This window comes from Homalodisca vitripennis, chromosome 5 (assembly GCF_021130785.1).
Source record: "Homalodisca vitripennis isolate AUS2020 chromosome 5, UT_GWSS_2.1, whole genome shotgun sequence".
Classification (NCBI taxonomy): domain Eukaryota; kingdom Metazoa; phylum Arthropoda; class Insecta; order Hemiptera; family Cicadellidae; genus Homalodisca; species Homalodisca vitripennis.
Window position 1 is genome coordinate 24,206,004 of NC_060211.1, and position 144,179 is coordinate 24,350,182.

General features: G+C 35.1%; 2 protein-coding genes across 3 annotated transcripts in view; one reads left to right on the top strand and one right to left on the bottom strand.

Annotated features, from left to right (window-relative positions):
* The first annotated feature begins 6,678 nt into the window (after nucleotides 1-6,678).
* On the top strand, nucleotides 6,679-73,243 carry LOC124361863 (laccase-2-like). 2 transcript variants are annotated; one of them, XM_046815905.1, is made up of 6 exons: nucleotides 6,679-6,804; nucleotides 67,025-67,088; nucleotides 68,130-68,524; nucleotides 70,544-70,754; nucleotides 72,280-72,554; nucleotides 73,035-73,243. In XM_046815905.1, exons 2-6 carry the CDS (start codon nucleotides 67,031-67,033, stop codon nucleotides 73,212-73,214), a joined length of 1,119 nt encoding a protein of 372 aa, XP_046671861.1. In that variant the 5' UTR covers nucleotides 6,679-6,804; nucleotides 67,025-67,030; the 3' UTR covers nucleotides 73,215-73,243. The 2 variants fall into 2 exon arrangements, with proteins under 2 accessions (XP_046671861.1, XP_046671860.1); XM_046815904.1 differs by lacking the exon at nucleotides 6,679-6,804 and adding an exon at nucleotides 65,201-65,288 and having other exon boundaries at nucleotides 73,035-73,242.
* Nucleotides 73,244-143,773: 70,530 nt separating this feature from the next.
* Nucleotides 143,774-144,179, bottom strand: part of LOC124363799 (E3 SUMO-protein ligase NSE2-like) — an 825-nt gene continuing 419 nt past the window's right edge. Inside the window, exon 2 of the mRNA XM_046819061.1 lies at nucleotides 143,774-144,095. Within this exon, the coding sequence (XP_046675017.1) occupies nucleotides 143,993-144,095 (103 nt within the window). The 3' untranslated portion in view covers nucleotides 143,774-143,992. The remainder of the gene's footprint in view (nucleotides 144,096-144,179) is intronic.

The window sequence follows — 144,179 nt, forward strand, 5'->3', positions numbered from 1 at the left end:
CGTATATTACTCTGGATTGTTTTTTAACAGTGAACAAGGTAGAGAACCGTTTCCGGTATACTAATTGCTTTATATACTATGGAGCATAACTACTGAAGACTACACTCAGGTATTTATGGCATTAGACTTGTAAAATATGCAATTGTATTTGTAAAAACTGGCTTGTGAATTGTAAAAACTAAAGAATTGTGCGACTTGTACGAATTATAATTTTCTCCAAACAATCTGATTCCTAAGTTCCGTCAAAATTCACTTTGGAAGTAAGACGTAATTTTATCTAAATATTTAATACGGTTACGATTTATTAGAGACTTGATAGTATTTTAGCTGTTCATTAAATAAAATAAATCCGAAAAGAGATATCTCTGAGTCATAATGTTTGATTTGTTTAGGTATATGTAGTTTACAGTATTTTAATTGAAACGTGCTGAGTTCGACAATTTATATGCGGTTGTATATCTTGTCAAGTTATTATGATACTATATCATATAGGTCAGCATAGTCAAATGTTTCAGATACATCTAAGAACAATACTACACGTTTTGTTATTTCTGTCAAAGCTAAAGCTGGATTTTTTGCCTGTTACTATAGTGTAAATAACAATGTTATGTTGTTATTTGCATTCTCTGAAGCCACATTGTGAGTTAATAGTTTAAAAATGGTAAAAATAGCCTTCCATGAAAGATTTTAAAGAATTTTACTCACAGTAGAAAAAGTGATATTGGTCTGTAATTTATGATTGACACACTTGGTAGTCATGTTTTGTGATGACATAGGGATGTAAACTGTGTGATGTTGAGGACTGGAATCTGGTCTTGCTGGGCATACCAGACACTCGTATAATCTTCAGTAAAATGTCAAGGCCTGCGTATGTCATACTCGGATTCTATCAATCTCTACGTGAAGCTACGTGACGTTAGTTGTACAATACAAACTCATCACTGGCAAATTGTGAAGGTAGATTTATATCAAGTTTTCCTCGGTAGCTGAGGAGGGACGTGTCCCAGTTAGCACGCCAGTGGTTAGGCAGGCCAAGGGAACTGCTCTTCGTCTTCTTCACGGAGCTCGTCTGTAGCGATATAAAAGTACTGCTATCTCGTGGTCAACTTACTATATAACACTAAAGAATTACTATCAAGTGTTTATTTATTAAAAAATATAATTCGCATTAAAGTCAACGTATACCTCGAGAATGTATACAAAGACGTTATACATTTATATGATTTAGTAGTGACTTTTTTATTCTAACAGATCTGAGCAGTTACAAGTTTACAAATGAATATCCTAATAGATATGAAAACATTCTCATCATTTGTTTATTTAGTGTGGCACTATTGCAATATGGTTCATTTCATGAAGTTAAAAAAAAACTTTTCTATGACTTAAAATAGAAAATCCAAGGTTAACGCAGGCTACAGTGGGAAGGGTTGAATTAATATGAATCTTGATTTTTAATTCCAGTTCACCTTCTTCCCATTGTAGCGCCTGAAATCTGGCACTGTCACAGAGTTTACTCTTGGAATTCACGTCATTTGTAGAAAACTCGGTTGTTCCGTGCTTAGAGACCGTGTCTAAAACATCATAAGCACTCAGTTGTGCCCCTGATGAGACAATGAGAATACCTCTTCACCTAGATTACATTATATTTTGTAGTCTAGGTATCTCTGATGTTGAAACGATGATAGAGTTTGTTTTGAGCTTCTTCGTCACCGAATCTGTTTGGCTCTTTTCAGACGAACACGACTCCAGATTCCAGGAGTGAGATCTGTGACAGAGTCAGATTTCAGGCGCTGCAATAGGAAGAAGGTGAACTGGATCTGACTCAAAATTCACAGAAAATAGGTTTTTGTAATAATATTTAAAACCTTAAAGGTTTGATGATTGATATCAATGTAATTTAGATTAAATTAAAAAAAAACTGATTTAATCAATTCATTAAATACGACCCACAAAATACTACATCACCCCGGTATTTCCTTCCTTACGCATGCAGAAATAATGTATAGATCGAATCACACAAACGACAAACAGGAACATTAAAGGACTTTTGAACATTATTCTGTCAAGGAATTTACAAAATAATCTTAAAATGACAACTGTGCGGGTTTTCTAGGTAGAGCCAATATTTAGAACAAATAATAAATAAATATTATTATTTATAGGACCCCACCCAAGATTTTTTTAATAGCATCCATATTCTCTGTCTGTCTGTCTATCTGTCTCCCACCCTCCCGTGAATTTAAACGACTGGAAAAGACTCATATTATTGACCGCAGTAACATTTTAGTTATACGATTACTTTCGTCATTCTGACACAAAGGCAAATATTAACTATACAACTTGAAATGTCTTAGACCGGATGTAGATTGCAAGTGCTGATGTAAACGGTTTTACCCAATGATGTCTTGAAAACCAACATATGTATCTATATATTATTTTATAGAATAATTTAGACCGGAAGTGAATATAATCAGCCGGACTCTTTTTGATAGCAGTAACTTTTAAGCTGTATGCAAATTATATATTTTCTTCATCGGAAAAAAGAGGCAAACTATAACATGTTAGATGTTACAAAGGGTATAACACCTGTGTTACAGATATTGTAAGATATAACGATGGAAAATGTCTGAAATAATGTTATTCTGTCAAACCTTCCATCGTCAATAACAAACTTTAAACAAAGAATATAATTATGTCACTTGAAAAATCTTAGATCGAAAGTAAATTAAAAGAGCCGAAAGAAGGCGCTTTGCAATCGAATTTAGTTTTCGTTTTTGTAAATATTTTTGATTGGGGCACAAAGCAAACTCTACAATGGTAATGGAACTATTTTAGACAAAAAGTAAATTTAAACAGACGGAGTTTGATTCTTTACAACCAAATTAGTTTCTCGAGACTTATCTATATAGAGGAAGTGTCCTGAATTACTTAACAATGCCTAGCAAAAACCATGAAAGATAGAGGCAGGAAATTTGGCATATATCTTTGTATTGCGGCCTATAGGCTCACGGAGGATTGACTTTTTCAACGGCATCAGTGCTGGTGAACATTTCCGTAAGAACTACATTGCAGCAAAGACAATTTATTTATTAAAAGAACCTGTCAAAAAGTAATCAACTGTTCTATGTGAAAATTATAATATTAAAACACAATCACATGTTTAATCAATTTAAGTACTATTTTAAATGTATTGATATTTTACTATCTTAAAAGCATACAGTAAACATAAAGTAACATTACTTATTTCGATATTTTCTGTAATAACTCTTGGAGCACAGAGATTATTCAGGTAATAAAATTGAAAGTTTGAGTACAATATACTTTTAATTGAAATTCGTAGTAAATATTAAGTATGCAACGCTTGATCGTTAGTGCAATGCATGAATTAAAAATGTTACTATCTAGCTGTTACTACAGATTTAGACTGTTATAAAACCCAACTTAGATATTTTTCGTAAGAAGAAGGCTTCTCAGACCTTTATAGGCTATGTGTGTATATTTTATTGCCAACAAAACAAACTAAACTGTGGCACCAGAAATGTCTTAGGCCGGATTTATATTACAATGACCGAAAGTATTTATTACCAAAGTAGACTTCTCAGACTTGTTGTGTATGTATACACGAGGTATACGTGAGTGTGTTTTTTTTGATTGGGGAAACAAACTCAACTATGGCAACTAGAAGAACCTTAAAACGGATTTTCTTAATCGTGGCAGCGATAAACTCGACCATGTCGTAGAAAATATAATTATTTATAATCAGAAATATCTACCTTCACGCAGAGCCTAAAATAAGATCCATTAGCAATTTTGCTTATCGTTTTAAGCTGTTAACAATGGATACAAGCACACTATACGAGTATGTACAAGATAAGCTTATTTCCATTCTTAAACTACATAGAACCCCACCATGCATTATGTCATTAATTTCTATTGTCTTCGGCTTAAGGATTCCTCCATACTGGCCTAAAATAGTTCAATTGTTACTGAAATCATCGGAGAAATTCAACAAATTATCATGGCATGTTGGAGGGAAATTCGAACCTTATAAAACTGTTTCACTCTACGACTTCAGGGTCCCAAATCACTGTTGTTCTTTAAATTTAAATCTACAATGGACCAAAGATTGCATGCAATGGCTTTGAGTGACTATCAATCATCTCAGGAGTGTTTAGAATATTATAGAAAAAGAATACGTTAGTATAGTGTCCTGTTTTGCAACTGGAAATTGCGTGCGAAGCTGCAGGTTACTGGTAGTACAAAATATAAATAGAGAGGACTTTTGTACTACAGAAAATTATCTAAATAAAAAGTTTCTGTGACATGCATTGTAGATGAACTTTATTCATACCACATTTATTGAAAATGATACTAATCGTTTGATAATGTGTCATCAGGCTCCTTGAAATAAAGACTCCACTAAAGAATCTTCGGATCTGTTCTTGATAACCCTTGTTCCTATTTCTAGTGACTAGAAAACAAGTAAGTGATCTAGGCGCAAAAAGAATATAGGAAGATGTCGAGTAATTTAGAGAATTACGTACTATCAGTACTAAGCAGAAAACACAAAAAATAGACCAATACAACGAAATATCGAAGAACCCGAGAGAATGCAACAAAGAAAGACGGACGGACAGACAGACGGACGGACTGTCCTTTGACATTTGACCTTCAAATCATTACACCTTTGACCAATAGGAGCCTATTTATTATATTAAGATTTTTCATTCAGGCGGGCAGACATATCGACCGACATACGGACGGACTGTCCTTTGACCTTTGACCTTCAAATCATTAATCCTTTGACCAATAGGAGCCTATTTATTATATTAAGATTTATCATTCAGGAGGATAGACAAAACGACAGAATATGGACGGACTGTCCTTTGACCTAAAAATCATTAATCCTTTGACCAATAGGAGCCTATTTATTATATTAAGATTTATCATTCAGGAGGATAGACAAAGTGACAGAATATGGACGGACTGTCCTTTGACCTAAAAATCATTAATCCTTTGACCAATAGGAGCCTATTTATTATATTAAGATTTATCATTCAGGAGGATAGACAAAGCGACAGAATATGGACGGACTGTCCTTTGACCTAAAAATCATTAATCCTTTGACCAATAAGGAGCCTATTTATTATATTAAGATTTATCATTCAGGAGGCGGGCTGAAAGACCGACAGAATATGGACGGACTGTTCTTTGACCTTTGATCCTTAAAATCATTAATCCTTTGACCAATAAGAATAAAAAAGTAAAAGTAAAGAATGTCTTATTTTACCAGGCAAAGTTAGGGCTAAGAAGCCCTCTCTAACACTTAACCTGGGCTGTCCTTTGACCTTAAAATCATGAATCCTTTGACCAATAGGAGCCTATTTATTATATTAAGATTTATCATTCAGGAGGATAGACAAAGTGACAGAATATGGACGGACTGTCCTTTGACCTAAAAATCATTAATCCTTTGACCAATAGGAGCCTATTTATTATATTAAGATTTATCATTCAGGAGGATAGACAAAGTGACAGAATATGGACGGACTGTCCTTTGACCTAAAAATCATTAATCCTTTGACCAATAGGAGCCTATTTATTATATTAAGATTTATCATTCAGGAGGATAGACAAAGCGACAGAATATGGACGGACTGTCCTTTGACCTAAAAAATCATTAATCCTTTGACCAATAGGAGCCTATTTATTATATTAAGATTTATCATTCAGGAGGATAGACAAAGCGACAGAATATGGACGGACTGACCTTTGACCTAAAAATCATTAATCCTTTGACCAATAGGAGCCTATTTATTTATTATATTAAGATTTATCATTCAGGAGGATAGACAAAGCGACAGAATATGGGACGGACTGTCCTTTGACCTAAATATTGACCAATAGGAGCCTATTTATTATATTAAGATTTATCATTCAGGAGGATAGACAAAGCGACAGAATATGGACGGACTGTCCTTTGATGACTGACCAATAGAATTAATTTAAGATTTATCATTCAGTAGAAAGACTGATATACGAACGGACTGTCCTTTGACCTTAAAATCATGAATCCTTTGACCAATAAGAATCTATTTATTATGTTAAGATTTATCATTCAGGCGGGCTGACAGATCGACTGAAATATGGACGGACTGTCCTTTGACCTTAAAATCATGAATCATTTGACCAATAGGAATCTATTTATTATATTATGATGCACCAAGCTTCAAGTCTCTAAGACCTTTTTATAAAGAGTCGTCGCACAGTCACACGGAATGATAACTTACGATTTCAATACAGCTATGTCAGGTCCATAAAAAAATAGAAAAATAAACAACAAAACTGGATAATTGCAGTACCTTGCATACATTAGGTAAAGGCGGTTTTAATGACTCTGAAAGCTTTATTAACTAACTTTATCAAATCAATTACCTGGACAGATATTTTCGTTAAAAGTATATATTATTTTATCGACTTTTTATATAACGGGTTGCCCCTAATCTAGGTTGCCCAATGCTGTTTTGTTTGATAATAATAATAATTTAGCACGATAACACTCATTGTAAATTCGGGTTTTAGCAGGTAAGAAATCGCCCTTATCGCGACTTCTAATGATATGAGAATGCAAAGTTAAGGCACACTTTAATGAGCATACCTTTGTCCGAGTGCGCCCGTGCGTGTGGTCCGTTGATACAGGACAGTTTCCTAACGGCCGTACGAAGGTTGTGGATGAAGGACGGAGGTCCATGCTGCAGATCCTCAGTCGCCCAGGTGCCGCGCTTCTACTACTACCAGAAATAGGTGAGTCTGTTATACTGTTGTGTGTAAACAACATGTAATGGGCTGATCTTCCTTGACGATCCTCTCCATTCAGGGTCCAAATGTCTTACTTGAAGTTATCATTTCCTGGAAAAGTGGAAAGATTTCATAAAAAATGTTTAGCGTGTAAGTTAGGCGTGGTATGTTATAAAATAAGGTGATGTAAATTGGGCATTAAAGAAATGTTGAACTAATAAAATCAAATTTTAATTAGTTTTTTAACTCTTCAACAAAATTTAATTTTTTAACTCTCCCTGACGCAATACATTATAAGATAATCGTCCTTTAACAAAATTCACTCTTTATATATTTTATAGTTCATGCTTTATTCGAACCTAAAATATTTTGATAGTAATTTATAAATTTAGTAGAAGAACCTTGTAAAAAATCATATATGGCTTTGACAGGTTAACAATTGTAATTGACTGTTTTAAGTTAGTGCGTACGAAATAACGATAAGTGCGTAGCACTGCGATAGTATTCTCGTTGGCCAACAAGCATATATTATTCATATCAATATACTTATAATTTAATAATAGCGCAAAGAAACATAATTTGCTATAATTTTACTATTGCATTTTTATGCTTGAGGCATATGTATAGACAGTGTATTTACCATGTAAGGACGCAAAGGTGTCTTATGTGCATATATATGAGTTGCTCCCCTCACTCTTCACGTTGTAGTGAAGGAAACAAAATTGTCACTCACACAAGACTCTTTTGCTTCCTTACATGGTAAATACGATGGCTATACATATTTCTCAAGCACAAAAAGCAATATTAAAGTCATAGAAAAATATTTTTATTTGAGCTATTATTAAATTATATATATATATATATATATATATATATATATATATATATATATATATATTCGGAAATCTGTTAGACTTCTAAGACATACCGTGTTGTAACGTTGTAAGAAACTTTGCCGTCTCTTAGTAATAATGTTGAATAAAAAGAAAAACAGCATTAGCATTTTATTTAATTAATAAAAATATGTTAATATTAATATTTCCCCATGTAATAACTAATATACAAATAGTTAATTACGGTCTGTTTAACATAACTTTCCTCTTGACTCTTCGCTTTGATTAGTACTATTTACACAGCCATCTGGAAGTAAGGTGTCGCATCTTGGTGTAAATAACGTTCAAGGAGTACCAGCCCTTGGGGAAATTTAGTTAATTAACCAGAAGGACGACTGTTCTGTTAGTAAATAACTTCCTGGTGTGAATGGAAAATAATGTGGTGGAAGAGGAAGATTAAGACGAATTTGGTAATTGCGGTAAAATGACAATCTGGTGGTCACTCAGAAAGTGTAATTAAATATGTGCAATTTGATCTTCTTTATAGACCGAAGGGCAGACAGTAAACGACACGATTTTAGGAAGGATTTGTTGGGTCCTTAATAACGCTTATTTTAAGTTCAAAAATAAATTCTTACAAATAAAAATTCTAGTGTTAGCCAATTTTAATTTTTGGAAGACAAATTCCTGAATGGAGAGGGGAAGCCCACTTCATGTTACAATCAAAAGAGAACACCTTCACTATTATAAAGGGTGTCCCGTAACTCTCTCGACAAAGGTATACCACTGTATTGCTCAGGTCAAGACAAACATATTTCACCGTATCAACATGGGTGTCCGATGCTTAGTTTCCCATCTGCTGTCTGTATGTGTTTTTATTAAAAAATTAATATCTCAAAAAAAGTTAAATTATATCAAATCTGACTCTAACCTTTATGATAACAAGGCCAGTTACTGAAAACATATCATGAAATTATCTTTAGTATTTTCAAAATGGCGACCATAAGACATTTTAAGTTTCAATATCTTAAAAACTAGCAGTTTTTCTCTAAAACTACCAAATAACAGTTTTAGAGGATATTATCATAAATCTAATAACACCAAAATTATTTAAATAGAATGGTAAATAATTGATTTAGAGCAGTTTTATTGTGACAAGACATAGCCTACATTGAGAGCTGCTGTTTATTCAGTTTTTTTATTGTTGGCTGGCTGAGATCTCAATGTGGCCCATGTTTTGTCACAGTAAATTTGCTCTTATTTATTATTCGATTTAAATAATTTTTGTGTCATTATATTTGTGATAAAATCCTCTAATAATTCATTATTATTGTAATTCTTGATTAAAATTGCAGGTTTTTACGATCTTAAAAGTTTTATTGACCGCTATTTTGAAAATACTAAAGATAATTTCATGATCATTTTCCCAATGATTTGCCTTATCATCCTAAACATTTGAACCAAATTTGGAATAATTAAACTTATTAGTTTTTAAGATATTATTTTTTTTTCTAAAAAAAAAAACACATACAGACAGACAGATGGGAAACTAAGCATCGGAGACCTATGTTTATATGGTGAAATATGTATGTCTTGACCTGAGCAATTACGTTGTATACCTTTGTCCAGAGAGTTACGGGACACCCTGTATAGTCAGTGCTGCACGCGTCAACTGCTCACTTATAGCTTAGGTATGTACGTGTAGTAAGGAAGCAAAACAATTCTCATATAACTATTCAGTTGTGAACAAACAGTTAGACTGTACCTGTCGCAACGCTATTCATAAGAGAATCATTATTGTACATCCGCTTGTTAGTAAAACTACTCTATCATCATACGAGCGGGGAAATTGCTACTGTCATACTGTAATTTATCACAAGTAGCTTACATTGTTTCAGCTATAAATCAAGTATATAATGCTGTTTGTGGTATGTTTATAGTAAGCCTTGATTATGCTTTGTGTTTGCTACATTGCTGTAACGGCATTTTCAAATAATTGTGTATAAAAACTAATTGGATGCCAATTAAAAGAGGAATCTTTGTACGAGTTAGCATTGTGGTATATGTGAGAAGAAATAGAAGTTTTTTGGTGGTCAGTATTGTAGTACAATAAAACAAATGTTTCAAAACCTTTTAATTGTATCTAAAATATATTATTTGACCCAATATAATAAATAGTTTATCTTTTTTCCCTAGCACTGTCAACTATAATGCAAAATGGAAAATTTGTATACAATTTGTTTATTACAATTTAAAGAAAGCAATTTGTATTCAGCGCTCTGGAGCTTAGAGCCCAAAATGAACCAGTGATGATAAAAATTAAAATGGTAACAAATTTAAAACAAGCGTAGTTTATAGCTCTCATTTCGGTGTTAAAAATATACTAGATATTAAAAGAAATGCAATCCTTAGTTTAGTTACAACTACTTTATCTGTAATGGTTTCCTGATTTAAATTTAAATAGTTTACATGACATTTTAATTTATTATAAAAGTGTTTCGTTTTATGTAGTAACAGTGATAAATTTGAATTTTTTTAAGCCGTCTTGAGTGAGACTAGGCCCAAGCCAATGAAAGGTTTACGCTTTTTTTAGGTTTATACTCGCATTTTTTACTATTTATTTATATAAAAACTTCTCAAATATCACTCGTATTTACAGAACAATAAATTATTTTGTGCAGATCACAAAAGCAGTGGTGGAGTAACAGCAAAGTATTTTATGTTATGTCTCAAGAGTCATAGTCTTTGTTACAACTACGTAAATGCTTGTTATGTTTCATGTTATATTAATTCAGTGGTATAACATTATAACATATTTTCTGTTGTATCATTTGTCTGTGTTTTCATGTTACACTGATTACGTTTTCACGATATACTTTCAAGCGGTTCTTAATAGTTGTAGATCAACGATTACTGGCTTATGATCTCAGTGGCGTTACTGAGGGGGACGAGGGGGATAAATCACCCCCCCCTCAAAAAACCGAAATTAATTTAAATGCTTTCTTTGAATTTAAATTTAGATTTTTTCCATACCCCCCCCCACCCCCAAGTGTGATGTGATCTTCAATCAGACTCATCCTTGCCCCCAAAGCAAAGTCCTGGTTACGCCACTGTACGATCTAACTATTTGAATACAGTATTTATCCGTGTATTGCCACCCTAAACTCTATGAATTCAGAAAAGTCCGTGTAGAGTTTTAAAGACGGGTATTGTTTGACAGTCATTCTATGTCGGTGTAGACATTGTAGCGCCGCTGGATACTCACCTTAGTGGAAGACAGTCAACTATTGTCTGGATTTGGCAATGTGCGCATCATTGCGCATTGTGTGAGGTTAGTCAAAGCGATAGTGCGCAATTTACAGGCAATGGTTGAACGATGTCCTCAAACAAACAGCCAGTTCTGTTGTGACAGAGGACAGGTCTGATGGCCGGAAGCCGAAAAGGACGCTCAAAAGTTGGCAACCACTTACGTTTGTTATAAATTTAGATTCGAATAGTTGGTTTTATTCAAAACTTAATAAACATAACCTCAAAATGAAATGAAACCAGGTGCGCATTATATTACGAAAAGCGAATCTTGAAAATCTGTAATTCCAGGCAAGTCCTTTGTTTCTGTCCAGGCAAGTGTCTTATATATTCGTGGAGGAGAACCTCTTAACTCTCTCGAACTGGAAATCTGGTTTATTTTCCCTATTTGAGGTAAATTATTACGATAAAATTCACCATTACAAGTAGGTTTATATTCAAACTAAACGATAATGAACCAGTTGCTAAAATAATAAATAGTATTTCTTTGACGTTTTGTATTGAAATAATCTAGCTATATGATTTTTACGTCATTCTTGGCAGTTCGGCATTTGAATTTAAATAAGATTGAAATGATATGAAACATTGACATGATAGAAAACGAACTGTATTTTAGCCTGCTTCTTAGCCTAATTAAGGGCACAAAGATAGGCTTACCCCTCTAACATCAAAGGGGCACACAATAAGCTCAGGTTGACGTGTGAGGATCTATGAATCCACCCCAATATCCCAAAGCAAAAAAAAAAAAAAAAAAAAAAAAAAAAAAAAAAAAAAAAAAAAAAATAATGTATTTTACAACTGGACAATAATTAATTATGAATCGCGATTTCATAATGCTGCTTTGTATTCAGTGTTCAGCGAGGCAATGGAAATTCAAGGGTAAATAGGACTAGACTAAGATTGGGTTCTAAGAGGATAGATCGATTTAATTTTAACTTCTAATGGGAGGAAGATTTGACTTATCGATTATCCTTTGATACCTGAAACAATAACTTCCTCTGTAGATATTGTATTTTAGACGTTCTCTCGAGCAAAAGCAAAGAACAATGTGGTTTGGTATAACGGCATCCAGATTTAAATACGTAATTTTGGCCTCTAACTTTTTAGTCATAGTCTGTGATTTCATATACAAAAAAGATTGAATTACTAAATACTATTTGTTATCTTCCTTTTCGTTACCTTTCATCTTTGAACCTCCAAATCTTCTTGGATCTTACATCATCTTTGATCTCGACCCTCTTGACTTTAAACCTCTCCTTCTTCGGCCTAACGAAAAACTAATAATTATAATAATATTAATAATTATACTAAAGTAATAATTATTCAATTGCGGAGCCTGCCAATACTTCCTTATATTGTTGTTTGCGTAATATCCAATTTACGTTCTCAACACTTTTGAATTTAGCGAACGTTCTATTACCATTGTATCCTTAGGAGGATTTAGAAGTCACGCAGTCTCATGTACGAAAGCTCCTGTTCTTAGGGGCTGTCCATCATCCAATTTCTTAGAAACCAATTAGTGCGACATAGTTCTCCAGAAACGATTATGGGCTGCCGTGCGTGGAGCTTCATTCGCTGGAATTCCGAAAAATTCAGTCTCGTAAATACACTAATTAATTTTAAAGGATATATTTTGTATAGACCTTTGTAAAGGAACCACTTCGCAAATTTAATATCTCTCCATTGATGGACTAACATATGTATGGGCTAGGTTTCTAATATATTTCGTACCCATAGAGTGGCGTATTCTTCGTATTTATTATGAAACCTGTATAAAGACTTAAGGGCAAATAGGAGATTAAGTAAACAAAATGGTTTATATTCAATATACCTTGTTATGCCTCCATTAAAAAATAACTTATGTTCGTGAATCTAAATTTTGACCTTAGGGCTAAACTCTTAATATTAATAATGATTTATATATAACTCTATATATTTAATAGATTACGTCACAGGTTTTAATTAATTTTTTAAATTAATGTCACTTTAGACTATTACGATAACACTACAAATGTTTAGAACAGATAAACAATGAGTAGTCTAGACACTGTCATTGAAAATAAAATAATCATTTATCAAATTTAGTAACTGTATCACAAACTTAATTGAGTTATTTCACAAAACTATATTCAAATTTTTATAGAAAGTACGAATTTTGGTTACAGTTACACCATTTAAAATCATTCAGAATGAAATTTGAGGTTTTGCCATTTCACGATTTCATGTAACGTAGTTGACTTCATTTTGGTACAATCAAATTGTAACGTGTGTTATCTGCCAATAACTACAAACAAAACAAATTCAATTTTATTAATGAACTGATATAATTTATAACTTGATAAATGTTCAATTAATTCTTGTAAGACACAGTTTAAATGTAACAAAATGACCTTGTATCTTTCTGTCAACTGTCGAACAACATGCCTACGTAATATCACGTCTTTGTACACATAATGTTTAGTATACACAATTCAATTAAAAATCGGTATCAGTGAACGTGTTGAATAAGAAATGTACCGTACGTGGTACTTAGTACTTGGTCTATGAACTAAGAGAAAACTTGTACTGTAAAAGCACACCACGTTGTTTTCCCGAAATCAGTATTTTTTCGCAAGAAATAAATCGAACGTCAACCACGCTAGTTATGGTAAAGGTTAGGAGAGGGTATCAAAAATTCGTATCGGGTACCGTGAGACACATAAATTATCGTCATATCGCCGTCATAAAACTAAAGAAAGTGACTCAAAGGCGCTACTTTTAGGTTCTGTATAAGGTTACCTAACGCTCATCCAACATTTATTTTCGTGTCTGATATTAAGTGTGTCACGCTATGAAATGTGTTCTTATAACAAATTTATTTATCTAGGTATTTATTTATTTAATTATTTATTTATTATTTTTATTGTTTATTTATTTAATTATTTATCGTATTTAACCTAGTAAAGCACGACGTTCGGGTTCTTTCATAGAAATGAATTCTTTTATCGAATTTAATAATAACAGATATGCAATTCAAATGGGCTCTTGTTCATAGACTATTAGCTGATTCTGCAGGACCTTGTGGAATGTTTTGGTGGCGCTCTAGAAAGATCTAGAGCACCTGATGGACAAGGTGAGATAAAGCAATCGGGAGAAAGTAACCTTAACCTTGACTGATCCTGCAGTGTTGTTACATAAGCGGCCTCTCTAGCGTGTTGTAACATTTCATGTAATAAAGTTTTGTCAATAGAGAAGGCTCATTCAACTCATAGATTACGGTATTTTCTAGAAGTTGGCCTAAACCTCCTGAAAATATTGTCACGCACATTAAAACTTATTTGTTAAAAATTCCAAGTAATTGATCATTTCATTAAGTGGATTATATTGCATTTCAATCCATAAAACAGAATAGACTTAGACATTTTGACCACCAAAATAAATAGAAAAATAAAATTGTTATCGTTACCCAACGACACTAGTTTTCAAATATATATTCTATAATCCACGAGTTTTGTGTAAGGCCATGATGACAATGTTTTTCTGTTATATACTTCAGGGTCGATCAACGGTCCACTGTAAAACCGAGGTGAAATCATTTCGTTTTGATGTAAACAACTGGGACAGAGAGGCCTGAATACACAAATCGAGTTTGGCTGTAAACAGCTGTGACAGAGAGGCCTGAATACACAAATCGAGTTTGGCTGTAAACAGCTGTGACAGAGAGGCCTGAATACACAAATCGAGTTTGGCTGTAAACAGCTGTACAGAGAGGCCTGAATACACAAATCGAGTTTGGCTGTAAACAGCTGTGACAGAGAGGCCTGAACACACAAATCGAGTTTGGCTGTAAAGAACTGTGACAGAGAGGCCTGAACACACAAATCGAGTTTGGCTGTAAAGAACTGTGACAGAGAGGCCTGAATACACAAATCGAGTTTGGCTGTAAACAGCTGTGACAGAGAGGCCTGAATACACAAATCGAGTTTGGCTGTAAAGAACTGTGACAGAGAGGCCTGAATACACAAATCGAGTTTGGCTGTAAACAACTGTGACAAAGAGGCCTGAATACATAAATCGAGTTTGGCTGTAAACAACTGTGACAGAGAGGCCTGAATACACAGCTCGTTTTTGAATGTAAACAGCTGCTGCTGTGACAGAGAGATTTGAATAGACAGATCGTGTTTGGCATGGAAACATTTTACGCCAAAATTATTAAAGGTACAGAATTCCTGACGTTGTAACCTTGAGTATGTACGTTGTTAGAATGAAATGCTAGAATTATTACTAGAGCGTAAGTGAGGAAACACCTATCATAAAATGATCAGAATGAATTAAAAGAATGTTGATCGATTTAACAAATATTCTTTGGGCAGTTCGAGCTGTTTTAATTGCCCTACCTGGTAAACAATGTTTCAGGAATTAATTTTAGATGTATTTAGTTCAATTCCTAAATAATTGGATGCCAATCAACAATGTAATTTTGAAAAATGTTAAGAAAGTATAACAGTTCTTGATTGTTTTTAAATCCATTTTACATTTGTTTAAAAGAGACATAGATTAATGTACATTAGATAGATTTCATAGAAATCTACCTATTGCAATCGTAATGAAATTTCCGGGAGGTTTTTTTATTTTTTCAATCATGACCCCCCAGAATCCATAACTACATATCATAACTGTACTAACGGTGCTGTAAATATATCAACAAGCTATTTAGCTAATCAATTAAAAAATATCAGTGACAGTCATTTTTATCAGTGACCTTCTCTGATAATTTCTGTTTTACTAAACAGCTGATTTCAACACTACTACGTGCAGTGAAATATCAGTGAGGTCTACCAACTAAACGAATAGTAGAATAAAATTTCCCTTTACACAACCATACATACAGAAACGGTCATTGCTTTTTTTTAAATTTACTCGAACCCCACCAGTTTGTTAGTTGTGGTACCAACCTGTTTGTTGGTCTTAAATATAATATTTAAAAACTAGAAACAATTTAATGGATATTTATGCATAAACACGTTTCAATATAGATACTAATAAGAGAACTGTGGCAGTTAGAATGTATTTCCATAATACGTTTTTTGAGCGCGACGAGTGAACGACGTAACCAATAAATCAATTTGACCACATTAAAGTGTTGGTATTTTTACTAAGCACAACTATATCAATTTAATCTTTGCTGTATCTTCTATAGTTCCCACGATCCCTTCAGTGTGCATATTTTGAACATAATGCCTAAGGCAATTATAAAAAATGTTTTCACTTTTTTAGGTATCTCATAAATTTTCAAGGTGGCCATGCAAAGTTAGGCCAAGAATGGTTATGTCTGAATTATTATTAGACACTGTATGACAAAACAAAAGTGTTTTAGAATCATCAGGCCATTTACAACAAACTCTGTTCCAATGTGGGTTTTGATATCTCGTGATATTTCCAGATAGGATACTTACAAAGTTTTAAGAAGTATAAAAAATTGTGGCAATTATTGTGAACACGATTACTAATGTAGTCCCACTAATATTATAAATGAGAAAGTTTGAATGTTTGGATATTTGGATGTTTGGAGGTTTGTCCTCGAATCACGCTGAAACTGCTATACGGATTGTGCTGAAATTTGGAACAGGTATAGCTTTTGGTTTGAATTAACAGTTAGAGTGCTTTTTACCATCCATAACATATTCATTTCACCAAATAAAATCGAATTCAAATTGAGAAATTAGTTTGTTTACATTCGAATGTTATGATAAGAACGAAACGTGATAACGTTTCATAATTCAAATTAAACTGGCACTAAACATCTATTGACAGCTATAATTCGACAAACTTTCTGAAACATCTGTTTACATTGCTAATATAAATAAAAAGATAATGGCGGGCGACTTATTATGCCAAAACACCGGGGGTGAATTTAAACAACCAGAACAGACCCATATTGACCGCAGCAACTTTTTAGTTGTACGATACACTTTCATCATTGGGATAAAAAGGCTAACTCTTATTGTTACTGAAGCCATTAAAGTACTTCAATAAATTATCATGGAATGTAGGAGGGAAATAATAATCTTACAAAAACTGTTTCACTTTACGACTTCAGGATCCCAAACCTCTGTTCTTTAAAGTTAAATCTAAATTGGATCAGGGGATTGGAATAGCTTTGAGTGACTGTCGATTATCTCTAGACTGTTTATTATGTCATAGAAAAAGAATACATAGATATATTGTCCAGTTTTTCAACAGAAAATTTCGTGCGAAGCCGCGGGTAACTGCTAGTTCTTAATAAATTTAAACTAAACTTGGTACGGAGGCAGTACTTGCATATAGCTTGGATAAGTTCGTTAGACAGTTTTAACCATTAGAATGTTTCAAAACTGCGGTCATTCGCATTAGAGAAAAATGTATATCTCGGGTATTTTATAGCGTGGATCAAAATTGGCATCCTAATATTTCAAGATACAATTACTCTGACCTACTTATCAATAACTCTTAGATCGCGTAATAAACACGCTATTATATACCATTAGGTCATCGTTGTAATCTATGTAGTTTACGGACATTATATGCAGTTGCAAATAGTGGTTCTATATTCTCACCGCATGAGAAATATTTATATTCCAACCCGAATAGCTAAAAACAGTATGTTTTTATCAGCAATTTTTAATAATTTCTCCATACATACAAATAATTCGGCGGACGTCAGTTAGCGTTTAACCTTCCTGGTGGATAACAGGTGTGCAGAGGAAAGTTGAGGCAGAGGCGTGCTACAACACGTGACCAGCGGGTGCACGTGGCGAGGGGGTGACGGAGACGGAGAGCTCACGTGCAGGCCGCATGCGCCGCAGGAGATTCCCATCAGGAACGAGGACTCCTCATTACTGACACGGCCGTTACACTGAGGAAACCAGCACAATTGCGAGAGTCAAGGAATGCTACAGTAATTGTCATTGTTTATTGAGGTTTGTTGGCACAGGAGGAAGCGCTGCGAGTTTAGATGGGGAACTACTGGCCGGGAAACTACCTTAAACATCCTGCTTCATCGATCCTCTTAGACATGATAGGTAAGCTATAATAGACTTTTTCTGAGGAATAGCAATTTGGTATTCACGTTCCTTTGGGAGGCGTTTTCAATTAATCAACTATGTTTTAACTGTATTCGAACTAAACCATTTTATTACTGTTAGAATCGATAGTGATTTTCTAAGCCAAATCTGTCAAGAAATTGGAATGGTTTTTGAAATTGGTTTATTCCTTCACTACTCTCATACACGAAGGAGTTAGAAATTACTGGGTAACAATTTAGCAAAGTCGAGGTCTCAAACTATCAACCTTGTAAAATTGACTCTGAAACAAATTATATACACGCACTCAAATAAATAACCGAGGAAACGATTTCTATATAGATAATAACACTTCAGAAACCTTCAAACTGTTATATTAGCTGCATTGTCTTTGTTCAAAACGTTTCAGCAGACGCAGTTAAGCATGTAGGAATTTAAATATAATCCAATATGCACAAAATGTTGTCTCACTAGTCAAGAACTTTGCCAGGAAAAGCCTTTGGGGGGGGGGTTCAGACGTAATATTTTCCCGTAAGTGAACTAAGAGTAAGGCCCCATTTTGTTCCTTAAAAAGTTCTTGACCCGTTTCTTTGTTGAGAACGGTTTTTTCAGCAGTACATTTCAGTAATATACTGAATTATTTTAATAATAATAATCGTGTACTAAACAAGTAATTGAACAAATTTTGAGAGGACCAGACTCCTTGGATCCCCTTGCTGGCTACGTCCTTGTCATTGGTTTGAATATTAGTGGAGAGTTATAACATAATTGGTTAGTATATCATACGGGTTTTTCTTGTAAATTATGACTTGAGCGAGCATACGTAAAGTATACATGTATTAGCAAACGAAACACTTATACGGTTTTATACATTTTCATATTCTTTTCACGTAGTCCTTTAAAGTGCAGATCCTTTTTTCAGCAGCCAATGGTCACTAGTCACAATCAATTTGGTGGCTAAACTAAATTGAATTTGTCTTCATAACGTCCCAGTCGTCATAACGTTGTCGCGAAGAGCATTGGTCGAAAAGAGCATTGCTTGAACCTAGAAAGCTCTTACTTTGTGACGTGGAGAACAGTTATTTACAAAGTGCATGGAGACATGGTTGTTTCTGGTCTATGCCCTAAGGCATCAGTCTTTGGATCTGAGTTAGAGATATCAACGTTCTAAATCCTGTCTAGAACCGGTGCACTTTTTTATCACTACTGTCAACCTTCCCCTGTACCGACTATTCTCCTTACCCTGTTTGATAACATCTCTGCATAGGCTAATGGCCTATTGCAACGGGCAAATAAGGCTACAAGGCCTTCAACTCCAGATGCTGCAACTGCAGATCTCGCACGATGAAGAAAAATTATCCCCTTGGAAACTTAGGCAGGAAGAACGATAGTAGGAAGGACATTTGGATGTTCAGTATCATTAAGAAGAGCTGCTACGTGTCTTTCACGTTCAGGTGATTTCATTCACTTGATACAGTGATTATACCGAAAGACATGAAAATGCTGGAGGGGATCTTCTGACTCATAATAACAATACTCATTTGATTTTAAAATTCTTCAAGATGATCGATTAAAACAAAAGTCACCATTCTGAGCAATAATTTCTTTTGCCCTAGAAAGTTCTCTTTTCTTGGAGGCATTGTGATCTACTGTAAGCGAGTCACAAGAAGACCCTTGGCCCAGTGCAAGGTGCAGCTGTGTATCGTGGTGGTATCACCTTATTTTGTAAGCACTTAAGTCAGTAATTACGTCTGCAACATTAGTGCATACGATTATAGTTAGAGTATCAAGATAGGTGATTAGCGCCTTGAAATTGCCTGTATGTATTCACATACAGGCAATTTCAAGGCGCTAATCACCTCATTGGAACTTCCAGACTTCGGACTCTCCTACACTCATTTTGAACGGTCATCCTATTTCACACAGTGACAAGGTCAAAAATCTTGGACTGACTATTACAAAAAACCTTAGTTGGCCTATAATGTTACTGAGACTTGTGGCAGGGTATTTGCTGGTATTCATAGTCTTAAGCAATTTGCTATCTGTTTACCCTTGAATTTGAAAGTAATGCTAGTGAAGACCCTTATTTTCTGCTATTTCAATTACTGTAGCGTGGTTTTTAAATGGCTACGGTTGAGCTTTCGGAAGGATTACAACGTGCTCAAAATTATTGTGTTCGCTTTACCTTCGACCTGAGACTTATATGACCATATAACACCCTTCATCAATCAGTCATTGAATCTACTATATCAGTTCCACATTCTTAGCATGTTACATTCTATTTTGTATAACGATTATTCCCCTTCTTATTTGTCTGAACACTTTTCTTTTATTGCTGAAACAAGCAATTGGAATATTCGACGTGGAGCCTTTTGGTTGCCTATTCCTGTTCATAGATCTTCTATTTACAGTAAATCATTCACAGTCTCTGCTTGTCGACTCGATCTTGAAATCTTAAAACGTCCATCTTTTACCGTACTGTCCATTATATTCTATATGTCGTTCTGTCTACCTGGGGACTGAAAAAATAGCAACCATACCAGCTAGTAAATAAATTTGGCTACGATTATAATGGTCCATGTATTATTGTTGTCTATCTGTACAGCGCTTATTTAATTATGAGTTGCTTAAAAAAGTGAAGTGTCCAATTTTCACAATTAAACTGTTCAACACTGCACTTAAATCTGAATTATGACTTTTCTTCTCCAATCGTTTATTACATAAGTTTCCTATCTTTGTGTAATGCAATGTATACTTTGTTATTAACATATAACAACACATCGAAAATTAAATTTTATACAACACTGAATTGTTTAATTGGGTAAGTGCCAAATATTACATAATGTGATTGATGTTTCCTTATATTTTATAGTAAGGAATACGAGTAAAGTGTTCAAAACGATGGATACCTACAATACGTTTTTGCTTTGTGTGTGTAAGAGTTCCCGCAAGTTCGCACCTACTCTGTCAGCAGTGTTCGCCAATGCACCCATGCTCTATGTTCTGTGCCCAAAATAAAATCTCCACATAGGCGTACAGTGTTAGTTTCTCCTTCAGAAAAGAACCTTAGACACAAGGCCTGATATAAAGAAGGGCAGACATCACATAGATTGAATACAAATTGAAGTGATCTGTTATATAACGCATCCATTGTGACTTAACACAAGCGAAAAACTAACACCGTGTTGTTCATGAAACACTCCGATGATAGAAGCAAGAAAATATTGCACTTCCAAATAAGGTTTTAAGAGACTCTAAAGTTTATACCGAGTTTAATTAAAACGGTGGTCTAGTAGTGTTAAGCGCAAGCAGGTTATTACGTTACCCAACGTTTAATGATGAACAATAAAGCGTTTAGCGGGCGAGCGGCCTTGCACGTAGCTGTTTCACTTTCTCAAATTCATGGCTCGCGGGATGGCGGGAAATGACACTTTCCCTTGACCGACTGACAACACGTGACGTGGACACGACCTTGACCCTAGCTGTGGTCTTGGTCACCTGGTCACCGGTTGTTTGTGTTTACGAATCTACGCCGTTATTGCATCACCAATAACGCTCATTCACTCGCGGTGGAATGTGCTGGAGTTTTAATAGGAATAACTCCACCAGTTTTTTGTTCCCTTTGGACAATAAGCTTGAAATTGCATCTAGCTCTATAAGGACGGTCCTTTGCGCTGCTTCCGGAATGACAACTCATTCAGGATGAGTAAGGTTGGGAGTAGGTGCCGTCTCCTATCGAGATCCACGAGGAAGAAATAAGAGGCTCTAATCTCAAGTCATGTCCCCTCAAAATAATTAGCTCAGCTCTGAACCAGCCTCTCCAGTCAGAGCAGGCAGGGGCTGGAACACACCCTTATGTCTAGGCTAGCAAGAACCTTTGACACTTAGCGAACGAACCCCAACAGTCATTTTCCTCAGTAGACTAGACCTATCGAATTAATCTTGCACCCCAGATTGTCGGAATTTGCGGATGTGTTTCCTAGACATCCATAAGGTTTCCCAGTTTTGAGTGATACGTCGGTTTTTGCTGTGCCCAGTGTGGGTTCAACTGGAAGGTATAAATCTGCCAGAAGTAATCCCTGCTGGGTAAACTCTACCAGTTATTTGAAGTGCTGATTCTTTGATATCGCAATATCTTGAGTATTGTGTCACTATGAACAGAGCATGATAATTTCAGTATTAGTAAATTTTATTGGCCTTTGGAATATTTTCCTCAGCTAGAACTGGTTATTGTTGATCATGCGATTGATGCTGATTCATACCTGCCGGATTGTTTTGAAGAGCTAGTCATGCTGTGAAACTACAGAATTAATAATTAATCGCCAGCACCATCCATTATAAGATAGCTATGGTAGGAAGAGTTGATTCAATATGGTTTTTGAGTTTAGCTCTAGTTCGCCTTCCTATTAATTGACTCCTGGAATTTGGAGTCATGTTCGTCTGGAGAGATCCAATGAACTTTGGCGATGAAGAAGCTCAGAATGACCTCTTGAGTACACCTACCTGATGGGATAATTGCTATTTTCCTTGTCAATGTTATTATTTCCAGAGCTTCACTCATAAGCAGGAACGATGAAACAATATTCAAATTTGCAATGTGAAGTAAGAACGGCTGTTTCATAGTAATTGTAACCAAGTACGAGTACATTGACGTCACAAAGGCGCGAGCCTTGGGATGGCGTGCTGGATAACGTGGATCTCCGCGTGATGGGCGTGAGATTGTCGGAGCCGCCCGTCCTTCCTTCCGTTTAAGCAAATATAATTGAAGGATAACGTACGAAACATACCCATGGGTAATTGAGGAAAGTCTTAATCAAACCTTGGCACATACCTTGGGGGTTCGCAATTCAGGTCTCCTCCAAGAACAGCAATTTCTCCGAACACGCGTCGCCGACAAGTGGTGGTGTTTTCTGACACAGTCACGAAATATTACACGTGCCACATGTGAAAAAGCTAACTATAAAGATCAATATTTGGTGTAGAATCAGAGCAAAAATTATGTCATGAAAAGTCTGAGGGTTAAGATCTGGTATCCAGCATATGACCGTAGTTGCTACGATTCCGTAACTAAGTATCTAGATTTTGTGCCCACTAGGCTCTAATTACTTCTTTTATCTTTCTAAGAATGTTAGTATCATGTGAATCGTTATCTTTAATACTTATGTGTCTCGGAATATAGCTTCGAGTTTTACACATTCTATACAGTACTCATATCATAGCATATTTTCTACTCTCTACAAACTCCACATTCAGGGGATATACATAAAATAAATACAACGTGTTACAATGAGCTGAAAACATTCTACACCGGTTTATTCTTAACCTCTGAATTAAAACGCGACATTCTTCCTGCAAAGCCTAGATCCAGACAGAGGAAAAGATCATTTTAAATTAAAACTATCTGTATTATAACAGTAATTGTATTATTTTTTTCCTCAATGTGTATTAAAGATGTAACAATCTCATTTTCATAACTCATTTTGTTTAAGACTTTAGTGTTTAGCTTTTAGTGTGGGTTTACTTTAAAACAACTACCAACAAACCAACAAGAGCCATTTTTCTAGAGTTTTATTTTACTTCTCTTTTTTGAAAATTATGAACTGCTTGAACTCTGGAAGGTCTAAGAAGTCTTCTAGTACAGTTCTTGTATCACCCTGAATACATTCATCCATTCTTACCCTCACGATATTCATTCAGCCTCATCAATTCGATATATTTTCTTTCAACATTCAATTATCAAAACTAAAACTCCTATTTGTCTGACCGATCACTTCAATTTTATCTATAATATTAGTGAACGACCTACTGAAGGAGAGCCACTTTACTATCAATTCCAGCCTTTATAACGCTCTCCCTGATGATATTAGAAGTACTGAGGGTCGTGCGTGCTTTGGGGAGGGGAAGGGGGTCAGGAAAGTTCATGAGTTATTTCATGTGAATTTAAGTAATTTTGTTTACAATCTATTATAATGTATAAGTATGTTAAAAGTTTTCACGTGTCTGTATTCAGTTATTGCTAATTTACTGTATACGATATGAGGTTGAATGGTAGAGAGGGCTTGTCAGCCCTAACTCCTCCCATCTTTATTAATAAAGGAATTTTTAACTTCATTTCATTTCACTTTCAGGGGTTACAGCTTCCTCTAGTTCTTCCTTTAGAATTTAGACATCAGTCCAACATCACAGTCGTGTTCCGCGACAGCTCCATTTTAGTACATCATTAAACATTTATAACAATATACATGATAGAACATACCTTGTCGTACAGTACAATCTGAAGTTGCATAAGCGTTCTATAAACCAAAAATTCATCATCATAGGGTAATGTGCGAACCGGGTAGACCCACTGGTTTTTGTTTATTTGTTTCGTATTCCTGCCATATTTGTTATGTGTTGTTCCCACTTAATAACAATTTTGACAAAGCTAACGCCCATGTATGTAAAGTTACTATTTTTTTATGGTTGTACATTTATATTTATATATATATATATATATATATATATATCGAAATACGAAAGCAACCTTAAGACTGTCAAGTAAAACAAGGTATTGTATTGGAACTGAGTTTTAATAAAATCTGTAACAGGCAAAGGGACCAATATTACTATAACCTATACCTATACTATATGACCTACATTGTTCACTCAGGCTTGTATAAAACACGAACAATCCCACTTTACTAAGACACTTTAATAAAACTCTGTAGGGTGTGTATTTGTGTTTATCCGTTGAGTGGTTGTCTATTAATTGTGTATTAGATTTATCTATCGATTTTGTAATAATAATAAATATTTATTCTGCCAGAAATACAAATACATAGTATAATAAAATATATAAGTCTAAAATTAATAACAGAAGAATATAATGTGTACCCATTTACATTCATAAACAATTATACAACTTTTCATTTAAAAATGCAAATATTACATTAACAGAGAAATTAGTATATACATACACATTATCGCAAAATAAATAGGGGTCTTCTAGGTGAAACCTGAATTGGGATCGCCATCACTTGAATGAATAAAATTCTAAAGCAAAGCTAGCAGCGACTCGCAACACAAGAAAATGAATACATAAAAACTTACTTTAAACAGTGAAAAAATACAATCCAATATTTCTGTACTTGAAAAACTTAGGAATAATGATGGTTGATAAAGAAGAAAATGCTAAGTAAAACCGCCACACAAATAAACTGGCACGACCATCATATGTAGCAGCTTTCTCTCTTAATTAAATCTCAACAACCATTTTAACCCAACCTCCTACCTTACTATTATCAATACATTCTTGTCCAAAAAGCCATATTCTTAAATTCTTAAAAAATTGTTTAAATGAGACAAAGTCAAGAATTTTAGCATTCATAATTGAACAATCGTGGTGTAACACTACTGTAAAATATTTTTTGAGCATTGAAATCGGATTTGGGCACCCAAACTATCTGATATCTTCTTAGGTTGTAGATTATACTTCCTTTAAACTTTGCATATATAGATATATCGTAATGGAAGAATCTTTAAATCAGCAAAAATTGGTCATGTATATTCAAAACCCCCCTCTCCAGAAATCAATCTTACGAATCTTTTTTGAACAAAAAAAATGTAATGGGATACAGTGTAGAGCTATAGGCGATTCCATTCCACCTCAGCCCCTGATTCCATAACTGAAATCACATCCTACAAGTTCATGGTATACATTAACTAATAACTTACTAGTCCAACACTTTCTACTAGAAAATACAACTTTATCAAACTAATACAAATATCTCTTTTTAATTTTGCTACACGTTCCTTCCGTGACAGACTACTATCAATGACAACTCCTAAGTACTTAATACTACTAACTTGCTCTAGCTCTAAACAATTACGAATAATATTGTTGACTCAAATTAACACACGCAAAGCTATGAAATTTTAAAGGTTTGTCTAAGTTAACTTACACTTCTGAGGCTAAATATCAATTTTTTTTACTTAATATTATGTTGTTCTTGAGCCTGAGAAAGAATAGGTCTCTCGTCATGTTGCTATACAAGGTGTTAATATCTTGGGTTTCGAAGGAAAATGCAATATCATTGGGTAAAGCGACCATTAAAGCGTCCATTACACGGATCGTTGATGCAGTTTAAAAACAGGATGGGACCAATACCGAACCTTGAGGAACTCCATGTTCTATTATACCAGGGTTACCAAAACAGTTGTCTATCCTAACAATTTGTACCCTGCCCGATAGAGAACACTCCAAGAGGCAAGCCTCTTATACCTGCCACCCGCAATTTGTCAAGTAAAATTTTGTGATCTATTGTGCCAAAAGCTTATGTTAAATCGACAAATTGAGCAGAAGTTATTTTACTGGTATTGAATGGTTCATATACAGCCTCCATTAATGTGATCAGGATCTCTTCCGTAGACAAGCCCTCTCGAAAACCAAACCGATTATCGCTAAAAAAATTTGTTTTTATTTAAAAACTACATCAATTGATTTTTGATTATTTTTTTCAAACACCTTTGCAAACACTGATAACAGAGAAATCAGGCGATAGTATTCGGGGTGCTCACAAGCAGGTGCGTGGAAAAACAGCTTGTTGAAATTATCTTAGCCTATCCATAGAGGAAGACAGCAACACTCTTGTAATGACTCGTGTTTTGAAGCCAAACGTACGATCAGACTTCATTCTGACTCTGACGTCTATTAACGTTCGTTCCATTCACACGAACGTTCAGCGCGGGAAACAACTTGTTGAAATATTATTAGCCTATCCCTAGAGGTAGACAACAACACTCTTGCAATAACTCATGTCTTGACGTCAAACGTACGATCAGACTTCATTCTGACGCTGACGTCTACTAACGTTCCTTCCACTCAATCGGCGCGGGAAACAACTTGTTGAAATAATCTTAGCCTATCCATAGAGGAAGACAACAACATTCTTGTAGTAACTCGTGTCTTGACGTCAAAAGTACGATAAGACTTCATTCTGAAGCTGACGTCTATTAATGTTCCTTCCACTCATTCGGCGCGGGAAACAGCTTGTTGGTAATCTTAGCGACACTCTATTGTAATGACTGACTCGTGCCTTGGCGTCAAACGTACGATCAGATCATTCTGACGCTAACGGGTTCATTCCATTCAATAGGCACGGATAACAGCTTGCTGAAATAATCTTAGCCCATCCATAAAGGTTGACAGCAGTAACATCCTTGCAATGACTTAGGTATTGACGTCAAATGGGTGTTTTGACAGAGTGGAATATTTTTGTCATCTTGTTTTGTGGATTTCGTGGGGTGTACTAACATCACAAACATCCTATTGTTCTCTATTAATACAAGCATGACATGGAATTCTGGGCCACCTATTTGATTAAAGCCATATTTTAAACTTTTCAGCGTTGAATTTTCTGTTCTCATTTGTTTACTATTATGTAAAATAAACTATTTGTATTGAACAAAATCTTAATGAAAATTAGACTGGAAGAAATAATAGTTATTAACAATAGTTCTTAGCTATTCTGATTTCCAACGTGAAATTAGTAATTTCTTACAATTACGCGTACCTTTTTTGTTTGCGTTTTATCTTTACTTTCCATCTTATAGGACATTTTACTGTTTTTACCAACCAAAGGTAATTTTTTTTTATTACATCGAATTTTTAAATACTTAAATTATTTTATAAGAATTTTACTTTTTAATAGCAGTAAGAACTCTCCGATGTGTATAATGAATAGAACTTGCAGGTGTACGGCGATAACCGTTATATTATGAAACATACAGATCGTCTCTAGAACATACTTCATGTCATCCTGTGGTCAGTACTAGTACTACCATTGAGGGGATTCAGCGAATTATCTTCACTATGGCCTTAGTTGCTGATGTCCATGAGAACTTACGGCCGACTTGGAATGCGTTTGTTTTACACATCAACTCACATCGACCTGTAGAATCTTCGGACTCAAATAAGGCAAAGACATTTAAGTAGTCCTATATATGACATGCCCAGTAGGATAATGTGAAATAGGTTACGTTTATTTTGTTGAAACAAATATTTTATTAAACGTTGCTTCAACAGAGCACCAGTACAAGTTGGTTTCAGCTCGCTAAATCAACAACATTCCCTGAAAGAATTTGCTTCTTAACAAATTTTAGTGACTTTTAATATAAATTAGCCACTTTTTGCTTGTCTTTAATATTCATGACAGACTGGGTTTTTTGTGACTTGATGGAATTTTGGCTGACCAATTTAATTATTTTGGCCTGATCGAATTTTATCACATTTTCTGATCAACCCTGCATGTGGTCTGCTCAAGACTTAATGAAGAGTTCCACAGAACGTCCTAGCTTCCCAATCCTTTTTCCCAAGCATTAGATTTTAGCTACTTAAAAAACCTAAACCGAATATTATACCTTTTTCTCAAACTCTTTCATCACGACCACCCTCAGAATGACTTGAACTTATATTGTGGTCTCATGTAAAGTGGTCAAAGAAATGTACATACTGAAAAATATTACTCCTGTGTATTTCAAACTGTGATCTAATTTAGGACTACAAGTAGTGTTTAAATTGATGCAGTTATAGATGTGAGCCTCTCTTTGCAGCATTAACAAAATCTTTCACTTTGGTTCTACAGTAACTGTTATACCTTGGAGCAGCTGAAATAATAGATAAGTTGCCACATCTGTTGAGTTGATCTTTGGTGGTCAGGTACATCTAGTCCGTTATAACACCGTTGATTCTGATATTTCTGCAAAGAGCAAACTCTGGCATTAAACTAAAAACCACTCCATCCTTAAGAACCAGGTGACGAAACTCAGCCATGCCGTGGCTGTAACGTGTTATCTATAGTGTTCCCTACTGACGACGGGCTAATGCAAGAGTTGATTGGCTAAAAACAGGGATCTCCTTGGACCGTAGTTGCGTAAGCGAGGCACGTCCAGCTCCGAGCCTTGCGTAGGTACTGACATTAATCTCATCTCTACAGCAGAGATTGATGTCTTTACTATCGGACAGTTTCTCCACAGTTTCAAACACCAGAGGATGTGTTGGAAGATATTTTATCACGTATAGTATGTTATAGAAACAGTAATCACAAATTCAAATTTGTCGCCAAACATCAAAATGAGCTGAATTTTCAAGTACCTCCTTGCTGAATGGTTTGGCAAAACCTCACGATGAACTAATACAATTTCTTTTTGGACTTTGTGGAATTGTGAGTTACGTCAATGAGGGAGAATAAAACATTTTACTTTGACTATTTAACTTAACGCATAATTTATTTTGTTGTACCATAGGCAAACCTTTTGGGTTAATGTCTAAAAGAAATACATTTAAATTTAAAAAAAATATATTGTTGATAATGCTTTTTGATTTTCTTTAGTCGTTTTTCACTATATAAAATGTATATGCTTTAGTGTCTAACAGGAGAATGTTATCTTATATATTTTCATTCAGGAATATATGTTATATTTAGAACTTTTTCTCCATACACAGTCTTCATGGGGAAATATTCTTCTTTTTTACTCTGTGTAATATACACGTCTATGTTTTTGAGAATAAATCAGTTTTGATTTGATATTGGCATAATCAGTCTTGTGTTTATGATCGTATACTTTTCTCGGTGTACAGATATAAGAAATGAAAGAAACAATCCGTAATTAGCCACACAAGATTATGAACACATGTTTCTTTCAAGCACTTATACTGCTTCTTATTCAACATTCATTTCGTTACTCGCAACATCCTAAAGGGCATTTCCTCACAGTAAGTTACTCGCATATAATAAGACATCTCCTTTTCAAATGACATACTGAGTGGTGCCTAAGATACTGATTTACGATATTTAAATTTAAAAAGATTTCCATGATCCGAATCCGTTTTTGAATAATTAGTATTTAAGTTCGAAGGTCAAAGTTCTGTAGTCATGATATCAGAGAGCAAACATAATCAACTAGTACAAATTTGTAAAATTCTTTGGTATATAACAGCTGTTCCGCTCATGTATTTCAGTAGCTGCTATTGAATTATTTCTTGCATGGGTTCCCAGAATTGTTTAAGCCCTGATGTAGGACTATATGTGACTACTAGATAAGTTCGTAGGATGGAGTTCTGTACATGAATACAAAAGTTTCAAAGCTGGAAAATGCATATTGTAAATAATGATTATTTCAATGTTAAAACTGAATCCGTATAATAGTTCAAATACTACTACTGTTCAGTACAAACTAGTTTACCGTTTTAGAAACTCAAACATTCAAACTTTTAGTATTTACTGGTTGAGCGTTAGCGAAGCCTATCGAGGGGTTGGAAAAATTATATTTCTGTCAGTATGTCTACCCACACGATATCTGAAGAACGAACTAAGATATATATATATATATATATATATATATATATATATATATATATATATATATATACGAGAACATTTTGCAAGAAGCTTAATTTCTACAAAAGGTAACATCGAGATCAATGATGATGCATGACGCACTTCATGGAAATTTTTTTACATTATATTGAGGACTAGAATTAATTCCTAAATCTAAGTTCTGCTTCTCAGGGCCATCTCATCAGGCCACAGTGTTAGTTCGTACCTTCGTCTTTCGTTCTTGGAAAATACACATAACATCTCTGTAAATCTGATGAAATAAACTGTTTCTCTCTTTCTTTACGAATCCCGTTTCTCCGTAATGTTTCCCGCTTCTTGGAAAAATATGACTGAGTATGGTGAAAAATAATCGGTAGGGAAAATAATGTTGGTATAAATATTTAACACTCTGTCCAGTGGCGCGGGATGGGCTCGCTGAGCTAGTTTCTTTCTTGACGTCTCGGAAAGAATGACTCTTTTTGCATAGTACACTTTTTGCAATGCCCGTTAGAGCCATTTGCATAATAGTCCCGTCCCGGTCCTCTGGTTTAACTTCAGTCCCTGCAAGGATGCCGTACCACAATTTCATAGAAACCAATTTCGAGTGCCGAACTTATGACGTAAGACAATAAAAATCACTGTGACGAAACTATCTGATAATAAAGCGTAGGGAAGATGGAACTGTATAAAAGTTGCAAAAATTGTTAATTAAGTTGAGTATTATAGTAACCCTTTAAATAATATTCTCAATGTATTAAATAAATTGAATTCGTCTCTAGTGCCATCCGTATGTCACGTTAAACTCTCATATGATTCTCTACTCAGTTTGTTTACACATTTATTTACTCTACTATGGTTACCCATTAGACCAATGTAAAAATATTCGGCTATTTCCGCTATATCCAATAGAATTACATGCGCAATCAAGTGTTTTCTATATAGGAAGAAAGCTTCTTGTTTAATTTAAAGTCTAGTTCGTCTAGTAGATCAGTTCGTTTTCAAGATACTCGTATCTTGCGAGTAGACTGACAGTTAGAGAAGCAGAGAAACATAAAATAATTTTTTCCTGCTCCTCGAATAGGCTTCGCTAACGCTCAGCCAATTATTAATTCAACTACCTTTCCTATTGAAGAAATTACGCAGTTATGTTGCATCATGACATACCGTGGATTCATACACAAGAAGAATAATTTTCGAAGTATATTTTCTTGTATTTAAATTTTTTACGTAAAAGTATTTCTGGAAGAATTCTTATCCGCAATCACTTTTTGAAACAGATCTCTCTTCTTCGTTGTAATGGAAGAAGTAAAAGTTCAATGTGATTCGTTATTAAATTACAAGTTCATCAATCCCGCAGATTTGTATTTATACTAGCAACAAACAATTTATTAAGGTACATGTTGGAATCTTACTATATCATTTTACCATAATAATGAGTTTCAAGGAAGTATTTCAAGTAAAACAGCAGTTATATTCCAAATCTTGTCAATGTACAACAACTATCTACACATTGTCTCTTGGTCATCTCACGCCTGCTTTTTCTGTCTTACTAAAACGACGTATGTTCGTATAACCATTCATTACTTAAGTCTATTAAGAAGCAGTTATCTATACATAATAAGTACCCCAAAAAGCGGAACTCTTTCGGCGATCCTACTTGGTACAACTCTAGCCAATCAGCTAAGCTTTTCTTTCCGTAACAGAATTTCTGACTTTTTTTACAACTATATGCAACTTAATACCTGTTGGCTCACAGTATCTCTATGAATCAGTCAGATTAAATAACTTCCTGGAGTTTATGGTTCATCAAATGCAAAATAATAGATCTATAATTCTTGTGAGTAAATTGATAGGCTCCCATAAACCGAAGTAACTAATGCCATTCCAAGAGCAAAAGACAGAGTTTTGCGTAACAGCTGACAGTGGCCTTGCCGCGCTCTAACGCTCCCAGATTGCGAGCATTGGACATGGACACAACAGCAGTCAGCTTACTCATCCATCCTCTGTCGCTGATCACGATCCGACCTAGATGTTGCACCACTCGGCCTGCAGCGGTGGGAGCCAACGAAAATAACAACAGTGGCGATGGTCGAGATGGATGAACAATGCCATCCTGGCTGTCTTGATCTTATCACTGTTGAGTCGTTTGGCTTACACTTCAGACACTCTAAAGGGGGGTAATGTTCTCCATGTGGTCTTTAGTTATGTTGATGTTGCAACTGGTGTTGTGTCACTTTGGTTAACCTCGTAAAATCTGCATGGTAATTAAATCTTGAAACTTTTCTCTAAACGCGGTTTTAGAGGGGAAATTATTCGTTTCTCGATCACAGTTAGATACAAAAATTTAATTTCTTTTTGAAATTTCTTAGTCATATTTTAATTACTTTAAAACATTTAATCGATGAAAACTTAAACATACATGTCCTTTCCTTCGGTGTAGACTGTCTAACAATTTTATTATCTCCCGACTAACGACTATAACGACTAATAATTATCTCCCGAGATGGATAACGACTGGCTAACGATTGTCTCCTGAGATGGATAACGACTATATAGCAATTATCTCCCGAGATGGATAACTACTATTTAACAATTATCTCCCGAGATGGATAACGACTGGCTAACGATTGTCTCCCGATATGGAAAACGACTATCCAACAATTATCTCCTGAGATGGATAACGACTATCCAACAATGGTCTCCCGAGATGGATAACGACTGACACCCGAGATGAAAAATGTCTGTAACACTTGTCTCCCAAAATGCATAACGACTATCTAACAATTATCTCCAAAGGTGGTTAACGATTATTTAACAATTTTGTCTCCCGAGGTGGACAACGACTGTCTAAGAGTTGCCTTCCAAAATGGACAACGAGTTTTAAGGTTATAATAACACCACCTGATTGAGCTGCAATATTGGGATCGAATATTTCCCTTTGGATAATAAGTAATAAATGCTGTACGTTAATAATGTATTAAAATTTATAAATACATAACGTAAATTCATTACTCATAAAATAACCAAACTGATACCGTGAATCACAGAAATAATACACGCGTATTAAGGACTTGTAGCTCGATTCGTGTTGATACTTCAGATGATACTGCAGTTGTAGTATTGCAACATCTCATTGCGAACTATCGCGTCATAGTCGTGCCGGCTTGAATGTCAATTCACATCTCATTTTCATACATTAAATAATTAATTCTACATAAAACTATATTAGTACGGTAATTTACTCGCAAGCATGTAACTGGCAGAACTGCCATCATGAATGTTCCATTCATTAAATATCGTGAGAAATAACACTCATGACTCTTTGAGTTATGCTAATTATTCTTTATAAACATTTAACTGCACATTACAATAAATTTACAACCATTATACGCCCTTGTTCAAAGACGCTGCAAACGTGACAATGAGATCTTGGGTTTATGACAATGACATCAGCAGTGAGTGAGTTGACAGTAAAGTAGGGAAGATCCAGTCCCTCGGATTGTCCCAGGAGCGTAGTCCATGTAAGTCTTTCTCGTCTTCATCATTATAATGACTTCAATATATCTCTTATATCATTGTAACTTCACGAACACGTATCAAGTAGTTAGTTTTTAAATATATCTCTTAAATCATTGTAACTCCACGAGCGCATATCAAGTAATTAGATTTTAAATATATCCCCTACATCATTTTAACTCCACGAAAACTTATCGTCATTAGTTTTTAAATATATCTCCTACATCATTTTAACTCCACGAACACTTATCGTCATTAGTTTTTAAATATATCTCCTACATCATTGTAACTCAATGAACACATATCAAGTAATTAATTTTTAAATATATCTCCTATATCACTGTAACTCCACGAACGCGTATCAAGTAATTAGTTTTTTAAATATATCTCCTACATCATTGTAACTCAATGAACACATATCAAGTAATTAATTTTTAAATATATCTCCTACATCACTGTAACTCCACGAACGCGTATCAAGTAATTAGTTTTTTAAATATATCTCCTACATCATTGTAACTCCACGAGCGCATATGAAGTAATTCGATTTTAAATATATCCCCTACATCATTTTAACTCCACGAAAACTTATCGTCATTAGTTTTTAAATATATCTCCTACATCATTGTAACTCCATGAACACATATCAAGTAATTAGTTTTAAATATATCTCTTAAACCATTGTAACTCCACGAGCGCATATCAAGTAATTAGTTTTGAAATATATCCCCTACATCATTTTAACTCCACGAAAACTTATCGTCATTAGTTTTTAAATATATCTCCTACATCATTGTAACTCAATGAACACATATCAAGTAATTACTTTTTAAATATATCTCCTACATCACTGTAACTCCACGAACGCGTATCAAGTAATTAGTTTTTAAATATATCTCCTACATCATTGTAACTCCACGAGCGCATATCAAGTAATTCGATTTTAAATATATCCCCTACATCATTTTAACTCCACGAAAACTTATCGTCATTAGTTTTTAAATATATCTCCTACATCATTGTAACTCCATGAACACATATCAAGTAATTAGTTTTAAATATATCTCTTAAACCATTGTAACTCCACGAGCGCATATCAAGTAATTAGTTTTGAAATATATCCCCTACATCATTTTAACTCCACGAAAACTTATCGTCATTAGTTTTTAAATATATCTCCTACATCATTGTAACTCAATGAACACATATCAAGTAATTAATTTTTAAATATATCTCTACATCACTACTCCACTGTAACTCCACGAACGCGTATCAAGTAATTAGTTTTTAAATATATCTCCTACATCATTGTAACTCCACGAACGCGTATCAAGTAATTAGTTTTTAAATATATCTCCTACATCATTGTAACTCCACGAGCGCATATCAAGTAATTCGATTTTAAATATATCTCTTACATCATTGTAACTCCAAGAACGTATATGAAGTAATTAATTTTTAAATATATCTTCTACATAATTGTAACTCCACAACAACAAGTACACATTGATACTTTCATTGTACTTTCTACTTTATTTGAAAGTGCTTGCAACGTCTAGACTGAAACGTCAATCCGGTTCCCTAATTTATACAAACAAACATCACTTATGACTATGATAAGGACAATTTAATGAAGTGTACCACTGTATATTGAAAAATCATCAGCGAAGCTTATGGGACCTTTAAATATAGAAGACATGTAATCAGACAACTGCTTTACCTTAAGGACGATATCGTTTTAGCAAAAAACATTCTTTATCGTTACTTTAAACGAACCTCATCATTTGCTTTAACATCTTGCAGAATAGCCCAATGTAACCTTTGGCATATGGCTATAGTACTTTGCATACATACAGGCTGAAGGAAGAAGGGTGTTTGTCATATACTTAACTAGCGCAGAGTTTCCAGCAACAAGATTATAGCCATCAGGAAGCATAGGATTTGAATCAAAATATTGTTCATCTTCAGATGTACAATACATGACAAACATTACTCGTCAAAATCTTGCAAGGAGTAGAGTTAGTCTTCTGATGTTGAAACAGCTCATTTGCCTTTCTTTTGCCTTTTTCCATGTACTTAATTTTACAGTACCCTTGCTCGTAGTGAAGTGTCTTGTCCGATTCCAAAATCTAATACAGCAACACTTTTGCCGTATTTTGTGGCTTGATCCATCAAATAGACGTTTCATCTGAGGTGGAAATCGGTCGTTAGGAACTAAAGATTTGCTAATACCTGCTCCTTTTTCCAATCATCCATTATAGCTCGCCAACCGACCTTCATTGGGCGGAAGAAAGCAACATCGACGAACTGAGTCAAGTGGGTCGAGTGCTAGGCAAGGAAGACAAGATGTATATTTTATTCGTCGGAAATCCTAATTACTTCCAGTGACAAATCAGAAGAAAGGTTGTCGCCAAAGGATCTTTCCCCCCTCATTTTCTTTGAAATAAGAAATTCAACAGTGTCTACCCAATCAGAAAAGCAGAATGCATCAAATCATCCTGTTTTGGTTCGATTATATCTAGAGCTTCATTCGTGTTTTGGGCTCTATAAAAGACATAAGGTGGTAGTATTTCACCAGAACCACTGGCTGCAAACGTGACAGAGGATTTGCCACAGTTAAGTATTCGCTCAAAGTATTTGCTTCCTCTTCGCGTGATTACCTTGCGTTTCTCAGGATCATCACAAAAGTTAGTTTCATCATAGTAAATGAGGTTTTGAAGAGGCACATCTTTAAGTTCAACTTCCAAATGGTCAAAGTAATAATAATAGTTTCTCGTGTCATGGCTGCCCAAGAACGTTAGATATCTGGTACATTCTAGAGGAGAGTTCTTTGGAATGGCGCTTTAGTAAATTAAATTTAAAGTCCGGACCTGGAAGGTTGTTCTTGAATTTTGGGACCGCTTTGTCTTGCTTGACGATCTAGGAATTCCTTTACTAGCATTCTCAACGTAAAGCGATCTACTGGGTACCCCAGGCACCACAGAATTGTAGCCGGGAGACAAATAACTGTTCGTCGTCCTGGTTGAGAACGGTATGTCTTCCCTGCATATTCATTTTACTGCCTTTTTTCTGCCGTCTATAAAGCACGCTATGATTTACATTAAATTTTGCAGCTGCTGTAAGTGATGCTCCGTCCTTGATAAACTTTAAAGCGTCATTCATAATTTTCTTTGGGCGGTTTTTATATTTCTTGCTCGTTACGTAAGTCCGTGGAATCTTCCTTGACTTGTGCTTTTTCTGCAACAGAAACAATTCTATAGTTCTTTATCCAATACAGATTATATCATGTTCTTGTCAAATGTATGTGAATATCTACTCTTCTTGTCCCAAACATTAATTTATGGGATAGATAGAAACAGATTGCATCACTGTTGCGATTCTCAAATATAAGTTAGGTTAAAATAAAATTGTAATCGAACTATTGCACATATTGTAGTTTTGAAGCTGTAAACATTTATACGGTGACTTGCGTCGTAACTGATAAGCTGGATAGTGACAGATGGGTACTTTAACGTACAGGTAAAGTTTGTGGGGTGTAAAATTCCAGCTAATTTGTGAGCAACAATTACTTTTCACAATATCCATGGAACAAGTACTGCCAATCTAAACATAAAAATTTGTTGTTGCCTGAATTGTAAACAATCTAAAAATATTGGACCTATACCATTATAAAGTTTAAAATGGGTATTAAGGTACACTGCAAGAATAATTGAAGTTTTGTTGCTATTCAACCAGCTGTTGCTATTCCCGCCAATTTACGGTATTTCGAAAACTTCAATCTTCTTTGAGTGTCACAAACGTGCACAAATCAACAAAAGGTGATGAACTGCCCATAGAAAAGGGAAACAAATTAAATATCTAAACCAAACTTTACTAGTTCTGACTGTTATGGGTTTTTAGGTATATGTGTCTATGTGTTTAACATCAACACACAACAACAACAACAAACTCGTCTACAGTTTAAGCAAGGACGTAGACGCTTGGACCACATGGATGTCCAAGGGGTCCGGACCTCCCCCCCTAAATTTTAATTACTTTTTTAGTAAACGATTATTATTATTTAAACAATTCAGTATTACTGACATGTGCTGCTGAAAGATCGTTCTCAACAAAGAAACGATGAATAGCTTTTTAAGGAAAAAAAGGGCCTTACTCTCTGTCCTCTACGGGAAAATATCAGTTGTCTAGACCCCTCAAGATTTTTTTTTGGCTACGTTCTTTAGTTTAAGAGTTAATTGGTTGAATTATGTGTAGAATATTACGTGAATGTATTATTGTTATCGCGGGGAATCAAAGCAATAAATGCATATAGTTGGAAGAAAGCCAGCCATTGTTGCGTGGCGAGATGAACAACATCCTGGTAATACGTTCTGAAGATCAAACCCTACAATAAGGCGTCCAAAGACCCATGGATTTATAGACCGGCATTGTTCCTGGCACGAACACCAGATCCGGTACACTCGACTAATCCGATAGGATTAAAATAGAGGTTATTATTTAAATGTTAAAAGACACAAATTTGATTATAATTGTGCTCAATTGAACACGTATACTACGTCTAGTAAGGTTTAGTCACTATTCTGTCAATTGGTTATAGTGGATAATCAATCTTACTAAAAAATATGTTTTGACGAAAATACTGGACATTATCAAAGTATTAAAAAGAGTTGACGATTCTGCTAGTAATTACTTACTACTAGCAGTTGAACGCGGCATCGCACATAATTTTGTAGGTTTTGCACCCGTAAGAGCACTTTCAACAAAAATATGTTAAAAACCTCGATCAGGAAAATAAGTTAAAAAAGTGTGTATTTATGGCCATTAAGATGCACTCCGGTCTTAGTATTTTTTCTTTAATACTTGATTTTACCTTTCTTCCCTATTAAGAAAATATACAGGGTGTCCTTTAATTAATGAACAAAACTTTACCAAGTATAATCATATTCAATAACCAATAACAAACAAATTTCATTATATAATGTATGGTCCTGTCTTGATTAGATTTTGTCTATCTGGCTGTATGTGTGTGTGTGTTTTTTTTTTTTTTTTTTTTTTTTAATCATTTGTACCTATAGAATGGATTATTATGATAAGTTTATAACGGCCTTATTATTATAAATCTTAGATAAAAGTTTAAAAATAGTATCATGTACAGAAACAGTTCCTCCGGCTCAACCTTGAACGGTGCCCAAAGCATGAGTTCGAGGAATAAAAACTTGCCAAAGACTGGGAACTCTAGAGTTAAACGAACCACTTGGCTGATGATGAGGAGGTTTGGGATGGTATCAGGGACCTGAATTCTGACGATGGTACTAGTGTTGTCACCGGCTGAGTGCCTTGATATTAGGTTTCTTTACTCTCAGTCTCAGCCCTCCTTTATTACAGGTTCTAATTTTAAAACTCTTGCTAGCCCCCATAAGTAACTCTACTTTGCCTCCTAAGCATGGTTCCACGCAAAATTTACAATCACACTGTAACAGTGAAGGCACTCACTGGAGCCTGATTATTTTGAACAGGGTTGAGGGCAAGTATGTTCACCTTAGATTCCCTGCGAGGAGTCAACAGTACTTTGTGCTCTTGATTTTTTTGTAACAGCCTTGACAAAGTCCTCAGTAACCAAAAACATTTCGTTTGAAGAAAAAAATTGTAAGCAACAAAAAGACAGTTTTAGTTGTGGTTTTGAGTTGATAAAAAAAGCCAAATCATATGTCTCTAAATACAATAAAACAATAGCTCTTAATGGAAACTCTAGTAAAGTAATACTAAACAAAGCATCACCAACCAGTAATACCCCATGGGACAAAGCTGTTTTTGTCTAATGAGCCCGGACGGACACCAAAGTGTAAAATTCATATTTATGGCGATAGTCACTCCAGGGATCTTAAGGAAACATTACAGCCCCTTTTAAAAAATGCAGAGGTTTTCGAACATTGCTACCCAGGCGCCCCTATGGCATTTGTTCTTTCGAAGCTAAGCAGTTGTAGGAAAGCTTTTAATGAAAATGACATTGTTATAATTGTTGGAGGCACTAACAATACAAGCCCTTGGTCACTGTTTAAAGGTTAAGGGAATGTTGTTTACATATAATTAATACTTTTTCATGTAAAATAGTTCTTACCGAAGTACCTCAACTGCTGAAACAGCATCCTGCAAAAGCCTTTGAGATAGAGTGTGTCAACAATATGTACATTTCTCTGTCAGTAACAACTAAAACCCCTCTGGTTCTTTTAAATCACTTCCTGGCCAAGAGGCTCTTTGCAAAGAGTGGCAAGCATCTAAGTAAAAGCAGGCAAGAGTCTTTTTGGTGTTAAACTATCTAAGTGGCTGAATGCATTGTTTTCCTGAGCAGCAGTTGAGGGGCCACCCCGGATCAAATTTTATACCATACCAAAAACAATTGTCAAACTGCCTCCAGTCCCAGTACCTTTACCAGCTCTTCACCTGACACATCATATCCTCTGTCTGACCTGTCTTCTTCTGCATCAACTCCCTATAATACCACAATCACAACCATCTCTTGTTCTGACAAGGAGCAAATTGACCCCATGGCTCTTCCGTTCGGCCTCGCCAATGTTCTCGGATACTAGCAACTCTTTTTTATTATAGAGTCAGTCCAACAGACTCCGCCTAATCAAGATTCTGCACCAAAACATTCAATCAATTTCCCAACAAAACTGGTCCTTTAGAAGCTCTGCTACACAGTAGGAATGTCGACATTGCTTGTGTAACCGAGCACTGGCTATCTAAAAACAACTTTGCTGCGCTGAGTGTTTCAGGGCTATTGGGTGGCAGGTGGCTTCTGCAGGTCTGATAGGATCAGGGGCGGAGTATGTGCTCTGGTCAGTGATTCTTTTTCGTATACCGTTGTGGAAAAGCAGGTTACCTCTCACCTGAACTCAGAACTTAATTTTGAATCCGTCACCATTCACATAGTTGAATTAAACACCACTATCATCACTATTTACAGATCCCCCCAGGGCGATTTTTCATTGTTTTTTGAAATGTTTTGAGGAATCGCTTAGAATCCTACATAAACCTGATCTGAGGATATTTGTCTGTGGGGATTTCAATGTTCATTTTGATAGGCAATATGACAGGCAGTTTTTACTATTTTCCGACATTTTTCAAAGTTTTTCAATTAGAGCTCAGATTTCATCAGTGACCCGCCCATCACCAACAGGAGGTTCATGCATCGATAATATTTTAACTAATATCGAGCCTGACCATGTGACAGCTGAGGTGGTTCCTTCCTGTTTGTCCGATCATGAAGCACAGCTTGTTTACAGCCGTAATTCAGTCAATTACATCTAAGGGGTGTAACTCTGCCCCTTACCGAGTTTTCTCAGACAGAAATATTAATGTTCTTTATGAACTTTTAAGATTCAGTTGATTGGGATAATATTTTCTTATACGAGGACATAAATGACCAATACTCGTTATTCCTCAGTCAAGTATCATCCTGCTTTAACCAGGCCTTTCCTTTAGTCACATCGAAGCGTAAAAAACGTCAAAGGCCTGGTTGGTTGACAGGAGAAGTTCTCTTGGCCAGAGAACATCTTCAAGGACCTGTATATTTTGCAGCGTGACTATCCTTCTGAACAGCATAGGATATTGTATAAGGTCAATAAGAGAAACTACAAGTTACTAATTTCATCTCTGAAAACATCTCAGATCGAAAGCCGTCTGGAATAAGAGTAAGAATGTTGCCAAAACTGTATGGAACATAGTGTCTGAAAACTCTGGAAAGCAAACAGATAGGAAAAGACATATTCAGGAGCTACAAGATAATGGAGCTGCAGTCTCTGACCCCACGTCATATCGCTGAAATGTTTAACAATTTTTTTATGAGTGCCCCACTGGCTAGAACCATAAACGGAACAAATAGTTTGCACTAACAGCTCTTCTAAAATACACCACTGTCCATCAAGTTTCTTCATAGCCCCAACAACGCTCCATGAAATGTTTCAATACTATTTCATCTTTGAAAACCAGTTCAACACCTGACGTTTTTGGAATGAGTCCTTCAGTACTTAGACGGGTTGCTTCACCCTTGAGCCCTCCTTTAACTCAATTGTTCAACAACTCAGTTCTTCAGGGGAAGTTTCCATCGGATATGAAGCTCTCTAAGGTCATTCCGGTTTTCAAGAAAGGCAGTAGGTCTTCGCCTCAACAGTATCGTCTCCATATCAATTTTACCAACCATCAGCAAAGTCTTCGAACGTCTCATTCATGTTAGACTAACAGACTTTCTAATCAGAAATTCCATTCTGAGTGACACCCAATTTGGATTTGTTCCGTCTAAATCCACCACCGATGCTATTGCCCAATTTTTCCAAATATGTATTTACTCATCTTAACAATCAGAATCACGTAGCTGGTGTTTTTTTTGCGACCTCACGAGAGCGTTTGATTACAGTTAACCATCTGAAACTCCCTTAATAAGCTTGAACTCTACGGCATCAGAGGTTGTCCCCTGCTGTGGTTCAGGTCCTACCTTTCAAATCGTTACCAGAGTGTCCAGGTTACCAACTCCTTTGGTACGGCACAGTCAGATTTCGTTGAGGTCTCCATGGGTGTTCCTCAAGGTTCTATCTTGGGACCTCTTCTCTTTGCCTTATATGTAAACGACTTAAGCTCTTGTGTCCCTGAGGCTCGCGTCACTCAATATGCTGATGACACCACGGTCATTGTTCGGGCAGACTCTTCAATAGCGTTAAATCTTCAATTAAACACTACAATCGAAAAAATGAACTCTTGGTTCATTCGCAACAATTTATTCCTCAATGTTGACAAAACATCCATTCTTCACTTTCGATCTCAGACAGTTTCTAAGGGTTTTATTGCTTTAGACGAGGTTGACATCATTGAGGTTGATTTCAGTATGTTTCTTGGGCGTTCATCTGGATGCTGGTTTTTTCTTGGCGTCAGCATGTGGAGGCCCTTTGCTCTAAGCTCAACTCGATATTGTTTTCCTTAAGATGTCTTTTCAAATTTTCTGAAAAGTAGTGCACTGAAAATGGTATATGATGGTTACTTTTCCTCTGTGATGTCATATGGCATAATGTCATGGGGAACTGCTTCATCTTCTCTGTTACAAAGAGTATTCAAATTGCAAAAGAGGGCTATTCGTTTAGTGTTTGGGTTGAGGGGCCTGGAGAGCTGTAGGCAAGTGTTTCACCAAGAACGTATACTAACCCTCCCCTCCATTTTTATCTATTCCGTATCAATTTACACTTTTAAACACCATTACCGATTTTCCTACCCACAATCATATATATCCCACCAGAAATAAAAATAGTTTAACAGTACCCCACCATTAGTAACAATATGTTCCGCAAATCAATAGAATATTTAGGACCTACAATTTATAACAGATTGCCAGATTATTTAAAAGCCAGCACTTCACTTGCATCTTTTAAAAACAAACTAAAAGACTTTCTTGTGAAAAACTGTTTTTACTCACTCTCTGAATTTTTGTGCCCCACCCAACCTTACAAGTAAAAAAAGTATACTATCTTAGGGTCTACTGTTTTTCAATATATTTTTAATTTGTAGTTTTACCAGATATAGCAATATTTTTAGTATTTAGTTATTTTAATACATATTGACAATTCTCGATACATGTTAATGTTAATGAGAAATAAATGATTTTGATTTTGATTTTGATTGAGAAACAAAACGGCGGCATTTTAAAATGTTCCAAATCTAATAACTTTAAGTTAAGTGATTTAATAAATAAATAATAGGAATGATAAAAAATGGCCCTTTCCAATAAATACATTTTGGTACTATGTTGTTGAAAGTTCTACAGCAAGTAGTTAAGAAATAATTAAGATTTTCAAATAAAAGTTTGGGTAAACACTAAATAAGTAATGCTTAAAAGTACAGTACAGCGTTAGGAATAAATCTCTATCAGATACACAAGGCATTGTGCAACAGTTGATTCTATTTAACAGCTGATAATGGTTTAAGAGATAGTTAATTGTTGTGCTGATTTGTTTACTTATAATAAATATTGATTCTAACTCCTTTCCACACATTGTGCTCACTCTATTGTTGTCACTCCTTAAATGTAAACAAATTGAAACTGGTGATTAAATCAATTAAATATTATGTTCGTGCCGTCAGAATACAATGTTTTTCTTTAAGAAGAATATGTATATATTCATGCCAGGGACCCTAAGAATGTAAATTTTCAGTACAATAGATCGAATAATTTACGCATGAAAGCAAAACAAACAAACAAAGGCACTTTCACATTTATAATATTATTAAGACTTGGACGTTGTTGCATGTTTTACTCAGATACATACGTCCTAATTTGTATTATCTTATATGATTTCTTTGGAGAACCGTTTGTGAAATTTAAGATGCGTTAACAATAGACCAACGATTATGAAGGTTACCAGATTGAGATTCTGTCATATTAATTATTGTCGTTTTATATGGTATTTAGTATAAAAATACAAAATAAACAGTTTTATATACTGGTTTTCTTGCACAGAAAACACAAAAAATGTGAACAAATCCAGAATCAAAAGACACAAATGTAAAATGTATGTTTATGTGTGTGTGTGTGTGTGTGTGTGTGTGTGTGTGTTTGACAGGTATTTGGTCTTCCGATCATATGTTAGTTTGCTTATTTAAACGCATATGTGACAGATACGGCCAAATACAAAATAATTGAATCGGAAAAAGTAAGCGCTCTGTGGTGTAATGGTAGCACATTCACCCGGTAAGTGAGATATCCGGGTTCGACTCCCGGCGGAGCAAGTACTTTTTGTGATTCAAGGTTTATTGAAATTAAATACGGCTATTGCCATTTATACAATTATATATATATATATATATATATATATATATATATATATATATATATATATATATATATACTGAGTGATAGGATTCAAAGACACTCACCCAAATCCCATAGTTGGTCATGCACAGCATAGAAGTCATTCTTGCCTATGGAGAAATGAAGTTTCATGCAAAATTTCAAGTCTACAGATGAAATCTTTATCGAGATAATTTGCTTCGCGATACATTCACATTTGTATCCATTAACCTGTTTCATATCAGTATTTAAATAATAAAAGTCTACACAAAAAGTCTCAATCAAATGTTGGTGGATGTTTTGGGATAATTAGGTGATATAAGTTAATATGTCACATGTTGATATCTCTTAGGAGTGTACTGTGTTTTTTTACAAATTAATTTATTGTGTTACTTTCTCGTTCCTTCATGATTATCTATAAGACCAATGTTCAAATATTCGCTAATACCCTGTCAAATCCAATGGAGTGATATGCACCATAATCGAATCAGTATTCCTCATAAAGAAATGAAGCTACATCCACAATTTCAAGTCTACATGAAAGTTTTTTTTATATATCGAGACAGACGGGCAGACAGGAATGATATTTTCCAGACCCAAGAGTGATAGGCTTCGCTTACGCTCAGCCAATAGGGTTGAAATGATATTAGCAGGTCTATAAAAAGCTGTATCGGTTATTTTATTTATAAAGTAACAAGACGGATCACAGCGCCGTTTTATTTTTACGTATACTGCCCGCCATACATAGTTGTACATGCCACTGCTATTACGCGGCGGTGCACAGTGGCGCATTGGCGGAAAGTGGACTTTATAAAAGTAAAATTTTTAGAAATTAATACATGTATTTTGTTATGGACTTTGTTTAGATTCATGAAGTGGTAACAATTTTGTATCTAAAAACTTATTTAATGCTGCAATTTTGATGTAAAGTTAAAGAACAGGTGAATTATAATAACATAATCAATACATTCGTTGATTATAAGTGCCACGTAAATACTGTAACATTTTTAAACACTCGTTTGACAGCTTATGAAATGAAATAAAATTTGATAAATAAATAAATATATAAATTGTCCAAACGTTGTTTAATTTTATATATTTAGAATACCAAAACGGTAAATTTAGTAAGAATTCATTGGTTCTTGAGCTTACAAAAAATCTCCGCCAAGCATCAACCGCGATTTTGGCTATCATTCGATATTTTTAGTTTCCAACTAGAAATATCAAATAAAGAGCATTAAAAATTCCAGAAGCGATCATATGCTTATCTTGCTTTCGCGCTATTTTAACAATATACTGTATAATTTGAATAGATTTAGAATTTTCAAAGAAAATATTAAATTTTTACACGTATCTATCAATAAATACTCGGATTTACTTTTCCTGGGTTTTGATGTTTCACAGAATAAGGTCATATATTCATATACACATTCATTCGTATAGAGGGTTAAATTTTCCTTATTGCAAACTAAGTTCCCTATTTGCAACAAGTATTTCTGCGGAAGACTCCACATGTTTGACTCCACTAGGCAGCGTAGGCCTAACAATGTAGTGGTGTAGTAAACGTATACGTAATTAGATCCTTTGGGATATTTGTAAACGACTCCAGTCCCGCACATGAAAGCACCTGTATCGACTCTTTTCTGGGGCAACTTATTACTGTTAATTGCCCTGGGGTTACTGACCATTCTCATGTTTTATGGAGCTCAAAAACATGTCTAGGTAGGAAAATGAATCTGTATCTGCGACTAACCACCCAACCAATTTATATAGGCCTATAACAAAGCCTCAATCCAACAAATTTATACACAGTTGAACTAGTTAGTGAAAGTATTTGATGAACTAGAGTCAAGTTCAGGTGCTACTGGCTCTCCTGAGCTAGCATATGACTATCTCTTTGATAGATTTATCTCAACATTTCATCTCAGCTTCCCTGCAGTGTTCCGAACTGTAAAAACTAGTACTCAAAGTACGGCAGTGTCTCGTACAGCTCATTGCTAGAGTAAAAAAACTATACCGCTTCAAGTTTGTATGAGGACAGAAAAAGAGATGCTGCAGATTCCATCATGAATGCTAGCAACCCAAGTCGTGCAGCCTGGCAAGCGATGAATGACATTGGTTTGGCTTAGGAGCAATGCCTAGTGCCTCTCCAGATGAGTTCAATTCTTACTTTCTACCGTCATTTGAAGACATTGTTAGCGCTATCCCTGTAGCTTCAATGAGGGCTAAACAGTACTACATGGCGTAGTCCATTGTAATGTGCAGTTTTCATGGAAAAACATCCACTGGCATTGTAAATAATTTTATAAGTGTAGTAAAAGTGGGGATGCATATGGTATATCAACACACCTGCTCAAGGCGATTATTGGGTCAATAGCTCATGTATTGACAAACTTCGTTAATTTTTGTATGGCCAGTGGTTATTTTCAAGAACATTTGAAGCTGACTAAAATTTTTCCTGCTACAGAAAAGGCGACAGAACTGCAGTGTCTAGTTATAGGCCTATCACATTGGTGCCAATTATATCAATTATATCCAAGTAGTATTTGAACATGTAATCAATACTCAACTGAATAGTCACATTCGAGGAACAAGGTCTTTTTACTCCTTCACAATTTAGTTTTAGACACAAGTTAAGCACTGGTAATGCTGTGAAGCAGTTAATTTCAGTTGCCCTTGCCTCCTTTGAGGATGTGTTCTACTGTGGTTAGGATGTGCGACCTATCACGTGCATTTGACTGTGTGCCCTTTGATTCTCTTTTGGAAAAACTTGAAGTGTATGGAGTGGGGGGAATTGCTCATAGATGATCTCATATATAAAATTGGTCGTCAACAAGTTGTATCCCTGCGAGAATTGACCTCGGATCCCCTTTCAGTCAGATGTGGCGTCCCGCAGGGTTCAGGTTTGGGCCCCCTGTTGTTCTTGGTTCTCATAAATGACCTTCCTTCTCATGTGTCTACTCAGACTATTCTATTTTTAGATGACACAACGCTGGTAGCAACCCAGCAAGGTTTATTTTCCACGCAGAATTCAATAGAGATTAATTTTAAAGAACCTGCTGAGTGGTTTAAAGCCAATTGTATGACATGGAATGTTAATAAAACTAAAAACCTTATTTTTAGATTATCATTTGACCAACCCTGTGCTCAGGGTGTAAAATTATTAGGCTTTATCCTAGATACCAAATTAAATTGGGTTTACCATATTAATAATTTATAAAAAAACCTATCTAGAACTTGTTATGTAAACTTAGTTATACCTCTGAGTGCTCTCATGATGGCGTAGGCCTACTGTTTTTTTAATGGTCACGTTTCATATGGTACCAAACTGTGGGAACACTCATGTTACGTTCAAAAAGTACTATTGTTGCAGAAAAAAGCAGTAAGAATATTAACCAATAGTACTTTCCATGAATATTGCAGGATGATCTCCTACCCCTACTATGACGATCCCTACTCATATAATTTTCATAAAAAATGATTTATTACTATTTTAGGTTAAAAGTTATTATTAGTTGTATTATTACTTACATATGTTTTTTTAGAAATATCTACCTTTTTTATTTGGCAGATAGGCCAATACGAATTTATTGTAACAAGCTAATGCAAGTGCATTCTTTCTAGATTTATAAATTACTAGTCTTTATAAGTCAAATATTCTAAGACCTTAAATGAAATGAAAAATGCCTTTATTAAAGAAGTGGAGTTAGGGCTATTAAGCCTACCTCAACCACATATTGTATACAGACAATGTACAATAGTTTAATAGAATTATGGTAAATTATTAACATATTCTTTAAATAAAAAAACAAAAAATTCTTAACCTATACAAAATTAAATAATCTTAAAGTAAAAATCTATATATTTAAATGAATGCTTAAAATAAAAAAGAAAAACGTAATTAATTATTCTTGGAATATCTGACTAGTAATACGGTTATTAATAGAAAGGGGAATAACTAGGGAGTGGCCGGAACTCCTCCTGTGCTCCAGTGCGTTCAAGTCTCCCATGTCCGTGTAGTGAGGCGCTTGGCTGCCCTGACCTTGCTGTGTGTACGCTTGTCACCAGCAATACACGGCAGCGACCTTCACTTCACTCTTCTCCCCATTGTTGCTGCTGTCCTCTGCTACCGGTGCAAATCGAACTGAAATACTTGACGTGCTCGACATACCATCCTTCTTAGTACACATGTTTTATAGTGAAACAAAACCTGTAGGCCAATAGTAGCTTCTTTTGGATGTAGCAATTTTTAATTCTATTTATATTATTAGACCTATAGTTAGGCCAAAGTTTATCGGAGTTGGTAATTCTTTAGCAAAGACAATTGAGGATCTTTCCTAATAAAATTATTAATTCATTTGTTATTGTATAATGAATAAGAATTAATAGCTTGGAAGTGCCGATGGCCGTGCGGTCTGAGACGTTGGACTTTGGGTCTGAATTAGAGATAGCGGAAGGTTCAAATCTTGTCTGTGACCGTTGCACTTTTTATCAGTACCATCGACCTTGTACTGTATCGACTCTCCCCCTTATTCTGTTTAATACGATCCTCGCACAGCCAAGTGGCCCATGAGGACGGACAGAATAAGGCTTAAACAGGGATCGGCCTCTCATTTTTATATAAAAAAGAAGCAGTTCACCATAATTAAACTATTTATTAATTTTAAGGCAACTAATTTACATAAGAAGAAGTCAGATTTTAAATGTTTTAGTCGACTACGCTTAGCTGTTTTCAAGAAATTATTTTCGAAATAAAATAACTGGAATCAAATGTTTGATATTCTTTACAATTACTAGGCCTACATAAGTCAATAAAATAAGCAGGAATGTGAAATAAATGTACACGAAACTGCAATAAAGACAGGAAGCGATAAAAATATACAAAATTATAGTAAGAAAGGTGCATGTATCCTGTGTTGCTGTTGCCGACTTTTCACGGCTGAATGAACTGGGTGGACAGGGCTTTATTGTAGAATACTGTATTCTTGCTCGGAAATTTAAGGTGAAAATTCTCACTATGAACTTCTACACTTTGCAACAGTTAGGAATGCAAACTTATATTCTTATTTTAGCAACTCTCTTTCATTACATTAAATTAGATGTTTTAAGTCTAATTCTTAAAATCTAAAAGCTGCATAAGTAAATAAAATAAGCAGACTCTAGATTATAATTATAAACGATGGAAACTTCGTATGCTACTAACTCGATCAAGTACCAAATGTGTTGTAATAAAAATGAATATTATCAACAGTTGATCTACTGCTATACGCCTAGTACGCCTTGCGAAAATATTTTTTAGAGGTAAAAATAGTAATCTTTGACAGACAAAACATTCATATATTCAAAAAAAAATAATACAAAATCAGTCCAGAAAATCATACAATTTCAGTAACAGACATTTCACGTATACGGCCCAATTTTATAAAGCTGTAAATGTTATAGAAATTTAAGTTTTTTTAACACGTTTTAAATCGAAATAGGTTATGGCATGACTCCAGTTTCGAGCAATATTTGGTACACATTCAATAATATTTGGCGTCATTCCTTACTAGAACTTTCGGAAGTTAAAAGTCAATTTCAATATTTTTTGTCAACTGCTTAGTCCGCAAAAAAATTTAAAGTAACTTAGACTACATAACAATTAAAATTTAAAAAAGTATCAAAACAGACTATTTGAAGACATATTTATTATTAATATAAAATATATTAATTTTATTGTAAATATAAAAAGGCAATTCTATATACAGTTTTACATAAATTATGGCTTCCGCTATATTAAGGAGAAATGTAAATATTTTCTTACTTAAAAATGAATTTTTTTATATTTTCTATAAATAGTAAGTTTAATAGTTAGTTCGTGGTAGTTAGTTAATTATATCGTTTTTTTTTTTAATGTAAATGTTAGTTTTTTGTGGAAACTTGATGATTTCCATATGATCACAGCATGTATAATAAGGTTGTAACTATTAAGGAATATTGTTTCATTTGTGCCACAAAATGCTTTATAATCGTCCCCAAAATATGAATTTCTAGAGCCAATTTTATACTGGCTAGTTGAATATGATGTTTAAAATGTAATTTTTAGTCTATTGAAATTCTGAATAAATTAATTTAATTATTTCGTTCGATTTCTTTTTATTTACACATTTTACATAACATTTGTTATATATTTTTCTATTATAAATGGTAAATTCTATCCATAAACTGTTTTTAAAGGCATTTACTATCACTCACTATCATTAAACCACTGCGCTTATAAATTTATGTTAATATATAAATCAATGTCTAATAGGTTTATATTTTCTTGAGATAAGAACTACATTTAACAATGTCAATTAAAAAATAACAATAAACAACAACAATGTATAACAATTAAGTGTAATCAGCAAAAAGAAACGAGATTTTGAAGTACGGTACTTGTTTTGTTATTTATATGAATAAAAAATAATAGTGGTCGCAAAACAGAACCCTGTGGAACACCTGATTTTATATCACGTTTTACTATTTTATATTTAAATCAATGTTTTTATGTAACGTTTCATTTTGGATTTACATTCTGACAATAATTTAAGGGTGTCAGCATAATCTGTACGCACTAAACAATTACCGTACTAAAAGGTTCCACAATGCATGTTCTAAAGTTTGCTATATCCAGTACCATGTTGTTTAACAACCTTCTCAGTGTGCGTAGAAGACGTTATATTTAAACCCACTATTGTTCTCATCTACTTATTATGCTATACAAAATGAGCCCCGCTCTGTGGTATGACGGCCATTGAACAGTTCCGGATGGCACAACTCTTGTATCTCTCTGACGTAGATGCTGACCCTTGAGTGTTCGGGGAAGTCATCATCTCCTGCCGGTCGGACGCAGGTCTGCTCTCGAGTTGTGTACGGAAAGCAAGTCAGCGGCGCGGCGAGCAGTTTGATCAATTTACATATAAAGTGTTACCTTGTTCCGTAAACACGTAAGCTGAAATTGTTGCAAATCATATAACTGAAAATTGCCGCGTTTACTTCGTGTCGGTTCACCTCGAACATACCACCAGAAGTGATTGCTGGATAGGTTTGAAAAAAACTGATACCACTTCAAGCGCGATTAGTGATCAATTGAGTTAAATGGAGCCAACTGTCTGAGCGACATAAAACAATATGGTGTGTTTTAAAAAATATAAAATTACACACCAGGATTATCTTTTCTTTGACTTTCAGAGGGTTTACCTACAAGGTGTTATAAAAAATTTGTAACAAACTTTTTGTCTTTCTTAAAAAATAGTTAGCTGAAGCTCACTCAATCAAAATTTAGTTCAAAATTAATTACAATATTGAATCAAAACCTAAATAAATAATTAGGTTTTTATCAAAATTATATTTTTTGGGGGGATCCGTCCACTCGAATATTGCAGCCAAACAACAAAAACTTCCTTCATCACCAAAATGCACACAAAATCAGTGATTAAATATGATTCGTCGTGCTTAGAGATTACAACGATAATAGTATTTGTTTCTCAAACTATTTCATTACTAAAATCTGGCCAAATAATCTTGAAATGAAAAAATTGTTTCATTTATATTAATTGTGTTTTTAAGTTAATATAAATAATGAATTTTAGTTTATTGTAGTATACCATGTCATTACATAATTTACACGTTTTTGTAGTTATTTCAGTGATTTTACTGATGTCCAAATAAAATTGAATCACTGTATCGCCCGGTTTATGAAGAATAATATCGGGTTTATTGGTTTACTGATATATTGTTATTTAAAACATCTAAAGAATTTAAATTTTTGAATTTATATATAATATTAATAGGCCGAGCCGTACATTAATAGCAAGAAAATTACAAATTAACCAACAATACTGAACGATTAATAATAATAACAATAATAAATAATAACAAATAATATATCAATTATGTAATTAATATATTAATAATAATTATTATGTTAAATAAACCTGGTTTGTAAATAACCATTTTGTTCATAACGAACAAAAGAAAAAGCAATTTTTATCTCCATTTCCTTCAGAATAATTTATTGTAAAGGTAATTTCTTTCAATTAAATACATAATAATCTTAATAATCAATTACTCTTCTTTTCTTCATACTTGCTTCTTTGGACTTCTACGGAAATTATTGGGAGTAACCAATTGATTGATAATATACTAACTGTTGGAGATTTAAAAATCGTGAATTTAGACGAACGAATAATGAAACATCACATAGGTAAACGAATGTGTTACACTTTAATACATAAGCATATTACATATTTTCTGGCAGTATACACTTTAAGTTTAATTTTCGATCTTTAATTTAATTTTAACTTTTAATCTTTCACATTATGGATCATTAACTAACTCCACATGAAAATGAAGGTTACATTTATATTAACAGCTGAGCTTTCTCTTGGAATAGGTCAAAATAGCATCTTTTGAATTTAATCATGGATTATTTTTAAAATCAGGCTACTGATACATGGAAGGTAATAATATTTGATGAATATTATCATAGAGGGTTATAAATTATTAAACAAATAGATTAAGACAGATGCTAATCAAAATCGTACAGCATGGGGTTAAGGAGAGTCCAAAAGAAAGTTGAGAGAAAGAGAAAGCTAAACAAAAATTCAGGAATTTGATGGTAAATACGCTCAATATTTCCTTATTCGACGACATTGTATTTAAATAACTGTAGCTGACTACGTTGCTGTCTGATGATTCTGCACATGAGTGTGAAGTATTCTGGTAAACTTATCATCGTCACCAGAGCCTTGATGCTACTACTGGAACTGCAATACAGGAATGGAACCCTGAGCGTTCTATCAAGGCAAGGATTAGTAGTTTCTCTGTATCCGTAAAGTTTGTGTAGACCCGTCTCTTCCAAAGGCCAAATGAATCAGCCCATCGTATCAAAACATTCAAGGAAACGAAATTTAATAAATGTAGCAAAATTTAATACATTTTGAATATATGTATACCAAATGGCGAAATCAGAGGATTTTATTTACCTTTTACTAAACTATGTGTTAAATAGTGTGCATGAGAAAAACTCTGCAAACTGATAGAAACAAATTTTAAGTTACTGTTACCTTATAAATATTTTTCTCTACAAAACACTTAAGAACGACCGAGATGCTATCAGAAAAGCTACACGTGGTTTCGTTAAACGCACTAGATTGTGCATAAATTATCAAGGAAATCATTTTGAACACCATTTATAAAGTATGGAAATTGGAATAAAAGATTGGCAAATATCAGCAATTAAAATGTTTTGTTTTTCCGAAGAACGTGTGGACAGATTGCATTTTCTGTCTTATTTCTCGTATGTGTTGTTTTAATTAAGGATTATTTTTTTAACTCTGTGTTTGTTTATTATTAGCCTATTTTACATTATTCTTCTTCTGAGTTAAATTATCTAAAAGTTTTTGTTAAAAAGTAGCGTGTTTATTTCCCATTTAATGAAGTTAATGTACTTCAAATCTAAACAAATCATGGTTTTCGAGAACGAATTTTGCATAGTTTGTCTGATATCTCATAAATGGATAGTCTTACAGGTCTGGGAAGTATTTTATTCAATGTTTCAGTTCCTTTTTTACAAAAAATCCAATAAATTTAACAACTATCTTTACGTCATAAACACTCCAGTTCGCTTTATTTCCGTCCTTTCCGAGAAAATCGGGCGAAACTGTTCGCTAGCCGTAGCTCGCTAAAAACGCGTTTCCGGATATGTGTTTATATGAAATTTTTCATTATTTTGAAGAGAGGAAACCACCTGAGAAGTTTGTCAGGTTACTCGTGGAACACCCTGTATACTTAATCGAGATTCTAGACATTTATATATAGCTTGTTTACACACCTGTGAAAGCAGCAATTAAACAAAGAGATTTCGCAATAAGAGAATTATACTTTCATGGGGATGGGAACAATTCATTGATCGGTAATAATTAGCTTAATTTGCAATGCTTCCAATGGCTTCACGAAGGTATTCGCTATTGGTTTACGCAAGAATCGTGAGGATTAGGGCACATTGCCAGTTTGGAATAAACAGATCACCGCAATCGTACATATGTATCCGCTGGTACTGTTCGAATACTCGAAATATCGCTTGTAGAAATATTAAATAAAAACGGATCAAGTATGAAACCTTGTGAAACTCCACACTATGTTTTAATTGTGAAGGAAACAGGATATTTCCGGACATTTGCCATCGCTCAGTGATACAAGAAATCAGTAACACTAAGTTTCGAGATCTACAATCTGATCTCTTCTTCAGGTAAATAACTAACCTAATACATAATTACAAACTAGGTTGAAATAAACAAATCATACCAGAGCGTTGCGATACGCTTAAGTCAGGAATCACAACCACCACGTTGTGTGTCAACTTCACCAACTCTAAAACATGCACTTAATAAAAAACTAAGCACAACACTAATAATAAAAACTGAGCTACAGAATACAGGTCACAATAAATCTCCTGTTTCCTTCACAATCATTCCATCGTCAGAAACAAACTTCAAACAAAAAATGCTTTTATTATTTATAGTATCACTAACATCGTCTCACCTAACTAAACAAAGACAATATGTATACGAAACATAGGCTGTGGGTTATGCTGTATCACTATAAGTAAATGTTCATATAGTAGGCTTATTTAGTTCCATCCAAAAAAGTAAACCTTTCAGAATCAACTTCAATTCCAATTTTTATGGTAACCCATAACTGCACAATGAAAAGCAACATCAATAAGATATGCTGATATTAACGTATGAAGTAAGACTGATTGTATAAGGGCTGTCATTTCTTAGATAAACTGCACTTTTAAACAAAAGACTCCTCACGATAATGTTGCAAATCGTGCGTTGCAATTATTAAACAGTTCAAAGGAAAAGCGTGCGCCCAAGAACTGACGTTAATGATTCAATAATAATGACAGATGGAGCCACTGGAACGATTCACCTGAGTGAGTCGGGTACATTATTTATGTCTTCATGAGCGATGGGAAGCACAATGAGGTAGGACACGTGAGTCAGCTGGGCATCCCAGAATTCTACAATAGATCCCGGACAATCTTGTAGAATGACCGCTGGACACGGTTGAGGTCAGAGTATCCTGGAGCAGTTTATCTCGTTGATGATAATGAGTCGCCGCAGATTACAGTCGGTGCCTGAATTAGAATCGCCTTCCTAGCCATCATCTAACTTAATCTCCTTTCAGGCTATTTAACACATTTGCACGTTAAAAAATATAAATAAAGCCAACGCCACATAATTAGTATACAAATGTTTATTAGCATCGTCAACCTTTAGCCTCACAACATCATGAACATTTTAAACATGATGGGAGGCATTTTTAACATGAAGCCCCCTCCCTACCTTCAGGTTGGCTGCCGCGTAGTCGATCTTGGAGCGGTATAGCAGCGAATAGTGACATAAATATTGCTCAAACTGCGGTTTCTACTTCAAGTATATTATTGTTATTGCACTATATAGTATATTCTTGTTATTTTCTTGTTGTACAATTAATTATAAGTTGTTACTGTATTTTTCAAAGATTACTTCAGTGTTATTCTTGTTTTTTCTAAACTCTGGTTCAAAACTGTGTTACTTACATGCGATATTTTTGTTCGTTTTACCTTTTTGGGCCTGTGCATTGCACATACACCTACTATAGTTGTACTTTTCATTCTATAATTTGGATAAAATTGTGGAGTTTATATTTTCTAGTTTATAAGACATTCACACACTGTTAATGTGAAAAGGCATGATGTTTAAAACTAGTGGTAGCAATCTTGTAACTCTTTTCTTTCTGTTTTTTCTCACATTGTAAAATGGTATACCGTTGAAAATAAATAAATAAACACTGTGTTGCTTCAAGCGAGTTTGGCCTTCTACAAAAATAATTTCATATTTAAATTTTCTATATTAAGACATCATAATACAAAATATCCCTTTGGTTGCTGCTACTATGATGTATAAAGATCATACAGTTTTCAATCCGGTAAAAATATTTAAGCAGAATTCCAAATTTTTGAGTGAGAATGTCGAGCAAGACTGTGTCACCTGATCAGTATTTTCCAAATATAGTCAATGAACCAAACGTGCTTTCATTGCTGTACAAATATGTTTTGCTTTCTAAATTTCAATAATTTAATTTTTTGTAACTGTGAAACGTAATTTAAAATTTTAAAAAATCAAAACAAAAAAAATGTAGTTTGGATTAGGGTGCTCTTATTACAGAGCTGTTCCAGTCCTTTTATTTTGTTAGTCACATGACCTTTACTCATTTTCCACTAATTTCAAGGTACGACGTTGATAATAAAACTCGTGAAACATGACTAAACTACTCCGGATAAAACCTTTTAACTCTATTTTTAACTTAATAATAAAAAAGGCTAATTCCTGTTCCCTCCTTTTTTGCCGTCATCTTGCTTCTGCCGTGACGATTGCCATTTACTATTCGCCTCTGGTCAGTCGTAGGTGGTTGGTCAACGAGTACAGACCTATTGTGGCCTGCATTCTGTAGTTAAGTTTGAATAACTAATGTTGTGTTTTTTTTTATTCTATTAAATTCATGTTTTAGAGTTAGTGACACACAACATGGTGGTTGTGATCCCTGATTTACGTGTCACAATGTTCTATTATGATTTGTTTATTTTAACCTAGTTTGTAATTATTGGTTAGGTTATTTACCTGAAGAAGAGCTCAGATTGCAGATCTCGAAACGTAGTGTTACTGATTTTTTGTATCACTAAACGATGGCAAATGTCCGAAAATCCTGTTTCCTTCACAATCCTTCCATCATAAAAAACAAACTTCAAACAAAGAATTTTAACTCATTAACGATAAGGTTCGACAGGTCGGAAATATTGTGATTCAAATTATGCGCTTATGCGTAGCTGAAAAGAAAAACGGAGTACAATATAAAAGGAGTTTTAAATGCATTTGAAGTGCTTAACAAAATAAATAAATACACAGTTTATGACATGAATTAACTTGTGAAACACAAATAGCTTTATTTTGAACACTCTAATGGGTAAATCACCAAGCTGATTGCGTGCTTGGTAAGCCCATTATACAGATGTAAGTCATCAATGGCCGGACCTCGGACATTCCAGTCGTATCTGACATGGGAATCAGAGGACTGTAGATATTTAACATGGGAAACCCGTCCTATTTATCTTGCCCGCAACTTTGATTGTTACCAAAACAGCTCTTCATTCCATATTCAGAAGTATATTGTCATTTCTATTTAGTTGAGGCAGTTGGAAAGCATCAGCTGTTGGTTGCTTCCGGCTTGTTCAAGCGTACCGTTAGGGCACAATGTGTTTCAATGTTGAAAGTAGTGCGTTTTAGGTTAAATACAAGTTCAATTCTGTGGCATGTATACATATACATGGTGTTCACAAAAGGGTGTTCTGTGGTTGACAGTACTCTTGATACCAAACACAAAATCTTTTGTAAACATAGGTTGAGAAATGTGTCGTTTAAACCCCTAGTCACCATTTTGTATATTTTGTACAACGTTTAGAGATACGCTTGCACAGTCCAGAAGTAACAAACAGCCTTCGTTGAGAGATATCAGCTGTTGCGCCACAACCACAAAATTATATATTTTAGTTTTTCTCTTATGTGTCATAACCTATGTTTAAAGTTTGGTATCTGAACCTTTACTAGTTCTAAAGATAATGTATTTTTTATTTAATAATACAAAATGGCGACTAGTGGCTAAATGACTCGTTTCTCGGCCTAAGTTTTTGATACCCTTTTGTGAACACCTTGAATAAATACATTAGACTATGTTTATAGTTATTTATATTAAAAGCTTAAAGATCAAAGCATCAAATAATTCCTCAGAACTATATTCGTTCTCAGTACGTGTGATACATAATGAAGACAACAAATCATTGTCATGCTAAATAAATGACATGGTTTGTGTGGTCGCCATATCAGATAGGCCATATTGATTCCATTGAGAGCATACAGAGGAAGTTTCTTCGAGTTCTAGGAATGAAACTTGGCTTTCATTATGCGGAGGTTCCTTTGGATGACATCAGCCATCAGTTTGGTCTTCAATCTCTGAGCACCAGGCGGAGGATCAATGATTTACTTCTTCTCCGAAAGATTATTACATCTTCAGTGGATTCTCCTGATCTACTTGGGAGAATAGATTTTCGCTGCTCAAGATTGGCCAGAACAAATCATATGTTTGAGAGGAAATATTGTCAGACTCTGTATTCTTACCACAGCTCAGTGCCACGTCTTCACCGCCTGGGAAATAGCTTACCAGATCACATTGATTTCTTTACTATGTCTGAGGTAACTTTTAAAAAGGAACTCTCCAAGTTTTATTTTTGAATGGTGATCTGTTTATTCTGGAATATGTAGAGTGTAGACATATTTTGAACTTGCCTGTTGATTAGAACCATTTCTGTATATATTTATAATATAATAAGGTTTCTTAATACTTGTAATGATTTAGCACAAGTTGTACGTCTTTTGAATTATTTATTTAAATCAATTGCATGGTCTGTTAATTTGTGTTTGGTCTATAAGAGTATGTATTTAATAGTAATAAGGGCGGAGGTAACCTCATATACATAGAATTAGATGCCTGTATTGTTAGCCATCTGAATCCAAACTGTAAATTTATCATGTAATATAAAATGGTGTTAACCGTATACAATAAATAAATCACAATTTTGCAATTTTCTTTGCAAAAGTTAAGAATTCATAAAACTGAAATTTTACTCACACTAAAAGAGTGTTTTTCGATCTGGAAATGATGGTGCATTCCACATACCATTCTAAAAATAAGGAAAATATACAACGTGATATCACCAGGATTTCCTATTTAGTATGCTTTCCTGGAACACTGGCCTCTAAGATACATAAATACCTTATGTGTCCCCTAGTACAGCAACGAAAGAGCTGACTCTGGGATAAAAATCACAATATTTTGTAAGATGGCTTCCCATTATGTATAATAATAGTTTGTGCCCCCTCGTAAGAATCGTGGAATCCAAATATTTGTTGTGATGTGTGAAATAAAAAAAAGTATATACATTTCATTGATAGATAAAATGGTAACAGAATGTTAAAACTAAACGTATGCTATATGGACCTCCATAGATTTTGACAAGACGTTTCGGAAAAAAATATAACAAGACAGTGTTCATAAAAATTAGACACCCATAACACAATTTTCTAGGACAGGACCAAATAAACAAAGAGTTTGAATATTAATAATTATAAACATATTCAAATGCATCTCTATATATACAGAATGTTACAGAAGGATGTCACAAACTTCTGTGGCAGATAGTATTATAATTCCAAACAAAAAAATGTTCTGTTAACATAGGTCGAGAAATGTTTCGTTTAGCCGCTAGTCGCCATTTTGTACGTTTTATAAAAACATATTGTCTCTAGGACTAGTGAAGGTACCAAACTTTACATATAGGTTATGCCAAAAAGAGGGAAAAACATAAGTTATGACAAACACAACAAGCACGATCACTTTAAAGGTACGCTTGCATAAGCAGTAGCAATCAACAGCAGCTGAATGCCTTTCAACTGTGACTGTTTGTTACTCAACGGCTTGTGCAAGCGTACCTCTAAACTTTTTACAACAAAGACAAAATGGTGGCTAGCGGTTAAATTTTAACCATTTCTCGACCTACGTTTACAAAATATTTGGTTTTTGGAATCATGCGTATATCAGCCACAGAAGTTTATGGCATCCTTTTGTGAACACCATACACACACACACACACACACACACACACACACACACACACACACACACACACACACACACACACACACACACACACACACACACACACACACACACACACACACACACACACACACACACACACACACACACACACACATATGCCACAAACTTAACCTGCTGCTATTTGAACTTTTATTTAATCTAAAACGCACTAATTTCAATGTTAAAACATATTGTGCAATCGTGTCCCGACAACCTTCTCAACCTGCTCGCGTGTAAACGTTTGAACCTGGAGGTGGTCTTGGATAATTGGTTCGTTCTCAAAGAGTTATTCATTGTTTTTAGAATTTTTATGTTAACTATAATGAAAACATTTCGATTATCTTACGATTCGAGTGTACTAAGGGTACTTGATTTCTTATAAAAATAATGCAAAACGTCGAACCATATTCTTGCTATATTTTACTATTTTTTGAGATATCATTTATTAAAAAATGCAATATATGGCTCATTTTCTGTCGAATTTTTTCGTAGTATTGAACACAAATTACTCGTATATGGGACTATGGATACCTTAAACCTAAGTTTATTAATCAGTAAACATTGCGACTAGGTTTGTTTACCTATGATTCGTAAGCTAATGGACATCAAAAATTGGTAAGCAATTTTTATTAATTGTTAATGAATGTAATGTTTATTTTATGATGAAATGGTGAACGTCTAGGTTTGTATCCTAAATCATGTTGCGTACTGTATTGTAAAAAAATGTAGAACATTGAATCGACAAATAGCATTTGACATAAAAATGTCAAAACATATACCGTGACGCAGACTCAGACTGTTAATATTCAAAGTAAGTAAATTAGAGTAACACTGCTATGCTTGCAATTACGATTAAAACTGCCAGGAATAAAATTGTTAAGAGAAAGACTACATAGCGTTGGCATTAAATAATTACAGGGTCTTTAGATACAACCAAGATAAAAATCCCTCAATTTGTAAACTAAGATTAATGTTTAAATTCATACATTGACTGTATTTATGTATATATGAAATTATTGAATTTAATGGTTATTATTATTGGGCTTCATTGTTAAATTATAATTATAAATTGTAACTTGGTAAGTCATTATTATTACACGAAGCTATATGAAATGAAGTTTATGTGATTTAAAATTGACCGACCATGATGTAAGGAATAATAATTGCGTTTTAAAAGCTTCAACCATATCATAAAGAATAAAAACCAACAATGAAAGAATGTTTCGTGTTGCCTCGAACTGAAAATCCTCTTTCACCACAATGGGAAGGTCTGATGACAATCACAACTTTACTATCAGCTTTATTATATATAGCATATCCTGTCTTCCTCATTATTTTTCATTTGATGAGTCAGATTTTATTCTACCGCCTTAGCTGTTTTGTCAGCGTTATTATATAAGTATACTGCTTTGATATTATATAGTACTAGCAGTTACCCGCGGCTTCGCATGCAATTTTCTGTTGAAAACTGGACAATATATCTATGTATTCTTTTTCTATGACATAATAAACAGTCTAGAGATAATCGATAGTCACTCAAAGCTATTCCAATCTCCTGATCCAATTTAGATTTAAGTTCAAAGAACAGAGGTTTGGGATCCTGAAGTCGTAAAGTAAAACAGCTTTTATAAGATTAGTATTTCCCTCCCTCACCATGACAATTTATTGAAGTTCTTCGATGGCTTCAGTAACAATAAGAGTTAGCCTTTTTATCCCAATGACGAAAGTGTATCGTACAACTAAAAAGTTGCTGCGGTCAATATGGGTCTGTTCTGGTCGTTTAAATTCACCCCCGGTGTTTTGGCATAATAAGTCGCCCGCCATTATCTTTTTATTTTCATTAGCAATGTAAACAGGTGTTTCAGAAAGTTTGTCGAATTATAGCTGTCAACAGCTGTTTAGTGCCAGTTTAATTTGAATTATGAAACGTTATTACGTTTCGTTCTTATCATAACATCTGAATGTAAACAAACTAATTTTTCAATTTGAATTCGACTTTACTTGGTGATATGAATGTGTTATGAGTGGTAAAAAGCACTCTAAATGTTAATTCAGACCAAAAGCTATACCTGTTCCAAATTTCAGCACAATCCGTATAGCAGTTTCAGCGTGATTCGAGGACAAACCTCCAAACATCCAAACTTACGCATTTACAATTTTTACAGTGGGATAACTGTAATATTGTAGTAGTACTGTAGAAACACAGATCTGTACTATATAAGTCGAATGCTTCACATAAAATGCTCTAAACGTTGCTGCAAGCTTTGATAAAGTATTTTTCTTCGGGTTTGGAAATTAAATAATATTGTGCTGCATACCATTGTAATGAGCGTATAAAGTATGTAATCAAAAATGGGGAAAGTGGGGGGGGGGTTGGGAATTTTCAATGTTGGACAGCCCTTAAAATCCTGTTTTATCATCTTTAGTAGTTTTTACATGTATTTTGTCATGAGGAGTCAACTTTAGGTATACTTTTTTGTTTGTATGTTTTTGTTTAATTTGGTATAATTGACTAGTACTTCAAGTTCTCTTCAATTAATATAACACTTTAGACGACTTTCCATATTTATGATAATGGGTGACGCAATTGTTATTAATAGTAGGAAACCCGGTGGAAAAATACAAGTGATAACAAGGAAACAATGTCTTTGATTTGTAACTAGTGAGACATTTTTAACATGAAAATGCCGTATAAGCCTAAATGCTTAACATAACTGAAAATGTCAAAACATCGTAATAAACGGAACAAATATGTCAACATGGACAAACTCTGATACCTCACAAATCACGAACATTAATATTAATAAAACATTGCGACACCTGAAGAAAATGACTAATAACCCACAATACTCATAACCCATACACAACAATTTCCTATGATATTAACTATTAAGAGTCACTCATCGCTGATTACCAATGACGTTTCACGTTCAGGAAACTACGTTATCATTGATATATTTGATGTCAAGGAGACAGGATGTTTTCGTGATGATGTTAAAGATTCAGTCAATACAAGTAAGATGTGCACTGTAATAATTTGATACCCTTAAAAAATTATATCAAAGCAATTATAACAAAATGTGTATATGGGTGGCTTACACTCTTTATTCTCAGCTCAACCAAAATCCTTGGACTTAAATATACACATTTTCTCAAGGCGTTTGGCTTGTTCCCTTTTGTTATGTTTGTTCAAGTTATTTCACTTACACAGATTTTACATCTAATTTGTGACCGAACAAAGTCCTTTATAGACCGAAGTAGCAGATTTAAGTGTAAGAAGTCAACTACCACTGCTAATGTTTGAAATATTAAAGCCCTAGTTCCAATCCGATCACAATGTTCTAAATCCACTGTTAAACTTATAAGATTGTAACGTTTCAGTCGAAAGTAAGTTATATAATTTATTTTCTTTATCAGGGCAAAAGGCAAACTACTATAGCATTTGAAAAATCTTAGACAGAAAGTAAACTAGAAGAGTTAAAGGTAGAAGATTTTAAGCGAAGTTGGGTTTTGTTGGTATACATTTTCTTGACCGGACCACAAGTCAAACTCAACTATGGTACTTGAAATACCTTAGATCTAAAATTAATCTAAACATCGGAAGTTGACACTTTTTTTATCAAATTAGGTCTTTAAGACTATGTGGACATAGTTATTTTTGTATTTATTCATACAGAAAAAACCTAAAATAGAACCAGTCAAGATTGTATTAACGTTTTGAATCTATCGACCATTGCATACTGTAATAATATGTACCTGATATGCCCCTTATATTTTTAAAAATTGTAAGGGTCCATCATATTATATACTTTCACTAAGACAGCATTGGTCTTCAATTTTTAAAATTGCGTGTGAAGCCGCGGGTGGTAGAATAAAAAATTAATGCTGGGAGATTTTAATGCTATTCGTTTCTGAGACAGCACGTAGAGATTTCACTCAAGACATCGCAACACTATATGGTATCTTACCTATGCAAAAGAGGATCCAGTCCCTCCTAGAACACGAAAAAGTTCCATCAACGTATAAAAAAATCTAAAATCAATAGAGTTCACAGTCCTTCGATGGACGATAACGGTTTCCTAATTTAGCATACTCTAAATTATCAAGTAACTGTGACGTATATGAACTATTTGTAGCCTAACTATTCTATTTCGATCGTTCGAAAACTTCTGGAGTATTAATTCTTGAGTCTCATTAGGTACTCGCCACAAATTGTTGCAGGATTCCATTCTATTTCTATACAACCACTCATTCTGCGTTTAGTGAATGATTAATCTTCAACAGAAACCGGTGTATTTCTACAGATCCGAGTCATCGTTGTGAGGCCAAAACGGTGTCTCGCTTCCGAACTAATTTCTCTAAACCGCTTACACCGCGTCGCTAAGGTCAAAAAATAGGAAACTCATCAGTGACTTGATTCCAGAGAATTTTCTCGCTAAAAAAATGCAAGGCTGGACCGGCTCATTCATCTGGCAATTTAATAAAAGACTCTGAATCATACGGTATTATCAACTGAGTCGGGCTGTAGGGCATTAATTATGCCGCGAGAGTGTTTACGGTAGAAGTGACCGTGACCTTCGCGGCAAGATTCCGCTGCAGACTCGACTGTTCGCACCAATTTCTCGAGGAGGAAAAGGGACCAGGGGGCAACGAACGTCCTGCCGATGACGTAGACGGGGTGTAGCGATAGGTTACTGTCAAGGGCAAGGCAGGCCCACGGTCCCTGACCAGGGAATCCCTCGTCTGATATACCGGTCGGTCTTCCAGAGCTCTGGGTCACTTTACCTCCCACTGCACACCGTGCTTCATCTCTCGATACTAGGTGAGTGCCGGGACCTAATACCCGCTCGGGTTACTGCACGTCTTGTGAGTAGGTTTACAACTTTAAAGTTTAGAGCAGCAGGAATTTAAGTACAAACGTGTATGTTAAATAATTAACTAAAAATTTTTTTGTTTATATGTTCATATTACCGATTTTTTTAATAAATAATTGTAAAAATTAATTGTGTTTCTGGATATTAGTGTGCATTAGAAATATTTTAAATAGCCACTAGAATTACATCTTGATTTTTTTAATCAATTCACATTACCAGTAAGTACCATATCATTATAATTAGGCTTGAAGTATTCAATCTCAAATAATAAATTTACCATAATCGTATAAAATGATTTTTAAATTATTTTATTGACTAATTTTACTATAATTATTATCAAAGATAAAATATTAGATTAATAAGTAATTCTCTTTTATAAACAATGTTTTTATTTAATCATTATTTACACTTTTCAGATGTGTATACTGTTCAATTAACAATATCTACACATTTTTGCATTTTTAAATGTAAAAAAATAATTTAGCCTTGTTTGTGTCCTAAAATTAGTCATTCATATTTTTATTTTTACAATATTTTAAATATTAGTCTAAAAAAATTAATATAAAATTCTAATTAAAATTTTCAGTTCAATGATTGTTTATCCAATTTATTTAAAATTAAATTAATTATATATTAAATCAAACTTTTTATCATTTATTTGTAGAATGCAATGCATTGTTGTAGTTATGATTATATCAAACATAAATGAGTAAACATTAGTTGGAGTCATTAATTTATATAACTGGTATTAAATCAACGTATGGTTATTCAATTTTAAAATCTCAACCTTTTTACAAAGTACAGTTTTGTAGTCCCATATAATTATAAAATTAAAAATATGTGACGTTATTTTTTTAATTTTTCTATAATATGGATAATTTTAATTGAAAAATTACAATTTTAAAGGATTTGATGTTCTCTTCTGGTATTTTTTAGAAAGGTGAATATCGGTATTTAAATGTACTTGCATTATCGCCATACTGAATAACTTATATACAGTACACTACTGTAATCAATTTTACTAAGTTATATTTATTCTTGTAATTTTTGGTAAGGTACAAAATTTTCAAGTAAATTTTGACTACAACTCTAAATTAGTATTAAAAATAACAAAACTTTCACTTTCAGACAACTTTATAGCGATTGTTTAAAATGTCTTTTGTTTAATGTAATTAGTGGGGTACAAACAAAATTATATTTATAAACCTGACATTTACTCTCTTTTTTTAAATAGATTTCTATCTATAACAAAGCTATCCACACAAATCATTATTTTAAAAATAATTATAAAAAATAACAATCACAAGAAATAAAAAAAATACTCTTATTTTGAATTTACTAAAAATGTGGTCATTTGTAGAAGTACTCACTCGTGATGTAAACTATGTACAAATTAAAATGTAACAAAACTATTTAATCTTTCTGTGGTGAAATTTTCTAGCAGACAAAACAGCACAATGATATTAAATTGTATCAAGTTAGTAGTAAATGTTTAAATTAATGTGATATCAACAGAGTATCTAATTAATAATATAAATTATGCATTTATAGGATTACATATTTAAGGGTGCCAGTACATATTCTTTAAGGTTAAAAAAGTTGGAATATCAGAAAATGAACGTTTTAAAATATGTACAACACTGATTCACTATTAATTTTTAAATGTGACTTTTTTGTTTTTCAGTCAAGCATGGCAGTTACCAGAATACTAGTGGCTTTTCTAGCAAGTTTAGTCTTCTTTTTAGCAGGTAAGATTTACACAAACTAGTTGCTTAATCTTACGTTCTCTCAAAAATCTTAGTATATAAGATTTGTTTCCAAACTCTCTATTAAAATCCTGTAAATGGAATAAAACTTATTTACTCCAGATATATGAGACTACTCATGTAACGGTTAATATATTATAACAAAAATATTACTTTTTAACAAATTGAGAGGAACCAGCAAAGCTTGAACAAGTAAGAGAAAAGTCAACACAAGATATGATATGGATTGTTACCCAACAATTGTATAGCCATACTATCAACATGTGCTCCAAAATATTCATGGGTGTAGCATACAATATGCTACACCCATCCTCATATTGTATGCTATATGAACCATTAGTCATCAGGGAGGTAAATCGTAATTTACAAGTAATTAACAATCTTGCACAAATCAAAATTAATTACAACATGATTTTTAAAGTTCAAACTCTTTTGTTACAAGGTTATGAAAATAATATTAATAAATCTTGTGCAATAAGTGTATCAGCTTGAGAACTAAAAAAAATCTAGGTCAAAAATAAAATATTAAACATCTGACTATTATTGGAACAACCTGGTACAATATGACATTTTCAAGATACAATAAATCAAATGAGTGGTGGAAGCTGTGGTTTTGTACAGTGGAAGAGGTGGGAGGAAGGTAGGTATTGTGAATAAATTCACAATAATCACTCCGTTGTTACGAATGTATTGTTAATACAGTATTACAAATCAAAATTGACACTCGAGTAGTCTCTCGGACTGATTCTTTATTTATAATGTTAAGTAAATACTGTTTGTTTTCTCTTTATAGTTCAGTAATATCCAAATGTTTCATTTAAATATTTTTTCTTTAAAAAGAGATATGGATGCAAAAATTTTTTTTTTATTACTACATTTTTTTACTCTTAATTTTAATTTCCAGCCTAATCGTTGGGTTGGACATAATCCCCGACTTTTTAATCTAGTTACTTATTGGTCTGCTCTTTATGAGCCGTTGATAACAAAGGTAACAATTAATGTACCATTGTGACAATTTCACAGAAAATGAAGCACTGCCTACGACGCCTGATGTGGCTTCCAATGAGATCTCGACAATAGAGAAACTATTCAGTCCCATTGCAACCGATCCCTATACGGACCCCAGTACTGATGACGAAGGAACAACAGAAGGAATAACGACACCAGAACCGGAAGACTCGCCACCCTGGAGGGCTCACAGGCCATCACACCCCTGTCACCGTCCCTGTCTGGAAGGAGGGTCTCGTATGATCTGCCACTACAACTTTGCCGTCGAGTGGTATTACGCCATGAGCAAGGCTTGCTTCAACTGCAGTCAAAACTCCTCCGACTGCTTCAGGCCTGACTGTGTCGCAGCAAATGGTGTAAAGCGGACAATCATTACTGTCAACAGAATGCTTCCTGGTCCCAGCATAGAGGTAAGGATCACACCAAGTCATACATTTTTTTAGTTATTCCACTCAAACACATATTTTTTTCTAGAACCAATGCAGTTCTAATTTTTTACAAAACTCAATATGAGACCACATTAACTTAAATATGGCTAACATTTAGGTGGTATAATAGATAAAAATACAAAATCACCTTATTTCCAAATACATTAAGTACTAATATGGTGTCAGGTAATTAAAACAAAACAAAATTGTTCAAGTAATGGTTTATTGTATTCTTTCATAGACCCACTGAGTAGAATGGATTGCTTATTAACCAATCAGTAAGGGTGTTCTTCAATCTTCCTCCAGAGAGATGTTATTTCCTTTTTTCCCCTGGCAGTACGTTTTGCTGTTTCATGTCAATGAAAGATGGTTTTTTTCTCATATTGGGAGAGGTGTGAGCTGGGAGATGGTATCTTGTGCTATATCAGGTGTTGTAGTCATGAAGATCTCTACCTTGTGTCAAAGATTGTCCAACAGCATACATTAGAACTTTTATGTAGATGTTTACTACAGTCATGATCTTCAGACTTATAAATGCTTCTCTACAACTTTTCCTGAAGCCTAGCCCTGATAAGGCTGTTACAGCCCTCTTTTGCAACACCAATACTCTCTGGAGATTACTTGCTGAGGTTCCTCCCCACACCACTAGTCCATACACATTAAGCAGAGCCTTTCCAAGATCTAGGAACAATGTTATGAATACTAATTAATATGGAACACCAAATTTTATTTTAGTTTATAAGTGTTTAAGTTGCTGTGAAGAATAACTTTATTTTCCTACATTGAAAATAACAAAAAAATCTATTTACAATAAACCTTTTTTTCATCCTTGTGTATTGAACGTTTTGTCATTGCACATATCCAACATAAGTTTTGATTTTACACTTGTAATACATCATTTTTTAAGGGAGTGTTTAGAAATGAACTTTAGAAGACATTTCATAAGTTTGGCATACGTTAATAAAACTGAGTGAAGAAAGAGGCTGTTGGTTTTAAATTAATATATTGGATATTTTAATTTTAATAAAATGACATTTCTGAAATCGTACACCAAAAAAGTTTCCATTCCACAAGGAATGATAAGTATTTGAAACAGAATTTAAAGGGCATCTTATAATCTAGCCCAAAGAAAAATAATTGAAGATAAGAATGGTTTACAGTATGTACTGTATATGAGAGATGACTGGAGGAAATGACATGTGTATTTATGTAGTTACATGGACGTAGCCAGCGAGGGGATCCAAGGGGTCCAGACCTCCCTAAATTTTCAATTACTTTTTTAGTAAACTATTATTATTATTTAAATAATTCAGTATTGTTGACATGTTATTTTTAAAGATTGTTCTCAACACAGATACGGGTCAAGAACTTTTTAAGGAACAAAATGGGGTCTTACTTTCTGTCCACTTGGGGAAAATGTCACTTGTCTTGACTCCACCCCCCAAATTTTTTTCATTGCTACATTCTTGTTTAGTAATAGTGTAATATAAAATTGTACTATAATTTTTTTAGCAAAAAGGGCAATATTAAATAATATGTCACATGACCACCTTCCTGTTAAGACAAATTTAAAGTTGACCCCTACATCTTAGATCTCATACATAGTGATCTGTATTATTTAAGAAACATGTATTGCGAAAAATAAGAAAAGAAATGAGTATGTTTTGACATTAATGTCATGTATAGTATTCCTCTACTGTTTTTTTGTATTAATACGAGTGTGATCACAATAACCAGCTTTAATTATGAGAATTTTCTAAAAATAACATATACATTCATTTAAAATGTTATAAAATTACATATAACTTTTTCAATGTTTTACTAACTTTTTATAGGATTATAAGAGAAAAGCTAAATTTATTTCATTCTAAGAAATGTGGACTTATTTTATTAAATCTGTTTTTAAATTGAGAACAAAACATTGTTTTCAATTGTTGTTTTATGTAATTTTTGTTGTTTTAATTGTTTTTGAACTGATTGTTTTTTGTTTGTGTTGATAAGGTCTGCCTAGGAGATCACATCATAGTGGATGTAGCCAATCATTTGTCAGAAGAAGGTACGAGTATCCACTGGCACGGCCACCACCAGAGAGGTTCCCCCTACATGGACGGTGTGCCATTCATAAGTCAATGTCCGATACCATCCAACTCTGTGTTCCGCTACCAATTCGTTGCTGACAACCCTGGCACACACTTCTGGCACTCTCACACTGGTAAGTTCCTTTTGTGATATAAATACATTGGATGAGTAAAAATAACATCCAATGGAACACAATCCACCAAACACATTGTTTATCTTTTTAATCACAAAGAAAATGTTCTGGTATTATTCTGTTGGATACACGAATGTAATTTTTGAAGTGACTGAGGACAAAAAAGAATCCAAAAGAAATTTTCATAAATGATTTTTAGTGTGAAATACACATAGTCTGAAATAGAAATTTTTTCTCTCAGGTTTTTGCATGCTTCCAAAACATTTCATATTTCTTTAAATCAAAGAATATTTATTTCTTGTTTATATAACAATGTACACATTTCTAACTTTTAAAAGGACTGCTTTTGGATGTAATCTTTAGCTTCATCTGGCGTGAGTACATTTTTATCTGTGGTAGGAAATACATTTTGAAAAATGATAAGCATGAGTACAAAACCATAAGACTGTAATTGAAAATCTTTCTCATTACTGCCTCAACTTAAATGTTACACTTGAGCTATTCTAGTAATAATCTATTATAAATAGATATAATATGTTTGTGATTAAATGCCATAAAAACATTACTTTAAAATGAAATATTTCAGATATTAGAAACCGGTGTGTCTTACCATGTAATCTTGGTTAGAAACTGAGCTTTTGTTGGTAGTGTATGGTAACTTTTGCATCATATATACACACCATTTAGTTTTTCATGAAACTCATGGAGGAATTCCCTCTAAGAAAGAAATCAAAATATCAGCCACTCCAGTTTTGGTTGGGATCAAAATGGTAGGTTGTCAAAAGAATTCCAACTATCAAACGATAATGTTTTCCCGGTAATATTTAGCATGATGCATTAAAACCAATCTCGGAAACATAAATAATAGTTGCACCTATTTTAGCAAAATGTTCTTCATATAATTGGATGACACTGGTTTAACTTTTATTTATTTTTTTTTAGGTAAATTCCTCTGTCAATTTCACAAAATACTTGGTTATGTGCTTATACAGTTGAAATTGGCACATGGTTGCAAGTAGTATAACTGTTTGCACATGACATAGCTATGGTGGGAAGGGTTGATTCAATTTGAATGTTGAGTTTAGCTCTAGTTCACCTTCCGTTTATTGTAGTGTCTGGTATCTGACGCTGTCTAAGACTTTACTCCACCGTACTTAGAGGTCATGTCAGAAACATCGTAGTGCACTAAATTGTGCACCTGATGAGACTGCCACTTCACCCATTTATAGGTGTCTCTTATGTCAAAAGGATGTAAAGGTCCATTTTGAGCTTCTTCGTCGTCGACTTTCTTTGGAGAGTCATGTTCTCTTCAGAAGAACATGACTCCAGATTCCATGAGTCAAGTCTGAGACAGCGTCAGATACCAAACACTGCAATAGAAAGAAGGTGAACTTGAGTTAAACTTAACATTCATAACTGATTGATTTGCCTCATTCGTCTTTAGTATAAGAAATCTACTTTATGACTCATATTTCAATTCTATTTCGTTAAATATTAATTCCTGAAATTATCCGTGACATTTCAGGATTACAAAGAGGAGATGGACATTTTGGAAGCCTGATCATCCGAACGACGGACAGTAACAACCCTCACTTGGGGCTGTATGACGAGGACCTGTCTGAACACACAGTTTCAATACTAGACTGGTCACACCAGCTGGGGGTTGCCATGTTTACCGCTCACTACCACAGTGACGGTGACAACAAGCCCAAGTCCATGCTGGTCAACGGCAAAGGACGCTTCTACAATGACACGCAGCAAGTCACCTCCACTCCTCTAGAAGTGTTTACAGTTAGACAGGTAAGTCGCTGAGCTTGCAGCATTTCCTTTAAATAACAGGAATTTTCGAGGTTACCTGCAGATTTTTACGTTTTCATGCAAGATATATTGATGAATTAAAAATTACAATAAATAAAGCAGTTTTGGAAAAAATAATATGTTTATCAAATTTTATCAAAATTTAATATAACTTTTTATCGCATTCATCCAAAAACACCCACCTCAATAGTAGTTTAGTCTCATCAGTAAATTTGGTTTTAACTCTTACAACTGCAGTTTCATACATTTAGCTGTTATCGCAACTGTTGTAACCCAGCCAGCCAGCCTGTGCCCTCTGCAGCGTTAGAAATGTTTTACAAATATGGTTTGTACATACTAAAATGTTAAATCTTAATTACTGTATCCGTTTGAATCAAAACACACTAGAATGTAAGAAATTGTGTGAAAATAAATAGTGTAGTCTCTTATTTGTTGTGTTCATAAGTTAAATATTTATTTCAGGGTGTGAGATACAGATTCCGTGTGATCAACGCTGGAGTCCAGAACTGTCCTATAGAGTTGTCAATAGACAACCATACCTTGACTGTTATCAGCAGTGATGGATCAGACTTCAAGCCCAAAATAGGTATTGGATTCATTCTGTTAGTCCTGTCTTATATGTCTGTCCGAGGGGTATTTTAAGAAAAAATATATTTTTTACGGAGCAAGATATATAAGATTTCTACATTTTGAAGTTTATCAAACACAAACAACAATTACCTTTTTTTCACTTTTACTGAAAACAATTACTTTCCCTTTTTTATATCACTGTAAACATAATCAATCCCTGAAACATTATAAATTCAGGTAACCATAATTCTTTTCTATTTCTTGTTTGCCTCATGAAGAAGTTATGGATTCTCACATAATTCTTAAGAACTACAATATATGTACACTGTAACTGTAAATTTACAACTTTGCTAAATGACTAAAAAGCGTTGTCAACACATTTGAACGGCCTCCCCATTCTTACTTCTAAATTCAATCAATATTACATAAATGTTGATTCATTTCAGTCCCCCCCACCCCCCCCCCCCCCCACCCCCCCCCCCCCCCACCCCCCCCCCCCCCCACCCCCCCCCCCCCCCACCCCCCCCCCCCCCCACCCCCCCCCCCAAATGGTTCATCCTAGTATAAGAAAGCCCGTGACCGGCTCACACTGTCCTCGTTTCTTTCTCTCCCAGGTTACCCTTTCCACCGTAATCCCACCCGGTCGCTCAATTACCTATTAATAGTAACGGGGGGCGAAGGAGCCGATTAGCATTGTAAATAAGACACAACCCTGGCGTTTTCCGTGAAATATCGGATAGTCCAGCAAGAGGCTAGTTTTTGGAATCCAACAGTGAGAATGCTGGCAGAAAAGAAGTAATGCCAAAAGGTCCCATAGTCCTTGTTTTTACATAACGAAGATACACTTTAAAACATATATTCATGATTTTTACTTGTCTACCGGTTGATTATACACATACAAACTAAAAAATATGACATCCTTTTGTTTTAAAGTCTGTTATCAATTGACGATGGAAGGTTTGAAAGGATATCAAAATTTCGGACATTTGCTATAGTTATTTGTAACAAAAATGTATAACATAACGTTTCGAGGATTGGAATCTATCCCTTCATCAGGTGGGGGACATATTAATACATACAAAAATAAAGAACAGAAATTAAAAAAGATGGGAAAGAAAAGGTTCAAAATGTTCAACATGCCAAAAAGCTGCTTCCAGCCCAGGCGTTGTCACTGCACAGAATGCAAGTCACGAGTACGAGAATCACAATCACACATCACACCAGCACAGGCTAAAGTTGGATAGGCTTTGTCCTGTAGTAATTTTTGTCAATATTGTTGACCTTGCACTGTACCTTATTCTTGGACGGTTAAATAGCGCACAAGGTCGAATAGAATAAAGATCCACATGTGTCCAAGTCTGCTTTTGCTAAAAGTACATTCGACTTTAAATTTACTTAAAAATTTGCATTTCTGTATGTGTTCAAATGTTGACGATTTTGTCTTGTAACTTTCAATTAACAACTAAGAAACAAGGACGTAATAAATTAAAGCATGTTGGTAGATATGAATTATTAATGGGGCAAGTGGAGTTCCAATCTATTACATAGTTACACTATTAAGCACCTTTATTACGTTAATGTTATGCACCCTTTTAATAAAGATATATTCTCGGTATACTAATGGATAATTAATTTATCGGAGTTCTATGCCGCCTGGATTATATTTAATTATTAAGTATAAGACTAATGTACAACAACGGCCATTGTTTTCTTTGGCGATGGAAAGGTTTTTCTTGTACAACCTTCAGCGTACTTCTAAGATACTTTTGTTAGGAGTTCTATGTGGCAATAGCAGAAAACCTTTACAATAAGCACACAAATGGTGTATGTAAATCGAAGGGACCTTGTGGCGTCTGACACGCCAACTCAGGCGACCTTGGAAAATGACCGTAAAAAATTAAAATGCCTTTAGACCAACCCAACCTATATAAATGTTGTTTAGTGTTATCCTTGATCCTTTAGACCAACCTAACTTTATAAATTTTGTTAGTATAATCCGGGATTATAGAACCTTCTTAACATGCAGCCTTGCTTTAAACCATATCAAAAAGGTTGTAAATTGTTTAGACCAACCTAACTTTTATAAGTTTTGTTGGTATTAATCTGGATTAATAGAACCTTTTTAACATGCAGCCTTGCCTTAAACAAACACCCTCAAAACAGGTCTTAACTCCTTTAGACCAACCTGACTTTTACAAGTTTTGTTGGTATTGGTCTGGATTATAGAACCTTCTTGACATGTAGCCTTGCTTTAAACATACACAGTCCTCATTATTTTGAGCACAGCACACTTGTGACTGTATTTCAATGCGTTCAATTTTAAGGCGTTAACTATACGTGTAAGAGACTCCTGAACATAATCCTACACGTAAAAGGTTTATCTACACTCTCTCACTCAATCACCAATTCTCTAACTCCCCGATATCCCAGAAAGTTGAAATTTGACACACGTGACTTACAAAAAAAAAATCATAAAGATCAAATGGGGAATAAATGAGATTGCAACTTTATATTTGTCTTTCCAACTTCCCGATATCCTAGAAAGATGAAGTCTGACACAAACATCCTTCATGACTGAGAAAGAGACATGGGTAAGACAGTCAACCAAGAGAAGAACAAACGCGTTTTTCATTAAAGATTAACCATCCACAGGGACTTAAAAAGGGTTGCAACCCCAAGACAAACCCATGTTTTGTTGTTTAACTCCCGATATCCTACAACGAAGAAATTTGGCACACGTGTGGTTCATGCCATCAATATTTTCATGACGATCAACCATCCATCGCGGTTGAATTAGGTTACAACCCCCTAGAAGATCTAATAGTAAAATACGTGCCAAGCCGCAGGTTACTGCTAATTAGTAATATATAACGTATTTTCAGACCATTTGTGCAGTGTAAAATAATATTTACTGTATGGAATACTACATCATTTATACTTATTTTTCACAGTTAGTAGCGTTTAGAAAAATTTAATTAACGACAAGCACTCTAAAACTCTAGAAAGTACTATAGAGCAGTTGACAGGAAGTTGTGAAGAGTTGCCCACGTAACATTACGTGATGTGTCGAATCGTGTGACCCCGGGCGGCGGTCCTGAAGTCGTGCCCGGAAAGTACCAACCGGTCGTCAAGTTTTCACAACTCTACCAGTAAGGAAGCTAGTTGTGGCCCGCTATCTATTCCGGCAGCGCCAGTCGAAGATCACGGGGGGTGTCATTATCTGTGTGCCGCACCGCGATCTCTTGCGTGCGCCCACAGACCGCAACGTCCTCGTCCTTGACTGGAACGAGTGGTGCAGCCACTGCGGACAGCAAAGTTAGGTTGTGCTGCTTTGGAGTGGATCCAACTTCACTGAGTCTGGTTCTGTGTAGCCACTCTACGATCTCTTGCTTGAGCCCTCAAACTACATCGTCCTTGCCCTTTAGTGGAACGAGTCTGCAGCCACTGCAGACAACAAGTTAGGTTGTACTGCTTTGGAGTGGATCCAACTTCACTGAGTCTGGTTCTGTGTAGCCACTCTACGATCTCTTGCTTGAGCCCTCAAACCACATCGTCCTTGCCCTTTAGTGGAACGAGTCTGCATCCACTGCGGACAGCACGTTAGGTTGAAACACTGCTTTTTGAGTGGGTCGAATTTCGCTATGAGCCTGGTACTGTGACTCTTGCATGAGCCCTTCAAACTGCAATGTCCTGCCCTTGAATGGAGCGAGTCTGCAGCCACTGTGAAAGAGCAAATTTAGGATGTGCTGATTTTGAGTGGGTCGAACTTCGCTATGAGCCTGGTTCTGTGACTCTTGCATGAGCCTTAGACCGCAATGTCCTGCCCTTGAATGGAGCGAGTCTGCAGCCACTGCGGATAGCAAGTTAGGCTGTGTTTGCTTTGGAGTATATGTAATTTTTCTGTGAGTCTGGTTCTGTGCTTATGCCGCTGTGATGTATGATTCTGTGATCTCCCTACTCATTTTCTAACACTGGACTTTTATATTGGAAGAGACAGTGAAGTGAAGCTCATGGTATGAATCTATTCTGGGCTCATAACATCTGAAAGGCATGAGATGATTTGATATCCCTTTTTTATGTGTCGGGGAGTAAAGTAAGCATCTCTTATTTTGTCACTAAACAGTTCACTCAGGTATATAATACCCCAATGTTTGAGGGGCTACTTCCCACTATAACGTAGTTTTCCAAGGCCCGATGCATACGAGAAGTTTCAGAAACTCGAAATCCTGACGACCTTAGTCACCCCCGAGTGTCTAAGCAATAATTGGGGTTTTTTAATCATAGCTTTTGATATTGAGCTTCAGCCACTAAAGCAACGGAACGAAAATTCCCAGGGATAATATTTTTACATACTATAAGCAGGATTTTCTTGTGTTAATTAAAAAAAAATGCTCTTGGCATGTTTTTAATTTACTCTCATTAAACAGTGTCCCTCAGATAGTTCTCCTGATGGAAAACTTCAGTCCTTCGAGCTTTGTGTAGTCCGTAGAGAGTACAGATATTGAGGTTTCTTATATTTCTATTACTAACCGAGATGCCCAGTTTTATCGTAAAGAGAGAAGATACAGCAGCGACATGTTTTGTGGGCTGGCGCTAATAAGTGTAAGTAATGCGGAATTGTAAACTTCTTCCAGAAATCATGGTTACTTTCGAATTTGAGTGATAAGATCGATGGAAACTTTATTGGGACGATTACAAATTTCTAGGTACTTTGAAATGTGAAGTAAATTGGTCATTGGAATGGAATTGTGCAGTATGTACGTTTTTCCAAAATCCTGATGGAATGAGGCATGATGTTTGCAGAGCTGACGTTTTTTCCTCATCGGTATCACTCCGATTATTCGTCATGCAATGAAGATCTCCGATGACCACTTGACTTTGTTGTAGAATTTGCGTTTCTAAGATTTGTGCAGCAAAAATATTACGATTTTTAATATTTTTAAAACGAATTTCTAGTAGTGACTTGATTTTAAGAACATCCTTGGAGAGCTCACCATCCAGACGAGAGTCTCTCATAACGAAACGTTTTGGAGGCTATGGAATATAACCATAAACCAGTAGCGAATGTTAATTCCATGTGGCCACACAATTAGAAATAGTGCGGGTGGTTGATCAGGAGTGAGGTAATTGCATGCACGTTTAATACATGCAGGAAACCAGTAAATCCGCATGCGTCATGAACTACTACTGGTAGTACAGTAGCAGTTGCAGGCTAACTAATGTAAAGGCCATGTAGGTGTATCCAGCAGGCACTCGCTAACTACGGTTACGTCACGAGAGTAACACCTGCAATACTTCTCCACTGACCCCATCCTGTCAGGGCCTTACCATCCATAAATTTCACCTAGGCTAATTCCACGTGGCCTCAAGCCTCCTACCAAATGGTAGGCGTCGCAACTGGCTCGGAACCACGCGCAACACACTCGCAACCACAGTGTCAGACTAATATACTAAGAGTGGTCTCATGAAGTTTAACTTAAACGGGAATTATATTCTCTTAAACATCGGAGCAAGTTATGAGTCAGTAGCAATCTTTAGTCTGTTTCATTCTTTGGATTTAGATCTGGTATGAATAAGAGAGAATGCACTATTACACTCTTTTATTACTGTAAAATAATTTTAATTTTAAATAATTCGAACTTCCAAAGAGGCCAAGTGCCAAATATTTTTTTCTTCTGCTACTTACGAAAGCCAGTATGTTTACAAGTTGTTTATGTCTAAGGGAACTGAAAGAATTTATATCAAGTTACTTTTTAAGTTACATTATGTTATTTTTTAAATCTAAATATATGTTTAAGTTTTTCATTTAGTGCATTTATTCAGTCTTGGTAAAGTGTAATTATATTGTTTATGATTCTTAAATATGTAAGTATCTTATTTATTTGATTGTTTGTTTTTGTGGCAGAATGAGAAAATTAATACGTGCATTTATTTATTTATTTCTGGCGATATGATAAACAATTATGAACATGAGTAGAGAGTAGTAATCTATCCATAGCACAGTGCTTCGTTATGTCCATGTTAAATTATTGTAGAACATGATAAAAGATAGAACAAATAGACGACATCGCATGTTTTGCGAACATGGTGGAAGCTAGCACAGAATATCAGTGGTTCTGCAAAAGTTTCAGATTTAGACCGAAATTTAGGATGTAAATAAAATTCCTTACCTGAAACATTTTTTAAGGTTACAAATGTTTGCAGAGTACAGGAGCAATTATTTGACCTTTTTTGGATTATAAACATACAGAATACTCGTAATTTGCTAAGTATAAGAAAGTAATTGAGAACTTTTGGACCACACTGACACATCGTTTATTTGTAATCAACAATGTACATCGTATAGCGAAAGTCAATCTAAAATTTTAAACACTTATTGGTAGGCTATAAGTAATTAAGATCTCAGTCAAACTGAATTAATATTACAAACCACGATTAAATAGATTGAAAAAGACAATACATCAATGTAGAAAATGCTGTAGAATGAAAATTTTCATTTGCCACTTAACATACATTTTACAAAATGATGTAGTGAATTTAAATTCAATCGTGCTTTATTCATAAGATTATTCAACACAAATGTATCTTTGAAATTCAAAATACGTTCAATGATAACAACACAAACTTGTGAAAACGAATTAAATCTATGAAAATGATTTATCAAATGATGTCAAATTCTCTAAGACGTAGACTTAATTAAGTACATATTTGAACTATCCAAACAGTTTGTATATTAAGACTATTAAAGTTTTCAGACGCCACTAAATTAAACACGAGTTTTGAGCACACTGGCTGAGCTTTTAGTACAACGCTGTTACTGTAATAATAATAATAATTCTTTAATTCTAGTAAAACAATTAACAAAATCGTATTGCAAGCGTCCATATCAAAAATATCGATTTAAAAATCTATAAACTAAACCTATCTTATCATAGGCACAGTCAATTCCACATATTAATGTGCGAACCTAACAGTAATGTTGTATTCTGCATGTTTTGGATATCAGAAAAGGATAAATAGAATATTTGATAAAATGCGAATTTTCATCCCAGCGGCCCATCGTAAACTCATCAACGGAGTAATAAATGCCTTTGACAACAAAAAGTGTCTTAATCGACATTTGAATTGTTTGGGTTCATTTAATTCGTTTTGAGATCTCCAGGGAGATTATCGATTAACTTGACACCCATTTGAGATGGCAAGTGTTCGAACATAGACGTTCTATGCTGTTCAGTTCTGAAGTTGTTCCTGCCTCTGGTCCTCGTACTGGTGGACGTCCCTGCCCTGAACCAGTTCACATTGAATCGGCAGTACAGTGGTGACATCGAGAATATAGAGGCTGAGTAAGGTCAAAAATCCAAGCTCCCTGAAGGAAATTTTACACGACTCTGGGTTTTAATTTTCCAAATTATTCTATCAGCTTTCTTTCTTGTTCTAAATACTCTATAAAATTTGTATTTAGAACAGCTGCCCCATAATGCAATTCTTAGGCTACGTTGAATTCATATTGTGGGCATTGTAACTCATTTAGTAGTGCGAGTTTTTAACCCTACGTTGTCGTCTACTGCTGATATAGCCTATGAAATAAGAGTAATCGATAGTATATACTGTATATATAAAAATATGTATAAAAAAAAAATTAAATAAAATATGTATATGGTATGTAATGTGTATATAAACATATATTGCATATAAACATTGGACATCGATATGGGTGTTAGAGCAGCTATCTTTTGAAACATTGACTTTGAGTCTTTGTATAATTGTTTTGGAAAATAATCTCCATTAAAAGGTGTTTTAAGACAAGGTGTTGATTTTACCGTAGCCGACCACAGAATACAAATGTAGGACGCAATGTTGACAAGATCCAGAGCTAATTTTTACGAACCCGTGGTGTCAATAGACACACCTCGGCCGTCCTTGACCCGTGAAGCGGCCGTCATCACTAGCTCTGTCATCACTTAGCGCGAGCGCCCGTCATCACCTTGCTATTACGCACTGTTCATCTGTAGGCCTACAGCTGACTGATGACCAGAACTGGTGGTATTGTTTAAATTGAAAACAACCTTTGGAGACGCCCTGTTTATTGTTTATGTCAACTTGTGGAAATCTGTATCAACGTGAGAGTGCTTCTTAGTACTGTGCTAGGATTCTAAAAATACGAATGTCTGTTTTTAGTGAAACGTCTTTTAGTTTTTATGCGCATATAACAAAACAAGGTTATGCGCTAAACCTTGAACAAGTTTACTACTCTCTTAATTTTGAATGAAACTCTTTTAATAATATACAACTAAGTCATTCACATAATTTAATTGTTTTTTTTCTTGTAATTTTCCAATTGTTTCGAAGAAACAATATTCCCCTTAATATTTCTCTTTAAATAATTAACTATTATTTGTTACAGTTTTATAACAGTGGGATGTGTATAAATTGTGTCTTTAAAAGTAAAACAATTCTGTGACGAAAAATTATGAGTAATTGGTTTAAGGTTTAATATGCTCTTATAAAAACAATTACGTACATTTCAGCATGGACGACCGAAACAATCATAATCTAGAAACAGGATTATAGGCCTGTAATTTGACAATGTCGGCATAAATAACATTGTTTTCGTTTTCAGGAAATTTAACGGCTTAACACATTTGTACGGTAGCCTGTGCAATGTCCAGTCTTCATTATACAGGGTTGTCCCGTAACTCTCTGGACAAAGGTATAACCACGTTATTGCTCGGATCAAGACAAACATTTCACCACATGAACATGGGTCTCCGATGTTTTAGTTTCCCATCTGTCTGTATGTATGTATTTTTCATTAAAAAATTAATATTTTCAAATATAAATAAATAAAATTAAACCAGATTTTGCTCAAATGTTTATGATAACAAGGCCAGTTTAATAAAAAAATATATCAAGAATTTATCTTTAGTATTTTCAAAATGGCGGTCATAAAAACTTTTCTAAACATTGAATATCTTAAGAACTTGCACACTTTTCTCAAGAATAACAGTTCTTAGAGGATATTATCACAAATCTAATGACACTAAAAGTATTCAAAACGAATAATAAATCATTGATTTAGAGCAGATTTTACTGTGACAAAACATGGCCAACATTGAGGTTCTCAGCGAATAGCCAGCAACACAAAAACTGAATAAACGGCAGCTGAAAAGTTTTTATGGCCGCCATTTTGAAAATACTTCAGATAATTTAATGATATTTTTTCAGTAACTAGCCTTATTATAAACATTTGAGCCAAATTTGGTATAATTTAATTTAACTGTTTTTGAGATATTAATTTTTTTTAACAAAGAACACATATGGGAAACTAAGCACCGGAGATCCATGTTCATATGGTGAAATACGAGTATGTTTGTCTTAACCTGAGCAATATCGTGGTATACCTTTGTCGAGAGAGTTACGGGACAAACCCTGTATAATTGTAACCTGCATTTTAAATTTTCTGTATGGATGAGTTTGACTGGCACAAAAATTTACGCAGACAAAATACACACCACAGATTTGAGTTTTTTCAGTCCTAAGTTAGAATAATATCACTTTGTATTTGATTATTCAATTAAGGCACAAACATGCGGATCGATAAAACATGTTGACATGTTTCAATGTAGTGTACTACCTATAGCGCGAGTTTATATGAAGATTATAATTGTGAGGTTTTGCCTTTACCCTTAATGATTGTTTCGGTTTTGTGGAGCTTTCGTAACAAAGTATTGGCAAAAACATAAATATATAACATTTCGACTAATCCATAAACACTTTATTGTACATTTTCTATTTACGAGTACAACTTGTATAAAAAGATCTTTTCTGCACTCATTGCGAGCCTCCCAACACTACAAAAAACTATTCCTTTCTTAGGTTTAGAAAGTAAATTGTGTTTCAGGAACGTGAAATATGACATTCCATTATTATAATCAACACTCCTAGCAACAAAAACTGCATTGAAAATAAAACAAAACCATAAATTGGTCATGTTTTTTCGTGGTGAAATGGCCTTCACTTCCAGTTGTACCGGGGCAATTACTCGCGGGCAGGCTGTTCCAAGGCTGGCCAGGCATTCGCGTTCAGAGTTTCACTAACGAGGTTTTGTCGCACAAGAGTAATACAGGACCTGAAATATATAATTAAAACGCTGTACAAACTAAAACATATTGCAACATTTTATTTTTTACTAATGTATTTGTATGTAATGTATATATATAAACATTGAATTGCAAAAAATACCTGCTCCGCCGGGAGTTCGAACCCGGATCTCTCACTTGCCGGGTGAATGTGCTGACCATTAACAACCACAGATCCCTCCTTACTTTTTCCGATTCATTTATTTTGTATTTGGCCGATATCTGTCCATATATGCGTTTAAATAAGCCAAACTAACATATGATCGGAAGACCAATACCTGTCAAAACGACTTTTTATTTACATTAAATTGTATAAATGGCAATAGCCTTATTTAATTTTAATAAACATTGAATCGCAAAAAGTACCTGGTCCGCGATTCGACTCCCGGCGGAAGCAGGTACTTTTTTAAGTTGTTTAAGCTTAAAAGTCCTTATGGCCGCCATTTTGAAAATACTAAAGATAATTTCATGGTATTCTTTTAAGTAACTGGCCTTCTTATAAACACTTGGTCAAATTTGGTATAATTTCATTTATTAGTTTTTAAGATGTTAATTTTTTTTATAAGAAACACATACAGACAGACAAATGTGAAACTAAGCATCGGAGACCCATGTTCATATGGTGAAATATGCTTGTCTTGACCTGAGCAATTTCGTCCAGAGAGTTACGGGACACCCTGTAAAAATATAACGTTGCCACTCATACACTAGATAATATATAAATAAAGGTTGATGTGGACTCTAATTCACGCAACTCCACAATAACAAACTGTCCTTGCTGTAAATGTTTATCCAATAGATCGGGATTGTTTTGTTTTAGCCAAAAGTTCAGTTTTTGTTAATTTTGTAAACTATGCTGTTGTTTATTTCTCTGATACCCAAAACCGAAATGTAACATCAGTTGCTAGTCTTAATGAAGTCGTCCCTGAATGATCGTGCGTCAAAAATGACGGGACGTACAGAACTGGGTCGTGAGTTGAAAAAAACTTACGTGACATACACATGTGGGCGTACGTACACCAAACACAATTCTAATCAGTTGGACAATCGTCCAAAACTGCAAAAGTTTGCCCAAAATAAAAAACTGCCATTTCGGCTAGAAGTAAAATTCTGACAGACATTCAAATAGGGCCGCCGAGAGCTGGGTGGGTCCCGGGGCATTACACTGGTAAGGACCCCCCCACAAATTGAAATATATATTTTTACCTTTCAACACTTTTTGTTCTATTAAAATGAGTGTACTTACTAATTAGACACGAAAACTGCATATGTGTTAATTGCTTTATGAATTCCAACAGTTTTGATCTTGACCGGATAATTATTGGTAAGTGCAGCTGAGGAAAATGGAATGCTCAAAACAGTGCACCTGTACCATGTACAGTGTAGTAGCTATACGATTTTTAGTCTTAATATGATTACAATTTTCGGCGTTATGAAATTTTTTAAGGAGCTCTCTTCCTCGTTGGCTGCTCTGTTCTGAGCTAGGCTTCATACCTTTTTGTACCTTTCTCGTTTAAAGAAATATTATTCAAACATGAAAAGTCATACTTTTATGACTTATATAATAACAAGCAAGGGACTACCTGAATCGGTGAATGCTCTAAACACAGACATTTAAAAGGGATCAAAACAGACATGGTTTGCATTAGCCTACGGTTTACTAAATAGTAAATTTGAGATTCAAAATAATTTAAAACATGAATAGTTTTGACGGACAGTTTCACGGCTTTAATAGGTTATTAAAGGCTATTTAACTTTTTTCAATAGGTTAAAGAGGGGGTGCACCCCCGCGCACTCTCCTCAATCCGGCCATGTTTTGTAGTTTATGGTGCTTTGTCACTCTCATGGATCACAATCAGCTAATTGTTATGAGTAAGTAATCTACTATCATCAGCCAAGACGGCGTCCTTTCCTTACAAGGCAGGCCAATCATATAGTAGTTTAGTGAACAACGATCTATATACGACCGACGGGGACGGTCAAACGTGACGCCTACGACCAGGTGACATACAGACACCGATAATGTACTCGCATCGTAATCTAGATACGACCGACGGTCAACGTGACGCCTACGACCAGGTGACATACAGGCACCGATAATGTACTCGCATCGTAATCTAGATACGACCGACGGTCAACGTGACGCCTACGACCAGGTGACATACAGGCACCGATAATGTACTCGCATCGTAATCTAGATACGACCGACGGTCAACGTGACGCCTACGACCAGGTGACATACAGGCACCGATAATGTACTCGCATCATAATCTAGATACGACCGACGGTCAACGTGACGCCTACGACCAGGTGACATACAGGCACCGATAATGTACTCGCATCATAATCTAGATACGACCGACGGTCAACGTGACGCCTACGACCAGGTGACATACAGGCACCGATAATGTACTCGCATCATAATCTAGATACGACCGACGGTCAACGTGACGCCTACGACCAGGTGACATACAGGCACCGATAATGTACTCGCATCATAATCTAGATACGACCGACGGTCAACGTGACGCCTACGACCAGGTGACATACAGACACCGATAATGTACTCGCATCATAATCTAGATACGACCGACGGTCAACGTGACGCCTACGACCAGGTGACATACAGGCACCGATAATGTACTCGCATTTTAATCTAGATAAGAGGAAACCACGTATAAAGAATATTTTAAAATTAATTAATCCCAAAATCCTTTAACATTAGTCAAGCAAGTATATACGTTTTGTGAATTTTTAAGAAAAAAAAGGCGATAAAAAGTTGATAAAACTGTTCAATACATGTATAAACATATAGAAAGTGTTTATCATCTATAATGGTTTTGTGTGATTTCAAAGATCAATGTCTGGTGAATAATATGAAAATGATTTATTTAACCAAAGGGTCAAATACCCCACAGTCTGCACACTGGACCAGTAAACTGCTAGGACCCGAGCGTACTGAGTGGGTTGCAAGCCGTGAAGGCGAGCAAATATCAACTGATCAAATATTGACTCCTCCAGGCGACTTTAGTCAACATTGCCTTTTCTTACACTAAACCCGCTATGGCCATGTTCAGTCGACAGATTTTAAAACAGAAACATCGCGTTTTGAAAATCATGTATTGTTATGATTCCAAATAGCCTATTTTTAGTAGGCCTACTTTTTCTGAACATTTTCGGTGTAGGAAAAGTTTCCACTTGGGTCCCGCTACTGGACCTCATTTTGAGTGAGTTACTTATTCTGTCATTCCAGCCCACAACATCCGGCCGAGAGAACTAGCGCCGTAGTGCAAAATAAAATGTCACTTATTTTTTTTATAAAAAACATATTAATAATTCATATTTGCACCATAAATCTTTAAATAGCTCTATTTCAAGGATGGATATAAACCAATTTCAATGTGGAAAAACAATTCTCTACCTGTGTGTGATATCATTACGATTATAGCCGCAATTCGTGACGCACTTTTACGAAACATAAACGATCTTCAAGCTTTAATGTCTCGTTTACGTTAACAGATTACATTTTTACAACATATTATATTGTCTTTTATGAACATTCCCTACCACCTTCAACATTTAACTATGGTTAATTTTGAAAATTATACATTTTTTGGTTTTTTACTATTTACTTGAATTGATTGTAATTTTCTTTTTAATGTTTGTGATAAATTCTTGCAATTGCTAGGACATGTGTGTTCTGCATAAAATGTAATAGTGGTTTAGAGCAAGTAGTTCATGAGCAAAAGGGATATTGGTTTAAAAAACCTGCTTCCGGAAATTAAGAAAAAATAACTCGCAATAAATGTAAGAATATTATTGACCTTCTTTTAAAATATCCCTGCATTGTATTCAGGTTGCGTTTGTTTCTCCACATCGTTAATCCTCTTCATTAAAAACACTTCCTTGTTTTCTACATTTTAAAAAAATCTACTTGATTGGAAATTTTTTTCTTTTTTCACTCGATATATATCGGTAGCTGACAAAATGTGAAGACATTTATCTCTAGGTTTCGGCCACATGTATTTAATACTCTAATTCCCTTCATTTTTCTCTATGACACTTGAACTAACTGAGTGAATACTGGTTCTTTATTGATTATCACGGAAACATCTTTTCCTAAAAAGCTTTTAAGACCTCATTATTCTAACGCTAAACCATAGAAGAAATGAAAAAGCTATAACAAAATTCAAAATGGAGGTTAAAAACCAGTTTTAATTTTTCTCTAATTGTTAGCAGTAGACTAATAGGCTTCGGGAAATTCCATCCCGCCTCATAAAACCAGTATTATGATTTCACAACAACCGGTTAAATGTAAACAAGCAAGCCTCCTTGGAAACCAACAGGATGACAAACACTACAAACCAAATTAGCCCATCATTGCACGCGCTTATGTTTTTATTACAGGAGAGAAAATATGAATTTCAATGTTTAGAACAATGAAGTCTTGTCATTATAAACACTTTTATTTGCACAAAACAACCCATTACATTAGATCTCAAAATAGTGGACAAGAATCAGAAAATCATATACAAATATTTTGAGTAAAAAACATTTATTTCAGGTATATCTTCCCTTTACGAAATGTAAGGTTAACGAGCCAATTTAGATTGAAAGGGTAATAGAAGGTATTAACTACTAGAAGTCGTGCAGTAATTTTAAAAATTGTTTCAGTTTTTTTAAGATTTTAAAAATAGGTGATAATGTCCGAAACATACTTGTTATCAATATATACCATCCACAGTCAATGAAACACTTTAAACAAACAAAACCCACAGACAAAACCCACAGACAAAACGGCACAAGGAAACTATGCGTAACGCTTCTCGGATTGTACTTAGCAACTTGGTGACAATTGATGTAGAAGTACCGCCAGGAAACCCCGGAGTACCTGGAAACCCCATTCTAGTAAGCTCATGGTCGTCTCCGCACTACAAGGTATAACGGTTGTAATACGTAATACCCCTAAATAAGTTGAGACTGCTTTACAGGGTATAACGGTTGTAATACGCAATACCCCCTAAACAAGTTGAGACTGCCTTACAGATTATAACGGTTGTAATACGCAATACCCCTCTACAAGTTGAAACTGCTTTACAGGGTATAACGGTTGTAATACGCAATACCCCTCTACAAGTTGGGACTGCTTTACAGGGTATAACGGTTGTAATACGCAATACCCCTCTACAAGTTGAGACTGCCTTACAGGGTATAACGGTTGTAATACGCAATACCCCTCTACAAGTTGAGACTGCCTTACAGGGTATAACGGTTGTAATACGCAATACCCCTCTACAAGTTGAGACTGCTTACAGGGTATAACTTGTAATACGCAATACCCCTATACAAGTTGAGACTGCCTTTACAGGGTATAAGTTGTAATACGCAATACCCTCTACAAGTTGAGACTGCCTTACAGGGTATAACGGTTGTAATACGCAATACCCCTATACAAGTTGAGACTACTTTACAAGGTATAACGGTTGTAATACGCAATACCTCTCTACAAGTTGAGACTGCTTTACAGGGTATAACGTTTGTAATACGCAATACCCCTCTACAAGTTGAGACTGCTTTACTATAACGGTTGTAATACGCAATACTCTCTACAAGTTGAGACTGCCTACAGGGTATAACGGTTGTAATACGCAATATACCTCTCTACAAGTTGAAACTGCCTTACAGGTTATAACGGTTGTAATACGCAATCTAAGTTGAGGCTTGCTTAAAGAGCACTTGACCATTTGTCACGAAGAAGCACTCGATCTTAAAAGGAAGAAAATCTTAAAAAGACAGTCTGTGCTTGCCTTATATAGATAGGGCTAATAAATGTTAAAAATGTAAGGTCGCGAATTTCATCCCCGGAGACGTCCAAAAACACATTTTTGAAAATGGGCCTGGATTGTTTTCTCTTTAGTGTGATAAATTTAAAATTCCAATGACTTTAAATAAAACATCTAAAAACTTTGCTCGGTTTCGCAATTTAATTATCGAGTACAAGTGAGGACCTGGTCACAGCTGGGTACTCGTATATCTGTAGGCTAATCAGTAGTCATATGGTTAGTGTTGTAGCTATCACAGAACATGACAGGATAACGCAAGTCTGTTTTTGTCACATTCATCTGACATTATTTTCGTCAAATATTGATCTGAACAGTTTTAAATTAAACCTTTAAAAGTTATATTTAACGCTCATGAAAAAAAATGACATGTGGTTCTAGTAATTTAACACTCAATCAACATTTTTACATACTATAGTTGAATGTTAAAAAAAACAATTGGACTATAGGTGACGAGTCCGAATTCCGAGTACGCAATAAAGGTTTCCAAGTGGGTTTGGATGCTTTTCCTTTGAAAATTTTAATATAATAATTTGAAATGCCTTATGCTAGTCAGCCCTTTAAAAAGTTACTAATAATTAATAAATGTATACTTCATATTTTCATACAACAGCACAAAGGTGATCTCGGCACCTCAATTGTTAATTGAGCCTGAGTTCTACATTGCCAGAAGAGCATAAATCAGCTCTATTTCATTAATGTATCCTAGGATATTTAACATAATCACTAAACGCACAATATTTACTGCAAAAGGCATGATATTTCCTAACTCTACGCTTTTCTAGCTCTAATTCCTCCTTTTTTCTATTAGGACAAGAAGCGTATAAATTGCACTTAGTCCTATAAGAACCTTAGCGCTGCTTCCGGAGTGACAGGATATTCTGGATGGGTAAGGTTAGGGGGTAGGGGCCACCTCCTATCGAGATCCATGAGGAAGAATTTAGGGCACTAATCTCAGTCATGTCTGCCCGGAAGAAGGAGAAGCCAGCTCTGAACCAGCCTCTCTAGTTAAAGCAGGCAGGGGGTGACACACCCTTGTTGAGGCTAGCAAGAACCTGTGATACTTAGGGAACGAACCCCACCAACTCCAGCAGTCATCTCCCGCAGTAGACTAGACCTATCGAATTGCCCTTGAACTCCAGAATCCCGATATTTGCGGTTAGTGATGTGCCGCTCCTGGACATCTATAAGGTTGCCCAAATTTAAGTGCCACATCAGTTTTTGCTGTGCCCATTGGTAGGTTCAACTGGAAGGTATAAACCAGCCAGAAGTGATCCCTGCTGGGTGCTATATCCCCTTTAGTATTTTCCCAACTTAAAACCATCTATAATATGAAAAGTGTGAGTTTCTTAAGAACCCGAGTCTTTGACCTCCTGTCTATCCATCCAAAACACAGCCTGTACAGAAAAATGATTCGTTATAATATTAAAACCTTAGAATCACCGGAATGCTTGGATAACTTCTACTATTGATGTTTCATAATAATTCGTAAAAAAATGATTGTAATCTCTTGTGGAAATCACAAGCCCTGTAGGATCACAATCACAGGATGTCTATTTTTGGCTCTGCAAACAAACACTAACATTGTTTATTCAATCCAATATTACTTCTAGTTGTAACTATTGGTGTTATTGACGTTGATGAAAATGTTAAAACTTGTCATCTTTCACAACACTATGTTATCTCTGGAGGATATCACAGGCAAAAGGGTTGACTTGTGTAGGTAAGATCATAATCACGGGGAAGTTGTTTATTTTTACCTCTGCAAACAAACACTAACAATGTTCACTCAATCCAATATTACTTCTAGTTGTAACTATTGACGTTCTATGAGCATTTGTAAAACTCAGACCATCTTTCACAACACTAGTGTTATCTCTTGAGAAAATCACAGACAATAGGATTGGCTTGTGTAGGTACGATCATAATCACAGGAAAGATGTCTAGTTTTTACCTCTGCAAACAAACACTAACATTGTTGACTCAATCAAATTATACTTCTAGTTGTAACTATTGACGTTCTATGAGCATTTGTAAAACTCAGACCATCTTTCACAACACTATTGTTATCTCTCGAGGAAATCACAGACAATAGGATTGGCTTGTGTAGGTACGATCATAATCACAGGAAAGATGTCTAGTTTTTTCCTCTGCAAATCAATCACTAACATTGTTCACTCAATCCAATATTACTTCTAGTTGTAACCATTGACGTTCTATGAGAATTTGTAAAACTCAGGCCATCTTTCACAACGCTATTGTTATCTCTTGAGGAAATTACAGACAATAGGATTGGCTTGTGTAGGTACGATCATAATCACAGTAAGGATGTCTAGTTTTCCGTCTGCAATCAGACATTGGCATTAGTCACGTAATCCAACACTAGAATATGCGTCTATTACCCAAAAAAACACAAGAGCATATGTAATTCCTGAGCTGGCAGAGTGGTTTTGAGAGCCTCTGACACACCTGTTTGGTCATCCTAACCTAACTAAGGCTCGTCTAAGCTAACACCAGAGACCTCCCCCCAAGGTCGTGCTAGTCACTGTCCATATTTAAACGTTTATTAGAGGCCATCATGTGTTTTAGCGAGCCCAATTTAGCGAACATTCTCACCCGACCATTGCTTTTATGATTCTCTCCCGGCCGCAGAGTTTATTGTGGTTTATAGCAAGATTGTAAAACGCAAGCCCGCTCGAACTGCATGCGACGCGTCCGGCCTAGAAGGCCATTATGTTGTTAATTCCGATTCCAGTTTTATTAGTACTAAATTGACCTTGGAATTTTCTTTAGTATTAACCTTGGAATTTCATAGAAAATGAAACACGTAACAGGCTTCGCTTAGGTTCGATGTAAAAGTTCAAGTCTAAATCTCATTTCATTATTGGCAGATTATGGGCTTTGTTAATTAAACATATTTAATATTTACTTAAACAACTTAAGGTATGAATTGCGTTTTAGTTTTAAATGTAATTATTTTCTGAATTGTTCATTACTAGATTTGATTATTGAAGAATGGCATAATCTGTGGACATTTCAACATGAAATGAAAGCTTTGGCCGTTGAAGAATAGTATTACTCATCTAATAGGCAGTACTGTATTAAGGTGTAAGCCACACTGAATAATTGTCTTGAGTTCTTATAGTCCATTGGGTGTTTGGGTGTCCATTGGGACGCAGAAAAGAAGAGTACTTCTAACATCACTTTAACGTTTATTCGCTGTAGGTTGGATATATTCAACTCAAAAGATGATAAGAATTGTCTATTCTTTCACACTTACATTTTCTAAACTGAGACTACATTTGTTTCATTAGTATAACAAGCTATATTTATAAACACGTTACGTTACAAAACTTAAAAAAATTGATTTGCAAATTTTTAAACAAGTTTCTGCTCATTCAGAGACACTGGTTGCTATGTAACCTGAACACCAAGGTTGAATACGAAGGTCAGCATCAGCTGATGCACTTGTAAAATGGCAGGGGTGACCTCACGGAAAGCCATGGAATTCTAGAGATTATAATGCTCCAGTGGTGATGCACTTGTCAGATGGCAGCGGTGGCCTCACGAAATCCACGGAATTCTAGAGATTAGATTGTTTCAGTGGTGATGCTGATACATTTGTCAGATGGCAGTGGTGGCCTCACGAAATCCACGGAATTCTAGAGATTATATCGCTCCAGTGGTGATGTTGATGCACTTGTTTTCTATGGCAGCGGTGACTTTACGAAATGAATTCTAGAGATTAGATTGCTCCAGTGATGCTGATACACTTGTTTACCGGCAGTGATGCATGAAGGCCTGTGATTTTAGATTAGATTGCTCCAGTGGTGACGCTGATGCATTTGTCAGATGGCGGTGGCCTCACGAAATCCACGGAATTCTAGAGATTAGATTGCTCCAGTGGTGATGTTGATGCACTTGTTTTCTATGGCAGCGGTGACTTTACGAAGGCCATGGGATTCTAGAGATTAGATTGCTCCAGTGGTGATGCCGATGCACTTATTAGATGGCAGCAGTGATCTCACTAAGGCTGTGGGGTTCTGGAGATTAGATTGCTACAGTGGTGGTGCCGATGCACTTGTTGGGTGGCAGCGGTGACGTCACGAAAGCCATAGGATTCTAGAGATTAGATTGCTCCAGTGGTGATGTTGATGCACTTATTAGATGGCAGCAGTGATCTCACTAATTCTATGGGATTCTGGAGATTAGATTGCTCCAGTGGATGATGCCGATGCACTTGTTGGGTTGTAGTGGTGACGTCACGAAAGCCATAGGGTCCTAGAGATTAGATTGCTCCGTTATGTTGCTGATGTGATAGCACTTATTAGATAGCAGCAGTGATCTCACTAAGGCTATGGGACCCTAGAGATTAGATTGCTGCATTGGTGATCCATTGTCACTAGAATATTTTAGTGTCCGTAATCTCCAAATATATGCCATAAATCTTCATTAATCGTGTAACGGACTAGCATAAAAGACGTATCCTTCGTAAAAGCGATCTCTGAGAGCATTACCTGCAATATCTCCCTCAGAGTGACACTTTTTAAACAAATATCTCTTCATTCTTGCACGGTAACCAACAGGCTATCCACGGGTCGAGCCTCACCCCCACCCCCTACACAATTAAAAAGGAATATTCTGAAGTATATAGGATGTTATATTACTTAATAATATGTTTCCAGTTTTCTGTGTGTCTTACGGTTTTTGTCACCTGAGGAAGAAGATAGATTTCAATTCTTGAAATGCTGTCTCATATTTTTGTAACACATTACGACGGGAAAATTTGGATAATAGGGTGTCAGACATTAAATAATGTCTGACACCCTATTACCCTTTCAACCTAACTAATTTTTACTATCTACCTTCTTTATCAAACGATGACTTCAAACAATTCTCCCCCACAATACGACCAAGGCTATAGAATTCTCAGATCGTAGGTGCGGCGTTACAATACGTCTATTGTATGTTTATTGTGATCGTATACGATACGTCGTATGCAAACATTCTCCTGCATTAGTCTCGATAGTGGTTATTTTACTGGGAATCCGAACCTGTTTAGCTATACCTACCACTCCCACCATAAAGCCAATTGTAATGCAAGTGAATTATGTGGTTATCCTTGGAAAGTTGTTTGCATTTATAAATGTTTCTTACAAACGAAATAATCTACCTCTTTTATTTGAGCGAAGAACACAGTCATGTATTAGTTTGGTCAAGAATACAAATGTTGTTATTTTGCATACTTTATTCATTTTTTATATTTAAATACTTCTAATAGTAAGTTGTTGTAAGATGGATCCATTCAGATCCAATTTTGATCCATTTAGAATGAATGCATTTGTAGGCAGGCCTTAATAAAATGAAAGGCACAATCGCGTAGGTTTCCTTTAAGTGCTATTATTTATCTTTTGACAGGAGTAATCAATTCGGGTATCACATCTATAAACGGAGAGAGTAATAGATTACGAAACGGGTAGAAATTAAGTCCATGGTCCTCAACAGAACTAATGATTAATGCTTCGTTCCCGCCTAACACAACCGGTTTTTAACCTATTGCGTTTACAAACCAATGTGGTAATTTCCTTTCGATGCTACTTCGTTACTTCTTTTCTTTCATTTTTTCATCTAAAGGATGTGAATGTCATCAATATAAGTAATACCTATTTGATTATTTCGATTTTACAACTGTTCCAGTATATCTAAGAAAGTATAATACGAGATTTAAAGTAAAGTAAAGAAAAGATTTCTCAGTTTACCAGGCGAAGTTAGGGCTAAGAAGCCTCTCTAACACTTAACCTGGGGACCAGGGGTGCCCATCCCCCCCAAAGGCTATGGCGCATTCCCCCCCCCAAAAAATTTACCATTCATGGGGGTGTATATAATTATACAGTATAATTATTGTCAAATTTTTTAAATAAAATGGTATAAACAACACATATGCCATACAAAATAATAAATTCAATATACAGTACTATAATTAAAAGTCAAAATGGCTAGAGGTGTTTCAAAAAGGTAACTAACTTGATGAACTTAACCCTTGATGGCCTTTGTAAAGCAGCAGTTCTTTCCTGTTCTCACTTGAAATGCCAAATTTGTCTATGATCTCACTGTTTGGAATTGATTGTAAAATATCCTTTTCGGATGCCAAAACCAACATATCAGACAACCAGGTTTATCACCCATACTGCTTCTCAATCTATTTTTAACGATTTTAAGTTTGCTCATTGCTCTTTCAGCTGAGCAACTTATTGCTGGCAGGGCGAGAATTATCTGATACAATGATGTCAAATATGGAAACCCAGATATGCTTCAAATAAACAGCGATAGGGTCTTATAAAGCCCTTCTTGATCCATTGATCAAGATATCGTTGGCTTTTGCAATTGTACTTGTACAATCCCAATGTTTCATCAGAAGAATCTTGGGTTTCAACTTCAAACTTCGTTCATTGGTTAGTCTTACATTTTTTGTATTTATCATCTTTTGAAGAAAGGACATCTGACAGGTCAATATTTTGAAAGCTGCCTTTGTATAAAAACTGGCTGAAAACATCAAACTCCTCACAAAGTTTCTCGGTATCCAATCCATAGTAACTACACAGGTCACTGACAATGTCTGGGTTTAGGGTGTCGTCCCCAGTGTTTAGCAGCTTTTTCGTGAGAAAAATGAGTCATTTGCTGCACAAAATTTAATGACCTTTCTGGAGGAAAACGATCATGTAGTTGTGTGATCACGGAATCAAGCACTTTAAAGAAGACTTCTGTCCTCAGTTTTACCATAGGATCTAATATTATTTCATCAATGGCAATTTTCGTCCATGAATCTTTTTATTTTTCGGATTCGTTTGTTTGAAGTTTTCTGGAAATTGTGTTCTTGAGCAAAATGATTAATACTGCCCACCCATTTTTGTCCCATCCCTCGTCGGTTCTCATAGATTGGAATTTAGAAATAGTTTCAGTCACCACTGTCGGAATCATTCCATAGTCAATAAACTTTAGACAGTAAAACAAACAGTCACTGGTAAGACAGAATTTTGAATAGTTCCGGCAGCAATGATCATGACTGCAGCAGATTCATAATCAAATAGTGCTTTCAGAAGTCCTTTTGCTGATGTTCTTGAGTCCGATTTCAGATTGAGTGTTATCAGATATGTCTTCCAGGGTTTCTCTTAGGACATCATAGCAAGTTATAACGGTTTTTACGGCATCGTTTTTTGCTTGACCACCTTGTCGTATTGACTCTTTTCAAACGTTTTTTTTCTAGCCTGACATGGACCTTTTTCTAACTTCTCTACGAAAATATGATGTCTTTTATGTCCCAGACATGAAATTGTACAGTTCTTGCAGAGTTGAGAACATGTCCCTTATTTGTGGGCACAATTCCATTGATTTTTCGACAACTAAGGCAAATCTATGCGAGCAACACCAATGGTAGAATGCTTTAGGGGCATTCCTTGAGGACAAATGATTTGACCCCACTAAATGGACCACGCATGTTTCCCGCACCATCCATGCTCTGCCCAATCCATACCATTCTTATCAAATCCAATTTCCTGGAGAGTTTTTTAATAGCTCAATTGATAAGTTTTTGCCAGTTGTGTCTCCGCTAGTAAAAAACGTTAACAAGCCGCTCTTTTTGGTTTTCACATTCTCTTTGATTTCTCCGAATGTATCTCTGTGATCGACATATCGAATTAGCACTGTTGTGCATTCCTTCTTGCTAACATCTTGTGTGGAGTTAAGAATTATAGAATACGTATTAGTTTCATTAACATGATCCACAATTCTTGAAACAACAATTCTATTCATGAGATTTATTAAATCATAAATGTTTTTCTGTAACTCAGAAAATTAGAACCAAGTTATTAGTTTTATTTTCTTTTGACTTATCAAGCTTCTCCAAATAAAACTTTTGCGGCTGGGTTATACTTAGCAAACAATCGAAATAAATTTACTAGTTTTCCGTTTAGAGACTCTTTATTCGAAAAGCCAACATCTCCTCGGTCAGATACCGACAGCAGTCTATAACGACCGATAGAACCTTCACGGTGATGACTGACTAATCTATCATTTACGAGTAACTCAGTCAAATCAGTATCAACTCTTTTTTTTGGATATCCATTACAAATCTACCAATTTGAGAAGAAATATGGATTTTTGATTTTTCATGAAGTTCAAATATCTCGATCTCCTCTATGATCCGTCCAACCCCTATAAACCTGTGGTACCCAAATTATTCTTTCTGATGGCAAAGCAAAATATCAAACAATGCAAACAAAATACAGCATCAGATTGTCTACTGTAAACAAGCCACTTCCTATCTTTGGTTGTTCCATTAGGGTAAAAGACTTTTTTTAACTTTTGGTTGAATTTTTCTACCGGATGAGGAAGGAAAATCTATTATACTTAGGTCTTGCGATTCCGGCTTTAGTGCTTCGTTAATTAGTTCAGCAGAGAGAGTCTTTTGTTTGCATAAAATGCTGGATCTGTAGGATCGATTGTAGAGAATTGAAGTTCGGTGAAAGTAATAGGTTCAGGTATCTTCTCTGTGGGTATGTTGTCCTCTATATTTTCTAAAACTTCGTCTTCTTCTTCTGGTGTTGACATTGGGCAGGCTAGTTTCCATGGAGGACGTTGGAAGTTCAATTTCTTTATCGTGAACAAGTATTAGAGGCGTATACTTTAGATCCATCTCCTCTTTGGTGACACTGCAGCTCAACTTCTTCGTCGTTGCGGTCTTGGACAGCTGATTTTCCAGAATGTGGATTGTTCTTCTAGCCCAGGCAACCACCAATCTAAATATAGAGAAATGCCTTCACTATAAACTTTTATATCAATAATCTGCTAGTCAAAATTTAGTTAAATCTATAAACCCTTTTTTCAAGTACAGATTAATTAGAACTGTTTTTGAGTTTATTATCAATAATATGCCACATTCTGCTACACTGAACAGGAGATAAACGAACACACATAAAGCCATATATTTTTAGAGAAACCTCTTTTGTCTCAGGGCACCTCAAAAATGGTAATATCATACAAAAGTGGTAAAATATAATTATAACAAAATGTTTTTTTTTAAGATAGCAACTCCTTTCTACATACAATAGGGTTGAAGGGGACAAAGCAAAAGCTGTAAGCTGTAACAATAACAAGTAAAACGATCTTGATATTTTAATTACAAAAAACTTCTATAGCCAATAGGCTTATACATTATTAAACTAAATTGTATTTTGAATTTTTATTTCATTAGGTGTTTACTCCCTGCTTATAAAATTGAACAAACTAAGATATGGACATTTTTGTTACTGTAATATTGCGGTACCTTTCAATAGCCGGGAAATGATTGCGCAGAAGGTTGATGGTTGAGGTTCGTCGTCCATAGTTAAAGTAGAACGTTCTCCACGTCCCATGTAGGGTATCCAAGGTCCATCACCTTCTTTTCTCCTCTGTTATTTTATATCAATATTGTTTTTGAACTTATAGAGGTGTTTCTTTTTACAGTGTTTCTAGCCACTTGTCATGGCGGTGGACCGTATTGCACATTAGTTCCAAACACTTATATTTGAATGCCTTTTTTAATTTACGAGGCATTATTTAATTCTATAAAAAAAAGTTATAGTTAGCACAGAAATACAGTAGCTACTTAATACTAAACTCGTATAAACAAAACGAAACAGAAAAAACGCACACACGACATTCAAGTGGTCACTACGTTCGTAAAGACACTAATTATTGTGTTGTGTTGAGGTTATGTTTACACACTACACTTGAAGACAATGCGTGACTGACTGAGCACTGGGCGGCGCGGAAGGGATGAGGTGGCGTGGACTTCACCTTGACAACGACCTTGGCAAGGCGAGGGCGGGGGTCTGTTGGTTTCTAAAAATAGAACTACTGCATTAGCCTCGTTTGAATTGCAAAGTTTAATTTGCTTTTATTTATTTTATTTATTTTTTGCCTCTCACGGCTTTTAATTTGTTAAAACTACTGCAAACTTGCACATTTTTTTTAACTTTGTAAATAACGTATCCGAAACCCGCTTTTTTAAAGTCCCCCCCCCAAAATTTTCACTTCCCCCCCAATTTTTCTTTCAATGGCGCAACTTGCGCCATTGCTCCCCCCGTGGGCGGCCCTGCTGGGGACCAACGGCTTAAAGGTGACTTCAGAACCACCACCAATAGCCGGGCAGGCGGGCTGCTTGCAAGGACAGGATCGCTCAGCGGTCACCCATCCAAGCAGCCACGCTCGACGTTGCTTGATCAGGTTATCTTGCAATAACCATTGTACCCGCTACACCGCGCCATTGAAAACAGATTTGTGACTTAGTATTTAGTTAGAACAATGTCATAATTAAAGTTAAGACTGGTGAGATACAGAATAATTAATTAATCACGCTGTACTTTTTATTGACTTTACTGACGTCATGAAACTTGAAATTTTATACATGTGTGGATCTTTGGCTCGACCGATCAGAGCACTTTCGTGAGCAATATCCCGAGGGACCATGTCCTAATGGGCCAAGTATAGTGCCCTCAAAACCCAAAGGTGCATACACTTTGTCATACTTGGTTATTGTGTACAGTATGAAGTACGGGGACAACAAAATTGAATTTGAAACTAATAAAAGTATTGCGTTGGGCTAAAATAAAAGAAAGGTTATATAAACGGAAAAGTAATATTTAAATATTAAATCAATGTAATCTAATATGTTACCTTACTATTGTTTTTAATTCGGTATAACACCCTCCATTTTAAGTCAAAGTGCATTAGTCCCGACACCGAAAATAATAAAGACAAAACATAATGTTATGGAAAATTTAATGTTTTGACAATACTTAAACATTAATTAATGGGACTTCGTTTGCTGTATCCGGATGAAGCAAAAATATTGTAATAATAGTAAAAGAATATGGATTCTCACGAACAAAAATGTCCCAAAAAAATAGAATTTCTTTGAAAATTTTCAACTTCAGCATGTATTAAATGAAAATATTCTACTTTGACAAAATCACTCCTGGCTATTAAAGACTCAAAAAACGTAGGTCTAATACCTAAAATCTAAAGACAACATTTTTAAATAATTCAATCTTATAATATAAAAATGAAACTGTTCGTGTGTAACAGCATCACTCACAAAAACGGCTGGACGGATTCGCCTAATTTTTTTTTTTTAATTTGTTCGTCTTGATCTGTAGAAGGTTATAGGATACTTTTTATCCCTTTCCCGATTCAGGATTCCGCCCCACTGGTTACAGAAATACCCGTAAGAAATGCATTGCAGCAAACATATGTTATTAAGTGAAAGAGTCTTTTCAAATTTTTAATCAGCTGTTCTTTGTAAACATATATAATGCGACAAAAAATATATTTATATATAAATTTCTTTACACTTATAGTTTTAAAGCATAGAGTAAGCTTAAGAGAAACGACAAATTTTGTTTAAACTGTTTCTGCAATCATAATATATAAAAAATGAATGTTTGTGTGTTTGTCCTTTATAGACTCAGAAACTATTGGACCGATCACTATGAAAATTTGTATTTTTCTATGTAGAAGGTTTATACGCAATGCCCATTGATGTAACTAACCACCAGGCTGTACTGCAAGATATAAAAGTTATCAAAGCGCCTGCACATTATAAACTGCAATTACAACACAGTAGTTACGTATATTAAAATATCCAAACACTATTTGAAGGCAAAGAAATATACGGGCAAAGCTTAAGAGACGCGTGCGAAGCCGCGGGAAACAGCTAGTATGTTCATACAATTATTTAGTTACAAAAGCTCTAAAATAGCAGCCGCTAGGAGATAAAAAGAGCAAATCCAAACAATATTTTAACATTTTAAACATCTTAAATAGGGTATAAAAATAAAGATTAACAGACTATAATTTTAGGATGAATATTATTACGGACTTGTAATAATTTATCCACAGCCATTTATTTTCCAATATTTAAACCTCATAATACAAAACAATAAATTTTACTAAGAAAAAAAGCATAAATTAAAACGCAATATTTATACGTAACCCTAAACATTGAGATTTACTTCCTGTAGACCTAATTGTTATTACAATTAACACCCTTTTAATCCTTATCAAAATCGGAAATTTGCATACTGAAACTCGTAGAGATAAAAAACGAGAGCTATATTGGAATATAAAACCTTGAATTTATATTTGGACAAATGTACTTGTAGGCCTATTTAAATAGTGGATATGGAAACACATGAGGTTTCTAATGTAATCTAATTAAACTATGAATAATTTAAAGATCTAGAAATGAATTACCAAAGTGGATACGATAAAATGAAAACAACGCACTGATTTGCAGAATATTCATTATCAAATCGAGCTAGAACGCCGTGTTCAAATTGTGTGAAGCGTGGACGCTCTGTGGGATAGAGTTTGTTGATGCACACATGCACATCTATTGTTCGTTGTTATCACTTCTATGCAACAATGACGAGACCCCCCCCCCCCTTGTGAGGTAAGAACAACCCACCGTTCAGGTCAGGCCTACAAGGAACTAATTACAGATACAAACTGCACATACTTGGAAAGTCTTCACATAGACAACTGTCCGGCTTTGCCACAGAAGGAGACAATTACTAGCGAGAGTTAAGGTGTAACTCACGTTTCTCGTTTGATAGAAAACATTGACGCTTACTTTCTCTACGATTAAATTAACTGACCGGAAGGTATTAATTATGATCCATTATTAAAATCCTGTATAACATTGTTTCGATTAATTAGACAATTGTTAAATCTTTTGTGATGATGTGATTTATATCCTAACATTAAATTATTACGTCGCCTTGTATGCTTTAAATTCTTTGTTTGAGGTTTATTTTTGACGGTGGAAGGATTGTGAAGGAAGCAGGATTTTCAGGACATTTGCCATCGTTCAACTAAAAATCATTAACACTACGTTTCGAGATCTGCAATCTGATCTCTATTTCGGGTAAATAATTAACCTAATACCTAATTACAAACTTGGTTAAAATAAACAAATCACACCAGAGCGTTGTGACACGCCTACGTCAGGAATCACAAACACCATGTTGTGTGTCAACTTCACTAACTCTAGTTTGTAATTATGAGTTAGGTTAGTTATTGACCTGAAGAAGAGATCAGATTGCAGATATCGAAACGTAGTGTTACTGTTTTTTTTTAACTGAACGATGCCAAATGTTTGAAAAAATCCTGTTTCCTTCACAATTACTTAATATATTTTTGTTAGTTAATTCGATGATAGTTAGCACCGTATGCAATCATTCGTTCGAGAGTTAAATTTAATTTCCTGTCTTACATGGTGTGTGTTTTGGTATTTAAAGTGTCTAAAACACGAGATTGTTTAAATATTATTTTTAAAATCATTATAATTGAAATGTAATAATATAAATATAATAACGCAATATAACACTATAATTATAAATATTAATACAATTTTCACATAAATATAATAACATTTAATTACATAAAATCTCTCTGTATGTGAAGTATTTCCTAGAAATATACTTGACATAAATCCACTTCTACGTCCTCAAAATTCCCATGCAAACATAATTTCTCGAGTCGCTACTTAAGGGTCATCCATGTCAAATCAACACACTTTAGACAATAATGTGCACCTCAACCTTTTTCGATTTTGATACAATTTTGTATACTCAACAAGTGCAAAGGCTAAGAAAAATCCCAAATTAAAAATATTTTATCTGCTGCCGTTTTAGAAATACGGCTATGTAAAGTTTCCAAAAACTTACCAGACATGAATAGACGTTTCTGAAATTGCTCTAAGAGCTCTCCTTATTGACGTGGAGAGCTGAAAGAGGTGTCATGGTACAACATAATACATTATGGTGTTATTGATCTCAGCTAGCTCTTTATTACCTTGTAAATACTCACCTTCCGAACTGATACCCAACTGTTTGTAAAAGAAAACTAAAGACCTATTTTATACTTACACAGTATATTTACAAATATAAGACCACAATATTTAGATCCAACATACTCTTCCTTGAAGTGTAATGCTTGAATGCTTGTGATTATATATATATATATATATATATATATATATATATATATATATATATAATTTTTTCATCTCACCTCCTTAATGCGTTAATCGATATTTTAACTAAAAGAGTTTCTCTCTTAAAAAAGTCTTTTACAAAAGAGGTTATCGCCTCTTAAATATTCCATTTTGGAAGAAGTTATCAATGATTGGTTCTCAATTAATAATAAATAGTTGGAAGTATTTGATGGATCATATTCCTCACCAATTGTATTTTTGTTTTATTACTAATGCGAGCAATTCCAGGAATGGCATGTAGTAATGGATAAATAGAGAATTAAACACTTAGGATATCAACTAGTTTGTCATGGTATCCTAAATTAATCGTTGGGTTGGGTTAGTATATTTCTATAAATATTTTTTTAAATCTGGTATGCGGATATCGAAAGATAAATACTAAATCAGTGTAGTTTTTTTATTATTTATGTATACCAACAAATCCTGTAGCTTTGCCAAGGTCGCAGTGGACGCCAAGGCTGTCTGGTCTACAAGATAAGGAAAGAAAATATAAATTCAAAGAGCGAGTTACATAAGAGAAAGTGGACAAGTAATATCTGGATTAGAATATAATTCATTATTGATGATGGTGTATATAATTTTTCATATCAAAAACTGAACTCAGTGACCCGAAAATGGCTACGAAAAAGGTAAACAAAAAATTCTTTCAAACGATACAAAATAACGAACTAAAAAAAGATAATAGTATACTACTATGTGCAACCCATACCGCCTGTGTATATACAGTACAATGTGTTTGGAAAACGGAAATGGTTTGCAATTCTGCTACTCGAATTCCAAACTGTTTGCTTCGATTGTTGTAGACTTGATATATTGGTTTATACCATGGAAACCTTCATGGAAGCCTTCAAAAATTTGCAACTGTTGACGCTGCCCAGTCTCTACATATTGGAAACAACTCTGTTTTGTATGTCTAAATGTGCCATGACGAATGGCCGAGACATACATGTGTATGAGACTAGAGGCAGAGATAACTACCGAACTGGTAGACACAGAACGGTGGTTTATGAACGCTTGCCTTCATAGGCTGGTGTTCATTTCGTCAATAAGTTACCAGATTCAATTGAAAACACTCCAACGCTCAAGGTGTTAAAAACTCGTTCGAAACGCTCTTTAGTGTCACAAACATTTTACAATGTTGACGAGTTTTTGGCATATAATTGGGAGACCACCAATTAAAAAGACTGACTGAATTCGTCGCTGGAAGTGGGAATAATCGGTGAATGAATGGATGTAGGTAAGTTTGCAAATGGTATGTTTGGATGAGATTTCTTGTGGTGTGTATGACAAAAATGTTAGCAAGTAAAAGGTAAACATTTTACTTTTGCCTTGCGTTGTAGCCTATAATGTTCCGGCAATTACAATCTGATTTGATTTGATTTGAAACTTGGTTGCTTACTTATTTCCGAGGAATTTCAAATTAAGGTGAGTTTATTTTGCCTAGGATGGCTGCACAAAATACAACAATATCGTATCTTATGTAAGCGAGGATAACGGGTCGCTCGCTCACCAGTGCGAAGTGACCAGGCCTGTTCGGGAGCTAATTGATGAAGACATACAGCCTTGTACTGGATGCGCACGAGCGTTTACACCTACCGCATACGTTTGCTCACTCTACAACATTTAAAAATCCATCTATCGTAGCAAGAACCCTGTAAACATGTAGCTGGGAGATCTCCCATTGTCTGTATTTCAGCAACACCCGATTGATCCATAACAGCCCTGTGTAGTCTATGGATACATTATATGCGCAACACTGCAAACGTACAGTTGGAGGAATTTAGCTTTGCTCGTAGGGTCCTAATACTACCCTTTCAACAAATAAACGCTATCTGTGTGGCGGGTTGCGTTCACGTGCTAGCCGCTGAGATGAAGGCGCAACAATCTCTTTAACGACTTTAAACTCACGATTTCGATTTGCAGATTAGTATTGACAAATACGTTATTTTTAAAAACACGTTAAACAACACTATAATAATTTAAAACAAGAATAAGTCCTATTATTGTTATTATTTGGTATTCTCTTATTATTTAATTCCAAAAAAAATCAGCACTGTCACAAAACAGACTGATTGTAGTGAGTGTGATGAGTTATTTGGCTCAATACGATTCCTGAAAGGAGGGTTTTACCCATGAGTCATAGAAAATGTTTTCGGGACGCAGCGCATAATGCTACCCCGCCACCCCTCCCGCCAATCACCACACACTCAAGGTCACGCGCGCAGCTAAAGTCCTCGAACTGTACAGATGGGCCAAGGGATCTGAGCGCGCGGCAAAGGCTGTACTAACCATTTACGAAACATTGACCTCACCTACTCTCTCTCATTCTGTGATTGACTAGAAAGAACTAAACTATCGAAATACCTTTTATTAGAATATAACCACAAGAAAGACAACTAAATAAATAAGTAAATGTTCCAGTTCTTGTCTCTTGGGTCACTAAAAAATTCCGAATGATGAACTCTAAGGTAAAGCCGATGTTTTTTAAAAAGACACACCTCTCCCACGCCCACCCATCAGGTGGCCGGCCTGCGCGCGCATATCGCTTGGCCCATCTGTATGTGGTACTCTCACTTTAAATTCTGAATTAAAGAATTGACGTTTGTGACGAGATAGAGTAAAATGACTACATTAAGCTTACATTTGTATTTATTGTATCACCCTATGAGGATTATTGTTTACAGGAAACTAAACTCTGTTATTTCTTCATTAGACTGTAGTTTCGACTCGAATTCTTTTTGAATCTCATAACCCATTTGTGTTAGTAAAAGCAGACAATTCTTCCTACAGTTAATTCAAACGATGTTAAACATAATGCACCATTCACAGTGTAACGAGCTAGGTCGTTTGTTTCTGAGGAAGTAAATTGCACATGGACTATGCGTTTTCTCACGATCTAGGTACGGAGGTGAGTTCACATACTTTCTCCTAGCCTTGCACGAGAGACGTTGCGCAATGCTGCGTTTGTGATTTTTATTGTTTTATTTAATAATTTTTTCTTATTTAATTATATGGAACCTCTCACCAAACAAGGCCTTCGAATCAAGAAAGCAACGTATGTTTCCAAAGGAAATGTTTCCAAAAGTGTTCTAATGACAAAAAAATTAATTTAGACTGGCATCGCTGCAAGAATTCTACGAAATTAGGTTGGAAAAAGACCTGTATCCTGAATTATTTCCTCTTACAATAATATACAGAATTTTAGGAATTATACTGGCAGTAACGCAGAAAATAATCTCTGCAATTTTAAAAACACTGATAAAGTATATCCAGAGTTTACTATAATTTAATAGTAAACAGTACAAAGTTCTATTAAAATAGCAGCTGTACTGCATTGCTTTTCAATAGAAAATGTTGAAATAATTTAAAGCGTTCAGTGAAACAAAAAATCAGTAGTAGGTACTACGTTTCGATATCTGCAATCTGAGCTCTTCTTCAGGTCAAAAACTAACCTAACTCATAATTACAAACTAGGTTAAAATAAACAAATCATACCAGAGCGTTGTGACACGCGTAAGTCAGGAATCACAACCACCATGTTGTGTGTCAACTTCGCTAACTCCAAAACGTGCATTTGGTAGGCTATGATTTGTTTATTTTAACCTAGTTTGTAATTATGTGTTAGGTTAGTTATTTACCTGAAGAAGAGATCAGATTGCAGATCTCGAAACGTAGTGTTACTGATTTTTTGTTTCACTGAATGATAGCAAATGTCCGGAAAATCCTGTTTCCTTCACAATCCTTCCATCGTCAAAAATAAACTTCAAACGATGAATTTATAGCGTACAAGGCGACTTAATAAAAAAACTAAACATAACACTAATAATTCAAGTTGAAGTAATAATTCAAGTAATAGTTCAGTTCAAGTTGTGATTCCTGACCTACGCGTGTCACAACGCTCTGGTATGATTGGTTTATTTTAACCTAGTTTGTAAATATATGTTAGGTTAGTTATTTACCTGAAGAAGAGATCAGATTGCAGATCTCGAAACGTGGTTTTACTGACTTTTTGTATCATTTAACGTTGGCAAATGTCCGGTAAAATCCTATTTCCTTCACAATCCTTTCTTCGTCAAAAACAAATTTCAAACAAGTAATTGTTTTTCAATTTTTTGGAGGCTTTCGAAGTTTTATCATGGTGTATGAAATAATAAAGCGAGTTTTCCTGGCATTCCTGAATCGAAAAAATCTTAAAAGTCATCAAGAAGGAAAAACCAAACAATACTGCAACTGCATGTGAATAATGCATGGCTGCCTGTGTTACAACAAATTTAGAATCGCAAATTTGATGGCTGCACAATGAACATCATGCATATTAGTTAGGCATTTGACACCAATTGTTTAAATCCAAATAACTGTAAAATGTTACACTAAATGGAAAATTTCACAGTTACTCTGAAACGCGCGAATAAATAGTAGGCACTTACTCACCTAGAAATGCAGTCAAATTCGTACAGGAAATTGCAAGTTATTAGCACCGATCGTTTGAAATAATAATATTATGATATATCAGAGTTGCAGAGTTTTCTTACGGTTCGCGATTGAATAAAAACAGATGGAATCGTTGGGAATAATAATAATCCACGGGAATAGTTTACAAATCTTCAAACAAAAATTATGTAAAATACACGCTTTTTTTTTAACAAGTTTTATTTTAACTTAGCAAGTTTTTTTACCATTCCATATATTCTGGAAGCACAGTGTGTGCGTAATTAGAACTTGCAGACAAATCTTTCGACACGCTTTGCCTCAGCGCGATTTGTAAATAATCCCTATTGTATTCAAACAACTGTTAAATTTGAGACGATGGTAAATAATCAATAATGATTATATGAATTTATATAATACCATAAATATTTAAGTAAGGTTGTTGAATCCAAACACTTAATCTTTTACGGGAATATCTGAATTTAATTAAACAATTTCATCGCGTTGACCTTTTCCAATTTATTTCAAAACGATAGAGCAATTAATTTCTTGAACTGCAAAAATAAAATTGTCATTCAATATTTATATATCCAACATAACAAAATTATTTTGTCATCCACGAATATATACTTTAACATCAACGGTGTAAAGGTCATATTGTAATAATACAGTTCTGATGCATTTGTTATGATTCACACCGAGGCGATGCTGTTCTTGACGATATCATAAATAATTTATTTATTAGCATGTGCATATGTACACTTGTTATCATACCTGATAAGTATGAGTCACTAGACATAAATGTACTATAGTACGATACATATATCGCATGCCTGAGCTGTGGCAAATAAACGTGTATAATGCACTTAGGCCTGAAATAAATTTCGCATAAGTATAGAATATTAGTGTCTTGAGATAAAGCTAGTATTAAAATGATTAATTGATATATTTTTATATTATTAATAAGTAATAAAACCGAACTTCAATTATACGTCTCATACCATAACTGTTCCGTAGTTCATAATTTAGATTATTAAATTGATTACGTTATCTGGTACTTGAAACAAAGTATTATTATATTTATTATTGCATTAAATTTAATCAATTTTTTCTCGAAAATGTTGCTTTTGAAAACTTACACGATATAAATTGCAAAAGTCTAATAAATACGGTTAAAATAGTATAAGGTTTATCTATTTTTTTACTCATACAAACACCTTGATTTATTGAAAACAATCTTAAAAGTAAAAATGTTCTTAAGATCAAACAGCTTAAAGTTAGTATTCACATCTACCTCTCACAGTTGTCAATCTGGAACACTTTAGTATCGGTTCCCGGGCCCATTCGTTAAAATTTGCAATTAAGATGTCATACCTATATCGTTCAACGTGATATATATATATTTTTTTTTAAAGGAGAGACCGATCCCCTTTAAAGCCTTATTCTGTCCGTCTTCATGGGCCACTGGCCTGTGCGAGGATCTTATTAAACAGAATAAGAGGGAGAGTCGATACAGTACAAGGTCGATGGTACTGATAAAAAGTGCAACGGTCACAGACAGGATTCGAACCTGCGCTATTTCTAACTCAGACTCAAAGACCAACGTCTTAGACCACTCGGCCATCGGCAGTCCCTAACAATATAATACAAATATACAAATACAAATATAAAAATATAAATACAAATATATACAAAGTATATATATATATATATATATACAAAGTATATATATATATATATATATTATATTTGTATATATATATTATATACAAATATAATTTTATTAGTTACTGTATGATCCTCTGTGCTACGATATACTTAGAAAATATGACTAGTTTTTGCAGTTTCTAAATATTTTCCTATTTCAGAACGATTGGATGTATTAAACTGAACTTAATTTTGGAGAAAACTAAATACAGCCCTGGTAGTATAGGGCCGGGAGCCAATTTCAGCTGTGTGACAACAATACAATCTGGGTGTTCTTGGAATCGATAAGGATATTTTTGCCGAGAAAAAAAAAACGATATCTTTTCTTAGCTTAACATACAATCAATTGTCAGACACGTAATTAAATTTTAAATCAGTGTCGGCTAAAAATTCGTTGCACCGACTATTTAGCTAAAAGTGACCCTCTCTACTTGTGATATGATCATCATTAATGCATCTGACAATCGGTTTTAATAGATGGCTAATAAAAATGAGGAAAAATTATCATTTAATATTTATAACCTCTTTGATAAACTCCCATTTCGACGTCCACCAAGCCTACCGATGCTGACGCGATTCCTTTATTAAGGGAAATCCCTTTGCCGAATTCAAGAAAAGTCCAGCTGTGTGCGTGTGAATTACGAATTGGCTTACAATCCTTCCACTATAACAAGTGAAGATATAAGAAAATTGCGACTTACCGGGTCGGCGGCACAGAAGGTTTTGAAGATAAGAGTGGAGGATCCCCTCTCACTCTCGTCCGAGCTCCCCACCAGATTGTTTTGTTTACATGATAACCGGTTTGGTTGTCGCGTTCGCTGCAGCTGATAACTCCAGTGTCGGTCAAGGTCGTGTTTTGTCGCTGTTGGACATAACACTGTTATCGTTATTGACATCGGAGCCGCACCTGTTCACAATCGATTACCAGCCTGAGGTTGTAATACACAACTCTTCCCTTATTACCAGTACAATTGGTATCGAGTTTCATTCAAATTGTAGATTAATGATTAGTGAGAACATAACCTTTATTTTTATGGAACTACACGGATTTCGTTTATTTATAACCGATCATCAGTTCTATACATTTCTAAATGTGGGTTTTCTATTACGTGCCATTCAGGAATTTAAGGGCTCATATTGCCGCTGAAAGTTCCTGTTTTCCTTATGAAATCTATTTGACAGCAGACGGTTTTACGTTTGTGAATTAAAACATAACAAAATAACATTACTAAAGGACAAGATAATGCAGTTTAAATATTGTATGTGCTAGTTTATCAATCTACAACAAAAGCATATTGTAATTGCAGAGAATGGGTGATAAATATCATACAAAGATTCATGCCTAGAACAACGCTTTTACAGCGTAATACGTAAAACATAATGCTCTTCTAAAATAACTCTTTATGGAAAAGATTTAATACATTTAAGTACCTGATGTAACGTAAAATGCCATTTCCGGATATACTAAATTAACGATGACTACATGGTCCTGAAGGACAAACGACTAACGAGGAGGGTTAAAAACACTCGCCAAATCTGATAAAGTGATAACAGAAAAGCTGATAAGATAATCAGTAAAAAGCCACTCTCTCGATTCTCCATAAAGTCTAATGGATTGAGGCAAACACTACGAGATGGTGAGAAAAACAACTGTCTGCTCAGCCACTCTGGGGTCTGGCACACCTGTCTGTCCAGCCACTCTGGGGTCTGGCATAACAACTGTCTGTCCAGCCACTCTGGGTCTGGCACAAATGTCTGTCCAGCCACTCTGGGGTCTGGCATAACAACTGTCTGTCCAGCCACTCTGGGGTCTGGCACACCTGTCTGTCCAGCCACTCTGGGGTCTGGCATAACAACTGTCAGCTTAGCCACTCTGGGGTCTGGTACAACTTATACTTGGCCAGACTTGGGGTCTGGGGTCTTCTATGCTTGGGTTTATTGCCCGAACCTGCAAAGACTTCAGATCCCCCTCTACATTGGCTATCCTCTATAAGACTCTTGTGCGTCCTTTGTTGGAGTACTGTTCCGTTGTTTGGTCTCCGTATCAAGCAGGCCACATTGTGCTGCTGAACAGAGTACAGGTGCGTTGCTTAAGACTTCTTGGAGTCAAACTGGGATATAATTATCTTGCAACCCCCGTCGCTGAGATTGAGATGCTATATGGACTGCAACCTCTCCAGGAAAGAAGAAAATATATTGATATTTTATTCCTGTACAGGCTGGTGAACGGCTTCCTCGACTGCCCTCATTTAGTGTCGGATATAGACTTCTCTATACCGAGAGGTACCCGCTCTAAGACACTTTTCTGCAGAAGATTTAGGCCCACATATTATGCATCAAACCATGGAATAAGCAGACTTCTAAAACTGGGTGGTGAGGCAGCGCACATCGACTTTTTTCACGATTCAAAATACACCCTGAAAAACAAAATTATTAAATGTAAACACCTAACACATGCTTAATACAGATCCACTTACAGTAACTAACAGCTACGATTGTATTAATTATTGATAGTATATTGTTGAGTTTCTAAATTTTATTAATGTTATAGCATTGGTCAACTATTTATTTATCGTTTGCTGTTACTGTATTGATATTATTCCTTGTTATTTATTGTTTGTTTTTGTTATTCATATTTATAGTATATCACTCTGTTATTGCCTGTGTTGTTCAAGTTAGAGCTTACATAAGACTGTGTGTATTGATTATGATTTGTCATCTTGATTGCTAAGTACTTGATTTGTTGAATTACTTTTGTAAAAAATGGTGGAACCGTTGAAATAAATAAATAAATAAACTGTCAGCTCAGCTCACTCTGGGGTCTGGTACAACAACTGTCTGTCCAGCCACTCTGGGGTCTGGCATAACAACTGTCTGTCCAGCCACTCTGGGGTCTGGCACACCTGTCTGTCCAGCCACTCTGGGGTCTGGCATAACAACTGTCTGTCCAGCCACTCTGGAGTATCTGGCACAACTGTCTGTCTCCAGTCCAGCCACTCTGGGGTCTGGCATAACAACTGTCTGTCCAGCCACTCTGGGTTCTGGCACCACAACTGTCTACCCAACCACTGTGGGGTCTGAACAGAGAAAAAAGTCAACTCAAAGTTTTTCACAAAAACAAACCAGATTTATACACCTGCAAACACAAACGTGTCTCGGGTGTCGTCAGCGAATTTCTTGGTGGTCGTGGTGAACAGTACCTTGAAGTGGATTCTGTAGTGCTAGTGGTTTCAAGATTAAGCTCATCTAGATTTTCAATCAGGGTTATTTCAAGTACAGTAGTAAATCTTGAGACTTTATGGACTGTCTACTACGACATGTCCACTCACACCTGAGATATGGAGTGGTGTTCTGGGGAAACTCAGTGGACTGTAATAACATTTTCAGAATTTAAAAAGAATTATTCCAACAATGTTTCAGCTAAAATACAGGCAGTCCTGCAAACCCTTCTTTATTTATTTTATATTTCTGATTGGCTTCTCGATATCCTTATAAAATTCTGTGCTTGTACATAAAATATCCAAAAAATTAAATAAAAGCCAATGTGCAACTATCAGTTGAGACACAGAGACCTTTTTTTGACGGATGAAGAAGAATGTAATATGTTTCTTTCACTCACAGCTCGTATTTTAAGTTAGTAAACAGCTTTTTTAGAGTTTTTAAATAAGTGACTTGTTACAATTAATATTAAGTACCATAGAACATTTAGACAATTTATATTTTACTTAAGCATAGCTTAATATTATAGACAGAAAATTATACAAAATTTGAATTTGAACACGTATTTATATAGATCATAGAAGTAATTTGATGTCCTTCGTGGCTAAATGCAATAAAATAACCGTTATGTACATAAATTGCATACGTAGTGAATGAAGGCGTCACAGCACTGAACCTTGAGAAAGATGAATCAAATATAAATGGGTCAAAGAATGTACTGTTGTTTACATTATTTGTTAATTATTACTATTATCACAGCAATAGCAGCAATCGAGTGTAATGGTATTATCAGTAATTGCATCAGGCAGTTATTTATGACTCGTTTGCACTGTAAACAATTGCTCCAGTGCAGTTTACCTTTTATATAATGTAATTGCTGCCATTGCAGTGCCTGAAATGAACGAAAGTGCAAACGAAAACAATTTACCATTAAATGGTACTACAAATTTTGTAGTTAAATATCTTTAAGCTAAAGTCAGCAGAAATTTTTATTTTAAACCATCCTATAGTCTATATAAATAATGGTGGTTTATCAGCCTACGAGATAACCTTACTAAAATGTTTGGGCTTTTCATAGAGTTGGTAAATAAACTATAACATTACCATATGAACATTGCGGACTACATTTTACAGCAAATAGTTATTATAATAAATGTAAATGTAGACTGTGGCTGTGTTATCACGCTTCTAACTTCAGCCTGAAACCTCGGCGATCATTACCTCAGACTACGAGCACAAGAAACAAGCCAAACCCCTTTGTCTATGTTATAACCATGGTGTCCGAGCAGCCCCTCCCTATGACAGCTCTGCCGAGTCATAAACTCTTGCAGGATTGGCTGACATAGATTCAACTTTATTAAATTTACATACTTCCGTTTAAGTTTCGTGTTGGAAATGTCAAAGTGTGTGAAGCTAAGAAAAATGTAACTTTAAAAACATTATTATTTTGATATTTTCAACACCTTTGATACTCCGAGATACACTCCCATTATCGGGGTTGGCGAAAAGTATATGACCTGTTATATTCAATTGGCATTTTCAACTATAGGTTAACCGCTTACAAAAAGACACTGGGTTCACGCAGGTAAATATCCCTCCGCCGCTGTGATGCCGCCCTCTCCCAGTATCCCAACCACTGCTCGGCACTCGCCCGCTTGCTCTATCCCCTGACCTGACCACTGCCACTTAGCGGCTAACCTCACACGAAAATGCAAGCTCCCTGGATACGACTATGGCTACATTAGTCTGTACAAATAAATATTTTACGATTGTATAGACCTACTCAGAAAAATACAATATACTTATTGAATAGATAAGTAGCTGCAGTGTAAACAAAATGGAGTGATCAAGACAACTTACACGGCCGATAAAACCTATGAAGGGAGGTCTCTTCTGCGCGTGGCTGCTCAGATATTTGTTTCTGCGCAGGTTTCTTTGCAAGCGGTTTATCTATACCACCCATTTCGATGCATTATGTTCTTGAAAGAACCGTGATCTCTGTTTTCTTTGTATACGTGGAATTGTGAGGCTTCATGTTTCAGATACATAAGCATCTTCCATGCCTTGTTAGGATTGCTACATTGTGTGCAAAAGTCAGGTGATGTCCATCCGCTGAAATCCTGTTTTTAATTAAAGCCTGACTCATAACCTACTGATCGCGAGAGAAAAGAAGAGACCTGGATTCTGGCCTATCTGAAATTTGCAGGCGCTACTACTAGTATGTTGCCGCGCCTTGTTTCGTAATTCCATTATTGTTTCACTGTTCCATTGCTATGATAATCAATTCGCAGGTTGGCTGTGGGGCGAAGCGCCTGAAATTACCGTGCGGCAACACACTAGTACACAGCTGTGCGCCGGCACGGGCCAGGTCTCTTCTTTTCTCTCGCCATCAGTATTCAAACACAATAACGAATAGCATTAGGCCTAATAAATATACATAAAATAAAACTTAAACCCACCGTAACTCTTTTTATTTTAAAAAACCCAAACATTCACTTATAAACTTACCGTATCATCATCATTTTCGATTCAATTGTTTCAATGTTTACAATTACATAGTTTCTTGTATCTATTGAAACATGAATTCCTGTATAGTAAATTTAGATATCTTTTAAAATATTTAATTTATATTTAAATTATGGTCCAGTGATGTATTCCAAAACTCTTCTAAGGTTTCATTTTATTAAGATTGAACTTTTGTTATTATTTTTGTAAATTACAATTAGTAAAGTATTATTTCTATAGTTACTGACACAGATTTCTTGATAATGAACAAATAACACCAAAGCTCGTGATGTATTGTAATGTCTTGTATAAAACTAAATTTTGAAGACAGTAATTAATTGTCTAAATTTTATTAACTCGGCTGTTCTCATGTCCATTCACTTTATCTTCCGTTGGAGTGTTCAAAAACCAGTTCACCTTTGTATCTTTTGTTTCACCCTTCATTGTAGTTATTGACCTCAAATCCCATTATTTGGTTTCTCCTCGAGATATACTTTTTAAATATTTAGTTAATCTCCTATCATGTTTCATCATATTATAGGACATAGTCTACTTTAAACATAAAACTTGTTTTTCACATTTTATTAAAGTCATATTAAATATTTTTCAAATGCATGTACATTTGTTTGAAAATATTCGTTCATAACCTTCAAGCTGTTCTTCTCTTATTCCTGGATAATATCTCATTGTTGATATTTTCTCTCTGCTCCTCTGCAATGTTCTACATTTAACTCAACATACACATGCGGATGCTGAGTTAAACTCCATTTCATCTTCCACTTAGTGCTGCATCTGAAATCTAACACTGGTGTAGATTACCTTATGGAACCTTTGAACGTCTTCATCGCCAACCTTTTATGGTTCTTTACAGACAGACATGGACTCCCGATTCCAGGAGTCAATCTATACCAATGTCTGAAAAGTTATGAGTGGAAACCTACGCATGACTTTCATAAATTAAAATCCGGATGTTCTCATTTCCCTTTGTTCCATCCAGTGGTCACCATGTTGTTTCCAAATTACTATATTTTTCCATGAATTTTATTGTTTCCATGAATTACTATATTTGTGCCATCACTTACTACTAGTTCACTTTAAACTAGTCCAAATCTTTCATTAGTCACATTTCAGTTTCATATGTAAAAATCATATCATATGCAGTATGAACCACACCACCTGTGCCTCTGATTGTTACGGCATAACAAGCAAAGATAGAAACTCCGTTTCAACTGTAAACCCCCCCTGCATTTTGTGCCCATAACACTCGATAACATTATTTAGAACCCTCCAAAAAATCTGTAAGTAGTTTTTTTGGGGGTGGGAGGAGGTTATTTTTGGAAAATTTTGAAATGTAAAGGTAGGGGTGTAGTACGTCATTTTAAATTTTCATTCTATCAAATTTTGGTTAGATTGTCTTCGGTTTCTTGTTCAATGAGCTGTCATATATAGCTATAAAATTTAAACTACTATTGTCATGGTTTTAAATTAAGAATACATATTTCTATGGAGATAAAAAGTAAATTGTACTTTTGAAACCAAAATTTGAAGAACGAATCAAATTTGTAGTATTATCCTAAATTCTTGGTAAGTTTGAAATTACATGTAATTAATTTATTTACTTCATTTCAATTTTTGTAAGTATACATTTTTTCTTATAAATTGATTCTTAGACATGTGTGTGACATCTTATACAACTGATAGAGACACAACCTGTTTTGGGTAAAAGTTAAATAAATCTCTGTTCAACCCAATACATAGCAACTAATCGCTTTATAGAATTACTGAGTTGTTCAAGATATCTATAATTGTTTTTAATTTTAAATTAAAAGGCTGTTTTCATAAGAGAATGAATTCCAAACTATACCTATAAACTCATCAGAAAAGGAATTGAAGTCAGTGCAATCTAGGAAGGGGACCCAGTCGCTGCGAGTACATATTTCGGTGTAAAGAGCATAGTCAATGTAAGTACGGGGCGTGGTGTCAGAGTCAGAGAAGAAGTTTCACGTAAGACAGAGATAATCATGCCGGTAATGCAATGATCAGTGTGGACCACAGCTGTTCTTAAATAATCCATGCTAAAATGTCTTACAAAAATATGGCCAAGGCAGGAAACATGGTCGTAAATTACTCTAGTAGAGTCTTTGTTTATAGTTTCTTATTACGACAGATGACTTAATACATTCAATCCTGGTGGTGCTATGGTGGCATCAAGTACAGGTTATTTTTAAGCCACCAGATATATTACAATTTAATAATAAATCATAATTATTGCTATATTGAATGTTTATTTAGATGTCTAAAACTACCAAATCGACCTTGGTTTGTGGAAATCAGTCTGCGATATTGATCAATGTTTACAGAGTTTCAACTGATTCAGAATCAGATGTTCTGATTATATGACTCAATTCCCACCAGTATCTTACATGTTTCTTTTGCTAGTAGTCGACTCGGACTCCCGCTATTTTCTCATGTGTTCCACTGTTATTATTTGAGAGTTAAATGAGTTTGAGGTTGCGACATGTGTTCCATTTTGACATTGTAAGTGTTTTATGTTAAAAAACAAACTTTTTACCAATAAAATGATCATATTTATTAATATTATTAGTAGATAAATGGTAATACATACTATATAAAGAGTTTCAACACGAATATTTGGTAAGTATGGCGTCCACCATTAGTACCAATGACGCCACACTGGCGTCATAATACTTTTTATGCAAAAAGTAAAATTTAATTGAGAAAAATAATCTTACTTAACATTGATATTACAATTGAAAGGCTTGAAAAAACTTTTTCTTTAAAAGTGATCATATTCTGTAATTATAATCCTAAATGAAGGCAGGCTAATAACTAAATTTCGGATTTTGGGTGTTATACCTCAAAATAGGGCTGGGCTTAAAACGTGTAGAAGGATATAACAATTTCGGACATTTCCCATAATTTTTTTTTCCTTCCTGAGGGAAAAGGACAGTTTGTCCCCGCCCTTAGTCCTAAAAGGACCTTTGCACCTCCCTTAGTTTAATTTTTGTGCCCTTAAAGACTGAGGCTTTTGCAAAAACCAATCAGATTTAAGGGCTCCTGTTCTCTAATGTCCTTGGGGCTGAGGAGATATGCTCCCAGTTATCTTTTCCGAGTCTCTATGATGGCAGGACAATCTAACCAAATGTGCTCCGCTGACTCTTCCTCCTCTCCACAGAGTCTACATTCGTTACTCTGACTAAGGCCTACCTTCATAAGGTGCTTCCTCAGAGGGCCATGTCCTGACAACATTCCTAATATCAGTCTTATATCCTCCTTATTCTGGTCTAAGAGAGCTGTTCACCCTTTAACGTAAGGAGAGATAAACAGTTTGGATAGTCTTAATCCTGAGGCTCTACTCCAATTATTGTGTCTTGTCCTCTTTTCCCAATCTTTGACCAGAGCTTTAATGTTGGAGAAGGCTATCCCACAACCTGGCTCAGGCCCCACCAATGTGGATTCCGCTCCCTTTTTGGCGAGGATGTCCGCTTTTTCATTCTCATGAATACCTTCATGACCCGGTACCCAACCGAGTGTTACTCTGTTATTCATTGCCAGCTCTGCTAGAGCATTCCTGCATTCCCAGACCGCTTTCGAATCACACGAACAGGTATCAAGTGCCTTCAGTGCAGCCTGACTATCAGAAAGTATTAGGTATGATAATCCTTTTGTCCTCATTTGTATGAGTCTTCTGGAACATGAGTCTATTGCTATGACCTCCGCCTGAAAAACCGTGGCATGTCTTCCTAAGGGCACAGCCATGTCAACTCCAGGTCCATGTATTCCGTATCCTGCCCTAGAGTCAAGGCGTGAACCATCAGTGAAAAACTTCAGGACTCCTTTTGTAGGGTAGGCCTCCTTTTTAATCCATTTCTCCCTGTTCCCATCATTATACATAACAAAAATACATATAACAATGAAATATGTTCAAAATGCTGTTGTCCTTTCTAACTGTATCAACTCATAAGTGTCCATTCTTACATTTTTACGTTAACCACAAATAACTGTGAATGAAGCACTACATAAAATTATAACTGTATGGCCCCAAGCATTCATTGCAGCGGGGAATAGGTAAATTTGCTTTTATAAAACAACAAAACTTCAATATCAACAAATTACACAAAACAAAACACTAATTTAAGACTTTTTAAATGCTGGTGAGATTCCCACAAATGTCAGGTAAAAGCCAGACCTATGGTTCAGAGTCCAGCAATGAACTAAACAAATGGAATCAAGCAAGAAAAAGTTTATTAAATTGAATCTGTAATCCATGGATTGATCCTGATTATGTGATGTCCAGGTATGAGGCTGAGTGGAGAGAATTCTGATGAGATGAGTGTTTAGCAAAAATCAAGTTTTATTAAATTGAATCTGTAATTCATGGATTGATCCTGATTATGTGATGTCCCAGGTATGAGGCTGAGTGGAGAGAATTCTGATGAGATTGAGTGTTTTAGCAAAAATCAAGTTTATTAAATTGAATCTGTAGTTTCATGGATTGATCCTGATTAGGTGATGTCCAGGTATGAGGCTGAGTGGAGAGAATTCTGATGAGATGAGTGTTTAGCAAAAATCAAGTTTATTAAATTGAATCTGTAATTCATGGATTGATCCTGATTATGTGATGTCCAGGTATGAGGCTGAGTGGAGAGAATTCTGATGAGATGGAGTGTTTAGCAAAAATCAAGTTTATTAAATTGAATCTGTAATTCATGGATTGATCCTGATTATGTGATGTCCAGGTATGAGGCTGAGTGGAGAGAATTCTGATGAGATGAGTGTTTTAGCAAAAAATCAAGTTTATTAAATTGAATCTGTAATTCATGGATTGATCCTGATTATGTGATGTCCAGGTATGAGGCTGAGTGGAGAGAATTCTGATGAGATGAGTGTTTAGCAAAAATCAAGTTTATTAAATTGAATCTGTAATTCATGGATTGATCCTGATTATGTGATGTCCAGGGTATGAGGCTGAGTGGAGAGAATTCTGATGAGATGAGTGTTTAGCAAAAATCAAGTTTATTAAATTGAATCTGTAGTTCATGGATTGATCCTGATTAGGTGATGTCCAGGTATGAGGCTGAGTGGAGAGAATTCTGATGAGATGAGTGTTTAGCAAAAATCAGTTTATTAAATTGAATTCTGTAATTCATGGATTGATCCTGATTATGTGATGTCCAGGTATGAGGCTGAGTGGAGAGAATTCTGATGAGATGAGTGTTTAGCAAAAATCAAGTTTATTAAATTGAATCTGTAATTCATGGATTGATTCCTGATTATGTGATGTCCAGGTATGAGGCTGAGTGGAGAGAATTCTGATGAGATGAGTGTTTAGCAAAAATCAAGTTTATTAAATTGAATCTGTAAATTCATGGATTGATCCTGATTATGTGATGTCCAGGTATGAGGCTGAGTGGAGAGAATTCTGATGAGAATGAGTGTTTAGCAAAAATCAAGTTTATTAAATTGAATCTGTAATTCATGATTGATCCTGATTAGGTGATTTCCAGGTATGAGGCTGAGTGGAGAGAATTCTGATGAGATGAGTGTTTAGCAAAAAATCAAGTTTATTAAATTGAATCTGTAATTCATGGATTGATCCTGATTATGTGATGTCCAGGTATGAGGCTGAGTGGAGAGAATTCTGATGAAGATGAGTGTTTAGCAAAAATCAAGTTTATTAAATTGAATCTGTAATTCATGGATTGATCCTGATTAGGTGATGTCCAGGTATGAGGCTGAGTGGAGAGAATTCTGATGAGATGAGTGTTTTAGCAAAAATCAAGTTTATTAAATTGAATCTGTAATTCATGGATTGATCCTGATTATGTGATGTCCAGGTATGAGGCTGAGTGGAGAGAATTCTGATGAGATGAGTGTTTTAGCAAAAAATCAAGTTTATTAAATTGAATCTGTAATTCATGGATTGATCCTGATTATGTGATGTCCAGGTATGAGGCTGAGTGGAGAGAATTCTGATGAGATGAGTGTTTAGCAAAAATCAAGTTTATTAAATTGAATCTGTAATTCATGGATTGATCCTGATTATGTGATGTCCAGGTATGAGGCTGAGTGGAGAGAATTCTGATGAGATGAGTGTTTAGCAAAAATCAAGTTTATTAAATTGAATCTGTAATTCATGGATTGATCCTGATTATGTGATGTCCAGGTATGGAGGCTGAGTGGAGAGAATTCTGATGAGATGAGTGTTTTAGCAAAAAATCAAGTTTTTATTAAATTGAATCTGTAATTCATGGATTGATCCTGATTAGGTGATTTCCAGGTATGGAGGCTGAGTGGAGAGAATTCTGATGAGATGAGTGTTTAGCAAAAATCAAGTTTATTAAATTGAAATCTGTAATTCATGGATTGATCCTGATTAGGTGATGTCCAGGTATGAGGCTGAGTGGAGAGAATTCTGATGAGAATGAGTGTTTAGCAAAAATCAAGTTTATTAAATTGAATCTGTAATTCATGGATTGATCCTGATTAGGTGATGTCCAGGTATGAGGCTGAGTGGAGAGAATTCTGATGAGATGAGTGTGAGTCGGTTTAGCAAAAATCAAGTTTATTACATTGAATCTGTAATTCATGGATTGATCCTGATTAGGTGATGTCCAGGTATGAGGCTGAGTGGAGAGAGAATTCTGATGAGATGAGTGTTTAGCAAAAATCAAGTTTATTAAATTGAATCTGAAATTCATGAATTGATCCTGATTATGTGATGTCCAGGTATGAGGCTGAGTGGAGAGAATTCTGATGAGATGAGTGTTTTAGCAAAAATCATCAAGTTTATTAAATTGAATCTGTAATTTCATGGATTGATCCTGATTATGTGATGTCCAGGTATGAGACTGAGTGGAGAGAATTCTGAATGAGATGAGTGTTTAGCAAAAATCAAGTTTATTAAATTGAATCTGTAATTCATGGATTGATCCTGATTATGTGATGTCCAGGTATGAGGCTGAGTGGAGAGAATTCTGATGAGATTGAGTGTTTAGCAAAAATCAAGTTTATTAAATTGAATCTGTAATTCATGGATTGATCCTGATTATGTGATGTCCAGGTATGAGGCTGAGTGGAGAGAATTCTGATGAGATGAGTGTTTAGCAAAAATCAAGTTTATTAAATTGAATCTGTAATTCATGGATGATCCTGATTATGTGATGTCCAGGTATGAGGCTGAGTGGAGAGAATTCTGATGATGAGATGAGTGTTTAGCAAAAATCAAAGTTTATTAAATTGAATCTGTAATTCATGGATTGATCCTGATTAGGTGAATTTCCAGGTATGAGGCTGAGTGGAGAGAATTCTGATGAGATGAGTGTTTAGCAAAAAATCAAGTTTATTAAATTGAATCTGTAATTCATGGATTGATCCTGATTAGGTGATGTCCAGGTATGAGGCTGAGTGGAGAGAATTCTGATGAGATGAGTGTTTAGCAAAAAATCAAGTTTATTAAATTGAATCTGTAATTCATGGATTGATCCTGATTAGGTGATGTCCCAGGTATGAGGCTGAGTGGAGAGAATTCTGGATGAGATGAGTGTTTAGCAAAAATCAAGTTTATTAAATTGAATCTGTAATTCATGGATTGATCCTGATTATGTGATGTCCAGGTATGAGGCTGAGCAGGAAGGATTCTGATGAGACGAGTGTGACGAGCAAGAAACAATTTCCCCACTCCCATTGCATTCCTGAGTCTAATCCAACTTATCAAACATATGTGAGACGAGGTAAATACATTTCAAACAGTAATTAGTTTTATAGTATTATGTCATATCAATCTTACCATTGGAAATTTTTTTTAATTATCAAAATGTAATCCTGCATTAAAACATCTCTGTAAAAAGGAAGTATTTCACAGGTGTGATAGAATGAAATTCAATACAAGGAAAACGATATATGAGGGCTATCCAGAAAGTAGATTACATTTTGATATAAGCAGAAAACAGGTTGCAAGAAAAAAATTGTATTATATACTGTTGAAAGTGACACTAAAATACTATTTTTCAACATAGTCACCATACAAAATAAGGCACTTATCATATCAGTGAACTTGTTTAAAAATTCCAGCGTTATAAAATTTTGCCGCCTGAGACTTCATCCATGTAGTCACACACCCTTCCACTTTGTTATTAAAACACTGCGTTACAAGCCAGGACTTCATTGCTGGGAACATGTAGTAGTCGCTGGGTGCAAGGTTCGGACTGTACGGCGGATGTGTAGTAAACACCTCCGACATTAAAGGATCTAAGACTTCTTGAATCCGATTTGCCATGTATGGTCAAACGTTGTCGTGCAAAAACAAAATGTTCGAACTTAACTTTCTTTTGTGCTTGTTTTGTATTACTTTTCTTAACGATTGAAATGTTTCACAATGCTTCACAGAATTTATGGTTGTGCCACATTCTAAGAAAAACCATCAAGAACTCCTTTACTGTCTCAAAAATCAGTTGCCATAATCTTCCTTGCCGACAATTGTTTGCATGCAATTCCTCGGTTGCTTGTAGGAGTGTGTATGTCCCCTCCATAGACTATAATTTGGTTTCACAATTTACATGTTTTACGCAAGTCTTGTCTCCCGTAATGACTCGATCATTAGTTCTGTAAGTGTCTAAAAATGTCAATCAAACAGCCACACATTGATTTTTATGGGTTTCTGTTAAGATTTTCGGAACCCATCTTGCACAAAATTTATGCTAACCTAACTTCAGCATAACAATTTTGTGTATTACTATCGTGTAACAAAAATTTTTTGGCTAACTCGTGACTAACTTGAAGTTTAGAGACAATTTCATTGGTTACAATTCTGATCGTCCACTTCGTTCGTCATCATGCACATTAGTTCGGCCATTTTAAAATACTAAATTGCATCACACATTTCAAACTGCTATTGTAAAAAACAATAAGGAGTGGCAGTGACTCTCACTAGCACAGCTGGATAGTCACTGAAAGGAGAACACCCTGACATCAAAAATGGCTACAATAGTCTTACCCCTAGCGGCTAGAGAGAGAAACATAATCTACTTTCTGGATAGCCCTTGTACAATGCTGACTTGCCCAAGCAAACCAACCGACTTGCACTCTTTTTAGTCTTACTTGAAGTAAGGGACAATATTTAATATCAGTTCAAAAGAAGAATTATTGATAATGATGTCAAACCAAACGTTATAAATAAGTAGAACAGTTTCAAATTGCTTGTACAAAAATTATTGACGAGCAACGCAGTGGATGACCGGTCGAAGTTGGAACTTCCTCTCTTGAATCTCGGATTGACGTGGTAATTCAGGCCAATAGACGTATCATTGTTGAACTGATAAGTGTAAAAATAAACCACGAGTGTTGGACCTGTCTATCAAATTATTCACAAGTTGCAGTACAAGAAAACCTGTGGGACATGGGTGCTCAGACAACTCAAGGACACTCACAAAGAAACCCGGTTTTCAAATCAGTCAAATAGTAGAAAAATCTATAATTGACTAAAGTAAATCACTTTTTTAAAAAAAAAATTTTAACGCATGATAATACATGGCATGGGTAGAGTAAAAACGACAGAGCCTTGAGTGGAAGCATACGACTTCTCTCACTCGAAAAAAATTCAGGATCTGGTCAACTGCCGGTTAAAGTCATGCTTACACTATTCTAGTATTTTCAGGAGCCAAATTATTTTGCTTAAGGTCAAAGAATAATCAACAGTCAGTGCTACAGTGAGGTGCTGGAAAACAAGATAAGACCTGCCATTTTGAACAAAACGCCACGGGGCTCTTGACTGAAGGCGTGGACATTGCTTCATGACAATTCCCTCCATATACGGCACAGCTGACGAAAGAAAAAACTTCAGAAACTGGGGTGAGAGAAGTTCCACATGAGCACTGACCTCGCCCATCAGATTTCCATCTGTTTGGATCCCTTAAAGAGGAAACATTTTACCCAGCAGGGATCACTTCTGGCTGGTTTATACCTTCCAGTTGAACCTACCACTGGGCACAGCAAAAACCGATATGTCACTTCAATCTGGGCAACCTTATGGATGTCCAGGAGCGGCACATCACTAACCACAAATGTCGAGATTCTGGGGTTCATGGGCAATTCGATAGGTCTAGTCTACTGTGGGAGATGAATGTTGGAGTTGGTAGGGTTTGTTCCCTAACCTCAGAGGTTCTTGCTAACCTCAAACAAGGGGTGTGCCACCCCTGCCTACTTTGACTGGAGAGGCTGGTTCAGAACTGGCCTCCTCTTCTTCCGGGAGACATGACTTTGAGATGTACTGCCCTAATTCTTCCTCATGGATCTCGATAGGAGGCAGCCCCTACTCCCTAACCTTACCCATCCTAAAATATCCTGTCACTCCGGAAGCAGCACAAAGGTTCTTACAGGACTAAGTGCAATTTATAAGCTTCTTGCCCTTAGAGAACAAAAAAATCAGGTGGAAAAGTGGGTTTGAGATCAACCCAAAGAATTTCATGCCAAGACAAATTACAAATTAGCAGAAAGATGGGACAAGTGTATAAATGTTGCTAGGGACTATGTTTGAAAGGTAACCAAAGTTTTGTATTGATTGAATAATTGTTTAGCAGTAGTTACTTAAAACGTACTCGTTACTTATTGAATGACCCATGTGTATAAAATATAAATATATATAATATATATATATTATATATATATATATGTGTGTTATGTGTATTCATTGTTAAGGGGTTCAAACTTCTCCCAGACGTTGGACTGAAATGTATGGCGGGTAACAACCGGCACCCTAAAACTGACTTATACAAGATAGGAAAGAATTTATTTGTTTAACAATTTCATCATTATTTTTTTAATAAAACTAATATTATTTTATAAGGACACACAAGAAAAACAGAGAACAAAAGAGACCGAACCAGAGCACAGAAGTAATATTTCTGTCACAAAAGAACTAAAGAGGATTCTGGACTCCCTGGCATGTGACCAATTGCGCCACACAGACCATAGACCAGAAAATAGATCTATCAGAGGAGGAGGAAATGGAGGAAATCTATCATTAACAAAAATTATGTTTTAGTTGGATTTTTATACCTATAAGCTGAAAGCTGAGACTGTAAATAATATGAGAGCCCAGGCTGGTATAGATAACACGCTTGATTACTTCCAATAATTATAATAAAAGTTGAAGAAGTTATAAAATTCAATTTTAATTGTATTTCAGTGGCCGCTAAAAAGGATATTGCTCACAAGCCAAGCTAGTACGTGAATGTATGACCAGGCATGTCATTAGTGGAAGCAATAGATTCAGCTTTAATTTGTGGTTGTTTTTTCAGTTGGACGTTACAAGGACATTGTTCACAAGCTAAGCTAGTACGTATGTATGACCAGGCATGTCATTAGTGGAAGCAATAGATTCAGCTTTAATTTGTGGTTGTGTTTCAGTTGGACGTTACAAGGACATTGTTCACAAGCTAAGCTAGTACGTATGTATGACCAGGCATGTCATTAGTGGAAGCAATAGATTCAGCTTTAATTTGTTGTGTGTTTCAGTTGGACGTTACAAGGACATTGTTCACAAGCTAAGCTAGTACGTATGTATGACCAGGCATGTCATTAGTGGAAGCAATAGATTCAGCTTTAATTTGTGGTTGTGTTTCAGTTGGACGTTACAAGGACATTGTTCACAAGCTAAGCTAGTACGTATGTATGACCAGGCATGTCATTAGTGGAAGCAATAGATTCAGCTTTAATTTGTTGTTGTGTTTCAGTTGGACGTTACAAGGACATTGTTCACAAGCTAAGCTAGTACGTATGTATGACCAGGCATGTCATTAGTGGAAGCAATAGATTCAGCTTTAATTTGTTGTTGTGTTTCAGTTGGACGTTACAAGGACATTGTTCACAAGCTAAGCTAGTACGTATGTATGACCAGGCATGTCATTAGTGGAAGCAATAGATTCAGCTTTAATTTGTTGTTGTGTTTCAGTTGGACGTTACAAGGACATTGTTCACAAGCTAAGCTAGTACGTATGTATGACCAGGCATGTCATTAGTGGAAGCAATAGATTCAGCTTTAATTTGTGGTTGTGTTTCAGTTGGACGTTACAAGGACATTGTTCACAAGCTAAGCTAGTACGTATGTATGACCAGGCATGTCATTAGTGGAAGCAATAGATTCAGCTTTAATTTGTTGTTGTGTTTCAGTTGGACGTTACAAGGACATTGTTCACAAGCTAAGCTAGTACGTATGTATGACCAGGCATGTCATTAGTGGAAGCAATAGATTCAGCTTTAATTTGTGGTTGTGTTTCAGTTGGACGTTACAAGGACATTGTTCACAAGCTAAGCTAGTACGTATGTATGACCAGGCATGTCATTAGTGGAAGCAATAGATTCAGCTTTAATTTGTGGTTGTGTTTCAGTTGGACGTTACAAGGACATTGTTCACAAGCTAAGCTAGTACGTATGTATGACCAGGCATGTCATTAGTGGAAGCAATAGATTCAGCTTTAATTTGTGGTTGTGTTTCAGTTGGACGTTACAAGGACATTGTTCACAAGCTAAGCTAGTACGTATGTATGACCAGGCATGTCATTAGTGGAAGCAATAGATTCAGCTTTAATTTGTTGTTGTGTTTCAGTTGGACGTTACAAGGACATTGTTCACAAGCTAAGCTAGTACGTATGTATGACCAGGCATGTCATTAGTGGAAGCAATAGATTCAGCTTTAATTTGTTGTTGTGTTTCAGTTGGACGTTACAAGGACATTGTTCACAAGCTAAGCTAGTACGTATGTATGACCAGGCATGTCATTAGTGGAAGCAATAGATTCAGCTTTAATTTGTTGTTGTGTTTCAGTTGGACGTTACAAGGACATTGTTCACAAGCTAAGCTAGTACGTATGTATGACCAGGCATGTCATTAGTGGAAGCAATAGATTCAGCTTTAATTTGTTGTTGTGTTTCAGTTGGACGTTACAAGGACATTTTTCACAAGCCACAAGCCAAGCTAGTACGTATGTATGACCAGGCATGTCATTAGTGGAAGCAATAGATTCAGCTTTAATTTGTTGTTGTGTTTCAGTTGGACGTTACAAGGACATTGTTCACAAGCTAAGCTAGTACGTATGTATGACCAGGCATGTCATTAGTGGAAGCAATAGATTCAGCTTTAATTTGTTGTTGTGTTTCAGTTGGACGTTACAAGGACATTGTTCACAAGCTAAGCTAGTACGTATGTATGACCAGGCATGTCATTAGTGGAAGCAATAGATTCAGCTTTAATTTGTTGTTGTGTTTCAGTTGGACGTTACAAGGACATTGTTCACAAGCTAAGCTAGTACGTATGTATGACCAGGCATGTCATTAGTGGAAGCAATAGATTCAGCTTTAATTTGTTGTTGTGTTTCAGTTGGACGTTACAAGGACATTGTTCACAAGCTAAGCTAGTACGTATGTATGACCAGGCATGTCATTAGTGGAAGCAATAGATTCAGCTTTAATTTGTTGTTGTGTTTCAGTTGGACGTTACAAGGACATTGTTCACAAGCTAAGCTAGTACGTATGTATGACCAGGCATGTCATTAGTGGAAGCAATAGATTCAGCTTTAATTTGTTGTTGTGTTTCAGTTGGACGTTACAAGGACATTGTTCACAAGCTAAGCTAGTACGTATGTATGACCAGGCATGTCATTAGTGGAAGCAATAGATTCAGCTTTAATTTGTTGTTGTGTTTCAGTTGGACGTTACAAGGACATTGTTCACAAGCTAAGCTAGTACGTATGTATGACCAGGCATGTCATTAGTGGAAGCAATAGATTCAGCTTTAATTTGTTGTTGTGTTTCAGTTGGACGTTACAAGGACATTGTTCACAAGCTAAGCTAGTACGTATGTATGACCAGGCATGTCATTAGTGGAAGCAATAGATTCAGCTTTAATTTGTTGTTGTGTTTCAGTTGGACGTTACAAGGACATTGTTCACAAGCTAAGCTAGTACGTATGTATGACCAGGCATGTCATTAGTGGAAGCAATAGATTCAGCTTTAATTTGTTGTTGTGTTTCAGTTGGACGTTACAAGGACATTGTTCACAAGCTAAGCTAGTACGTATGTATGACCAGGCATGTCATTAGTGGAAGCAATAGATTCAGCTTTAATTTGTGGTTGTGTTTCAGTTGGACGTTACAAGGACATTGTTCACAAGCTAAGCTAGTACGTATGTATGACCAGGCATGTCATTAGTGGAAGCAATAGATTCAGCTTTAATTTGTGGTTGTGTTTCAGTTGGACGTTACAAGGACATTGTTCACAAGCTAAGCTAGTACGTATGTATGACCAGGCATGTCATTAGTGGAAGCAATAGATTCAGCTTTAATTTGTTGTGTGTTTCAGTTGGACGTTACAAGGACATTGTTCACAAGCTAAGCTAGTACGTATGTATGACCAGGCATGTCATTAGTGGAAGCAATAGATTCAGCTTTAATTTGTGGTTGTGTTTCAGTTGGACGTTACAAGGACATTGTTCACAAGCTAAGCTAGTACGTATGTATGACCAGGCATGTCATTAGTGGAAGCAATAGATTCAGCTTTAATTTGTTGTTGTGTTTCAGTTGGACGTTACAAGGACATTGTTCACAAGCTAAGCTAGTACGTATGTATGACCAGGCATGTCATTAGTGGAAGCAATAGATTCAGCTTTAATTTGTGGTTGTGTTTCAGTTGGACGTTACAAGGACATTGTTCACAAGCTAAGCTAGTACGTATGTATGACCAGGCATGTCATTAGTGGAAGCAATAGATTCAGCTTTAATTTGTGGTTGTGTTTCAGTTGGACGTTACAAGGACATTGTTCACAAGCTAAGCTAGTACGTATGTATGACCAGGCATGTCATTAGTGGAAGCAATAGATTCAGCTTTAATTTGTGGTTGTGTTTCAGTTGGACGTTACAAGGACATTGTTCACAAGCTAAGCTAGTACGTATGTATGACCAGGCATGTCATTAGTGGAAGCAATAGATTCAGCTTTAATTTGTGGTTGTGTTTCAGTTGGACGTTACAAGGACATTGTTCACAAGCTAAGCTAGTACGTATGTATGACCAGGCATGTCATTAGTGGAAGCAATAGATTCAGCTTTAATTTGTTGTTGTGTTTCAGTTGGACGTTACAAGGACATTGTTCACAAGCTAAGCTAGTACGTATGTATGACCAGGCATGTCATTAGTGGAAGCAATAGATTCAGCTTTAATTTGTTGTTGTGTTTCAGTTGGACGTTACAAGGACATTGTTCACAAGCTAAGCTAGTACGTATGTATGACCAGGCATGTCATTAGTGGAAGCAATAGATTCAGCTTTAATTTGTGGTTGTGTTTCAGTTGGACGTTACAAGGACATTGTTCACAAGCTAAGCTAGTACGTATGTATGACCAGGCATGTCATTAGTGGAAGCAATAGATTCAGCTTTAATTTGTTGTTGTGTTTCAGTTGGACGTTACAAGGACATTGTTCACAAGCTAAGCTAGTACGTATGTATGACCAGGCATGTCATTAGTGGAAGCAATAGATTCAGCTTTAATTTGTTGTTGTGTTTCAGTTGGACGTTACAAGGACATTGTTCACAAGCTAAGCTAGTACGTAGGTATGTATGACCAGGCATGTCATTAGTGGAAGCAATAGATTCAGCTTTAATTTGTGGTTGTGTTTCAGTTGGACGTTACAAGGACATTGTTCACAAGCTAAGCTAGTACGTATGTATGACCAGGCATGTCATTAGTGGAAGCAATAGATTCAGCTTTAATTTGTGGTTGTGTTTCAGTTGGACGTTACAAGGACATTGTTCACAAGCTAAGCTAGTACGTATGTATGACCAGGCATGTCATTAGTGGAAGCAATAGATTCAGCTTTAATTTGTGGTTGTGTTTCAGTTGGACGTTACAAGGACATTGTTCACAAGCTAAGCTAGTACGTATGTATGACCAGGCATGTCATTAGTGGAAGCAATAGATTCAGCTTTAATTTGTGGTTGTGTTTCAGTTGGACGTTACAAGGACATTGTTCACAAGCTAAGCTAGTACGTATGTATGACCAGGCATGTCATTAGTGGAAGCAATAGATTCAGCTTTAATTTGTGGTTGTGTTTCAGTTGGACGTTACAAGGACATTGTTCACAAGCCAAGCTAGTACGTATGTATGACCAGGCATGTCATTAGTGGAAGCAATAGATTCAGCTTTAATTTGTGGTTGTGTTTCAGTTGGACGTTACAAGGACATTGTTCACAAGCTAAGCTAGTACGTATGTATGACCAGGCATGTCATTAGTGGAAGCAATAGATTCAGCTTTAATTTGTGGTTGTGTTTCAGTTGGACGTTACAAGGACATTGTTCACAAGCTAAGCTAGTACGTATGTATGACCAGGCATGTCATTAGTGGAAGCAATAGATTCAGCTTTAATTTGTGGTTGTGTTTCAGTTGGACGTTACAAGGACATTGTTCACAAGCTAAGCTAGTACGTATGTATGACCAGGCATGTCATTAGTGGAAGCAATAGATTCAGCTTTAATTTGTGGTTGTGTTTCAGTTGGACGTTACAAGGACATTGTTCACAAGCTAAGCTAGTACGTATGTATGACCAGGCATGTCATTAGTGGAAGCAATAGATTCAGCTTTAATTTGTGGTTGTGTTTCAGTTGGACGTTACAAGGACATTGTTCAGAAGCTAAAGGAGAGAATGCTGGTATGTGAGAGAACCCTAGCAGGTATAGAGGGCAAGTTGGACGACATGCACCAGGTTTGCCAAAAGTGGAGGAAGTAGAAACAACTCAGTTCCGATGTTTTCTTAAAATATGTGTTGTGACTTATGTATCGTCATGAATATATAATAATCGTGGTCGATTAACTATTGTGGTCGCATATTCATTCACTTTCTATACATAATGTATTGATTCTTTTGGACAGCCATAGAAATGTTTAGTGAAGAACTGTGATCAACACAGCAACAGACAAATTCCGCATGAAGGCCAAACAGCTGTATCATTCTCACAATGTCACATTTGGAAATATGTGCTGATAATTTTGTGATGAAGAGCCTGAAATACATAAACGTTTATTTTCACTCCTTAGATATTTTTCAGAATATACCATTCTACTTTATAGCACAACACCACATAGTTCTCATTGATTAGTCATATGTGGACACTCAAACGGAGTAAACGGAAATTTCAATATTAGGTGGACATAATGATGATCAAAATTCCTAGATTAATGAGAGGATTTGAATTCAATGCATCCAAGATTTGTTGTGTTCAAGATACATTGTCTTCACGTAACCTCACTAGCTTTAATGTTACTAACTGAAAAATGTAATTTGGTTTCACTCCAAAATTGTCAGCAAAGTAGAACAATTTAAATATAATTATACTGGCAATCTAGAAATATCAATAATAATTATTATTTACACTGAAAACCTTCCTTTTTATACTAATTATAGATGTAACCATAAATTATGGAATTAATAATATAATCAATAATCATATTTATATTATTTAGACACGTTATTTGAAATTAACAATGTTATGAGAATGAGAATGAGAATATCTTTATTTACAATCTTTGAGATTATAAACAGTGTCATTAAATACATTAACATCAGGAAAAGGTTTTTTGAAGATACTCTTCCAGCGTGTAGAATGGCCGGTCTAGAAGCCATTGATGTAGTGCTGTCTTGAGGTCCTTTCCTCTTTTGGACAGCAGGTGAGGTGGTAGGAGATTGTGGAGCTTTATTCCCATATATGATGGTTTTCGCTCATAAAGCCTCAGACGATGTACAGGAAAGGCTGTAGAGGTGTACATTTCTGGTGTTGTAGTGGTGTACATCATTGGTCCTTGGAAGACTCTCCCCATCAGCGTACATTATTACCTCTTGAATGTAAAGCGAAATGACAGTGAGAATCCTCAGAGACTTGAATGCCTCTCTACAGCTCTCCAGAGGTTGTAGTCCCGCCAGTGTTCTAATACATTTCTTTTGTATGATAAGTATCCGTTGGAGATTTGAAGCAGTAGTTCCACCCCAGGGCAGCAAGACCATAGCGCAGGTGAGACTCAAAAAGGGAAAAGTAAGTTATTTTTTGCTGTTTCAAGGCTACTGAGAGAAAGAATTTGCTTGATGACAAAGTGACCAGTGTTGAGTTTTTTACTAAGATTGTCGACGTGATTAATCCAATTTAGTTCGGTATCCACTGTTACTCCAAGGAATTTTAAATGATCTTCAATACTGACATCTGGAATGGTTGGGACTTCTGATGCTCTCCTTCCAAAAGCGATCTGGTTAGTCTTTGATGGATTTACTACAAGGTCATTTCCATAGCAATATTGGATGGCCATGTTTGTTGAGAGCTGTATAAGACGAGACCGCAAGGCCATCTGCTGAACGTTGGGTCAGAAATAAGGTAGTGTCGTCCGCATACATTAGAGGTGTGCAGTAGTTTCCTAGGTGTTGGGGTAGATCGTTGGTAAAGAGAATGAAAATCACTGGTTCCTAATACGGAACCTTGTGGCACACCTCTCAGCACTGGAAGGACTTTTGATCTGACTGCCTTTGTGATACCATTTGATGAGTGGTACAGCTCTCTAGTTGGGTAAGACCCTTTAAGTAGCTCTCAAACCAATTATTTGCTGTCCCTTTGATTCCAAGCAATTCCAATTTCTTCAGAATGATGTTGTGGCTGAGGCAATCAAACGCCTTACTTAAATCAAGAAACAAAGCTGTGGTCAATTTTCCCTCTTCAATGCTGTCTGTCACTGATTCATTAGTTTTGATCAACGCCGTTTGTAGTTGACTTCCCTTTTGTAAATCCATGTTGGTTTTCATTTAAGAGATTGTGCTGAGCGCAATGGTCCAGGAGTCTTTGAAGAACAAATTCTCTCACATAATTTTTGAAAATGTTGAAATCAGTGAAATTGGTCTGTAGTTGTTTGCATCATGTTTGCACCCACTTTTAAATTTAGGGAATACTTTCGAAATTTTTTAATTTTGAGGGGAATTGACCCCTCTTTAAAAGATTTGTTGAATATGGCAAACCAATGGGGGGGGCTAGTTCGTCAGCACAAAATTTAATACTTTGGAAGAAATTTCATCAATACCGGCTGAATTTTTGAATTTGAGGTTTTTAATTGTATCTTTAACCTCTTCGATGCTCGTTTTGGTCTTTGTTTCCATTAATGCTGTTTCATGTGGTTCCACAGATTCCAATTCCTTCTTCTCATCCGCTGGGGATTTTTTGTAGTGTTGTTTCTGCCATATTAACACAAAAAATAAATTCAGATGATTGGCGACTTCTTGAGGGTTATGTGAAAGTTGTCCATTTATTTTCAGTTTTATGTCATCTGTAGAGCTCCTGTTTTTGGTTACGCGGCATTATTAACTGAGGCGGAGGCCTCTTGTCTCAGTAGTTTTTAAGTGTTGGTCATAGGATTTCTTTGCATTTGCTGGCGTCTTGTTTTGATGTCGAGTTCCCCTGTTGTTTCAAACTGATGTTGTAGTCTTAGAAAGTTTTCTTTAAGCCTGCTGGCTTCTTCATCTGCAAAGAATTTAGGTTTTAATTTCTTTCTAGGTTTCTTTAATTTTCTGGGGCAGGCAGCATCCAGGGCCATTGTCACTGTCCTTATGAAGCTGTTGTAGGCTTCTTCAACGGTGTCAAATTGTTCAATGTCATGCCAGTTTTCATGTTGAAGTAGACATATTTAGTTCAAGGAGGTTTTCTGTCTTGAAGGTTCGATATGTACTACTGAAATTCTCAATTACGTACTCTGTTTTAATAGTGCAGACTTGAGCAGTGTGGTCTGATAGACCAGAATCGTACACGGTTGCAGTTAGTTCTTCACTTCTTAAGTTAGTACATATCCAGTCAATTGATGAAATGGTGTTGGAGGTTACTCTGGTAGGTGGTTAGCTCCAGCCTCTGAATGCTGTGAGAAGCCAACATCTCCTGTAATTTACCTGATCTTCTGTCAGGTTTTAAAATGTCTACATTTATATCTCCCATGATTAGAAGGTTTTGAACTTTCCAGTTTACTGATTTCAATAGTTTTTGAGAGAATATTAAGTGATTCGTCTAAGTTGGATGATGGTGATCTGTAGGTACCCATTATGTATAAGCAGGTGGTATTGAGCATAACCCTTTACCAAAGCCATTTCACATACAAGTTCTTCGCAGTACTGACTGATTGGTACATTAAAGGTACTCCTTTCTAAGGTATCTTCTACATATATTGCAACCCCACCCATTATATGCTTTTCCCTACAGAAATGTGCTCTGAGGATATATCCAGGTATTGGAGCAACATTTTCAATTTCCTGAGATTTGAGACTGTGTTCACTTAGTATTATTATATTAGGTGTTGGTTTCAGGTTTTCTATAAAGTGTATCAGTCTATTTGATCTGTTAGATAAGTCCTGTATATTCTGATGAAGAACTGTTAAGTTAAATATTTTTGTTTCTTGGAAGATTTGTTTTGCTATAAGGAAGATGCATTACTTTTTATATTGGAGATCTGACGTTGTTGCCTGGTTCTAAAAAAAGGTGAGATGTTCATTTTTTTATAGGAGCAAGTTGATTTCTATGATAATTGGCTTTGACATGTTCTATATTCTTTTCATAAAACTCAAGGAAGGTTTCTGAGGGTTCAAGTCTTGTAGCAGTTATGGGTGGCCTTCTCATCGATGAAGGGGGTACAAGGGCAGGGGCTTCAAGAGATGGTGGCTGCTGTATTTATTTCAGTTGAGTGTGTGGTAGGTTGTTAATTTCTAAACTAAGTCTAAGTTTTTGTCAAAATCCACCGCATTTAGACTTTTGATTGCATAAACTATTATCCTTTTTAATTCTCTGCTTGGGGTTGTTCCTTTGGAAGAGGGTATTTTTTATTCTGGAAAGCCTTATACTTTGCAGACTGAAGAGAGACACTGATTTGGTCTCTATGTTTACCCCAATTGGACTTCACATCTTTAGGTCTTCGTATGTTGACATGTGTGTTTGTGGTAGACAGGTAACATCTTGTGGTGGTTTTGTAGGGGGATATATTTTCAGTCTGGGTGCTTTGCTCATATAAAACTAGCTTTTGCTGACTTGATGAAACAGTGGCACTGAGGCTTAACACTCAAGTCTTTAAGGGTAGTCTCCATGCTGTTCTGCCTGGATTTAATTTGGGATATTTCTAGCAAGATATCCGTTAAGTTTTGTGGCTTGTCTTGCGTAAAAAGTTCACATTTTTCAGTTTGAGTTACAGTGTCAGTGTTTTTGCTTGAGGTTTTCAGCTGTTGTTTGGCTACTCCTGCGTTCAAAACTAAAAGTTGTTTTTCTCGAGATCCCCTGTTTTTTGTAACATATTTTTCAATGATCTGTTCCTGTTTCGTGTCATGGTCTTCAGATATGTTTTGAAATTTCCATTACATTTTTCTTTTCTTTTTCAATCTGAGCTTCAGCTTCAGCTAACTTTTGGGATAAGGTTTCAATTTTCCCAAGAAATTTTTCCTCTTCTTCGGCCATTTCTTCAATCATTTGCCTCATTACTGGCTAATTTACATTGTAAACATGATAACTTATTTTCTACAATAGTCAGTTGTTTCTTTTAAAAACTTGTTTTCCTCCAGCAGTGCTGATCCTATTGTAGCAGCCATAGCAAGCTTATCATCTTCATTTTCTAAAACACTGCTCTCTAGAGTTTTTATGGAGTTGTTTAGAATGTCTTTTTGGTTATGAGTATTTGATGTTAAGTCAGAGGAGGAAGGGTTGTCTATGGTATTTATAACTAGATCTTTGTCATAATCTGAGCCTCCTGCCTTACATGTGAAACATGTTCATGTTTTTATATCTTGAGAACTTAGTTTTTTCAAAGTTTTTTCTTTTACATTTTGGCAGCCTGCATGATACCACATGTTGCAAGGACCAGTGCACTTTAGACCTGAGTATTTCACTCCTATTTCACATGAGCCACAGGGATACTTAATAGGCATTTTTTACCTTAGTTGGTTTGTAATATATATATATATATATATATATACATACTTTAGAGTAACAATAGTTGTCAATATAAAAAGTGTGATGCAGTTTTTGAGTTAAAGTTTGGAAATGTAGGCTTTGGCTGGTTGCTCCTGTTAAAAAATGGTAAAAATAACAGTTTTTTAGGTGAGCTTTGGCTGATTGCTCCTGTTAAATATGGTAAAAAAATAAAACAGTTTTTTTAGGTGAGCTTTGGCTGATTGCTCCTGTTAAATATGGTAAAAAAAAATTAAACAGTTTTTTTAGGTAAGCTTTTGGCTGATTGCTCCTGTTATTGGTTTCTTAAGTTCTAGAGGTCAAGTTTAATAGTCAAACCAATGTTGAAATAAATGTGCTTGGTTAAATGGTAGCCAAGTGCCGTGTCAACTGAGATATGCAGTACAGCAGCAGCTGTAATGCTGTAGGTCAGCGCTGACAGTGCTGACTAGGTGTCCGGGTCAGTGCTCCCAGTATCAGGTGGCCAAGTGCCGTGTGCCAGCACTGAGTGATGTGGAGGTTTGAATGTCTGTTTGAAACAGGTGACGTGTATTAAGCAAGTTGTGTTGGCAGTTTCTTATGACGTCACAGTAAGTATTTTTATTTTCTTGAGAGAGAGTTAAGCTTGAAATGAGTCTAACTTAAGTTTATAGTTTCATGCATACAAATTTTTCTTCTTAATGAGATTTTTCTTAAAGCTCGTAGTTAATTATTGTCTTTAAAAAGTCTTGATGTTAAAATAGAGCTTGCTTAGTCATTTTAAGTTTTTGTCAAATAATTAAAAAATGGTTTGATTAGATATTGTATTTTGTAAGTGAATGGACTTACTGTTAATCCAGGAAGGTTTGTACACAAGTATAGTAAAATTTGTTGGTTATTTACCACCTTTAATGCACTTTTTCCTGGAGCCACTTTATTATAGAACTATAGGCAGTCGGCCATGATTGTTTTGTTTGCCCTTGTTAAAAGATTGCCAGATTTTAACATTATAAGCACTTTCAAGTTTTCATGTTGGCAAAAGGGTTTAATCATACCACACTAAAAAACAGTCAAACTGGCAATAAAGGATCTTTGGCTTTTAATGGCATGCCTCAACTGGCATCAACATATACTTGGTTGATTTGCATCGCTCACTCTTGTCAGTCGAAGACCATGTAATAATTTATTCACCATTGGAAACATGATGTCTTTATTTATACCTTTATGTGATTGTGACATCTGTGACAATCACCTAAAACTAGTGACAATCATTGAGGAAGGAGCTCTTCTTACTGGAATACAAACTATTGGTGTAAAAGTAATACGCAATCCTCCAATAATTATAACTCTCCATTAGTGACAATCAGTTTGTTCCTCCATGCACTGTCATTTTTGAACAGCGCTTGGTCTTGTTTCATAGTTGTTTTGAGGTAAATATGTTGTGTTTATTAACTTATCTCTCACTTGCTGGGTGAATGTGCTACCACTACACCACAGAGTCCTTAATTTTTACGATTCAATTATTTTGTATTTGGCCGTATCTGTCACATATGCGTTTCTTTTTATGGAGATTAAGTTTATGTTTCTATAGTAACAAATTATGATTTTAATGTAGGTACCACTATTCAAATTTATGTAGCCTACTTAATTATTGATCATATATTATTAAAAAAAACAACAAAACTATACATTTTTTAAAGCAAGAATAGATTTGGAATGTTTTGGCTAACTTGGAATTTTTAATTTATTTACATAACTCTTTCATAAAGGTATATCCCCACCACATTTAATTTGTTTTCTAACATATTTTATAAACTTGTATTGACAAGGAGAATTTTAAATACACTAAGAGTTTATATTATAGTATTCTCTAGTTAATTGTGGATAAAATTATATTACAAATTTGTTAAAGATCGGTTTACAGTAAACAAAGATTTTTTATACTTTTTACCTTAGATAAAAGCAACTCCATTGTTATTCAAGACATCACTGACTATACATTAGAGGCAGAAAGACATTAATTAGTGTTGTGTTTTATTTTATAAGTGCATGTTTTAGAGTTGATAAAGTTGACACACAAAATGGTGGTTGTGATTCCTGACTTACGCGTGTCACAACGCTCTACTATAATTTGTTTATTTTTACCTAGATTTTAATTATGTATTAGGTTAGTTATTTACCTGAAGAAGAGATCAAATTGCAGGTCTCAAAACATAGTGTTACTGTTTTTTTTTTAACTGAACTATGGCAAATGTCCGGAAAAATCCTGTTTCCTTCACTATAACCAATTGACAGAACAGTGAATGAACCTTACTGGACGTATTATACATGTTCAATTGAGCACAAATATAAACAGATTTGTGTCTTTTAACATTTAAATAATAAACCTTCACTTTAAATCTGTTGCATTAGTCGAGTGTACAGGATCTGGTAATCGAGCCAGAAACAATGCCGTTCTATAAATTCATGGGTCTTAGAACGCATCTGTAGGGTTTGATCTTCAGAACGTATTACCAGGATGTTGTTTATCTCACCACGCACCAATGGCTGGCTTCAATCCAACTATATGCATTTATTGCTTTGATTCCCCACCACAAAAACAATACATTTGCGTAATACTCTAGTGGGCGAATACGCATAATTCAATCAATGCTCTCTTAAACTCAAGAAAGTAGCCAGAAAAAAATCTTGGGGATCCAGACAATTGATATTTTCCTGCAGAGAACAGAGAGTAAGGCCCCATTTTGTTCCTTAAAAGGTTGTTGACTTTGTATTACTGAACAATGGCAAATGTCTGAAAAAATTCTGTTTCATTCTCATTATTTTAAATACAAACAAAATATATTCAGAAAGTCATAGTCCTTTCCATTTGAGTGTATTTAAAATCTAACTAAAAACAGTTTAGAGACAGACACAATTTAAGGAATGTTAAAAATTTTTTTTTCAAAGTGCTTTAAAATTGTGAAAAATTGCTCCATACCCAAGTTTTTGGGTTATTGCAAGTTGAAATGATTTTGAAATACGAGGTGCATCTGGTAAATACCATTTCCCTGTCATGCAGCTGCAGTGCTGACAGATATCCGTGAATGTGCACTTCATCTTTAGTTTATGGTATAGTACAGAAATGACATCAAATATATCTATTAAGTATTTTTTGGACTTTATAGTACTTATGGGTAATGATCAAATTGCTAACTATCAAAAGTCATCCCTATTTAAAAAAAGCTCCACAAATGATACCTCTAATTATCATCCAATTTCTCTTTTAACCCTTTGGACGCCAACGTCCGGTTGATCGGACCGTCGAAGTCTAGTCGAAAAACGCCAACGTTCGATCGATCGATCGGACCGCTGAGGTCTGGGCGAAAAGCGCCAACGTTCGATCGATCGGACCGCTGAGGTCCGGGCGAAAAGCGCCAACGTCCGATTGATCCGCCGTTCGAGAAAAACATATTTTAAAAATTTATTTTTTAACTTTAAAAGTCTGTTTTAACTGTTTAGGACTATTTTAGAAGTAAATAAGAAATCTGTAATCAATTTTGTTCAGTTTAGTTGTTGTTAGTTTCCCTAAACACACGTCACAAGTGACGGGGACAAATGTATATATATTTTGTAAATAATTATTTTGCTGACAAAGATTTTTCTTACTTTTTGAAGAAAATCTATGATATAGACTTATAGTAGTGAGGAGATTCTCTTATTATAATTCTATGTAAGTACGTACAAACGTATTTTTCTACTATAAAATTAATTTTGAAATGAAACGTTTATTCTCTCTTCACAATCAATTAATTGTAACAAAACAACAACAATATTATACTTCTATACTTAGTGTTTGATCAAATAACGTGTTAACTACTTAGGATGTGTTTTTTTCTATTATTGAAAATAAATGTTATAATAGAAATTATTAAACAAAACAGAAATATAAGCTGAGGCAGAACTGCTGAGAGAATAAATACACACGCAAGAGAAGATAAACTCTTCTGATTTTGCGTGGGAGTTACCAGTATTTTATATTTTCAATTTGGAATTTTACTGTTGTCCTCCTGTTAACCAAACACACACACACACACACACACACACACACACACACACACACACACACACACACACACACACACACACACACACACACAAAACACACATATCCACACATCCAATATGAAAACATAAGCTATCACATGCAATATCATTACTGTATCTATTAACTGTCCTTGAGGCAACTACTGTACATTTGAGGCAAAAATAATTTACCCAAAAGTAAATTTGTTTTATAACTTTATTTTTTTAAATAGATTTTTTACTTATTCTTTAGAGGGACATATTATCTTACCTGTTTGGTTATTATAGTATTGTTTAAGAAAAGTGTAGTTATTAACTAGTTTAATACAACAAACAATTGTTCCAATTGATTAGTATCATGATTCAAGAGCCAATCCTTGACACGGATTTTTTAAGGTATTCATTGTGGGTGAGTTTTTAATATAAACAGGTAAACTGTTGTAAAACTTGGGTCCGAGGTATATAAAAGACTTCTGTAGCAAAGAGCTATTAACTCTCGGTGGCCTGATCATGCCGATCTGCCTGGTAATATAACCTCCAAGAGTTGTTTGCAGATCAACAGTGACTCCTGGATTTACCACTAATTTGGAAAAATAACCATAGCACTTTAAAAACATATAGATGCCCGCAGTTGAAGTATTCTTAGCCTAAAAAACAATGGAAAAGCATGTTCACATCTATTTTTGTTCCGAAAAATAATTCTAATGAATGATTTTTGAATACTTGTAAATTTTCTTTAAATGTGATTTAAATGTACTGCCCCAGCATGACAGACCATAGTTTAATTTAGAATGAACAAATGCAAAATACATTTTTATTAATACATTGTCATGACAAAGTTGTCTAATAAAATAAAACTTTCTAAGAAATACAAGTAAATATGTTCTAATTGTTTTTATATGTACTTTCCAAAGAAGGTTTTCATCAATGTGTGGAGTCCCAAGTACTTCACAGTGTTGCCCTGAGTAAGGGTGACACAATCACATTGATTCTGTTGACAACTCAAATTATGGTACTTCAAAGGTTCATCATAATTGAAAGTTTGAGTTTAATGAAAAAATTTATATATAGTGATTTCTGAGCATTTAATGCAAGTCCATTGTTACTAAACCATAATCGAAGATAGTATAGATCTTGTTGTATATAATTCCATAGAAGTAGTTTCAGTTGGGGCACTATAAGATAAAGCTGTATCATCAGCGAACCCAGTTAGTTTACCATAAAAGGGGCCTCTATAAAGATCATTAATAAAAATTAAAAACAATATGGGACCCAAATCCTTGTGGCACACCGCACATAACTGTGCTAGTCGAGCTTTCATAGCCACCAATACAAACAAACTGTTTCCGCTCACGAGGTATGATCTGAACCACTCATGGGCTACACCACGCACTCCCGCCCTATCCAGCTTTTTTAGTAACAGCTCATGGTTGACTGTGTCAAAGGCCTTGCTGATATCCAAAAACAAACCCGATGCTTTGGAACTTTTTGGATTATTCAAATTTAATTGAATTTGCTAAATCTAATTCTAGTTATAGTAAATGTTTTCTAATATCAACACTAATTAAAAAGTATTTTTTTGTGAAACTACTTTTCAACTTTCAGTTTTGAATTTTTTCTAAGCAGTCTTAGATATAATATCTCTGTAACGGGTTAAAATAATTACCGATGGGTAAAAATATTTTTTTTCGTACCGATATTTTGGCCTGAAGTTAAATTTTTATGTAAACAAATGTTTTGGTTAGGCATTATTATATCATAAACAATGTAGTTCCATTCTAAATGCTATTTATAATAACACCATTCGATAGCGCATATAATTTCCTACAAATAAAAAAATAAACATTCAATTAACATAAAAACTAAGGATAATACAGAGCAAAGCGTAATAGGTTACAAAAACGTCAAAACAGGGCTGGCGGTTTTGGCTAGTACGGTTGGTTCGGGCGCTAGCGTGATGGGTAGGGCGGCAGCCTTGGGCGTTGGCGTCCAAAGGGTTAAGTAATGTTTCAAAAATAATTTGTGTGGGCTCTACATAACCGACTGAATTTTTTTTTTTTAGAGACAAATAATTTTATCTGTAATGAGCAATGTGGATTCAGGAAGAATAGAAACACAGAGTCAGAGAAGATTGAAATATCAATGTACAATCTTCACCATACTTATTAAAATACTTTAGATTTTTTTGGTATTAACAAACATTACCCCCACCCCACCCTTTAAAGGGGGTTAGGAGCGAATACATCTTCTCTATGACGCTCCTAGCAAAGGTTATGGGCAATAATCCCTTTAATTCATGTCATTGTTTTTATTAAATAAACCTTTAAAATTACATGTCACAAGGGGTTGTAATTTGAAAATTTAAAATTACATCCTTCAACCCCCCCCCCCCTTGAAAAGGGGTGGTGAAAATTATTGTATCCTCAAAAAAATCCCAAAAAAGTTTTTTCAATAATTATGGTGAAGATTGTACATCGATATCTCTATCTGTTTGAAATATATCCAGACGTATCAGGACTTAATTTACACTCTGTATATATATTTATTTGAGTCCCATTAATAAATAAATTTTCCAATAAATAAATAAATAGAAAGTATATATCACTTGAGTTTCAGTTTATAACAGGGAAATAAAGCAAATGATTACACATAGATAAATAGTATATTCGTACACAATATAAAATATCATAATGTTAAAACACATTGTTAATATTAAAAAAAAAAAAACAAATGAACTTACAGTCAATATGGAAGAAATAAATCTTACACTTGGTAACTTCATGATCTATTTTTGATAATACTGAACGTCAAGTATTTTTCATTAAATAATTAATTGCTATGGAAAACATTTTAGGTAGCTTTTTACTTATCCTCTAAATGCTTGAGTTGCCTTAACAATTCTCTGTCGTCTTCTAGATGGTTCTCATTGAAGTAGCCCTGATATCTGCAACCAACCACTGGACACCTGTAAACGTTATTATACACATCACACACTATAATCAGTCCAGTTCTTATAATCTTATAATATTGTATACATTTTTATTATATA

Bases quoted from the DNA above. Each gene is read 5' to 3' on its own strand.
- LOC124361863 (XM_046815905.1), top strand. From the start codon at position 67,031: ATGGCAGTTACCAGAATACTAGTGGCTTTTCTAGCAAGTTTAGTCTTC. The intron at 67,089-68,129 runs GTAAGATTTACA...ACAATTTCACAG, and splicing joins TTTAGTCTTCTTTTTAGCAG to AAAATGAAGCACTGCCTACG. The intron at 72,555-73,034 runs GTAAGTCGCTGA...TATTTATTTCAG, and splicing joins AAGTGTTTACAGTTAGACAG to GGTGTGAGATACAGATTCCG.